Source organism: Gobio gobio (assembly GCF_949357685.1).
Source record: "Gobio gobio genome assembly, chromosome: 24".
Lineage (NCBI taxonomy): Eukaryota > Metazoa > Chordata > Actinopteri > Cypriniformes > Gobionidae > Gobio > Gobio gobio.
The window spans coordinates 42,833,655-42,977,833 of NC_137120.1; the positions used below are offsets into that span (position 1 = coordinate 42,833,655).

General features: G+C 41.1%; 3 protein-coding genes across 7 annotated transcripts; 1 reads left to right on the forward strand and 2 right to left on the reverse strand.

The window, feature by feature from the left end:
• The first annotated feature begins 1,779 nt into the window (after nucleotides 1-1,779).
• Nucleotides 1,780-17,520, forward strand: LOC307120899 (uncharacterized protein). Of its 3 annotated transcripts, XM_079808133.1 has the most exons (4): nucleotides 1,780-1,830; nucleotides 2,634-2,749; nucleotides 12,633-13,540; nucleotides 14,382-15,227. In XM_079808133.1, exons 2-4 carry the CDS (start codon nucleotides 2,695-2,697, stop codon nucleotides 14,448-14,450), a joined length of 1,032 nt encoding a protein of 343 aa, XP_079664259.1. In that variant the 5' UTR covers nucleotides 1,780-1,830; nucleotides 2,634-2,694; the 3' UTR covers nucleotides 14,451-15,227. The 3 variants fall into 3 exon arrangements, with proteins under 3 accessions (XP_079664259.1, XP_079664260.1, XP_079664261.1); XM_079808134.1 differs by having other exon boundaries at nucleotides 1,784-1,830; nucleotides 12,633-17,520; XM_079808135.1 differs by having other exon boundaries at nucleotides 1,823-1,997; nucleotides 12,633-17,520.
• A 1,058-nt stretch (nucleotides 17,521-18,578) lies between these two features.
• Nucleotides 18,579-54,481, reverse strand: LOC307120541 (uncharacterized protein). Of its 2 annotated transcripts, XM_079807640.1 has the most exons (6): nucleotides 54,270-54,481; nucleotides 40,879-41,214; nucleotides 40,269-40,583; nucleotides 33,724-33,834; nucleotides 22,198-22,259; nucleotides 18,583-20,538 (listed from the first exon to the last, which is right to left on the reverse strand). In XM_079807640.1, the coding sequence occupies exons 1-6, from the start codon at nucleotides 54,316-54,318 to the stop codon at nucleotides 20,485-20,487; spliced, it is 927 nt and encodes a 308-aa protein (XP_079663766.1). In that variant the 5' UTR covers nucleotides 54,319-54,481; the 3' UTR covers nucleotides 18,583-20,484. The 2 variants fall into 2 exon arrangements, with proteins under 2 accessions (XP_079663767.1, XP_079663766.1); XM_079807641.1 differs by lacking the exon at nucleotides 22,198-22,259 and having other exon boundaries at nucleotides 18,579-20,538.
• A 42,455-nt stretch (nucleotides 54,482-96,936) lies between these two features.
• On the reverse strand, nucleotides 96,937-111,657 carry LOC307120590 (uncharacterized protein). Of its 2 annotated transcripts, none has more exons than XM_079807694.1 (6): nucleotides 111,478-111,657; nucleotides 109,315-109,650; nucleotides 108,891-109,208; nucleotides 99,047-99,163; nucleotides 98,863-98,930; nucleotides 96,937-98,465 (listed from the first exon to the last, which is right to left on the reverse strand). In XM_079807694.1, exons 1-6 carry the CDS (start codon nucleotides 111,521-111,523, stop codon nucleotides 98,412-98,414), a joined length of 939 nt encoding a protein of 312 aa, XP_079663820.1. In that variant the 5' UTR covers nucleotides 111,524-111,657; the 3' UTR covers nucleotides 96,937-98,411. The 2 variants fall into 2 exon arrangements, with proteins under 2 accessions (XP_079663820.1, XP_079663821.1); XM_079807695.1 differs by having other exon boundaries at nucleotides 111,389-111,632.
• Nucleotides 111,658-144,179: the final 32,522 nt, after the last annotated feature.

Genomic DNA, 144,179 nt, shown 5'->3' on the forward strand with positions numbered 1-144,179 from the left:
CTGCACCAGAGAGTTCACACTGGAGAAAAACCTTACAAGTGTTCACACTGTGGCAAGAGATTCACATGGTCATCATGTCTGAAAATACATGAAAGGATCCACACTGGAGAAAAACCTTACAAGTGTTCACACTGTGACAAGAGATTCACTCAGTCAGGACATCTGAAAATACATGAGAGGATCCACACCGGAGAGAAGCCGTATCACTGCCCTCAATGTGGGAAGAGTTACACTCAATTATCTTCTTTACTCAAACATACAAAAAACAAATGTCTGAAATCATGAAATTGTGTATGAATTCATCTTCAGATCCAGTCCTTTCAAATGTGAAACTGTGTCCTTACCAAACATCACCCAATAAAACCCAATCTAAGTAAATCTGCCATGACAAGCCACAACAAGCGACAGGACAACCAAACATCACCTGAAGTTTTTACAGTGACGTTCATCTTCAACACCAGCGTGAGATTCAGATCAACTCAAAGATGGATCTCCTCCCAAATTAACTACATTCTTGTAGGATTTTACTTCATGATATTATATTATGCTCTATATGATTTTTGTTCCATTTATCTTCACCTTTATTATAAATCACTCCATAATAAGAAATGTAGAGTGTGTGCATGGATTGAGTTGTGTATGACTTTCTTGTTCCTACTAGAGATGATGTTAGACCATTAAGGCACACAAACACACTCTTGTCAGAAGTTAGATGTGCATTTACTAAGAATGATAAATAACAAGAAATATATTGCTCATCTAATTGTGTGAACGTCGTTCTGTGTCTGTCAGGGACATTTACGCTTTACGAGAACATGTTTGTGCAATGTATACACAATAAAGGACTTTAAAAACTTTATGTTGGCTGGTAAAGTGGATAAAACTTTATGAATATTACATGAAATGCTATTTTTGTCTTAATTTCTAAATATTTTATATGTATCAATATATATAGCCATACATGGTCAATGCATTGCAGTATATTGAAAAATATAAGCACTAGTTTCCCATATATGGAAATGTATTATATATCGCATTATATTTTGCAGTATATTGATATGTTTTTGTTCTGTAAGGGTTAGTAATGTTTCCGTATTCTGAGTTAGTTTGTGGCTGGATCGTACTCATTTTCTGCAGAACTCTGTCTTTAGTAAACTCTCTGTCAGCTGATTTACTTCAACTTTGACTTCAAGTCTGCTAAAAACTCTGAGCGAAAGCTGTCCGTCCAAACAGTGCACAAAAACCAGGTTAAATTCACTTCTGTATCTTAAACTGGCGAGGCTTAAAATGAAAACGATCAACTTTTGTGGCAAAGCAACATTTCAGCCGTGATGATAAAATAACCTTTATAGTGGTTGACTTCTATTGGTTTATCTGTGCTGGTAAATCCCATATTCACTGGAATAATTATACATTGTCAGGTTATACAAAATGCATAATTAAACAAGTGTTCACCTCGAATAATGTTATCAGATTTATTGTTTTACACTTTTGTCACAATGCTGACAGCACTATTTTTTAGTAATTAAAGCAAAGCAAGGGCTGAATCGCCCCCTATACCCTTAAATAGGGCATTATTTGAAGGGACATAGTGGTGTCCAAAACCATAGTGGAGGTTATTGAGTGCACTCATTCTATCCCACATTGCACTGCAATAATGTACACAGCGGCTGTCCGAATTCACTCACTCGTTTTCATTCACTCCTTCAAGTATTAGTGGACTAAAGTAGGGAATAGGGAAGGTTTAAGGGGCGATTTCGGATTCTGCCGAGTTCTCGCGATCGTCTCGCAGTGATGACGTCACCACCGGCGCGTTCTCGGTCTTCTGAGGTGAGCTATATCACAGCGCTTTGTTTATTTACACAATCATAACAACAAGTTTTTATAAGCATCATCTTTAGCGGTCATTTCTGTCTCGTTTTAATGGAATTCCTTGCTATTTGAGCGTGTTTTCTGGCTCCTGCCGGCTCACATAAACATTTAGCCTCTCTGGCAATGTGAGGAACTGTGGGATTTGTTTTGTGTTTGTTCGTGTTTATGATTGTTTCGATCATGCTCAGTAATGTTGCTCTTACTCACGCGATCTTAGAGTCAAGTCACTGTGTAAATGTGATAAAAGTTACTAAAAACAAGGCTAAACCGTTTGGATGCATGTTTTTCTCGTCTCAGATTGTGAGAAATAATACTATTATAGTGCAGTTGCACCGTGTTTAAAATAAAAATACTTCCTGAATCATATCATGTAAAATTGTCTGGTTATCAAATGATAATCAGTTTTTTTTCATGTCAAAAGCCCCCGTTTTCACCTCATTTATTAAATCATTGCAAACTGTCACTTAAAGTAATGTCATTGGTGTACAGACTGAGGTAAAGTATGATCAACCCTTTGAGATCTTAAAGATACACCTCTCTTTACTTTAATTTAGTTATAGTCAGTGAAAAAACATGTTTCATATAAAATAGTAAATAGATAAAGAATAGCCATTTAGCATAAATACAGGCAAGTAAAAAGCTAAATGACGTTAAATATTAAATCTTTTCCGTTATTTTACATTTTGATAGATGTATGGTTGAACATATAATGATTAAGATGGGTAACTCAATAACTGATTTATTTTTTTCACTCTCCACAGAAATTCACCAATAAATGCGGCAATATTTGCATCATCTGACAAGTGAAAGAGTTGAGAGAAGATGAGTGATCCAGAACCCTTCAGAATAAAGCAGGAAGATCCTGAAGAACAGAGAGGTTTGTGTTTATTCCTGATCCTTCATTTTAGGGCTGTCACGATATCAGATTTTTCACACCACGGTAATTGTGGCCAAAAACATCACAATATCGATATATCGCGATATCTATAGAACCTTGGGGGAGAAAGTTATCAAATTAATTGGTAACACTTTACAATAAGGTTGTATTAGTTGACATTAGTTAATGCATTAGTTAACGAACTAACCATGAACAACAGCTGTTCAGCATTAGTTAATCTTCTTTGTTAATGTTAGTTAATATAGAGCTGTTCATGGTTTGTTCATGTTAGATCACAGTGCATTTTAGCAAGATTTTAATAATGCATTAGTAAATGTTGAAATTAATAAGTGCAGATCATTATTAGTTCATGTTAACTAATGTAACTAATGTTAATTAAGGAACCTTATTGTAAAGTGCTACCAATTAATTTTTACTTTGTTTATTTAGTTTTAGTTTTTACCCAACAAACATAATTGGATAATGATAAACAGGGTAATACTCTGTTACTGATAAATTGTCTTTGAAGCTCCCTATGAAATAGCAAGAGAGAAAATACTGTCAAGTTCAACAGTATGATGATGAATAAATATTAACATAAATGTTGTTGGCCATGACTAGATTGCAAATACAAATACAAGAATAGACATTATTCATTAATTAAAATAAACCGTGACCGTCGACTGGCTCTGACTGGTGTTTAGAGTCCGTTACTTCAGCGCAGCTGCAAGAGTTATGGCCTTTTTACACCTGCTCACTTCATTAGTTTTCTCTGATCATATATCTATCATATTGTGAAGAGATCAGGAGTAAATATCTTCCGAAATTCTTTCGAGGCGGATTTAAATCCGATCACTCAGATCCACGAGTGCTGAGGGGGCACTACAAGAAGATGCCAGAAAAGACGCAAACGGCCGCCAGTGAAACTGAAAGTAGCCCAAGGCTCAGAATCAGATGCTCAAAAACACAATCATCTCCATTAAAACGAATGAGACTAAATGCTCTTACCAGTGCTTAGGTCGCTCGTTCTCCTATTACGGCCTTTGATCTTGAAATGAGCCGATAAATAAAATAGCCTACAACTCATATCTGTTGCTTTCGTTGTCGTGAACTGAATTTGCATAGCCTATAGAGTGGAAATTGAAGATTGGATTTATATTCATTTTGCGGAGAGGTATAAGGTAAGACAATGCATGTTTTTATTTTTATAGTTTAGATTGTGTAGCCCGTTTCGTTTGCAGGCGCCGTTGCGTGCGAGCCTGCCTCAGCTTGTCAAAAATGCGTTTTTATTGTGGTGGTGATTGTAAACATTTAAACTTACATTGTGATATGCTTGAAGTGTTTTATATATATGGATTTTATTATAGGCAAGACAAGTCAAGTGTTGATGTGAGAGGGTAAATTGATCAAATATGTGGTTAACTCACTGTCGGCCGCTGGCTACTTGGTCATTAGGAAAAAAAAACTAAAACTTTAATTTAACTAACGAAAACTGCCCCAAACATTTTTTCTAAATTAACTTAATAAAGAAACAAAACGAAATATAACAAATTTGACATTACAAACAAAGCTGAACTATTTTTATGCTGCAACAGTGTGTAATAGAGAGGGAGGAAAAAACGCGGCTACAGTCGGACTCGGGACACCGGAGTATTTGACGTCATGTTATCATACCAGTCCTGTTCATTTTAAATATTGTGTCTATCGCCAATACCGGTCTATTGCCACACCCTAAATTAACACAATGTCAATATTTTGTGCTTTGAATATCACGGTTATCGTCAAAACCGGTATATTGCGACACCCCTACTTCATTTATGATGAACATTACGGTCATAACACTTCAAGCAGTTCATCAGATTTAGTGGTTGTAGTTACAACATTCATAAGAAAACAGTATTAAAGGTTATCAAATAAAAATGTGTTTACTACAGAAAACTAGAATTCCCCTTATATTTACCCAAAACATCTTTATATAAGCTTGATATAATTAAAAACACCTTGTATGTTTTCATATATTTTATGGTCAAAATGTTCCATTATACATTCAATGCTCATAAACTCGTTAGTCAGCTAGAAAAATAACGGTAACACTTTACACTAGTTAACATGAACTAATAATGAACTGCACTTATACAGTATTTATTAATCTTTGATCATTTCAACATTTACTAATACTTTATTAAAATCTTGTTAACATTAGTTAATGCTGTGAACTAACATGAACAAACTATGAACAGATGTATTTTTATTAACTAACGTTAACATGGATGAATTAATACAGTAACAAATTAACTGCTCATGGTTAGTTCATGCTAGTTAATACATTAACTAATGTTATTACACGGCTCTGTGGAATACTTGATTCTGATTGGTCAATCGCGCATTCCAGCGGTATGTTATTCCCAGATAACTACCGCCAAAGTGAATAACACACCGCTCATCCGGGTACTACGAGTTATCTTGACCGGTACTACCAGGGGCGCCTCTAGCAATTTTGGGCCCTATGAAAGAATATGAGGTTGGGCCCCCCCTAAGACACCCATTCTGCACCAAACATACAAGCCCAGCTAGCTATCCAAAATCTAATACTGACCTATTACTCAAGCTCGCTCATTCCGCTCAGCGCTGCTCGATAATCCCAGAATGCACATTGTGACATGTTTAAAAATATGTGAAATAAGTAGGGCTGTCCCCGACTAAAGTTTTTTATATACTAGTAGTTGTTCATTTAATACATTCGTTGACTAAGCACTTTTATTGATTTAATTACATAAATATGAGAGAATTCTAAACCCGAGGGTTTACGTAATATATTAATATATGAGTAGGCAACCGATATAATAAGCTATTATTATCCCCACTTAAGTGCACGCATAAAGCTTGCCAAGTATTGATTATGAATGTGTCAAAAATAAAAAAGGAGACATTTTAATTGTTTATAAACTCGTGTCAGTGTCGGCTGAGGTGCTCACTCGCCATCTCCGCAGTAGTGGACGCGCCAAGAGAGAAATGCACATTATTACATAATCAGAGAGTAGCTTATTTCTTTTCGTTTTGAATTGTTTCGTTTAAAAGTAGACATTTCAAACGACATATTTCTCATGTCTGTGAGACGCGCTCCAGTTCACATGCAATGATATTAATGGCGCCGACACCTCCATGTCACGATTATATTGACTGCTATATTTCATAATTGTTAATTAAATCCAGCCAATTGGTTTATGAAACATTGATAAGATACAATTTATACAAAACAAAATTAATAAAAAAAAAAGACTTTATAGGAAACAAAATTCAGTGAAGTACATGCTCAAAATCCATGTCCCCGGACATATGCACATCTGATTATGTGCCTTACTCATGCTTCTCACTTTTCATAATCAACATATGAAATTAAAATAATAATAATATTTAATCATAGACTAACTATGAAATGAAATAGACTGCGTTTTCTTTAACCCATGGCCGCTTCTGATGAATTTTGTCCTTTATGACAGCAGAAACAACTCACAGTACTCCGTCATTTTTAGCCATACAGAGATAAGTGCAAGATATAATTATACAGGGTTTTTCCTGGGTCAAAAATGGTCTTCGGTGGTGGCTGACAGACATGGTCATCCATACACACACACAGTAAAAAAGTCCCTACCCACGTGATCTGCAAGTGCAATACTGACAATACATTTTAAATAAATTCAAAGAACGTGTGTAATTTTTGCTTATCTTATTTTGATACCTTATTTTTATACTATTTATAGATAATTGTTTTGGTATATAATCATATCAATATTAAAAAGTAGTATTAAAAAAATGAACAAATTGCCTAATTTTCTGCCATATATAATTTCATAAAATTATCAGCTAGCTAATAACAACTTTGTTCTGGGTTCACCTCACTCCAGTCTAAACTAAATTATTCATAGGCTATTTATTTTACTACACATTGTGAATATATATATAAGCTGAAAGACTGTGGATAATTAAAACTAACTCTTACCCCCACTCTTGCTAAATTGTGTAAGCACACTTGTGTTCTCATTTCAGATGTGTTCAGAGTAAATGATTAAACTGATTCATGAGTTCAGTGTTGGACAGATCAGTTGTTCTGACCAGTCGATAAAAACATTCGGTTCAAAGGAGTCATTAGGTCGCAAATCGGACATTAGCAGACGCGTTGTGTGCGAATCCCGTCTGTTAGAACATCGCGAAAGATTTGTCAACACACAGAAAACACTTCATAACCGGATAGGATTTGTTCCCCGTTTATTGAAAGTATGCATATTGTTGCCCTTGACTGCTCTAGTTGCTTCTATTGCCCTCATTTGTAAGTCGCTTTGGATAAAAGCGTCTGCTAAATGACTAAATGTAAATGTATGGTTTACGTCAGCTGGTCAGAGAAGAGTCAACATTTTTTGTGCGCAATTCACACCCAGCGGTAATTAAAGGAAAACATCATCTGATAGCGCCACCTGCAACATGGATTCGGTCTTCCGACCTTTTGATTTTGATTAACGTAATATGTGAAATATTAGAAAGCTAAGAATGCTTATTTTGAAGACAGAAGCTCTGATCGTTCTCTCTGTCACTCATCTACTACATCATTCATAAATCACAATAACTGATCAAATAAGGCTTTGGCGGGACAAAAATTTGTTTTGGCGGCCGCCAAAAAAATTTCAATGTAGGAAAAACCCTCTTATACACTATAAACTGTCTACTTTTATTTGTGTACCCTCACAATAACAACAAAGGCTGTGGACTTATTTTGCACTCCTCTCCAAACGCTGTCTTCATTTCAAAAATATATTTTGTTAATTAAATGCAAAGTTTTTAATTTCAAAAGCATTGCTAAATTAAGTTCATATTTCCAACAAACGAAAGCCAAAATAACGAAGTGGTAAAAAAAACCTTTGAGTTACCACCATCAAATTTAAACATTTCACTCTTCTCTATATGTGGCAGCAATGCATCACACCTGGCGTATGTAAAAGTGGATCATTCTTTACAGATGATGGTGTGTTTGCACAGAAGACAAGACAGAGTTCTTTATTAAACTCATAAAATACAATAGAATAGAAAAAGCCACAATTTATCAAGAGCTTGAAGCAGATAAGAGAGAGAAACACCCAGAAACACCTCATATGTGCCGCTCAAGTATACTTTCCTTGCCATCAGTGCTTGGGTAACACACACACACACGTCTCTTTCCATTAATAATAATAGTGTGCTGTGGATGGCCCATCAATATGGATGTTTACTTTTTGGTCAATGGGGATATTTAACTTTTATTGCCAAAATAAGTAAATCAAAGACATCATTCATTGTATTATTATTTGAAGTCTACTCAATGGTGATGGTTTATATAGTGTATAATATAATACCATTTTTAAATTAGTTTTTGACACTAATTTAAATTAGTATTTAAATTTAAAATTTAAATTTAAATTTAATTTAAATTTAAATTTAAATTTAAATTTAAATTTAAATTTAAATTTAAATTTAAATTAATTTAAATTTAAATTTAAATTAATTTAAATTTAAATTAGTTTTTGACCCTTGGAATTGTCATAAATGACCCCCTATACGGCGCCCCTGGGTACTACTTATATGCTGAACGTCAAGTCAACTTTATTTATATAGCGCTTTTAACAATGCAAATTGTTTCAAAGCAGCTTCACAGTGTTAAACAGGAAAATAATGCAACAATTTTATTCAGCCGTATAGCCGTTCCGGAGAAAATGTCATCAGTTAATTTCAATTATCATATAGTAACAATGTGGGCTTTAGATCAGTAATTAGAACAATAATTTAGTTTATATGGTTAATTTAGTTTAATAATTAGATTTATTTGGATATTTAGTTGAAAAATGTAGGCTGTCATTGACTGTCGGGCGCCATCTTGTCTTCAAGATAAGACAAATCTTCTTGGCCTAACTTGAGGGCGTTCTCTAGATGTTTTACCTGTCAGAGCAGATCTAAACGGGTCTTCCTCGCACCGGAGGGAGTACTCAAAAAAAATAATAATTTATCAGGTAACTGTGCATTTACACATTACCCTTACAGACAAATCTTCCTGGACAGGAACACCAGGGCTATCTCTAGTTTGTTCGACCGTCAGAGCGGATCTACACGGTCCTTCCTCTTACCACCAAGGCTATACAGATCTATCCGTCAGAGCAGATCTAAACGGATTGTCCTCGCGCTGGAGGGATTTTGATTTATCGCTCCCCCGTCTCTCAACCTCTTCCACCCAGACAGCCTTAACAAAATAAAACAGGGTTAATTGAAACACATAATTTAAGTGCAAGCAGTTGGGACAAAGCACACAGCTCATTCAGTAAATGCACAGCTAAACAGATGTGTTTTGAGTCTGGATTTGAAAGTGGCTACTGTTGGAGCACATCTGATCTGTTCAGGAAGCTGGTTCCAGCTATGTCTGGCATAATAGCTAAAAGCAGACTCTCCTTGCTTTGAGTGAACCCTTGGTATTTCTAATTGATTTGATCCTGATGATCTGAGTGATCTGTTGGGTTTTTACTTAATCAGCATATCTGCAATGTATTTAGGACCTAGGTCATTGAGTGACTTATATACAAGTAATAGTACTTTAAAATCGATCCTAAATGTAATTGGAAGCCAGTGTAAAGACCTGAGGACTGGTGTAATATGGTCATATGTTCTGGTTCTGCTCGGCGTTCTGTATGAGCTGCAGCTGTCTAATAGTCTTTTTGGGAAGGCCGGTGAGAAGACCATTAAAATAATCCACCCTGCTGGTGATAAAAGCATGAACGAGTTTCTCTAAGTCTTGCCTGGAAACAAAGCATCTAATTCTTGCAATATTTTTATACAGGTTGAATAGGAGTGGAGCAAGAATTGACCCTTGTGGGACTCCACATGTCATGGATGTCCACTCAGACTTATGGTCACCTATACTCACAGAATAACCTCTTCCTTCTAAGTATGACCTGAACCATTTGAGGACCATTCCAGAAAGCCCAACCCAATTATCTAGCCTGTCAAGAAGTATGTTGTGGTCAACAGTGTCGAATGCAGCACTGAGGTCCAGTAGTACCAGAATTGATGTTTTGCCTGTATCTGTATTGAGGCGAATATAATTTATTATCTTTGAGCGCTGTCTCTGTGCTGTGATGCGGTCGGAAACCAGATTGAAAATTGTCAAAGTATCTGTTTGAGCTCAAGAATTTGTTCAGCTGACTGAAAACAACTTTTTTCAATGATCTTGCCTATGAAAGGAAGATTTGAGATTGGTCTGTAGTTGCTCAATATGGAGTTATCCAGGTTTTACTTTTTCAGGAGAGGCTTAACTACTGCGTTTTTAAAGGAGTTTGGAAAAGTCCCAGAGAGAAGTGAGGCGTTTACCACTTCTAGGAGATCTGCTTCTAAACAGTTAAACACACTTTTGAAAAAAGAAGGGAGGAGTGTGTCCAAGGCGCAGGTTGATGTTTTAAGGTGCTGTACCGTTTCTTCTAAAATTTTACCATCAATTGCTTCGAAATCAGTAATAGTAACTTTCTGAGGTTGTGGTCTGATCTGATTCACCCCAGAGCAACTCAACGATGTGCTGATCGCATTTCTGATTTCTCGGAGAAGAAGGAAGCAAACTCACTACATTTGCTGTCTGAGAGCATTTCATTGGGAATGTGACTCGGGGGGTTTGTTAGTCTCTCGACAGTAGCAAAAAGAGTGCATGTGTTGTTTCTGTTTATAATATTTGAAAAGAAGTTCTGTATAGCTTTGCCTAGTTCCACATTGAAAGCACGAAGACTGTCTTTATAGATGTTATAATGGACTACAAGTTTTGTCTTTCGCCACATGCGTTCAGCTTTCCTGCATTGTCTTTTCATTAATTGCACTGCTGTTGAGTTTCTCCAAGGTGCTTTTTGTTTGCCACTCTTTTTTCTGACTTTCACAGGAGCAATATCATCAATTACACTCTTAACTTTTGAGTTAAAAGAGTCAAGAAGAAAATCAACAGAGTCAGCAGATATGCTTGGTGTTAGAGATATAGCCTTCATAAACAGCACACTAGTGTTCTCATTTAAGCATCTCTTTTTGACAGAGACAGATCTAGTTTCAATGGCAGGAGAGATTGATATATCAAAGAAAATATAGAAATGATCAGACAGTGCCACATCCTTAATAACTATCGATTAAATGTTTAGATCCTTACTGATAAGTAAATCTAGAGTGTGTCCACGATCATGTGTGGGTCCGTGAACATGTTTTGTCAAATCAAAAGTGTTAAGAACAGTCATGAGATCTTTTGTTGTACTGGATTCAGCATTGTCAATGTGAATGTTAAAATCCCCAGCAATAGCAAAACAGTCATACTCAGATGAGATTGCTGATAACAGCTCTGTAAAGTCCTCAATAAAGGCCGGAGAATATTTTGGAGGCCTGTAAATAATGATAAGCAGGATGCGTGGAGCACCTTTTAGCACAATGCCCAGATATTCTAGAGACAAATAGTCACCAAATGATACTTGCTTACATTGATAAACATCTTTAAATAGAGCAGCTAAACCTCCACCCCTGCTGTTTCATTGAGGACTGTTGCACTGCAGCTGTCTTCAAGCCACGCTTTTAGAAATTTATGGATCACGTTCTAGCCAAGAAGATACTTTATAAAGACAGTACGTTACGCGTATACAGACAGGAGCCATCTTGGAAAACGGTTGAATAATCCGCCATCTCTTTAATGTGTATCCTTTGGAAGCACTAGTCTCTGTTGCGTTCAGTTTTTTTAAAAATTATTTTTATTTATTTATTTTCTCTGTTGCGTTCAGTGCTTTCTTCCAGAAACAACGAACCATATGAGATTCCAAGTCACAGTTCATCACTTAGCACAGCGTTCGTGGCTCGACTCGTCGAGACTGTTTTCCAAGATGGCTCCTGTCTGTATACACGTAATGTTCTGTCTTTATAAAGTATCTTCTTATTAAACTGTTTGTACACTTACAAAGTTCTCAATGCTTCGGTTTTGATGTAGGGACCCTCATTATGCTACCGTGTTAGTGTGAGGCTATTTTGAGCCTTGTTAGTGGTATTAACTAGCGATTTAATTTTACTTATTCTATGCCCCATATACTAGCGTTATAAGATAATCTGTTTTTAGAGATAAAACTCTTTACATTCAATTTTCATGAAAACGCATCCCAGAAAACGATCTACTCGGTAACCATGTGTTAATTATCCCTAGGTTCATGCTAACGGTCTAATCAGATTCAATGATCTATGCTAAGCTATGCTAAAAGTGCTAGCGCCAGACCCAGCGATTGGCTAAATGGATTAGAAAACGGTAAAACTCAACTGTTTCACTCTAGGGGAGTCGGAAAATGAGCCTAAATGGATTAGAAAACGGTAAAACTCAACTGTTTCACTCTAGGGGAGTCGGAAAATGAGCCTATGTTCTAAAATAGTGGCGTGTTCCTTTAACACTTTTGTGATGATTCCAAAAGTTAAATATTTAAACAATTCTGAGACAAAAACGTAATGTGCACATGCACTTCACAGTAACATGACCCTGAATGGGTCCTTCAACTAATTTAGCTTGTCAGTGGAATTGGCTGATTTAAAGTCCAGATAGGGCGTCACACCAGAGGACATGGTTTTCAGTGACAAACTATGCTTTTAGAAATATATGGATCTTTTTTTTTTGTCATTCACTTAAAATAGACACTTGTATAAATTAATAATCATGTGATCAGATACCGAGGAAAGTATAAGCAGCCAGAAAAATATAAATGCATCAAAATAATGAACTTATAACAGTCTGCTATTACATCAGGGTTAACTTTTTAATGTCTATTGTTTTGTAATTTTCTGAAAGTTTCTGAAAGTCCTTTCTTCTTTCTTTTAGAGCTGATGAGAGAGAACGAGGAGAGTGAAGCGGAGGAGAAACATTGTGATGTCAAAACTGGTGAAAAATCTTTGAGTCTCTTTCATTTACTGAAATTGATATGCAAAAAGTCTTTCCCCTGCCCTCAGTGCGGGAAGAGTTATACAGAAAAAGGAAGCCTGACGAGACACATGAAGATCCACACCGGGGAGAAACCGCACACGTGTGATCAATGCGGGAAGAGTTTCAGGGAAAGAGTAAACCTTCAGGTTCACATGAGGATCCACACCGGAGTGAAGCCGCACACATGTGATCAGTGCGGGAAGAGTTTCGCACACATACAGAGTCTTAAACTTCACAGGAAAACCCACACCGGAGAGCAGCCACACACATGTGATCAGTGCGGGAACAGTTATCTACAGAAAGGAGCCCTTCAGGATCACATGAGGATCCACACTGGAGAGAAACCGTATCAGTGCGATCAGTGTGGGAAGAGGTTTGCAAAAAAAGGAACGCTTCAGGAACACATGAGGATCCACACTGGAGTGAAGCCGCACACATGTGACCAGTGTGGGAAGAGCTACAGAAAGGTGTGCAGTTTAAAATTACACCTGCGTTCTCATTCTGGAGAAAGACCGTATACCTGTGATCAGTGCGGGAAAACGTTTTTTAGGGCAGATGCGCTGAAGGACCATATGAAAGTTCACACACAGGTGAAACCTCACGTGTGTTCTTTGTGTGGAAAGAGTTTTAATCACTTGGGTACTTTAAAATTACACCAGAAAAGACACAATGGTGTCAGGAATCACGTGTGCTTTGATTGTGGAAAGACTTTTGTTAGAGGTGGAGAACTGAAGCTGCACCAGAGAGTTCACACTGGAGAGAAACCTTACAAGTGTTCACACTGTGACAAGAGATTTGTTCAGTCAGCACATCTTAAGAACCATGAGAGCATCCACACTAGAAGAAAACCCTTACAAGTGTTCTCATTGTGACGAGATTTGTTCATTTAGCACGTCTTAAAAACCATGAGAGCATCCACACTAGAGAAAAACCCTTACAAGTGTTCACACTGTGACAAGAGATTCACTCAGTCAGGACATCTTAAAAACCATGAGAGCATCCACACTAGAGGAAAACCCTTACAAGTGTTCACACTGTGACAAGAGATTCACTCAGTCAGGACACCTTAAAAACCATGAGAGCATCCACACTAGAGGAAAACCCTTACAAGTGTTCTCACTGTGACAAGAGTTTCAGTCCGTCAGGACACCTTAAAAACTATGAGAGCATCCACACTAGAGGAAAACCCTTAAAAGTGTTCACACTGTGACAAGAGATTCAGTCAGTCAGGACACCTTAAAAACCATGAGAGCATCCACACTAGACGAAAACCCTTACAAGTGTTCACACTGTGACGAGATTCAGTCAGTCTGAACATCATAAAAACCATGAGAGCATCCACACTAGAGAAAAACCCTTACAAGTGTTCACACTGTGACAAGAGATTCACTCAGTCTGGACATCTTAAAAACCATGAGAGCATCCACACTAGAGGAAAACCCTTACAAGTGTTCACACTGTGACAAGAGATTCACTCAGTCTGGACATCTTAAAAACCATGAGAGCATCCACACTAGAGGAAAACCCTTACAAGTGTTCACACTGTGACGAGATTCAGTCAGTCAGGACATCTTAAAAACCACGAGAGCATCCACACTAGAGGAAAACCCTTACAAGTGTTCACACTGTGACGAGAGATTCAGTCAGGCCGGACATCTTAAAAACCACGAGAGCATCCACACTAGAGGAAAACCCTTACAAGTGTTCACACTGTGACAAGAGATTCAGTCAGTCAGCACATCTTAAAAACCATGAGAGCATCCACACTAGAGGAAAACCCTTACAAGTGTTCACACTGTGACAAGAGATTCAGTCAGTCAGGACATCTTAAAAACCACGAGAGCATCCACACTAGAGGAAAACCCTTACAAGTGTTCACACTGTGACAAGAGATTCAGTCAGTCAGCACATCTTAAAAACCATGAGAGCATCCACACTAGAGGAAAACCCTTACAAGTGTTCACACTGTGACGAGATTCAGTCAGTCAGGACATCTTAAAAACCATGAGAGCATCCACACTAGAGGAAAACCCTTACAAGTGTTCACACTGTGACAAGAGATTTAAGTCAGGACATCTGAAAAACCATGAGAGCATCCACACTAGAGGAAAACCCTTACAAGTGTTCACACTGTGACAAGAGATTCAATTAGTCAGAACATCTTAAAAACCATGAGAGCATCCACACTAGAGAAAAACCCTTACAAGTGTTCACACTGTGACGAGATTCAGTCAGTCAGAACATCTTAAAAACCATGAGAGCATCCACACTAGAGGAAAACCCTTACAAGTGTTCACACTGTTACAAGAGATTCAGTCAGTCAGAACATCTTAAAAACCATGAGAGCATTCACACTAGAGGAAAACCCTTACAAGTGTTCACACTGTGACAAGAGATTAGTCAGTCAGGACATCTTAAAAACCATGAGAGCATCCACACTAAAGGAAAACCCTTACAAGTGTTCACACTTTGACAAGAGATTCAGTCAGTCAGAACATCTTAAAAACCATGAGAGCATCCACACTAGAGGAAAACCCTTACAAGTGTTCACACTGTGACGAGATTCATTAAGTCAGGACATCTTAAAAACCACGAGAACATCCACATTAGAGGAAAACCCTTACTAGTGTTCACACTGTGACAAGAGATTCAGTTAGTCAGGACACCTTAAAAACCACGAGAGCATCCACACTAGAGAAAAACCCTTACAAGTGTTCATACTGTGACAAGAGATTCAGTCAGTCGGGACATCTTAAAAACCACGAGAGCATCCACACTAGAGAAAAACCCTTACAAGTGTTCATACTGTGACAAGAGATTCAGTCAGTCGGGACATCTTAAAAACCACGAGAGCATCCACACTAGAGAAAAACCCTTACAAGTGTTCACACTGTGACAAGAGATTCAGTCAGTCTGGACATCTGAAAAACAATGAGAGCATCCACACTAGAGGAAAACCCTTACAAGTGTTCACACTGTGACAAGAGATTCAGTCAGTTAGGACATCTTAAAAACCATGATAGCATCCACACTAGAGGAAAACCCTTACAAGTGTTCACACTGTGACAAGAGATTCAGTCAGTCAGGACACCTTAAAAACCACGAGAGCATCCACACTAGAGGAAAACCCTTACAAGTGTTCACACTGTGACAAGAGATTCAGTCAGTCAGGAAGGACACCTTAAAAACCACGAGAGCATCCACACTAGAGAAAAACCCTTACAAGTGTTCACACTGTGACAAGAGATTCAGTCAGTCTGGACATCTGAAAAACAATGAGAGCATCCACACTAGAGGAAAACCCTTACAAGTGTTCACACTGTGACAAGAGATTCAGTCAGTTAGGACATCTTAAAAACCATGAGAGCATCCACACTAGAGGAAAACCCTTACAAGTGTTCACACTGTTACAAGAGATTCAGTCAGTCAGAACATCTTAAAAACCATGAGAGCATTCACACTAGAGGAAAACCCTTACAAGTGTTCACACTGTGACAAGAGATTAGTCAGTCAGGACATCTTAAAAACCATGAGAGCATCCACACTAAAGGAAAACCCTTACAAGTGTTCACACTGTGACAAGAGATTCAGTCAGTCAGAACATCTTAAAAACCATGAGAGCATCCACACTAGAGAAAAACCCTTACAAGTGTTCATACTGTGACGAGATTCATTAAGTCAGGACATCTTAAAAACCACGAGAACATCCACATTAGAGGAAAACCCTTACAAGTGTTCACACTGTGACAAGAGATTCAGTTAGTCAGGACACCTTAAAAACCACGAGAGCATCCACACTAGAGAAAAACCCTTACAAGTGTTCATACTGTGACAAGAGATTCAGTCAGTCGGGACATCTTAAAAACCACGAGAGCATCCACACTAGAGGAAAACCCTTACAAGTGTTCACACTGTGACAAGAGATTCAGTCAGTCAGGAAGGACACCTTAAAAACCACGAGAGCATCCACACTAGAGAAAAACCCTTACAAGTGTTCACACTGTGACAAGAGATTCAGTCAGTCTGGACATCTGAAAAACAATGAGAGCATCCACACTAGAGGAAAACCCTTACAAGTGTTCACACTGTGACAAGAGATTCAGTCACTCAGGACACTGGAGAGAAGTCGTACCATATCGTTCGGTGTAGACACAGTGAAGTTAAGATGACACTTAGGCTGCATGTACATTACATGGTTCAAGTGACCCAATTCCAATCCCATGTGGCACAGATTGGATATGACCCACAAGGGGTCATAGGTCAGGGATTACCCTTTAGTGAATCAGATGATTTTTTTCAGCTTTCAGTGTTTTCACTGTTATACGGAGGTGGTGCTATCACACATCTTCTGAAAATGATAGCAGGTGTAAACATATCAGTATTAAACTGCCTAATTTTACCAAATGAGATTTGACCCAGGATGTGCTACAAGCCTGAAGCTCTGGGAGTGTTGATGGACTCGATCTACTCCATCTGTGTTTGATCATCGCTCTGAATCTGATCTGTAGTCTCTTACAAAAAGCTTTTTCTCAAAATGTTGCTTTTTTATGAAACTTACCCACATTCAAGTGTTGATTAAAAAAGATAAAGCTAGAATTAAACATATTTTTGGTTATAAGCAGCTGATATGTTGCATGTTCAGATATTCATACATCAAAATAATTCTGAGGGCCATGAAGGTTTTGTGAAAATATAAAAAATGTTGTTGCTGGTGGGGAAAGAGTTAAGAATAGAAGTTAGATTCATATTTACTAAGAATCTTGGAAAAAATAAAAATATTCCTCAAATGTCTAATTGTTGAGGTGATTTGTTTTTATTTAGCAAATTCCAAAAAGCAACGCCTTCAATGTTTGAATCGGTCTGCAGGTGGCGCTGTATGCCCAGGCATCATTACCCACACGACTGATGACTGATTGGCTCACAGTGGTCCTACAATAAGATGAAATATATATTTTTATATTTTAGTTAAGGTGTGTGGGTATAATGTCCACACCTAGAATAAGGAATTATTGGTGACAGAAACAAATGTCATAAATGACCGCAAAGTAATATCCTAAAGAATACATTTGTATTATTGTTATTATTAGACAACCTTCTATATTTAGTATTTCACATAACAATATTATTGAAGATTTCTGTTTGTCCAGTTTAAACCCCAGGCACTGCCAGACATTTCTTTAGTTCAAACCAAACGCCACTTCAAGATTGAGATTATTGGATTGGATCTTGAAGTTATGCGTCTGTATGTAGTATTTCAGGCCCCCTTAAAGTTAACAGCATTTTGTGGTCAATTTAGTCTTGGAACAAAGTGAAACATCTTTTACTAAAGACTAATGGAAATTTAATTCAGTAATAATGACTTCTGTACATATATTTATATATATGTACATATAACAATTAATAGGTGGATTTACAGTAAAAGTATGCCAAGTGGTTTTAAATGGGAATACTTAAAATAAATTGAGACAGTATTCAAGGTTTTTTTTAGCAAAAATCTGATAGAAAATAAAGAAATAAATGTGCAAAAGCAATCCAGATCATGAGAATGAAAAATGTATTCAGCCACATCCCATTTTAGATGAATTTTTATATTAAAAAGGCAAAAGGGGCAAATGTGAGATCCAGGGCTGAGTGGCTGCATCTTTTTCCTCTCTTAGTTCTCATTCTTTTTTTCAGATGATAAGATCAGTAAGCCCCGCCCCCCTTAGTTACAGTTGATAACTTGGACAAACAACCAGAGTTGCTAACTGTCTTAAAATGACAGCTGTCCGTGTGAATCTTATCCCAAGATGTTTTTGGACACAGAATGTAGCGGACCTGTCTGAATGATGGCCAAACTTTACTGACAGTTTATGAAGTTTATTGCTTCCCTTTTTCACTCTAAAAAAATCACCATAAGAGCTGAACAAACAAGTGTGCATTAATGTCTCATTCACACACTCTCTCTGATGCACTCATTAACATACACAGCAAATTACATGAAAACACTCAAATAACTAACAGAAAACAAACATATACAGACATTATGCCTTCTCTGGGGTACTAATAAACCATAAACTTTGTATCTGAAAACAACTCTGATAAACTGCAAGCTCTCCCTTTCACTAGCGTTACCCACATCGCTCCGTAGACCATAATACCCATCAAAAGAGGAGTCCCTCTTTAGTAAGACAGATAATGCAGACCTTAAACATATTTAGAAATATCAAAAATATATATTAAAAAAACAAATTAGACGATAAAGGACACAGAAGGACTCGAGGAGCATTCAAGTGGGACTTAAATATGCAATGGAGGGATATATAAAAGATTTTAAAATAAATTTGGTGGGATTAATTTGGAAGCAAGGGTTTACAGTGGTTCCCCTATGATTACAAGCCAAATAACTTTTAGTGCCGTATAGCACCATTTGTTTTTGAGTGTAAAATGAGGGCGGAAAACATTCCAGTGTTCCCGCCTTGGGGAAAAGCCAAACCTGTGGAAACATGTCCTATCGTGCAGGAGAACTGCAGTAACTGCTGGAGTAACAGACTGTGGCAAACCGGTTTTAATATGTTTACTAGATGGAAGAACTCTCTTCATTATTAGGGTTTGGTACGTTAAAAGCACTCAGACTGGATTATTTTAGGGTTGCTGAGAAAATAGTTCAAGAAAGTGATTGAATAATAAAAGCTCCATAAAGTGAAATTAAGTTGTTTATTCTGTTGAATTCCATTCAGTTCAATATTCATGAAATAATCAATGCTGGAATACAGTAAATACACAAACACTGAGACTGTTTTTAAGGCATCTGTAGCTCCAGCATCAGTTCAGGTCTGGACAGGTTTTTCTCTGAGATTGTGAAGCTGTTATTGAATCTACTCTTCCACAGATCACTGTAGGACATTAAAGGGACAGTTCACCCAAAAATGAAAATCCTGTCATTAATTCCTCATGTCGTCTCAAACCCGTCAGCCCTTCGTTCATATTCAGACACAAATGAAGATATTTCTGATGACCCCAGAGCTTTCTGACCCCTCCATAGACAGCAATTTAATGAACACTTTCAAGGGCCAGAAAGGCAGTAAAAACATCGTTAAAATAGTCCAGCGGTTCAGCCTTAATGTGACGAAGAGATGAGACTACTTTAGAGCACAAAACAAACACAAATAATGATTTCATTCAACAATCTCTTCTCGGCTGTGTCCGTCTCTCTGTTGATGTTGGTCAGCTCCTGCGTCATCACATCAGGCATGCGTCGTTGTGATCACGTGATCAGCGTCGGCCAATGGTGAGCCGGTGTTCTGGTGTCACTCTGAAGCGCTGCACTGTATTTACTACGCCAACAGCGAGACTGACACAGACGAGAAGAGATTGTTGAAATAGTCGTTATTTTTGTTTGTTTTTGCGCACAAAAAGTATTCTCGTCTCTTCATAAATTGAAAGTTGAATTATACCTTTAACTGAGGATAACTCAATGAAATGGCAGTGCAATAACTAAAAAATACTTTTTTACATTCTGCTTCATACGCAGATTTTACATTAGAAATTGTTAATGATACTAAAGTGAATGTTGTAATACTAGAAATACATCTACAGGTTAAGTTATAGTATCACAACGAGCTGCATATTAATTGTTAACATTAAATTGGCTGAATATGAAACTATGGTTCTAAATTCATCCATTTCCCTCAGAACAATATTCGGGTCGTGAGCCACCCGTTGAGAAACACTGCTCTAAACTGCAGTGAGATTGCAGTCATTTTGCTCCTTAGCTCATCATAACTCTTGAGTACACAATGTCGTCATCTCCTCCATCAGGTTTCTGTGAGGAAACACAAACACACAATCAGGAGCAGTGATGATGAACAGCAACAGATGCAACACTGGAGAAAGATAAATCTTTCAGAGAATAAATTGCAGACAGAAAGTCCGTCACAAAAGCTGGTCTATGATTATTAAAGTTGAAAGTAAGATGTTCTGCTCCCGAACTGTCGTGACAACCTAAAACTTGACTCTAGAAAACCAAATAAGATGTTCATCCATCCCAATCTCACACAGTGCTACTTCTGATCACACGAGTCTGATACACTCTTTTGTGTGACACTATTGCAGAAGTTCAGAACATGACTGTTTCTGTGGCTCAGTTTCAATGAATGATCATTTTATACTGGAGAGGAAGTTCTGAAAGGGACATTATCACATGAATCACACACATCCCTCCAAACTGACACATGACTAAACCATCCAGAAATTCAAAATATAAAGAAACCAAAGGGAGCAGAACATCTCACAATGGAGAGGTCTATGAAGAGTGAAGCGAGTCTTCATGCATCTCCATCTGGAACATGTATGACATGATCTACACACACACACACACACACACACACACGTGTGATCATGCACAGATCATGAAGTACATGCACACTACAAACTTTCACAAATCATTTTACACACGACACAGTAAAGCAGCGAAGACAACAGCAGTAACATATAAAGAGCGAAGCTAAAAACTGTTGAATTATTTACATGAGGCCATGATGTGTGATTGTTTGGCAGATGTTCACAGCAGATGTTTGATCACTACAGTAACTCTACAGGGAGAGCTACATCAATGCAAAAACATGTTGAGGGAAATGACGCTATTATTTTAACAGATTTAGGCCTATTCCTCAGAGTATTTGGCCTTTCTTCATTTTTATGGCTGATTTGTATATCACAGGTAGAACAGGTTTCTTAACTCTTAACTGACAAACGGCTGTTTCAGTCTGTTGCTATTGAATTATTTGTTCTCCTAATCTAGCTCCTGTTAAGCAGGGGTGTGTGTGTGTGTGTGTGTGTGTGCATGCTTGTGATACTGATCAGTCTTTAAATGAATCACTAGCATTAAAGGGATGGTTCACTCGATTGAATTCCAATTGTATTCGTCTGAAAGAAAGTCATGTACACCTGGGATGCCTTAACACTGCATTCACACGGAGCGTTGGCGTTAGCGATTGGCTGAAGCTTCATGCTGATGCGACTGTCATAGTGACAACAGCCAATCACAAGTGCTCTGGGGTTGCATGAATGCAATTGGCTAGCGTCTGCAGTAGGGTATTGGCATAGAGCGATCTGATTGGATGACGCCTGCTTTGGCGCTTGAAAAGTTGAGAAATCTTCAACTTCTGCCGCTTGCAACGCAAGTGAAGCGGAGCGACGGAACCCACAATTCAGTTCGGCAACGCATGACGTCACCCATTCAAAGTAAATGAGAAGCGTTAACGCCGACGCCCAGTGTGAATGCAGCGTAAGGGTGAGTAAATCATGGGATAATCTTTGGGTGAACTATTCCTTTAAATCCCTATAACTCATCTTCACACAGAGCAGAATGTTTGCTTCTGTTATGATAAGAGAAGCACAGACAGGCACGCACATTTCCTTTCTGAATGAATTTCTTTTCTACAGGCAGAGACACAACACACACAGCAACACTGGATCTTACCGTTCGGTGTAACTGATGTGCACAGAATGTTGTTGTAGCATAATGTATTTCTTCACTTTCAACTGTTTAACAATAATAATCACATTTTAACTGTAAAAATTACACATGAAACTGAAATGCTGTAGGGCTGGGCGGTATGACGAGATATATCACTACCACTGTATAAATGTCTGTTAGAGATATTGATATATCATCACGGTATGGAAATATATAGCACTAGTGACTAGTGTTGTCAAAAGTACTGATCGCGATACCAAGTTGGTGCTGAAATGTTAAAAATGTGACGCTTTGAACGCTGTTGAGCGGAATCATAAACACCTCTGATTGGCCATTGTGCTCACACGCTCATCAAACATGTCTGTGATTGGCTACAATGACCAGCGCTTCACAAACATGTAGTAAATATTAGTGGTGGGCATAGATTAATTTTTTTAATCTAGATTAATCTCACTGTAATCTTGGAATTAATCTAGATTATTCTCACTATAATATTGGAATTAATCTCACTGTAATCTTGGAATTAATCTAGATTAAAATGGCTCATTTGAATTCTGCCGAAGGCATTCAGAATATGTGTGCTCGTAAGTGATCATTTGTCTTTTTGTAGTTTGAATAATAAAAAACTTCTGTTCCTTTAAGACCTGACGCACGCATGTATCCCACTGTTCCTGTTAGCTGGTTACGACTGTGTTTACGTTAAAACTCACCAAGATGGGGATTGAGACATTTTTGAGTGTATTTGACCATTAATAAGTTGGACAAAGGAGCTCATTTTTGCATTTGTATGTCAGAGGCGGCTTTATTACAGTATGTGTGTGTGCGCTTCAGATGCGAGCACGAAATCTGCGGGAATTAGTAGAATTAACGTTATGTGCAACCCCGCTTGAAATTCAGACCGGTCACACCATTACTAACACACTGTCATGAGGAAAAATCCAGCAGAACATCCGTTCGCAGTGTTCAGAGGATTATACGGACTGAATGAGAGGAGGCGATGCGTGTCAACTTGCTGTCGGTCGGAGTGGGGACCCAGCTCCCAACCCAACTTTGAGAATAGATTAACGGTTGTAACGAGACTGTAAATCCCGCCCTGTAGGGGAGAATTAAATTGTTACCCTGGAAGGCTTAAAAGTGAAAGGATCCTGGTCCCCACTCCAGCGCTTTGAGTCTCAGTATGCAGGTTATGTGTATATGGTTTACCTTACACTAAATATAACAGGAATGGGTAGTGTGGGCTTCAGGTGAGTATGTCAGCACGGTGGCTCCCTGAAGTGCATGTGATGAAAAGTAAACTGAAATTCACATCCCCACCCACCTAATCCTAATAGTGAAAGTGAGACGCCCCTACCCCAAGGTAAGTAAAAACAAACAAAAAAAACTGTATTGCTTTTAACAATTATTAATTTATTTTTCCTTTCCTTAGGAAACTGTAATTTTCCTTAAAGGATCTCTTTCAATAGAATGAAATAACAAAAAGTAACAAAAATGAAAATAAACAGTTCTCAGAAACTTCTGGTTTTCTGGGTAAACCTTCAAATGTTTAACACTTTCAAAACCCTCTTGTAACACCTCAGATGTTAATTTTCACAAAAGTAATCTCAATATTAAAGTGCAAACTGATTTACAAACACAGGGTGTTTCAAAGCTTGACAACTCTTATAGTTCAAACAAATGATTCATTTGAAGCAACTCAGTTCAAATAACTCAGCTCAAATAACTGTTCAATTCATCCAAACGATTCTTATAGATCAATAGATTCAATTTCCAATTGACTCAGTTCTCACACAAAGTTCAAATTGACAATTGAGACCCACAAGTTCACTCAAACACTCATTTCGGTTCACTATGTATCAGTAAAATGTTCGTGTGTGTGTGTGTATTGAACTGTTGTACCAGTCTGTGGCAACGACAACTTTGATGCGATGACTTGCGATGACTTGTGATGGCTTGCGATGACTTGTGATGGCTTGCGATTACAAGATGAACAGCTGGGACAGGACAAGGAGATGTCGTGAGGATGGCAGGGTAATAAACAGAAACAAGAGAGGTTTCAGCGTGGCCTAGAAAAACTCGGGAACTTTCTGGAACAAAATGGCGCAGCCCAGTTCAGCTCGCACGTGGCACGCCTGGACTGAATGATCGGAATCACACAAAAATGTCTTTCAAAATCAAATCTCTATCGTCAGTCTCTTCAAAAATGCAAAAAACACTCAAAAATAAATGAATCACTCCTCAAAAAAATGACCGTTCAGTTCACAGACGCATGTTCGCGCACTAATAAGTGAACTTAAGGGATTTGCAGGAAAAAAACAATGTCTCTCGCCCCGACGCAGTTCATGGATGACTCAGACAGCAGTTGAACTCTCAAAAAAAATGTACGTACTGTCAGAACAGTGACAAAAACAAGTGTTCTGAATGAAACTCACGGCCCCAGCAACTCTCTCTCGTGCTCGCAGCCAGTCTCCAACACTGTTCGCCGTCCAATGACACAATCGACCGATCTTCTGCCTTAACTGCTTCTCGGGTTTCACGCGGTTATGTTAATGCTCTAAACCCGCAAAACATTAGCTGCCCGTACACTATCGTAAAACTGTTGGCTACCTGTACAGCGATCATGGCGTGTCTGCCTCGCAACTCATCTCACTCCGATCTGCTTGCATCTCCCGCGGACACGGCGGAGGCAGAGAAAACCCGTCAAAATAAAAGTCCCATAGAGAAAAATACCTCCGTTACATTCCCCCCTGCTAAACCCTGCCATACCATCGACATCTCCAGAAAGCCTGCCCCTGGAACATAAACAGAACACAATTTAAAAGTGCAACAATACACAAAATACATTCTTTTCAAATACCTACAAGTACATACATATTTCTCATCACAACCTCAGTTAATTTTTTTTAATCTTATTTCATCAGGTAATCATCTCTATACCTCACAGGTAATTTACCACGATTTTGTCTTCGAGAGCGTCTGAGCTCTGAAACATTTTCACATTCGACATCTGAAATATCAGCATCATCAGAAACTTCTTGTACCCCACACTCTATTTCAGGGATCACATCTTGTACTACGTTCTCCTCTTCTTGAACTACACTCTCACTTTGTTCTACATCATTGGTTTCCATCTGTACCACCCCCCTTTCCTTATTCTGTCTATGTGCAATAGCTGGAAAACACACAAGATCTGGGAATTCTGTTTCAGAATCTGACTGGCTTACGTGTCTGTTTCTGGCTGGACATGGCGTACTAGATAATGACAAAGGAAATGTGCAGTGACGGAGCTGATCTCTGTGTACTACTCTGGACGGACCCCCCTGTTCGGGTTTGACAGTGAATACAGGTGTGTCTGAATGATTCTGTTTGACTACAATGTAGGGTGTGTGTTCCCACTTGTCTTGAATCTTATTTCTGCCCCTATGTTTGTGATTACGTAGCAACACACGGTCACCAGGCCTTACAAGCGCTCCAGAGGATTTGCGGTCATACACTCTCTTTCGTCTCTTAGAGGCTTCTTGCGCGGCTGTGTTTGCAACTTCAACGGCAGTCTTTAGTCGGCTGTGATGGTTTTTCACCCAATCGTCCAGGTTTTCTGCATCACTCTCCTCTAAATCCTTTCCACCCAGGACATCTAATGGGAGGCGCGCATCCCTCCCAAACATTAAGTAAAAAGAGGAATAGCCAGTGGATGAGTGAATGTGATTGTTGTATGCCATCACTAGCTCTGGCAAGTGAGTTTTCCAGTCTTTCTTCTGCTCAGGTGTCAATGTTCTCAGCATATCATGCATTGTGCGGTTAAACCTCTCGCATTGAGAGTTCCCTTGAGGATGATAGGGACTTGTACGGCTCTTCCCGATACCATACACTTTACAGAGTTCCTTGATAACTTGTGCTTCGAAACATCTTCCCTGATCCGAATGCAGACGTGCTGGACAGCCATAGTAGACAAACCAATGTTTGATGAGGGCCTTTGCAGTGGTACTCGCTGTTTGGTTCTTGGTCGGAACAGCAACTGTAAATCGAGTGAACATGTCAGTCAGAACAAGAACATTTTCATATCCTCCTGAGGACATTTCCAGCTGGGTGTAGTCCATTGCCAGAACTTCTAGAGGAGCCGTAACATTGCTGCATGTCATCGGAGCTCTGATCCTTGGAAACACATCCTTTGCAAGGGTACATCTTTTACACTGTTCTATCCATCCTTGGACGTCTTTAGACATGCTAGGCCAATAGTAGTTCCTTCTCATCAGTGCAAGCGTACTCCTCTCTCCAAAATGACCTCCATGCTCATGTTGGCTGTCATAAACTGAACGGCGTACAGTGGCCGGAACAACCAGCTGTCTAATTTTCTCTCCATCCCTTGGGTCAAGAATACATCTAAACATCACTCCACGATGCAACTGAAGACGCTCAAACTCCCTGCAAAGCTTTTTGAACTCTGGCGGCATACTCTGTTGTCCCGTCCGACTTGGTCTTTTGTTTTCAGACACGGCATTGTATATGGGACCCACCCAGGAATCACCTTTTTGCAGCTCTCTAATTTCATCCCAGCTGTAACCATTCAGCACTTTCTTGATGGACGCTTGTACAGCCACTTGAACGTCAGTTTCTCCCCGTTTTGACCCTTGTGCGGGCCACAGGCATGCACGCACTTCTTCAGAGTTCAGTCGGATGAAATCCTTCTCTGTGTCTTCTCGTTCAGGGACTTCACTGAAGGGAATCCTCGACAGAGCATCAGCATTGGTGTTCAGTCGCCCAGGCTTATACAGAACCTCAAAATTAAACTCTGCTAACTGAGCCACCCAGCGTTGCTCGACTGCACCGAGATTTGCGGTCTCCAGAGAACGCAGTGGATTATGGTCGGTGATTACAGTGAACTTGGAGAACATCCGATACTCTTTAAATTTTTCTGTTGCAGCCCACTTAAGAGCCAACAGCTCCAGTTTGAACGCACTGTAGTACTTGTCATTCCGCTCTGACCCTCTTAGGCCTCTGCTAGCAAAGGCGATAACACGCTCTGCTTCCCCTTGCTTTTGGCTCAATACAGCTCCGAGGCCCTGATGACTCCCGTCGGTGGTGAGGATAAATGGAAGGCCAAAGTCAGGGTAAGCAAGGACAGGTGGTGACATCAGGCATTGTTTCAGTTTGTCAAATGCGGTCTGGCATTCACTACTCCACAAAAACAGTTCAGAGGCCCTCCTTTTGTCTTTGCTGCCCATCAGCGCATGCAATGGTTTTGCCATTTGAGCAAACTTTGGTACAAACCGCCGGTAGTAACTCATGAATCCAATCAATTGTCTAACTTCTTTCACACTTTTAGGAACAGGCCAAGCATCCAAGGCACTAACCTTTTCACTGTCGACTTTGATTCCTTCAGAGGAGATCACGTGACCAAGGAATTTCATCTCAGATTTGAAGAGAAAACATTTGCTTGGTTTCAACTTTAAGCCATGCCTCTTCAGTCGGTCAAAGACAAGCTCTAGTCTTTCACAGTGACTTTTGAAGTCTTTGGAAAACACAATAATATCATCCAGATATATCAAGAGGACATCAAAAGCCAAATCCCCAAGCACTACCCCCATAAGGCGCTGGAAGGTGGCTGGCGCGTTGCACAGCCCGAAGGGCATCCGCGTCCATTCAAAAAGTCCAAACGGGGTAGTGACTGCTGTCTTTACACGATCACACTCGCTCATAGCAACCTGAAAATAGCCGGCCGTCAAATCTAGGGTGGAGAACAACCGAGCATTCCCCAGTGCGTCCAGGGATTCCTCCACTCTGGGAAGCGGATATGCGTCTTTGCATGTGACTTAATTTAACTTTCTGTAATCACAACAGAAGCGCACACTGCCATCTTTCTTCACAACTATCACTGCTGGGGATGCCCAGGGACTCGAACTCTCCCTAAGGATGCCTTGTGACACTAGGTCCTGCACGTGTTTTTTGAATTCTTGAAAAACCTGTGGCGGTACTCGACGGTGCCTCTGTTTTATTGGTGGAGCATCACCAGTGTGAATGTCATGCGTCACTGCCTGGGTGTACCCATAGTCACGGTCACTTTTGGAAAATACATCTCTGTACCTTGCCAACAACTGGTCTAGTTCCTCTCTTTGTGTGGGGGTAAGCTGTTCGTAATTCACCTGGACTGGTACTGGGGAATTATCAGAGCTTTCGATTGCTTTAACATGTGCCACTCGTTTAACATGAAGCGCTCCTTCCTCCTCCTCAAACTCCAGTGTATCCTCAGTTAACACCTCCTGTGGTTTAGACACTACTGCCACTCTGCATCTTGGGTTAAGTCTGATGGTCCGCTCACTCGAATTCATTACTCGTACAGGGACTTTACCACCCTCAGTTTTTGTTAACACATTGGCAACTAAAAGACCCTTAGGTAGGCTTGCACCGGTGGTGGGTTCAATTAATACTTGGCACTTCACTTTAGGTGGCACCCTGCAACGACCTTCAAACACCTTTTCACTTAGCGGAGGGATGGTGATGGCCTGCTTTCCACCAACTTTGACAAACCCAATCTTGCCGTCAGAACTCAGGGCTTCAGTTTTCTCAACACTGGCTAGCACCCTTCTTATCTTCCCTTCTGCGGGTTGACCATATTTGTTGGCCGCCTTTACGCTCTCCCCGGGGACAAGCAACGACTTAAACTCACTGATAATATTCATCCCAATGATTCCTGAAAGTCCTCTTATCTCCTCTGCTTCTGTGCTGGTGTCTGTCAGCACAAATATGCACTTCCCCGGGAGAACCTTTCCCATGCACTCCACATCAGCTTGTAGACATCCTAGGACAGGAATGTTGAGCCCATTAGCTGCGGTGAGTCTAACCCAGTGAGCAGAGGACAATTTCAGCTCTTGCTCTCCGAAGTGCTTCTTAAAGTGTGACTCTGTAATAGTGGACACCTCTGAGCCTGTATCCAGTAAGCAGTTGGTTTTGACACCAGCTATTCTAACTTCAATAGTCAGACAATCTCCAAATGCGCCTTTTTTCAACGTTTCTGTTACTGCTCCGTCAGTCCATTCAGCTGTATGACTTCTTATCATAGATGGCCCAGGGACTGCTTGCGTTGTAGTCGTTGGAACGTTTCCTACATTAGTTTCAGCTATCCCTGTAGAACGTCGAGACTGATCAGACACTTTAGTTGCTTCAGTACCTTGTGAACAGCGCCTGCTAGTGTGCCCAGGTTCGCCACATGAATAACAGATGTATCGGCCATCACTGTCCTTCAGAGGTTGTCTGTTAGGACGGCTCTGTTGAAATCGCACTCTGCTGTTACCATGTACTGCCTGGTAAAGTTCTTCTTGACGGGCGGCAATCTTCTGTATAGCTTCATGCAGTTATTCCAGGGTTAACGTAGAGGAGGCTTGATCTGCATCAGCATTAACTACTCTGACACGTGGGCTGGGGGTTGGATTGTTTGCCCTTTGGGTCTCTTCTTCTTCAGCCCACGTTATTGCTGCTTGCATTACCTGAACAAAAGTCAAACTTGTGTCCTCTTTAACTCGTCTTTTCATTTCACGCCTCAGGAAATCATCTCGAAGGCCCAGGACAAGCTGCTCTTTTAACACACTTTCGGCATCTGGAACACGGCTTGGCTCCCTGCACTGAACTCGACTGAGTCTCTCTTGTAGGTCATACGCGTATGAACGTATCGTCTCTGTTTGCATTTGCTTACGCTCATAGAAATCTTTCAGTCTGGTTCCGATTGGCACTTTGTCTCCATATGTGTCTAGTAGAACTTTGAAGATGTCATCAGCAGACCCTTCACTGTCTCCCAACATGAACCTCACTGTCGCTTTGGCTTCACCTTTAAGATGCTGTTTGGTTAACTCTACACGATCTTCTGCAGGCACTCTCATTACCTGGAAGGCAGATTTCATTGATGAAACCCATTCTTCGATGCTTAACTCTCCAGTATTTGTTGAACGGCCACTAAACTCTGGAAGTTTTCTGTCCCTGGGTATATAGATGGCCGCTGGGGTAGATTGTGCGGTGGCTTGATGCTCAATGACGGCTCTTGCTAGTGACAGGGCTTCTCTTTGTTCGGTTCTGGCTTGGTCAAGTGCTCCCGTCTGCTCTGCAAAGCGCCTCTGTATCTCCGCCATCTCCCTCTTCAGTTCCTCGAGCTCCGCCATTCTTCAGCTTGTAGGCCTGGGACTCGTGACACACACACAAAAAAAGTTAAACACACTAATTCTATCCTGTTCGTGACGCCAAATGTAACGAGACTGTAAATCCCGCCCTGTAGGGGAGAATTAAATTGTTACCCTGGAAGGCTTAAAAGTGAAAGGATCCTGGTCCCCACTCCAGCGCTTTGAGTCTCAGTATGCACGTTATGTGTATATGGTTTACCTTACACTAAATATAACAGGAATGGGTAGTGTGGGCTTCAGGTGAGTATGTCAGCACGGTGGCTCCCTGAAGTGCATGTGATGAAAAGTAAACTGAAATTCACATCCCCACCCACCTAATCCTAATAGTGAAAGTGAGACGCCCCTACCCCAAGGTAAGTAAAAACAAACAAAAAAAACTGTATTGCTTTTAACAATTATTAATTTATTTATAACCTTCAAATGTTTAACACTTTCAAAACCCTCTTGTAACACCTCAGATGTTAATTTTCACAAAAGTAATCTCAATATTAAAGTGCAAACTGATTTACAAACACAGGGTGTTTCAAAGCTTGACAACTCTTATAGTTCAAACAAATGATTCATTTGAAGCAACTCAGTTCAAATAACTCAGCTCAAATAACTGTTCAATTCATCCAAACGATTCTTATAGATCAATAGATTCAATTTCCAATTGACTCAGTTCTCACACAAAGTTCAAATTGACAATTGAGACCCACAAGTTCACTCAAACACTCATTTCGGTTCACTATGTATCAGTAAAATGTTCGTGTGTGTGTGTGTGTATTGAACTGTTGTACCAGTCTGTGGCAACGACAACTTTGATGCGATGACTTGCGATGACTTGTGATGGCTTGCGATGACTTGTGATGGCTTGCGATTACAAGATGAACAGCTGGGACAGGACAAGGAGATGTCGTGAGGATGGCAGGGTAATAAACAGAAACAAGAGAGGTTTCAGCGTGGCCTAGAAAAACTCGGGAACTTTCTGGAACAAAATGGCGCAGCCCAGTTCAGCTCGCACGTGGCACGCCTGGACTGAATGATCGGAATCACACAAAAATGTCTTTCAAAATCAAATCTCTATCGTCAGTCTCTTCAAAAATGCAAAAAACACTCAAAAATAAATGAATCACTCCTCAAAAAAATGACCGTTCAGTTCACAGACGCATGTTCGCGCACTAATAAGTGCACTTAAGGGATTTGCAGGAAAAAAACAATGTCTCTCGCCCCGACGCAGTTCATGGATGACTCAGACAGCAGTTGAACTCTCAAAAAAAATGTACGTACTGTCAGAACAGTGACAAAAACAAGTGTTCTGAATGAAACTCACGGCCCCAGCAACTCTCTCTCGTGCTCTCAGCCAGTCTCCAACACTGTTCGCCGTCCAATGACACAATCGACCGATCTTCTGCCTTAACTGCTTCTCGGGTTTCACGCGGTTATGTTAATGCTCTAAACCCGCAAAACATTAGCTGCCCGTACACTATCGTAAAACTGTTGGCTACCTGTACAGCGATCATGGCGTGTCTGCCTCGCAACTCATCTCACTCCGATCTGCTTGCATCTCCCGCGGACACGGCGGAGGCAGAGAAAACCCGTCAAAATAAAAGTCCCATAGAGAAAAATACCTCCGTTACACGGTGTTATTTTTTTAAATCGCCCAATAAGAGTCTCACGTTATCGCAGCACGTTAACGCCGATAACGGCCCACCACTAGTAAATATACATCACTGACGGAGCGCTTACACAGATACACACGGGAGCATTTGAATGCAGGCGTCTATCAGCCTACCGGTCCCACTGGTCGATGCCTGCATGTGAGCAAAATGCATATCGTGTGGAGTCATGTAAACGCAGCCGGTTATGTCTGGAGTGTAAACCGGGTGTGTATCAGTATAACGGATCTGTGTGTTTGCTCTTAAAGGGACAGCAGCCTAATAACCCTGATGTTCTGTGTCATTAATGCTGCTCATTAATTACTGCTCCGCACTGAATAACATTCATTCATACAGTGAAGACTATGCTATATTTATTTTTTACATTCGATTAACACATTTCTGTTGAATAAACCTATTGTACCTGAAAAACTTAATTTGTTTAGTTCATATTTTTTGTTATATTGAATTTGTCCTATTGTTTGTATTTCTTTTTCTTATTTTTAAAGGGGTGATGAATTGAGAAATCAACTTTCCTTTGAGCCTTTGATATATAAAAGTTCATGGTTATATAAGAATATCCTGTAAGTTTCGGAGCTGAAAACGTCCTTGTTAGTCAAAGAAAAGCTTTTATAGACACCAGACCCAGAATGCAGAAGCACCGCCTCAAGCCCCGCCCACCGACTCGTGGAGCTAAACGGGTCGAGCTACCGAGCAATAAACATGACGGTTCCAGCTCACGTGCGTAAGACATTGCGCGTTTGTTCGCTCAGAATCGATTGTAAACAAGACACAAGTGGAGACTGGATTTGCAGACATATTGAGATTAAAACACAATGCTGTGCTTCTGGATCCGACAGGAACGCTGCAACACACTGATGTGAGTAAAACATGTTTTTATATGTGTTAGAGTTGCATTGTTACAGATGGTTTGATATCTGTTGAGTACACACCTTAGCACGCGCTCACAGGCTGGAGAAGCTGTTATTGGTTCATTCGTGATCAGACTCGGACTTGTAACGCCAGCTCTCAAAGCCCAACGTCCCAGGACCATGTGTTTTTCAGACGGGCTACCAAAACGTATCACCGGCCTGCCGACGGGCTATCTTAAATAGTGAAATAACATTCCTTTCTTGCGCGTGTGTGTGTGTACAGTTCGCAGTTATATTCAATGATGATCGGGCCGGCCAAGTAATACAAAAATAACATTCCAATCAATGGCGGGTGGATGAGAGATGAATCATTGTGTTTGTTTGATAAAGATATTTTTCGAGGGTGCTGTGAGCGTTTCCCCAGACGCTTTCAAAACAATCCCCACATGTACTGAGGGGAGCTGAAGCTCATTAAATATGCAAATCTTATCCAATCCTATCCGTGGGCGTTTATTTCCTAGTCTTCAGTGCGGCACGCCCATCAAAACCCAGCGTGCCTTCAGAGAGCATCAAAACTAAGGCAGAAAATAGCGTATTACTGATTCATTATGATGTTTCTGAATGTAAAACCCACACGAACGGCATAAACTGACCTCAGACAACAGTATAAAAAATGTAAAAAGCCAGCTCATGACACGTTTAATAACAGAAATGAGATAAACTAATATAATAACTATATTGTGATATATATCATTATTGTGAAATAAAGTTTCTCATATCATAATATTAATTTAGTCATATCGCCCAACCCTGAAATGCTGAAACAGAAAGACTGGTTTGAACTGTAGGAATACTTGCCGGGTTGTGTACGGGTCTTGATGTACCAGAACACAATCCCTCCTGTAATTATGGGCAGCAACAACACCACACAAACTACCCCTGGAATAATATATGACCGGTGACTCTGTTCTGTAATAAACACACAGAAAACAGAACATACTGTACATTAGTCCTGCCAGTCTGAGATCAACCCGAGACACAAGACAGCAGATCGGATCAACTAATATAAAACACAACTGGAGATATATGGGGCGCCGTTTGTAAAGCGACTCACGCTGAAAATAACAGCAACATTTTGACACATTTAGCTTCAAACAATGTTTAAAAAACTGGTATGAATTTTTGGTGGTCACTTTTTTAGCACATTTACAACAATATTTATCAACTTAGAGATATTTTAAATAGTTAAATCTAAATGTTAAATCTAAATCTAAATGTTAAATCTAAATCTAAATGTTAAATCTAAATGTTAAATCTAAATCTAAATGCTAAATCTAAATGTTAAATCTAAATCTAAATGTTAAATCTAAATCTAAATGTTGAATTAAATCTAAATGCTAAATCTAAATGTTCAATCTAAACGTTAAATCTAAATGTTACATCTAAATCTAAATGTAAAATCTAAATGTTCAATCTAAATGTTAAATCTAAATACAAAATCTAAATCTAAATCTAAATGTAAAATCTAAATGTTAAATCTAAATATAAATGTTGAATCTAAATGTTTCGGGTGAAACTAAATATTTAACTAATATGCAAATTCAGAATGCAGATAACCGGTTTTAACATTTAGATTTAACATTTAGATTTTACATTTAGATTTAGATTTAACATTTAGATTTAGATTTAGATTTAACATTTAGATTTAGATTTAACATTTAGATTTAGATTTAACATTTAGATTTAGATTTAGATTTAACATTTAGATTTAACATTTAGATTTAGATTTAGCATTTAGATTTAGATTTAACATTTAGATTTAACATTTAGATTTAGATTTAGATTTAACATTTAGATTTAGATTTAACATTTAGATATAACATTTAGATTTAGATTTAGATTTAGATTTAGATTTAACATTTAGATTTAGATTTAACATTTAGATTTAACAATTAACATTTAGATTTAACATTTAACATTTAGATTTAACTATTTAAAATATCTCTAAGTTGACAAATATTGTTGTAAATGTGCTAAAAAAGTGACCGCCAAAAATTCATACCAGTTTTTTAAACATTGTTTGAAGCTAAATGTGTCAAAATGTTGCTGTTATTTTCAGCGTGAGCCGCTTTACAAACGGCGCCCCATAGAGATACTCTTAAAATAGTTCAACTGTTTATCTTGATGTGATGCTGACCTGCCTTTGGTCAGAGAGTTTCAACACCAGGGGCCAGTTGTTCAAAGGTCAGCTGATCGGATTTTGGTTATCAGACTGGATCAAATCTTGAAAATGGGTTGTTCAAAAGGGAAAGAAGGAATCTGAAATCAGATCAGATCACAGAATCCAATCTTTTAAACGTTTTAATCTGGATCAAACCTTCAGTTTGTGTTGTTCAAAACTTGTCAGTAGGATTAGGATAACTTTGATCCAAAAAAACAGGATTATCCTTAATATTAGGAATATTAAAAATATTAATGGATTTCAAGGTGGATTCCAGGAAGAAAATGTAGTAAAACTTTAAAACTGGTCAAAAAATACAACAATCGTATCATATAATACACATTATTTTATTTTGCTCTTTATTAGTTAGGCTAATTGTTAAAGTAATGTAGACATTAGGCTACCTATTATGCCTTTCGATAGCCGACAGTCAAAGTAAAAAAAGATTTAGCTGCCATAAAATAATCCCCAAACAGCTGTAAATATCAAACTTAAATTCAAATTGTTTTTTTATCACTTATAAGACTTTTTTACTTCTTATCAATTATAAGAGATGAACCAGTCAAAAGTTCTTTGCGAGCGAACGCAAGGTTTCTCGGGTTAGTGCTAAATATTTTTTCAATCATCGTGTCCCTTTAGGGGCTCCGTAGAACACTAGTAATCCAGATCTGTATCTGGATCAGGGTGATCCAATCCAATTTTTCAAAATTCCAACAAAAGTAAGATGGATTACCTGATCCATAGGATGGCAAAATATGGGATTTCCAAATCCAGATCATTTTGATCCAGATTAAATGTTTTAAACAACTGGCCCCTGGTGTTACAGTAATGGAAGCTCTAGTATTAAGCAAGGAAATACTCATATATACTGGCATTGTGTTGAGGTTATAGCTCACAATAATAAACTGTCTCAGGTTACGTATGTAACCTCTGTTCCCTGAGAACAGGGAACGAGCACAGCGTCTAGCTGACGCTATGGGGGAACGCCTCCAGCGTGACAGGTGTCTGAAGCCACTATCGAATCACGTCAATCCTATTGACCGGCGACAGCCCATGACGTCATCAATATGCGACCCGGAAGTATATAAGGGCGCTGTGCCAACACATACACATCTTCTCGTCTGAAGGGACTGAAGGGACTGTATGGCAGATAGGCCCTGAAGCATGGCAACGAGACGCAGCGCTCGTTCCCTGTTCTCAGGGAACAGAGGTTACATACATAACCTGAGACGTTCCCTTTCGAAAGGGAACTCTCGCTGCGTCTAGCTGACGCTATGGGGAACGATATACCAACGCCGCCATGCTGAGGGGAGTGTCTGCCTATTGGCAGTGACAACTGTCAACACAAGTAATTCACTGAAAAACCTGAGCGACTCCCCCTCAGGTCACTGGGCTGACAGTGACAGCACTCCCTACGGTCATAGCCCAAGCTATGCAACTAAATGGAACCCTAACGCAACTGCGCGGGGTTCCATCTAGACAGCTCAAAGCCCGGGACCACCACTTCCACAGAAGGGGTCCCTTTAAGGGAATGTGGCTAGGGGACCCGAAGGAGCCCCAGCCAGTCACTACTCGGGAAACAAGTTCTCCCGAGTGCCACCAGGGAGGCCTGACCTGGTGCCCTAAGTGTTATGGACACTTCGGTTTAGCCAACCCTGTCTGTTCAGAAACAGAGCCTCTGGATGGTGCCCAGGGGGCATCCAAACTAAGGGACTGAAAAACTGGCAGTCCTATTTAGCCCAGAACTCAGAGACGGGTTATCCAAGAGAGCAATACTCAGCGTAGCCCTTTACAACCCTTGCTAGCGAGGGGAGTCTGCCTGCTCAAATCAAGGATCTACCAGGTGCTTGTGTTTCAAAGCAGTAGGGAGGCCGGAAAGGCCTACGGACTGATCTACCAGGGAAGCCTCACGAGAGGCCTACGACCGTCTGACCAGGCTCAGGCGGCTGAGTGCTCATAGACGACCCTCATTGAGGGGAGCAGCTGAGCCTGCCTGGCGGGTAACCCCCAGCTGTAGGCCCAACTATGACCAGTTCTAACACAGAGAACTGGTAACCAAGAAGTGCCTAACTTGGGAACTTCGCCTTCAAGGAGGCCCCGTGGGTCTACTACCTGATAGCGGGTTTGTCCCCCAGGGAGGCCTATAGAGGCCTACTACCTAACAGCACGCCATGCTGGCAACCCGAGCATCCTGGCTCGGGAATCCACCCTCAGGGAGGCCTAGTGAGGCCTACTACCTGACAGCAATATATGCCAACTTTCAGAGCGTTCAAGCTCACCTTCAGGGAGGCCTAGAGAGGCCTACCACCTGCCAGTGAAGCATGCTAACTGCTGAGGTTACGTCTAGGGAGGTCCCGTGGGCCACCTGATAACAGTTGAAGCTGTCTGTCAAGGTAGCTGGAAAACTGAACTTTTTTTCTCAAGGAGGCCTAATGGAGGCCTACTACCTGATAGCCAGCCTTTAGGGAGGCCTGGAGAGGCCTGCTACCTGTTTGCGCCTTGTGCTAACTGTTTCTCAAGTGACTGGGCCCCAGGAACGCCTTAGGGAGGCCTGATGAGGCCTACTACCTGCCTCTGGGTAAACCCGGTGCGGGCCTACTGTCAGATAGCAATCTATGCTAACTGTTCACGTGACCACAACCTGGGAACTCACCTTCAGGGAGGCCTAGTAAGGCCTTCCACCTGATAACCTGCTAGGCAGCATACCCGGACGCCGTGCGCCGGTTCTCGCCTTTGGAGAGGCCTGGTTAAGGCCTTCCAACTAACAGTAGGCCTTCAGGGAGGCCTGATGAGGCCTACAACCCGACAGCCGGCAGGCTAGCTGTCCCGATGTGCCGAACATCGGTACTTACCACCAGTGAGGCCTGGCAAGGCCTTCCAACTGATAACGTGCCTATCCAGGAGGCCTGGTGAGGCCTTCCACTTGACAGCCGACCCTCAGGGAAGCGCAATGGCCTATAACCTGATAGCCAGCCAGGCTAGCTTTACCTCGAAGCCAAACATCGGTACCTGCCTTCAGGGAGGCCTAATGAGGCCTACCACCTGATAGCCTGCCAAGCTAAAATACACCCGATGCCACACATTGGTACTCACCTCCAGGGAGGCCTGGCTGAGGCCTTCCACCTGACAGCCGACCCTCAGGGAGGCTTACTGTGGCCTATAACCTGATAGCCAGCCGGGTTAGTTGTTCCTAAGTCCTGCATCGATACTTGCCCTCCAGGAGGCCTGGTGAGGCCTACCCCAATAGCAAGTCATGCTAGCTGCCCGAGTATCCTACCCCGGGAGCTCACCTTCAAAAAGAAGCCTGATGAGGCCTTCTATCTGATAGCAAGCCCATTAGGGAGGCCTAGTGAGGCCTACCACCTGCTAGCATTTACTTTACCATGCTAACCGGAGGAGGGGCACGAGAGGAGACGCTCACTCTCTGGTCCATTCTACGGCCCTCAAGCCGCGATGGACCAGGTCCCGCCTGCCTGGGTGTGGACGCAGACCTCAGCGGTATACAGGTCTTGAATGCGGCTGAGCGCGCCTTCGCCTCCCTGAACTTCCCAACCACCGCCTCCACGGAGGTGCCGAAAAGTTCAGTGGGCGAAACTGGTGAATCAAGGAGAAAGCTCTTCTCTTTCTCCCCGATGTCCGCCAAGCTCAGCCACAGGTGCCTCTCCGTGGCCACCATCGCCGCCATCGATCGCCCGATCGCGGCAGTGGTTTGTTTAGTGGCCCGGAGAGCCAGGTCTGTGGTGCGGCGCAACTCAGCAACCGCCTCAGGGGACAACCCCGCCCCCTGGTCGAGGTCTCTCAGCAGATCCGCCTGGTATTAATTCCTATTATAACTGTAATATTTTTATTTCATTTCTGTGTAAAGCACTTTGAATTGCCACTGTGTATGAAATGTGCTATACAAATAAACTTGCCTTGCCTTGCCTTGGTACGCCTGCAACACAGCCATCGTGTGCAGGGTCGCACCAGCCTGACCCGCTGCCGCGCACGCTCTGCCATTCAACCGTGAAGTCGCCTTCAGCGGTCTGAATGGCAGAGTCGGAGCTCTCAGTGTCGATGTACGCCCTGAAACGAGATAGTTCGCGAACGTCTCGTCCATGGGGGGCATCGACACATACCCGTGCTCACCCATCCCCTCAACATCAGCGAAACTAGCTCGCTGATGTCGGTGGATGCGGGCGGAGTACGGGTTCTTCCATGCCGCCCGGACCTCATCATGAAGGTCCGGGAGGAATGGAAGGCTCACCTGAGGTGCTGGCCTGTGACCGGGGAGAAATCGATCGTCAAGCCTGCCGCGCGCGACCTCTCCCCTAGCGCGCCGCCAAGGCAGCCCCAGCCTGCCTGCAGCGCGCTCCACAGCATCCAGCAGCTCAGCGTACGCGGGACAGGGTGGCTGAGAGGGTCCCGGCTAATCCTGGTCACTGTTACCACCCTCCTCAGCCATCTCCTGCCCGTCCAGAAGAGCGCTCGCTGCAGAGCTACGTGGGGAACTCCCATTCTCCACGTCGACCTGCAGCTCACTCTCGTCAGCCGCTAGATCATCTGAGAGAACAATGCCTCTCTCCAGATGATCGGCGAGCTCCATCTGGGAGCCCCATGATGTGCGTCGCTGCTCCGCCTCAGCGCGAGCGGGACTCACATCGGTGGCGCCAGATGAAGCGCCCCCTTCCCTCGAGAAGAGGGCCAAATGAGAGCGGAGAGTTCTCAGTGGGAACCTCTCACAGTTTGCATAAGCAGAACCCTCAAGAACTGCTTGTGCATGCTCTTCTCCCAGGCAGAAAACGCACAGAGTGTGTGTGTCTTCCGGTGTCAGAAACCTCTGACATGGGTCGGCACACTTTCTGAAGCTCTGCCTCTTCTCTGTGCGTTTCATCTCAAGTTTTAAAGTCTTTTACCAGTATCCGCAGAATTACGCTTCGACAGACAGTCCCTGAAGACGAAAAAGATGTGTATGTGTTGGCACGGCGCCCTTATATACTTCCGGGTCGCATATTGATGACGTCATGGGCTGTCGCCGGTCAATAGGATTGACGTGATTCGATAGTGGCTTCAGACACCTGTCACGCTGGAAGCATTCCCCCATAGCGTCAGCTAGACGCAGCGAGAGTTCCCTTTCGAAAGGGAACTACAAAATATTCCCATCAATACAGGTCAGGAGACAGTAATCTCAGCTCTGTTGTACCTGCACATGTGTGACAGAGATGGCTGATGTCCAGATGTGTGGTGTGGTTTGTGATGGGATTGTTGAGCACACAGCTGTAGGTGTTGTTATCCTGATATTCCACCTCCAGAGGTAGAGAGAGACTGATGCTGAGATCAGACACACTGATGCTGGACAATAAACTGTTTCCTTTGTACCAGGAGAGAGTCACATGACTCACATTCACAGCTGAACACACCACTGCACATCTGGACACTGAGGATGAGGAGGATGATCTTGATGAGGATGAAGAACAGTCTGAAGAGTTACTGGAAATGACAGTAATGGGTAGAGGAGCTGGAAAACAGGATGGAACATGTGGGTTTTATCTATTGCGAGGCTAATCAAAAAGAAACCAAAAATGTAAATGCAAAGCTGATAAAGAAGAAATCCCTGCATCCAAACTGACACTGATGGATCATCTGAACATCTATTGAGCATATCAGTTGTTATTTATTATTCCAATAATGTGTAGCCCAATGTGGGCGTTTTAATTATTATTGAATTCTGTAACTATTATTCAGCACACTCAGCCTATAATTAAAATAATAATAATCAGCAAAAGCATGATTTTCATACACAGTTTACTCACCATAGACAGAAACACTGAATCTCTTCACTGAGGTTATTACTCTGATGATGACGGTCAGTTTATAGAGTCCAGTGTGTTCAGATCTGATGTTTGTGATGGTCAGAGATCCAGTCTGATTGTCCATTTGGAGTCTGTCTCTGAATCTCACATCATTACTCACAAATATATAGTTAGTGTTTATTTGGTCCCTTTTAATGATTTCAGCGACACGAGTCTCTCCAAACACCCACAGAATCTGAAGATCTGTCTGTATTCCAGTAACATCAGTGTTTAGTGAGACAGAATCTCCCTCAGTCACACACACTGACTTCACTTCATCACCATCAGCACACACTCCTGAAACAGATTTTAAAAAATCTTTGTCATAAACAAACATATAAGTGATGTTTTATTAACAAATTTCGGGAGGAGCATGTTCAGATAATTAAACACAAGTGGAGCACATTAAGCTAATCAATTTAATCAACGATAAGAGGTGTATAAATGGGTGATTCTTAGATTATGGGCACTTTTATGTTCTCTTGTCGTATTTTTAAAAATACATATCATTTTGGACAAATTCCTCTTTCTTTGTCAAGCTAACAATGAAACCACCTTAATTTTTTTTACTACCTTTCAATTATGATTTTGTTCATACTTTTCAACCTCCTTATAGGTGTCAAAATTACTGTTTTCTCCTCGTCGCACACCAAGACTTTTTAACTTCGACAATGGAAATACAGTTTAAAAATATGACTTATTAATGCACCTGAATTAAGCACTAGTAAAACAATTAAAATACATTAAAATATTTAATGTGAGACCACTATCAATATTACTTTTTATACAAAATATAGCTGTCGCACAGTATTGCTGTCATTTCAACCACAACACTGTAATGTCTCTTTAAAAAGTTTGTGTGAAAGATTGTTTAGGTGGTTTCTATGGAAATGTTCAGTGACATCAGAACACATGCTGCACATGGAGGGAATTTAAATTCCCTTTCGAAAGGGAACTCGCGCTGCGTCGGAATGACGCTAGGGGGAATGCCTCGGCGTGACAGGTGTCTGAAGCTACTATCGAATCACGCCAAAGTCTTTGACCGACGTCAGCCCATGACGTCATCAACATGCGACCCGGAAGTATATAAGGGCGCCTTGCCAACACAAACAAATCTTTTTCGTCTTCAGGGATTGTCTGTTTGAAGAGACAGTGTTTCAGGAAGTGTGCTGACCCGTGTCAGAGGTTTCTGACACCGGAGGACACACACACTCGCGTTTTTTGCCTGGGTGAAAAGCACGCACAGGCAGTTCTTGAGGCAGCCGCCAGTGCAAACTGTGAGCGTTTTCCGCTGAGAACACTCCGCTCTCATCTGGCCCTCTTCTCGAGGGAGGAGGGCACAGCATCTGGGGCTGCTGATGTGAGTCCCGCTTGCGCTGAGGCAGAGCGGCGACGCACATCGTGGGGTTCCCAGATGGAGCTCGCCGATCGTTTTGAGAGAGGCATTGTTCTCTCAGATGATCTGGCGGCTGACGAGGGTGAGCAGCAGGTTGACGTGGAGAATGAGAGTTCTCCGCCGAGCTCTGCAGCGAGCGCTCTTCTGGACGGGCAGGAGATGGCTGAGGAGGGTGGTAACAGCGACCAGGACCCTGGACCCTCTCAGCCACCCTGTCCCGCGTAGGCTGAGCTGTTGGATGCTATGGAGCGCACTGCAGGCAGGCTGCGGCTGCCTTGGCGGCGCGCTGGGGGAGAGATCGCTCACGGCAGACTCAACGATCGATTTCTCCCCGGCCATAGACCAGCACCTCAGACGAGTCTTCCATTCCTCCCGGACCTTCATTCTGAGGTCCGGGCAGCATGGAAGAACCCGTTGTCTGCCAGCATCCACCGACATCAGCGAGCCAGCTTCGCTGATGTTGAGGGGATGGGTGAACATGGGTGTGTGTCGATGCCCCCCATGGAAGAGACGTTTGCAAACTATCTCGTTTCCGGGCGGGCATCGACACTGAGAGCTCCAACTCTGCCATCCAGACCGCTGAAAGCGACCTCGCGGTTGAATGGCAGGGCGTACGCGGCAGCAGGTCAGGCTGGTGCGACCCTGCACACGATGGCGGTGCTGCAGGCGTACCAGGCAGACCTGCTGGGGGATCTCGACCAGGGGGCGGGGCTGTCCCCTGAGGCGGTTGCTGAGCTGAGCCGCACCACAGATCTGGCTCTCCGGGCCACCAAGCAGACTGCGGTGATGGCGGCGTTGGTGGTTACGGAGAGGCATCTGTGGTTGAGCCTGGCTGACATCGGGGAGAAAGAGAAGGGCTTTCTCTTCGATTCACCGGTTTCGCCAACTGAACTTTTCGGCACCTTCGTGGAGGCGGTGGTTGGAAATTTCAGGGAGGCGAAGGCGCGCTCAGCTGCGTTTAGGACCTGCATACCGCTGAGATCCGCGTCCACGCCCGGGCAGGCGGGACCTGGTCCTTCACGGCTTGAGGGCCGTAGGCAGGACCAGAGGGTTAGCGTCTCCTTTCGTGGCCCCCCTCCATGGAGGAGTAGGGCACAGAGGAGACGGGAAACTCGCAGGAAAAAGGATCTGAGGGTGGTGATCCAGGACAAACACGCCCGTCGTTGGTGATGGATCACTTCCCTTGAGGGCGTTTACATCTTAGCCCTCTCCTTTTTCCTTTTTAATGTCTTTTAATGGCTTTTAATTCCCAGGCGCTTCTTACATCAGGCCTAAGGCGGGCCTATGATGAGTGGAACTATGTTCTGACGGCATGCTCTGACTTGGTTAGTGAGAACGCCGCTTTCAGGCATGCAAGGCCGGTAGAACATCGCGGTGAGAGCTGCGTGGTGAGTCTTCGCTCTACGTGCTGCAGGTGAGAGTGGTTTCCCCTGTAGGTGGCTTATTACAGCACCAGGTTCTGGGCTGTGGAGGTGAGTGTGTGTTGGCTTTCCCCTTTGTGGTAAAAATGCTTGCGGGGCAGGCCGCCGCTCATGGTGTCATATGTTTGTAACTTAGGCTTCCTCTCAGGGTGAGAGGTGTGTAGGCCGCCGCTAGGGCTGTAACAATTTGACCAAAAATAAAAACCTTGATTAATTGAACATTTGACCTCGATTACGATTAATGAACGATTATTTAGCTTTTTTTTTTTTTTGCCCTCATAAGGTTTTTGAGTAAGTTCACTGATAAGGTTTGTACTGTAAATATTTTCTACAATTAAAGGTGGAATTTTTTTTCTAATGAAAAAGTGCATTTCTTTGTGATTTTAGAATACTTGAAGGAAACGGTTCACTTTCAGCAGTTATTGTCTATGGGGCAGATTTCTGTTTGTTGTACATCAGATACAGATAAATTAGCACAGTAGGCCTACATTACATTTATTTGAATGCATTAATGAGAGAGTGATTGTGTGTGTCAATTACTCATACCGTCTCTATTCATTATGAAGCTGTGGTTTGTACTGACTGCAAAGTTATTAAAATGTATGCCTATAACGGTTGAGTTTCTAAGCTACTTTAGTGACTTTAGTCACAGGACAGCGTTGACACTGCGTTTCTGCGCTGCTCTCTGTGCGTGATCTTCACGTGATGTGCAAGCTTCTGTCTTGTTCGTTTGTCACAATATATCAGGCATTAGTTCAACATAATACACATCTGATGGTCGAAACTCATTTTAATGTTCAAACTGGCAGGGCTTAAACCACATACAAATGACAAGCTTTGTGAGGACGCAGGTGAAAGAGGTCTGCCTTCAGGGCGCGTGCGTTGTCAGATACGCGACACGGCTCGGCTCTCTGTGTCACAGAAAAAAGCTGAGTACTGAACGGATAAGTTTTCCGTATTGTTGTTTTTGAATAGTGCACAATCGCTTTAAATGTTGAAACTGGCAAGCCTTTAAACGCATGTGTGTGTGTGTGTGTCAGCGCGTAGGCTATAAGAACAGCAATTAACTGACCTGTATAAACTGTGTAAAACATGCAGTTACTATAGTGATTCTGGGCATCTATAAACACAGATAACTGCTCCTGCATCTCTCTGTGTGCCTGCAAACTGCACTTGATGTGACTGACGGGGCGGAGTCACGTGAAAACCAAAATAACTGACATGGGAAAAATACGTCGGTTAGAGGTTCTGAATGTCGGTTTCGGTTATTTTTCGATTAATCGTACAGCCCTAGCCGCCGCTCATTTCCTCTGGAATGTTAGCGGAATTCTAAGCGGTAGAACACCTTCCGGGTGAATGGTGTGTTTGCTACCGCTTGGGGTTTTGTTACTGTGTGTCTTTGGTTCCCTAAGCCACCGCAAGATAGAGTAGTTTGTCTCTTGTGGAGTGTGTTTACTAGAGACTGATGCTGGAGCTTCAGTTGGGTATGTTTGCTTAGTTGGCCTAGGTTGTAGGGTTGATGGAGGTGCGTTACTGAGGCACGATCACCTCTGGCTGTTCACTACGTGAATTTGAGCCCATCCCTGTGTTATCAGCCTCCTCTCATGTGAGAGCCAGCCCATTTTTCTATGTCTGGGTGCGTAGCAGCTGCGACCAGGTAGCTAGCCCCAAGAGGCCTCCTGTGGGCGGCCCCAGTTTGTTTGAATTGGTGTGATATGTTTCCCAGAGACATTGGCTTTGTGAAGACTTGCTACCAGCTAGTAGGCTCTATGGAGCCTCCCTGAGGGCGGGTCCCCATCAGTGCAATGGGTAGTTATTAGTCAGCCAGTGGTCTAACTGTCAAGGTTTTCATAGCAGTCAGTTGTAAACCTCCTACCAGGTGGTAGGCCTCACCAGGCCTCCCGGAGGGCGAGTTCCAGAGTTGGATACTCGGGTAGCTAGCATGGCTTGCTATCAAGTAGTAAGCCTTATCGGGCATCCTTGAAGGAGAGTGCCGATGTTTTCCACATCCGGACAGCTAGCCTGACTGGCTATCAGGTGGTAGGCCTCACCAGGCCTCCGTGAAGATGAGCCCCCAGGGTCTTTTTTTGGTTACTCTGACAATTTGCATAATTGTTTCAATTAGTAGGCCTATCTGGTGGAGTGCTTTGAGTCTCAGTCACTTGACGGTTAGCATGTTTGATGCAAGCAGGTGGTAGGCCTAACCAGGCCTCCCTAGAAGGCTCGCTATCAGATAGAAGGCCTCACCAGTCTTCCCTGAAGGCACGTACCAATGTTTTCCACATCCGGACAGCTAGCCTGCTGGCTATTAGGTTGTAGGCCTCATCAGGCCTCCCTGAAGGCCTGCTGTCAGTTGGAAGGCCTTAGTCAGGCCTCCCTGGAGGCGAGCACCGACGTACGGTGTCCGGGTATGCGGCCTAGCAGGTTATCAGGTGGAAGGCCTTACTAGGCCTGAGGGTGCTTGGGATTAGCATGCATCGCTGGCAGTTAGTAGGCCTCACCAGGCCTCCCTGAAGATGAGCTTGAACGCTCTAGAAGCCGGCATAAATTGCTATCAGGTGGTAGGTCTCTTTAGGCTTCCCTGAGAAACTTGCTATCAGGTAGTAGGCCCCACGGGGCCTCCTTGAGGGCGAAGTTCCCAAGTTTAGGCACTTCTCTGTTACCAGTTCTCTGTGAGTAAGAGAACCTATGGTAGCTTAGCCTACAGCTGGGGGTTACCCGCCAGGCAGGTTCAGGTGCTGAGGGTCATCTATGACTACACAGCCGCCTGAGTCCGGTCAGACGGTCGCAGGCCTCTCGTGAGGCCTCCCTGTTAGACCGATCCGTAGGCCTGTCCGGCCTCCCTATTCCTTTGAAACACAAGTACCTGGTAGATCCTTGATTTGAGCAGGTAGACTCCCCTCGCTAGCAAGGGTTGTAAAGTGCTACGCTGAGTGTTGCTCTTTGGGATAACCCGTCTCTGAGATCCGAGCTAAGAAGGACTGCCAGTTTTTCAGTCCCTTAGTCTGGATGCCTTTCTGAGGCACCGTCCGGAGGCTCTGTTTCTGAACAGACAGGGTTGGCCAAACCGAAGTGTCCAAAACACTTAGGGCACCAGGTCAGGCCTCCCTGGTGGCACTCAGGCGAATATGTTCCCTGGGTAGTGACTTGGCTGGGGTTCCTTCTGGTCCCCTAGCCACATTCCCTTAAAGGGACCCCTTCTGTTGAAGTAGTGGTCCCGGGCCTTTGAGCAGTCTGGATAGGACCTCATGCAGTTGCACTAAGGTCCCGTTTTAGACGTATAGCTTGGCCTATGACTGTAGGGGATGCTGTCACTGACAACCCAGTGTGACCTGAGGGGGAGTGGCTCAGGTTTTTCAGTTGAATTTACTTGCGCTGACAGTTGTCACTGCCAGTGGGCAGACACTAGGGCTGTCAACGAATATTCTAAATTCAAATATATATTCGAATAGTTTTTAAAAAATGAATTTCGAAGGTGAAAATTAATATTCGAATTAAAAAATATATAAAAAACGCCCGCAGTAGTAGAGGCATGGCTGTCTTCACACCGCATACGCAAGCAGTGCGTTGACAGGGCAGGAGCGGTGTGCGTGGAGAACGGGAGGCGCGCATTCACACTGGTTGTCTGGCGCAGCTGAACCGTGGGTCGTGTATTGCAAATACAGACGAATATTGTTCATTATGTCACATTTTCTGGTGTTCTCCTTCAACCCCTGCATGCGCTGTGAATGCTCTAAATTAATCTGTTAACATGGGCGCCGAAAAAAATACGCGCTAATGCAGTGTGAAACCGTCACTGCTGAAAGTTGACGGCGTCTTGCATGGAAGATGGCAGAAAGTGCAGAGCCCAACTCGACCGCAGCAGAGAAAGCGATTTTAACCCCCCAAAATCTAAAAAGCTAAACAATCACGTCTTGACACTTACTTTGCATCGCCCTCCATAAGCTCTTTGTCTGCAACACGACAAGAGGCCATACCGGAGAAAGGAATTTCGTTCATTTGTAAGGACATGAGATCGATCAGTCTCGTAGATGGGGCAGGCTTCAGGGAGTTCTGTCAAGCAATGGAACCGAGGTACCATATCCCTATTTAACGTTAGATAGAAACATTACTAAAGTGTGGGCTACTGTACTGACTGAATAGATATTGCATGAATAAAGGATAAATGCACTGCTTCCACTGGTTTGATTATTTACCGTTTCATGTCAAGGAAACGTTCCATGTTTACCACAGCACAGCTCGCTCGGAGCGTTCAATATGCTGTAAAACTTCAATTAATATTAATAATATTTGTTTCAATCACTGAATGAAGCCTCCTATATTTGGGACGAGTCGCGACCTTAAATTGCCTGCACAAAACTCTTGATCAGCACTCAAAATGTGTTTGTTTATTTAAAACGTTATGCACAGAGAGCGTGAGAGTGAGGGCGAGAGAGAGTGAGGTCTGCGGTCTCGGTTAGATTATTGCTTGGTATTATACTTGGTATTAGTTGATTTACTTGTTTCTGTGTAGGTAATACGTTGTCAAATATGTTTAAACTTAAATAGACTACCTATACAAGTAGTTATGTCTCTTTGTATTAATTTGTCCTGTTATTGACGTAATGCGCGTCATTGACAAAATGCGCAACCAGATGTTCAAATAGTTTTTTTTAGAGGGAATATTCGAACGTCATTTTTGAGGAATTTTGACAGCCCTAGCAGACACTCCCCTCAGCATGGTGGCGTTGGTATGTCGTGTCCCATAGCACCATTCCGATGCAGCGTGAGTTCCCTTTCGAAAGGGAACGTCTTGGTTACGTATGTAACCTCTGTTCGCTGAGAACAGGGAACGAGACGCTGCGTCGCCTGCCATGCCTCGGGGTCTATCTGCCATACAGTCCCTTCAGACGAGAAGATGTGTTTGTGCTGGCAAGGCGCCCTTATATACTTCCGGGTCGCATATTGATGACGTCATGGGCTGACGTTGGTCAAAGACTTTGCCGTGATTCGCTGGTAGCTTCAGACACCTGTCACGCAGAGGCGTTCCCCGTATAGCACCATTCCGATGCAGCGTCTCGTTCCCTGTTCTCAGGGAACAGAGGTTACATACGTAACCAAGACGTTTTCATCATCAACAAATTAAGAAAAATCAAGCTAAATATTGCTTGAACAGTTAATATATTTATTCTACGTCATTTCCAAACATGCTGTACCTTCAAGGGTGTTTTTAAAAAGCTAAACATTTTAATTTAAATCAGAATATTTTGCATACTTTAAATGCTGAGTATTAATTCAAAGCTAATTAGTGAAGCTATCTTCCATTTTTTCACAAAAAAACTACAGAAATGTCATTTCCGCCACATGCTGCCATTTCCACCACAGAGGGTAGCTTGAGAGAGAGTTTGAGAGAGAGTTGAGTAAAAGCACGTTCAAGATAAAGAAACACGGGTGTGGACTCCGTTATTTCATGACATGGTGTCAGAAGCTGGTCAATTGAGTGCAGCGTGAACCCTGCCGACAAAATGGCAAAGTTTAATACTCCGGAGCAGTTTTCTTTCGAAAATCCCTCGGAATGGCCCGAATGGAAACTAGTTCTCTAGTCTATGCAATGGGAAGCGAGGCAGAGAAAATATTGGCTTCCTTTAGTTTTGAAAACGAGGAGGATAAAGAGAAATTCGATGTTGTACTGGCGAAATTTGATGAGTACTTCATTCCGAAACGGAATCTAATACATGAGCGCGCATGTTTTTATCAGAGAAACTAGCTACCGGGGGAGAAAGCGGAGACGTACATTCGCTCGCTGTATGAACTGGCCGTGAATTGTGAGTTCAGTGACAAAAGAGATGAGCACATTCGTGACCGGCTTGTGGTCGGTATAAGGGACAAAAGACTTTCCCAAAAGTTACAACTGATGCCTACATTGACACTATCAGAAGCAATACAAAATATAAGGCAGTCAGAAGATTTTGCAGTGCAAATTGGTTTGCAAACACGTGAAATGCACAGCGGAACGCCCACTAGAGGGAGGGGGAGATACACACACAGACCACGGGGTGCAGCAGCAGCACAGAGCAGCACAGTCTGCTATGGAAAGGCAAGAAATTGCAGTAGATGTGGTAAGAAACCGCACGCAAAAGATGAAATTTGCCCTACAACAAAAAGTACATGTAATAAATGTAATAAGAAAGGACATTGACAGAGGATGTGTAAAACAAAGACAGTGAGAGAAATAACGGAATAAATGGAAAAGGCATTGTTCTTGGGAGCTGTTAATGAGGAAACAAATGAGGAACATTGGACGGTTCAAGTGAAGATTGGTCAGACACCACTTAACTTCAAAATTGACACAGGAGCTGATGCATGTGTGATAAGTGAGGAGATGTTTGACCAACTTGTGCCAAAGAAAGAACTGTACCCAGCAGTAATTTCACTCAGCACCCCAGGGGGCAAACTCAAGTGCCTAGGTCAATTTCATGCAAAAATGACATATAAAGGCAATTGTTACTCATATCCAGTGTATGTACTTCCAGGAAAGGAAGCAAATAACCTGCTGAGCCGAGTGGCAGCTACAGAAATGGGGCTTGTAAAGCGAGTGAATTAAATAAAAGATGTGTTTCAGCAGGGTGGAAAGCTGAAAACAGATCCAGTAAAGATCTTTAAAGAAGTAAAGTCTTTCTGTAAAGTCTTAAAAGAAGGAGCTGAACCCTATGCAGTGAATGTATCACGCCGTGTACCCCTTCCTCTCCTGCCCAAGGTGAAAACTGAACTGAGCCGTATGGAGAAAGAAGGTATCATTGATAAAGTAACTTAACAGACTGAGTGGTGCGCTGCCATGGTCCCGGTCCTCAGGCCCAATCGAGATGTTCGGATCTGCGTCGATTTGAGGAAGCTAAATAGTGCAGTGAAGAGAGAGAAGTTTGTTCTTCCTACAACAGAGGAAGTCATCTCTAAACTCACAGGTGCCAAGATATTTAGCTCACTGGACGCAGCCAGTGGATTTTACCAAATCCCTCTTGAGGAAAAGAGTAGTAAAAGACTACTTTTATCACCCCTTTTGACAGATACGCCTTCAAACGTCTCCCGTTTGGGATCACAAGCGCCCCAGAAATTTTTCAAAGAAAATGACTGAGACATTGCAGGGGCTTGAGGGCGTGGCAAGTTATATGAATTTTTTTTGGTTTTCGGAAAAACAGAAAAAGAACATGATGAGTGCCTGGGAAAAGTACTCAAAGTCATGGAATCTGCTGGACTAAAATTGAACAAACAAAAATGCAGGTTCAGACAGAATCAAATTTGTTTCTTGGGTCATATCATTGACGCACAAGGGGTGAGGCCGGACCCTGGAAAAGTCGACAGCATTGCTAACTTTCCGGTACCCCAAAATATACACGAACTCAAGCGGTTCCTAGGAATGGTGAACTACTTAGGGAAATACATCCCTAATTTAGCCACTGTCGGACAACCTATGTATGATCTCCTGAAAACCAAAGTGGTATGGAACTGGGGTCCAAGTCAGGAGACAGCCTTTCAGAAAGTGAAAAATGCCTTGATGTGCGCACCCGTTCTCACTTTCTTTGATGCCATCAGACCCACAGTGGTTTCTGCAGATGCAAGCAGCTACGGGGTGGGAGGCGTCCTGCTTCAAAAAGATGATGATGAGTGGAGGCCAGTAGCATACTGTTCAAGGCGCCTAAGTGATGCTGAAACGAGGTATGCACAAATAGAGAAGGAATGTTTGGCGGGGGTCTGGGCCTGTGAACGCTTTGAGAAATATCTGTATGGGGTGGAAAGCTTCAGATTAAACACAGACCACAAACCCCTCGTCCCACTCATCAACAGTAAAGACCTTGATAATGTTCCTCTCAGGTGCCAGAGGCTCTTAATGAGATTAATGCGGTGCAGTTGTGTTGCAGAATATGCTCCAGGAAAGACACTGGCCGTAGCTGACGCACTATCAAGAGGCCCAGACCACACAGTGGTGAATACGGACAGCCATAATGAGATAACTGCGTATATTGCTTCTGTTGTCAATAACCTCCCTGCAACTTCGCAGAAAATGGAGCGGATCAGGATGAACACAGAATCTGACAGCCAGTTGCAGTCAGTCCTTTGGTTCATTAGGAATGGCTGGCCAGAGTATACAGCAAGCACACCTGAGGCCATCCAAGAGTATTTTCAGGTGAGAGGGGTGCTCTCTGAGTTTTAGTCGCGGCTTAGTCGTGAGAGGCAAACGTATAGTTATCCCTACCTGTATGAGGAAGGAAATCCTGGATAGAATCCATGATGGTCACCAAGACCTACACAGGTGCCGTGAAAGGGCTTACGAGGCAGTATGGTGGCCTAATATCTCACAGGACATTAAACAGCATGTGCAGGTGTGCTCACACTGTGTTGAGATGAGGGCAGCACAATGAAAGGAACCGTTGATTCCAAGCGAATTATCCGGTAGGCCCTGGGAGAAAATAGCTGTGGACCTGTGTGAACACAACAAATGCCATTACCTGGTAATATCCGATTATTACTCCAGATACATTGAGATCCTGTCACTTCCTGCTCCCTCTACTAGCCAAGTGATTGGAAAACTCAAAGCCACCTTTGCCCGTTTTGGGATCGCACATGAGGTGAGAAGTGACAATGGTTTTCTAGTAAAGAATTCAGAGACTTTAGTTGTGAATACGACTTTGTTCATGTTACTTAAAGTCCACACTTCCCACAAAGCAATGGCCATGCAGAGAGGGCTGTACAGGCGGCCAAGAATATTTTGATACAGAAAGACCCTCTGCTGGCTCTCATGTCTTATAGGGCCACCCCATCAGCGTCCACTGGGTTCAGCCCAGCAGAACTACTCATGGAGAGGAGGATTAGAACCATACTCCCAACACTGGAGGAGAACCTGAAACCTGCCTGGCCAGAAGATGAAAAAGTGAGAAGTGCTGATGCCCCTACAATCGCCGAAATGGAGTAAGGAACTGGCCTGTACTAAGTCAAGGAGATGCTGTCCGGGTCAGAGTGAATGGACAAAAAGACTAGACTAACCAAGGGACCATTCAAGGTTCTTTTTCCACGCCAAAGTCTTATGTAGTGAAAACACCGGAAGTAAAACTGATCAGGAGAAACCGTCGTCACCTTCAGAAGGAGCACACTCCTTCTGTAACTCCAGAATGCACGGTGGGTCCTGAATGCATGGACCTTATGGATTCCAGGGGAATAACTACCCCTACACAGACACATGCTGATCTTACAGATACCACCTCATGAGGGCAGGTACAGCAGTCACAGTCAACCACAGTAACCCGCTCAGGGAGCGTGTGCAAGCCTGTGCACAGACTGAATTTATAAACGGATTGTTGCTCTTCATAGCATAAAGGGGACTGTAAAGATCGTGAAGAAGAAAAAAAAAGTTCAAAGTGAAAGTTCAAGTGTCAGTGTGTACATTATTATGAATGATTTGAAGAGAAATTAATATGTATGCAAGCAATGTTATATTGCATTACCTTAAAGTGTTCTATTGAGAAAGTTGTTTTGAGATAGATGTGTTTTGCAATTATTATTGTTATTTCACTTAGTGGATAAAGTGATTAGAGAAACACAGGACTGTTTCAGTAAAAAAGCTTCTGAAAAAAAAGGGGGAGATGTCATGTATGTTGATCGGTTTTAAAAAGGGTTAGGACATGCGGGGGGGGGGGGGGGGGGGGGGGGCTTGAGAGAGAGTTGAGTAAAAGGACGTTCAAGATAAAGAAACACGGGTGTGGACTCCGTTATTTCATGACACATTAATTAATTGTAATTTCCACAACACCTTAATTTCCATCCCCACACACATTTTTAAAAAATACTTTAAAAGTTCTCATCACACGTTAAAAATGTATCCAGTCAAATGTATGAGATCATGCTCTACTTAATATAAAAATTCAAGTTAGTTATTTTCTAATAAGCTCTTACCCAAACCAATATGAACTTTCAGAGTGTGACAGGTGTACCGTTCAGCATTTGCTCCTTAGGGCATTTCATTTATCACATTGGCAAATGTATAAAATTGTACATTGTGGACAAACTGGTAAAACTATTTACCAATGATCTTAGACAATTTTGTTGAGTTGCAGAAGTTATTCTGTTTTTAAATAACAGCTGTATATTGAGATTTGGTGGAAATTACATTTGTTCATTGCAGTTCGGAAATTTTTTAAAATAATAGAAATTTCTCTTAAAGAACACTTTGAGTTTTGGCCAAAATTCCGAGCCAGGACACGCCAAATACTCATAGTCTTTACACTATATTTGAAAGTGTGAACTCATGAAATATAGGAAGATTAAGTTGGAAAATGTTTAAACTGGTGTTTTTAACAACAACAAAATAAAATATAGAAATGGCTGTTCAATGACAAAGTATTGTACAAACGTGTTCAGGTGTGTATTCTATATATGCTGGGCTGCAGGGGTGTATCCATCATTTCAGAAGTGAGGAGGACAGAATATCAAGTGTTATACCAGTTTTTTGCATATGTATTCTACATTCAGGCTGTTCCAGTCGCGGTGCATGAGATGAAACTCACCGTTTGTGATCAGAATGCATAGACAGATGAAAGCAGTGTCTAAAATCATATTCCTCAAGAGATGACCGAACGCTTTCTGATAAATAATGTCCTCATAGCGCTGTGGAGAACGGGCTTTCAAACGGATAAACAACGAAATCTCTTCTGCTAAACTCCAGTGTTTCAGTAAATGTGTGTGACATGACCACACGAGAGGAGGAGATCACTGATCCGAGTGACATCAGCAGCATGAAGCGTGTATATACACGTTATGTTTAGCTCTAGTTTATGATTTTAAATATTGGTGAAACAGTTCTTTCTTATTTTAGAACTGTTTCATTTTAACATAACGGTATGTGTTGGAAAAGCACCTTTGTGCTCTATAATCTATATTAATAACTATACAGTCTCTATATCGAGTCACCTTCACTGATATAGCGCTTTTTACAACTTTACAGTGATCATCTAGAGAAACATAGTCAAACTCTGACATTAACTGGTCCACTAATGTTGTTTTTAATGCAGAAATAGCGAGTGTTTCTATAGCAACAGAGCTCGTTGTAGTTGTTTTATTGCGATCTCTTTAAAGGCAGCAGATGGAGATCGGCTCTTTCAATGCGGGACTTTCCGCTATTCCGCGTTGTACTTTCATTCATTCCTTCATTCATTCATTCATTCATTCATTCATTCATTCATTCATTCATTCATTCATTCATTCATTCATTCATAGGTATATTGATATATTAATATAGATTTTATTTGCATGAACCCCTGTAAATATTATTTGGGAAAAGAATGAAATAAATGTATTGACCTCATCAATGCAAACCAGTTCACACTTTCTAGAGATCTTTTGACACATTGGGTTCTGGTAGGCCACTATTTCCTGTAGAGCAATGTGCATCTCAATAATGACCAAGTCAAGTCACCTTTATTTATATAGGGTGAATTCAGGGAGATTGGGACACTTTTTGCCATTGAGATGACTTGGAAAAAGTGTCCCAATCAATTCACCCTAGCGCTTTTAACAATGCCGATTGTTTCAAAGCAGCTTCACAGTGTTAAAAGGGACAATTATGCAACAGAATTTTATTCGGCCGTACAGCCGCTCCGGAGAAAACGGTGATGTCATCAGCTCATTTATCATACAGTGACAATGTGGGCAGATCAGTTATTTAGTTGAAAATGTATTTAGTTGAATGGTACACTTCGATCCTGTCCCAAATGGCACACTTCAAAGTGCGGACTCGTAGGTAGACTGCGAGGGTTTAGGGTGCCATTTGGGAAAGGGTGTTCATATGCACTTTTGGTCTTGTGGACTCACAATGGCTGCCGTGTGCGCATGTCTGTTAAGTCCATGAGACTGATATGCACCTCAATGCCACTTTTGCTAAGCCCGCACCGTCAGTCTTCTTCCCGACAGTCAAAGCAGTGTTACGCCAGGAAAGTGTGCACTCGTAGGAAGACTGCAAGTGTTTAGGGTGCCGTTTGGGACAGGGCCATAGAGGACAGTGTGCTATTCTGAACCAGGGTATCTGTACTCATACTGTTTTGGAGATCTTGGCTGAGCATGTAATGAATGTTTAACATCATTCATATATTTTGCATGAGGACATTGATACACCTGACCTGAAAATCTTAAATTACACAGAAATACAGAAGAGAAAGAGATTTAAAAATGTTAAATAAATGAGCACATTTACTAACGTTTATACTCATGTGAAAGTCATGCAAACATGAGCGTGAGAACAGAAGTGGCCCATTGTCCAAATGCAGAAACACCAATCACATACATCCCATAATAGACAAGTTCTTATTCAACTGCTGTGCATTTACCAAAAACAACACAAAACCGCATGAGTTCAGTGCATGTGTAGACCCCTAACCTATATAAACCAGACCACAGCGATCTCGCTCTGAGTGTGTCACAGTGCATGAAGACACTCATGATCATAAAATAACCCATCTGTCTCCACGGCAACGCTAGTGTAAAATCATAATCATAATGTGTTTATCCTCATCTCATGGAAAGAGCTGTTTCTCCAGGTTTCTGTACGGCACATGAAGGCTGTGGGAATGATTTGAAAAGGTGCTGAGACAAATCTATCCTTTTGGGAACATTCAAATTTCATTCAACCCTGGAGAAATAACATTTTTACATCTTCTGTTAAAAACGAATCAGAAATTTGCTTACAAAATGAAATAATTTCAAGTTCATCAAGCTCAAGGACAAAAGTGTGCATGTGTCGTTCTGCTTGTGTTTTAGTTTATATCTAAACTGTTAAGTCAGCGTCAGCTTATCATGTGTGCTTGGCTTTCAGTTTTTTGGTGTGTGTTTCCATTGACGCTTGGTTATTTGAACTCTCTTTATAAGGCCCCACAGTGTTAACTCAGTCATGATGAAAGCAGATCATGTCTTTCTCCTCTCTGGTGTTTCCTGTAATGCATTAGCAGCTTTTATTGCACTCAGATGATTGACTAATGCTCTTCAGCAGACGATCACAGGGCTCCATCACTTCCTGCTCATAGTTCCCCATTTGAGTTCTCTAAAATCCTGAGTTCACTAAAATATTTTCATGACTGTGACATAAAAACCACAGCATACTCTTTGGGAGTTGTTAAATCAAAGAAATGGCTTCATTTGTTAACATAAATAAGAAATCATGCATTGGCCTTTATTGAATTCTAGTCAGTCAAACAGACACACTGAGGCTCTTCAGCTCTGAGAAGTTCATCCTCCCACCCTCAGTTTCTACATCTCTCCATCTCACACTCGCAGACCACATCCTGACCACACCGATGAGAGGAACACACCGCACGTGACTACAACAAATATATATCTTTAAAAAGAGCTCCTGTGAAAAATATTACATACAATATTTTAATGTATTTTTGTAATATTGTCATTATTTACCTATCCCTATATATATATATAAGAATAACTCACACAAAACTCTTAAACTCAGACATGTAAACAGACTCATGTACGCGCTGATGGCATGATGAGAGTCCTGTGCCCTTTACTAGCAGATACTACAGATTACCTAAACATGTCATTTATCACAGTGGAGAAACAGGCCTTTAGTCTGTGAATATGGTGCATTTGCGTTGATGGTTTAGGGTATGGAATTGGCACACACCCAAACATACAGAAGCTTATATATAAATATAGGATATATGAAAAGACATTATGAGCAGTCACAGGTGAACTGAACACTGTTGATCATCTCCTAACAAGGCCACATTAAAGGGTTAGTTCACCCTAACATGTAAATTGTGTCATTAATTCCTCTCCCTCATGGCGTTCCACACCCGTCAGACCTCCGTTCATCTTCAGACACTGATGAAGATATTAGTGTTAAATCCGATGGCTCTGAAAGGCCTCCATTGGCAGTGATGACATTTCCTCTCTCAAGACCCCTAAAAGCTACTAAAGAGTCGTTACAAAGTCCATCTCACTACAGCGCTTCTACAATCATTTCATGAAACGACGAGAATAGTTTTTGTGCGCAAACAAAAAATCTAAATAGCGACTTTATTCAACTTTATTCTGGGCTTCAGACGTGAACTCACGAAGCACCGTCACGACGCATGCGCGAGAATATGACGTCGAGCACAGTTCGGGCATCCAGGAAATGCAGACTTTAGCACCATTTTGAGCTCTACGCCAAGACCTAAAGCACAATCAATGTAGAATTCAACAGCTTAGATACAGCGTTGTAGTGAGATGGACTTTGTAACAACTCTTTAGTAACTTTTAGGGGTCTTGAGAGAGGAAATGTCATCACTGCCAATGGAGGCCTTTCTGAGCCATCGGATTTAGCAAAAATATCTTCATTTGTGTCTGAAGATGAACGGAGGTCTGACGGGTGTCGAACGATATGAGGGAGAGGAATTAATGACAGAATTTACATTTTTGGGTGAACTAACCCTTTAAGGTCTGGTAGAGTCGATGGTAAGTAAACAATAATTTCTTGTCATCAGTGTGTTGGCTGCAGGAGAAATGGGCAGGAATAAAGATCTGAGCGACTTTGACAAGGGCCAGATTGTTATGGTCAGAGTATCTCTGAAACGGTGAGAGGTCAGCAGTGGTCAGAAGATACCGACAGGACCACAAACAGGTGACAGGGTGTTAGACGCCCGAGGCTCATCGATGCACGAGGGAAACAAGGGCTGTCCCGTCTGGTCCGAGTCAACTGAAGGTCCACTGTGGCATAAGTCAAAGTACATTTTAATGATGGTTATGGGAGGAATGTGTCACAACACACAATCAGAGCGCCTGTGATGATCCCTGTCCACCGAAAGCACCTACAATGAGCATGTGAGTGTTGGAACTGCACCTCGGAGCAGTGGAGAAAGACACCCGATCCATTGAGTTCTGTTTTCTTTTACATTACGTGGACGGCTGTGTATGTGTGTGTCATATACCTGGGGAAGTGATGGCACTGTGGGATGATGACAAGCCAATGGAGGGAGGAGTGTGATGCTCTGGGCAATGTTCTGCTGGGAAACCTGGGATTCATGTGGATGTAAATCTGACACCTACACACCTTCATGACAATGGTGTTCCCTGGGGAAATGGCCTTTCTCAGCAGGATAATGCACACACTGGGCCTCATTCATGAAACACCAGCAGAACGAATATGTGTGAAAATCGTTCGTAAAGCCACTCTGATGTAAATTTTCAGATTGACGAAAATGTTCGTATTTTCAAAATGTTAGTTTACACCTGCTCCCTACCACGAGTGAATGGAGCGTAAAACATTTGAACGTTCTGTGTTCTAATTTAGGCAAACTGACGACATTGCATTTGGATGAACTATGTACCATAATAATATTTCAAGTAAATAAGCGCTCGTCACTGTCAATTTTAGGGGCGGGACAAAAACTACACTGACCAATCATCCCACATGTACACCAACTGAACAACAAAAATGGAGAAGTTAATACTGCTTTTACTGCATTTTTATATTCAGTAATATTCTTCAAAATGAGACACTAGTAACACATTACACACATGGATATTCTGCATCATATTCATAGCAACCAGAGTATCTCAGATGGAAAAACGCTGCCCTTGCAAAGCACTCTCAAGCACCACCAGCTGGCTGTTTTCAGAACAGCACCAGGCGTTTATAGCTGGCTAAAATGCTTTGGTGGACACATGATAATTGAATATTTATTGCTAGACATATGGTCAATTAGTCTCTTGGAAAGTCCAGAAGGTTCCACAGCGTTCCTGCACACGTCATTTGCAGTTGTAACTCATGGGCGGGATTATGCTAATTATGAATGAGCGCGCACACACGTCCTATTTACGAATGTTTCATTAATATACACACGCTTAACTACCAAATCCGTGGTATACGAAGCGTTTGTGAATCTGGAGGAGAGTTTTTGTAAAGGTCCATTTTATGCACAAATTACTCCGAATTTGCTCATATATTTACGAACGTTTCATGAATGAGGCCAGGAATGGTTTGAGGAACACATTGTCCTGGCCTCCAATTTCCCCAGATCTCAATCTGACTGAGCATCTGTGTGAAGGGTCTGCTGCTAACATCTTGGTGCCAGAGACCTCAGCACACCTTCAGGGGTCTAGTGGAGTCCATGCCTCGGCACTGTTTTGGCAGCGCGCAGAGGACCAACAGAATATCATAATGTTTTGGCTCATCGGTGTGTATATATTCATCTTTTTCCAAAGCCCCATGATGTTTTGCATGAATTATGGGTGTAGCTTCCATGAAACTGTGAACAATCAGTGAAAGATGAGCTCTTTTTTCATATTGGTTAAGTGGACAAAGGAAAAAATAACATTATCAGCAGGAAAAGATTGCAGTGATGAAAAGAGCTCTTGCCATTGATATTCTTTAAAATGCCAAGCGTTGTTATTCTCTTGAAGTCTAAAAACAGAACATGAAGGACATTTACAGCTCATTTAGTCAAGCTGACTTACTTTCTTTTAGTGTTTTTGAGTGGAACTTCTCCAAACCGAAAGTGCCACCCATAATCTAAAACACCGCAGGCTGGTTAGGACAAATGTGGATATCATTTCAGATTCCCTCCATCTGTGAATGTTTTACAGAAACCCAGTCTCAGTTTACCTGCAGTCTCCTCCCACAGGCATGAGTATCATTTCTGTCAAATTAATACTCTAGGAGAAATGTAAAAGCTCATCCCATTGAGTCTGCCTTGATTCACCCTTGTTGTGCTTCTTCCCACAGGACAAAGTACAGGTCAGAGACGTGATATGTGCACACCTGGAGTTTATTTGTTCAAGCGTGAATCCACCCACATCACACATCACACATTGTTTCCTAACTATCACACACTGAATCTACAATAAAGAACACACACCTCTTCAGGGCAGAGCAGCTGTCACACGACTCAATGGAGCTTTTGATATGAGGTTTAGCTCAGAGAAGAAACACAGGAACGGTGAGAAGCCGCCATCAAACTGCATTCGGCATTATTTCATTAAACTCTAAACCTCTACAGGTGCTAATGATCACAACCACTGCTCAGGTCATCTTACAAGGAGTATTGTTCATCTTGATCTACGTTTACTTCTCTACAGATTAGAGAATACAAACAGCACTAATAATAATGAATGACTTCAAACAGCCATCAACCGTCTGCTCTCCAGCAGGAGAACACATGAGGTTTTCTTCAGGACAATCGGTCTCCTCAGATGTTCCTCATAGATTGAGTTTCACTGGTTGTGTGTTGATATTTCACAGCTGTCGCTGTTCTGTCCATATCCAGTGAGGCTATCTATGAGGAAGAAACATTCACCATCACAAACAGGAAGTGGACCTTCAGACCATCATCTACTCATGAATGTAGGAGCCATCTGTGTGTAATTATACATTTGTCCATTGGGTGGCGCTCTGGGATGTGATATTAAGGGCAACAGAGTAATGAGACACAGGTGTGTGTTGGTAGTGGGGAAGCACACAGTTTTTGAGTAGCGTGCAAGGTGGATTATGATTGTATTCAGTCTTCATGGGTGCTTTTCAATTCTTATTTGTGCATCCTCGTTTCCTTTCCTAGCTTCCTTTCCTCGCGTCTTAGCTCCACCCCTTCAGGATGCGAGGGAGGGACACAAGGAAAAGACGCGAGGATGGAGGAATTTAATCAAGTGAAATGATATATCCTCGCTCCCTTTAGCGTCACTTCAAAGCATAAAATCAAATGACTCTACACCGCTGGATTTAGTTTGCACATCAGGATTCTTGAAGATTTGAGATTTTATTTATATTGTAATAGTTTCAACCCTTACAAAATACCACATTTGTCCATATTTTATTTAATATTACCAGTTATTAATAACAACTCTTTATTCCCAGTTATTAACTGCTTTTTATTTGTTGTTTATAGTATTACAGTTTTTTTCTTTCTTTTTCTTGTGCTTTGATATGATTCTGCAACTGTCAGTTGTTCTTATTTGACATACATTTGTGTCAATAAACTGTGGCAAGATGTGAGGGGGGGGGGGGGGGGATTCATACGTGCATCACGTTTAGTCGATAAAAAACTTCCGCACAGGATACACCTGAGTATCCTTGCTCATGACTCCTCAGGAAGCCTCCTCACTCCTCCATCCTCGCCTCCTCTCGATGCAATTAGAGAACTGAGATGTCCTACAAGATGGCTGAGCTCGGTCGGTTTCCGGGTCATAGGATGGAGGACGGAGGAGCGAGGAAACGAGGAGGGATATTGAGAAGCACCCCATATCTACAAGGTATGGACTTGAGATTTGTATTCTGTGAACTGGAAGCAATTTATTCATCAGAGCACAATAAACAAAGACTCTGTTTGCATTTTACCTCCGTCTGCATGGACGCGTTCTGAACATGCTCACTCTTATTACCTGCTTAATGGGCAGCCGCTACAATGAATGTGAACATTTTAGAGTGAAATCAGAGGAAGTGTTTGCTGACCTGCGGCAGATCTCCCGTCTGAAGACAGTAGATGATGTGTGTGTATTCTGACTCTGGGATTATCAGATCTACAAACACAAACACGTGAGAGGATATTACTGTCAGCGTCATCATCTCTGCGATGCTATTTGGCAAACTTTATGAGTTATTAGTAATACTTGCCTTTTTTCTGCGCTTGACAGAATGTCCTACAGCAACAGTTCATCAGTATAACAGCAGACATGAACACCACACACACACTGACTATTATTATCAGAATAAAATATGAACGATGGCTCTGTTCTGTAACATAGAGAGAAAAACATTCAATCTTTCTGAAACTAATATGAAACTATATCAGTCCTATACGGTGGCCGAGACAGCTCAACGTGCTGCAAATGAAGAAAACACATGCAAATAGAAAAAACATCTTCTTCAGTTTGACAACACGTGCTGCAAAAGTTCACAACACATGCAAATACAAAAACGCGCTGCAAAAAGTTCACAACACATGCAAATAGAGAAACGCTGCAAATACTCACAACACATGCAAATAGAGAAACGCGCTGCACAAAGTCCACAACACATGCAAATACGCGCTGCAACACATTCCAGGCCCGGCGAACTGGCCCTTTCTGCAATGATCTGAATGATGATGATGATGATTAGGCTACTTTTAGAGTTAAATTAATATTTTAATTTGCACTACAATAATTTATAGTGCATCACTGACGCGCTGTAGTAAGATTAGCTAACTCCTCATTAAAAAAAAAATAAAAAATAAATTGTATAACACCTATCTGTTCTCATTTCTTTTAACTACGGGCCACAAGGGAAATATTAATACATTTAGGTTAATGTTATCAGAACATGTTGAAGAAGAGCTTGCATCGCTGTTTCACTTTCTGCAGTGAATAATTAATTGGGATTTGAGTTATAAAATCAAGTAAATTATAAAAATATATATATTATTTATTATTAATAATTTATTAATAATATTTTTTTAACACAAAATAATACCCCAAATCGTTTTTCCTGGCGCCGGGACTGGCATACCAAAACGAAAGAAAGTGTTAAGGGAACACCAACAATTGACGTACATTAGTCTTCGGTGGGGTGCACCTGAAAGGTGTTTGTTTGTTTATTTTAACATTCTGATCGTATGTGCATTATGAGGAGGCCTATTTGCAGCTGCATTTTTGTATTTGCATGTTGTGAACTTTTGCAGCACGTTTCTCTATTTGCATGTGTTGTGAACCAGGGCTGGACTGGGGCTAAAATTCGGCCCTGGCAAACCCAGCCCATCCGGCCCATGAGTTCCTCTTGAATGTTTTAACTGGGGTTAGGGCCTTAAATTGGAGTAAATAAATAAATCTAGGACAGGGACAACTAATGATGGATATTATCGAATTTACTGCAAATGCAGATAACAAATGTGATATTGCACTTTTGTCACACAGAAATGCACATGACAGTAAACCACTGATTTTGAGCAAGGATTAAAGTGAATTTACTGCTTTTAAAATCATAATTTACTCACTCTCATGTCGTTCCAAACCTGTATGACTTTCTCTCTTCCGTGAAACATAAAAGAAGATATTTTGAAGAATGTTGGCAACCAAACCATAGGCTATACCATTGAATAGCCTATTGTATGGACAAAAAAAGACTCAAATGATTTTCTTTTATGTTACACAGACAGAAATTCATTGAGGTTTGGAATGACATTGGGGTGAGTAAACGTTCACATGTTTTGATTGAACTACCCCGTTAAAAACAATAAAAAAAGTTTGAGAGTTAACACCTAATTTATGTAACACACTGATATGATATCTATCTTTCATGAGGTTCTGAAATAACATTTTGTTAAATTTCATTAGATCTATTAAAAAGTTCATAAAACATTTACAGAGAAAAAAGCGTTGTCCTTAAAGGGATAGTTTACCCAAAAATGAAAATTGTATCATCATTTACTCACCCTCAAGTTGTTCCAAACCTGTATGAGTTTCTTTGTTCTGCTGAACACAAAAGAAGATATTTTGAAGAATGTTTGTAACAAAGCAGATAGAGCAACTATTGACTACCATAGTATTTTTTTCCTACTATGGTAGTCAATAGTTGCTCTATCAGCCTGGTTACAAACATTCTTCAAAATATCTTCTTTTGTGTTCAGCAGAACAAAAAAACTCCTACAGGTTTGGAACAACTTGAGGGTGAGTAAATTATGACATCATTTTCATTTTTGGGTGAACTATCCCTTTAATGCATGGGATCCAGGCTTTAAAGCTGTTTTGTTGAATTATAATTGAATTACCCTACACTCTAAAAAAAAAAAAAAGGTTCTATATGGCACCAAAAATGGTTCTTGGCTCGTAATGATAGGGGAACCTTTTTTAGTGCTTTATAGCACCAATTTTGGTGCTTCAGTGGTTCTTCAGAGGTGCTATATAGCACCTTAGTCAAAGAACCGGTGAAGAACCGCTGAAGAACCACTGAAGCACCAAAATTGGTGCTATATAGCACTAAAAAAGGTTCCCCTATGATTACGAGCCAAGAACCATTTTTGGTGCCATAAGCCGCGTTTCCACCGAAATTACCCGGAACTATTTGTACCAGGAACTTTTTCTCCCCCAGACCTGCTACAATCTGCGTTTCCACCGCGGTCTAAAGTACCGGGGAGATTAGGCAAATTAGTCCGGTGACGTGGCAATGCGCGCGACTGCTCCTCCCAGTCACCGACGGACAGGAATCACTTTTGCGCGATACTGTCTGCAACAATAACAAGTGGAGGAGATGCAAGCAGCGCTGCTTTTGCATACACATTACCAACACTGCTTATTTAAACGTGCACTTTCACCTGGTTTGACCATTTTAATGCAAAATGGGATGATGGGCAATCCAAAATCTGAATGTGTTGTAATAGCTCAATTCCAAAACAAAACATTTTCTATAAAGGGATAATGAGGTTTCAGTCATTCATGACAGATGTGTGAAAATTTAATTGAATGAAAACAATAGACTGAATTAAGCGGTTGAAAGATTAGGTTCTAGACTGCAAGTATTTTATTTTTTTATCACAATAACATCTCTTAGCATTCACAAAAAAAAAAAAAGTCACGTGACTATATGCTTCATTAAATGCATAATTTTAGAGACTTCTTCCTCAAATTTGAAATGAAGCAGGACCACACTTATGGCTTCACTTAAGTTGTGGTTATAAGTTATTATACTACATTCACATAGTTATACATTAAAAATATAATATTTGGGTTTTCTAGATATGTTTATGTGCATATTCAGAAAGACTTGCGAGCAGCAGCCCTTTTATTTGCTTCCTACACTATATGAATACAATTAGAAAGTGGTTATATAGTTAGAATGTGGATATTAAAGACAGTGACATTTTACACATTTGACTTTATTTTAGACAGATTAGTTCTTACAAAATTAGGTGTGCAAAGACAAATAAATTACTAGAACAATAAAATGAAAATATAAAATGTGAAAACAACAATATAAAAAAACCCCATATTTTTAGTAAGCTGTCCAAGAGCTGTGCCAACACGTACAATATATAAAGTACAAATGTGGTAGTGCAAATGCTTCATTCAAGCGGCTGGTCGTTGTGGCTACTTCTTGAACAACTGGACAAACTGTCCAAGAACAGACAGAAACCTGGTCTGAAAGTCCCTCTGCTTTCTTCCGCTTCTGACTGGTGGAATGCCAGCTCTTGCCTCCTCATCTCTCCTCGGCCTGGCTCTCCAGTAACAGCTGAATATATTGATCTCGCTGTTCTTGTCCATAAGCTGCAGGACGGCCCGGTTAGCATCCTCCATGTCCCTCAGTGCATCAAGAAAGTCACAGTCCCTTTTGCTTTTCTCTAAGTAGAAAAATTGCACTGAAACACATGGAAATTAATACACAAGGCAACCATGAAACAATAGAAACCATCAATTAATTATTTAAAGTGTTTTCACTACAAATAATGAACAATTGTTTGCCCAGCTTGAACAATGTCCAGTGTGCAATTTTTATCAAGGGCAATTAAATTTACAATTAAAAACAACAAAACTACTCAAAACCATTAAGGATTACACATCAGTTTTTAAATATATACACATTTTTGTCAGCTTTATAACGTACTGGTGACCGCGGGGGAAAACACGCTGGTCTCTGTTGCCTGCAATTCATCAGGGCCACTCGTTACACCTGGAAAAGCACGTTGAAAAAAGTTACTGCAACGTGTTTAAACACTGCAACGAGTTTAATAGATGATACCAAGATGAGATATTTACCTTCAACCCACTGGATTCCTGGATGGTTTCCAACAACGCACTAGCCGAGTCTTTCGTTACCGCTGTACCAGAAAAGGACGGTCTGTCCCAACACTACGCCGGTCGGAAGCGCTCCGGTTGTTATGATCCTTTAATTTCTTGTAATCTTGTCTTAATTTCTTCAACTTCTCTCTGCACTGTTTTCCAGTGTGACTGGAACCGAGTCGATATCTTCAGGTAACGTTATACCATTTCATTGCGGGTCGCCATTTCCAGTTCCCGCTGGATGTCCTCCTCCGCTTATATGCTCAATAAAGCCTGAACCTCGTCGTCGGTCCATCGGTCGAATTTTTTGTTGAACTCCATTGCTGCAAAGAAAATATTTACTGAACGCAGAACCCACAAAACCCACCTCGCAAAAGACTTGTAAATATGGCGGTGAAAAAAAAAATGCTGCGAGAGCTCAACCAATCAGCATGTTCAGCGCCCAAGTCCCACCCCCGAAAGTTCGCAAACTTTTCAAAAGTCCCACCTCGCAAGCAGGGCCGATTGGAGGGGGAAATATTTACCCGGAACTTCGTTTAGACCCTGGTTCCTGCGGTCGAAACACACCGAGTTCCCCCCCAAAGTTCCTGGTTCCGGGGTAAAGTTCCTGCGGTGGAAACGCGGCTATATAGAACCTTTTTTTTTTAGAGTGTAATGACATTTTAACTGAGTTTAACTGTAGGTCAGTTTCATTTAGCCTAACTGTATGGGCATGGTAGTCACAGGTAAAATCATGCTCATTACTAGGTATATGGTTTCGAAAATAAATAAATAATAATAAACTATTGAATTTGGTTGTGCTAGAGTGACAAGTTTGTAGTTGTGTGTATTGCTGTTTTCCAATTTACCTCGTGATGTATTTACATGGTGGTGGCTGTTTTCAGCTGATTCACCACAGAACCTTTAATGTTCCCATATCACACGATTGTATAAAACAACATTCGGAGTCAAAGTGCCGGTTCATGACTTCATATAGCAGCAGAAACGCAGCGCACGTTCGGCAGCGCTGTTGCGCGGATATTCGCCTTTTGCAGTTTCATGCGGCCAAATTTTTAAACAGCGCCGAATATGGACACAGTCTATGAGGAGGGAAGGTCTCTCTCGCTTTGGCCTGTCAATTCAGAAGACAAACCAATGGGCCGCTGTCCCTGCATGATGGGCCAGTCCGTGGCAATTTTTTTTATAAATAAATAACCTTGTATCGGCCCTAAAGTGCGTCGGCCCACCGGGAAAATGCCCGGTATGCCAGATTACCAGTCCAGCCCTGTTGTGAACTTTTGCAGCGCGTTTCTCTATTTGCATGTGTTGTGGACTTTTGCAGCGCATGTGTTGTAAAACTGATGAAGATGTTTTCTTTATTTGCTGGTGTTTTTTCTATTTGCATGTGTTTTCTTCATTTGCAGTGCGTTGAGCTCTCTCGGCCACCGTAGTACGACCCAGAGGAACAGATCAGTAATCTCAGCTCTACTGTACCTGCACATGTGTGACAGAGACGGCTGATGTCCAGATGTGTGGTGTGGTTTGTGATGGGATTGTTGAGCACACAGCTGTAGGTGTTGTTATCCTGATATTCCACCTCCAGAGGTAGAGAGAGACTGATGCTGAGATCAGACACACTGATGCTGGACAATAAACTGTTTCCTTTGTACCAGGAGAGAGTCACATGACTCACATTCACAGCTGAACACACCACTGCACATCTGGACACATCTGAGGATGAGGAGGAGGATGAAGATGATGAAGAACAGTCTGAAGAGTCTACAGTGATGACGGGAATGGGAAGAGGAGCTGGAAAACCAGTGTTGGGTAAGTTACTCTAAAAAAGTAATTAATTACTAGTTACTTTCTAAATCCTATATCAACCTTGACTAGCAAGGCCTAGTAATTCGAGGATAAGACATGAAACGGCTTTTTTAATTAATTCAAATACATAATATAAAACTACATCAATTATTCTTATTAAATGACCAAAGTATTACAAATATGAGAAGGTTATAAAAACATACATTTTAAAATTAGACTTTACATTTTGATGTTAATTGCACTATTATATTATATATAATTGTTCTATAGTCTTTAGTTCAATTACATCAGAAGTAACTGTAATGAAATGACAGAAGAAATAAGAGTAATCTCTTACTTTACTTTTTCAAGGGAAGGTCATTAAATTACAGTAACTAGTTACACCCAACACTGTAGAAAACACGAAAGAACATGTGGGTTTTATCTCAGTATTATCATCAAATGTCTATAACAAAAATAACACAATACAGATGTTTTCTGACGAGGCTTATCAAAAAGAAACGTAATCATAAAGAAGAAATCCCTGCATCTAAACTGACACTGATGGATCATCTGAACATCTACTGAGCATATCAGTTATTATTTATTATTTCAACAATGTGTAGCTCAGTTCAGCTGGCCGTTTGAATAATCATTGAATTCTGTAACTATTATTCAGCACACCGAGTTCAGCCTATAATAATAATAATAGTGAGCAATTATATCATTTGTGACCTGGCACGTGCAGAGGGGGGGGGGCTTTGGGTGCTCGAGCCCCTGCCCTTTTTCAAAATGAATCAAAAGTGCCCCTCTCAGACAAATATCAACGATAATATCGTGGTCAATAAAACTAAATAAATGTGATTATTATAACATGACAATGTATACAATAGTAACGAACGGCTCAAAAGTCGGACAATTTCTGTTGAGGCGTTGCCATAACGCGTTGCTATGGGTCGCGTGCGTTTTGATTGACAGCTGATTTTCCTCTGTTCGGAAGCGGCTCTCGAGCCAAATATGGTCCTTTCAGAGAGTGTGTGGCCTCACGGGAAAAAGTAAACCTATTTTTTTTTCATCCATAATCAAAGCTAATGTGTTGATTTAATTACAAATCTATATATTATATATTTTAAAGTATTACACAATTCACCAATGCCCGTTTGTCATGTATATACACCAACCAATCGTGATCTGGCAAAGCAAGTTCAAATTCCATTGGGCGATGTGAAGTGGAGCGGTAATTTTCTGTTCTTATTCAGAAATCGGTTGAAAATGACATGGACAGACGAACTAACGTTTGTGGAACGATTTCCTGCGGTTTGTCTCATTTTTTAAATTGCATCACTGACAAAATGGATTTTAACAAACAAATCCCTGCACAAAACCATGCAGCAGCAGCAAAAGTCGAATTAATGGTAAGTAGTGTTAAATTCACTTGTATTTATGTATATTGATACACCGTTTACTATTTCATGAAACTATCAAAGTTAACAAAACCCAAGTGCCACCGGCACCTACAGGCCTATTATGTGAAGTGTAGGCCGGCGAAATGGTTACGTGAAAAGACTTTATTATATTACCATTTTTGAATATAATGCAGCATTATGAAAGTCTCTTATGTTCATCAAGCCTGCATTTATTTGATAAAAAACAGCAATATTGTGAAATATTATTAAAATAATGGTTTTCTATTTTAAAATAATTTAAAATATAATTTATTCCTGTGATCACAGCTGTATTTCCAGCATCATTACTCCACTCTTCAGTGTCACATGATCATTCAGAAATCATTCTAATATGAGGATTTAATGTCAATGATGGAAACTGTGATACTATTTTCAAGATTCTTTTATTAATAAAAAGTTAAAAATAACAATGTAATAAAATTTCACAATATTAGGCTACTGTTTTTTTTTTCTGTATTTTTGATTAAATAAATGCAGGCTTGATGAGCATAAGGATATATATATATATATTTACATATTGCCCCTTTTTTACATTTGAGCCCCTGCCCCTGAAGAACTCTCTGCACGGCCCTGTTTGTGACATGATTCATACACAGTTTACTCACCATAGACAGAAACTCTGAATCTCTTCACTGAGGTTATTCCTCTGATGATGACGGTCAGTTTATAGAGTCCAGTGTGTACAGATGTGATGTTTGTGATGGTCAGAGATCCAGTCTGACTGTCCATCTGGAGTCTGTCTCTGAATCTCTCATCATTACTGACAGATATATAGTTAGTGTTTATTTGGTCCCTTTTAATGATTTCAGCGATACGAGTCTCTCCAAACACCCACACAATCTGAAGATCTGTCTGTACTCCAGTAACATCAGAGTTTAGAGAGACAGAATCTCCCTCAGTCACACACACTGACTTCACTTCATCATCACACACTCCTGAAACAGAAAAAAACCCTAAAGAGTGCAGTTTGAATTAGTCAAACACATAATAGAACATAGTTGAACTCCATAAATACTTAAAATTCAATTAAATCCACTTACAATTTGTGACACACACACATAGACAGAAGATAGCAGCGTTTGACATCATATTCAAAATGTCAAACTCCTCATGAATTCAAGAAATAATCCAACTACACAGCCCACTTTCTAAAACTCTCAAACGAAATGGTAAAATCTTTCTAAATCCTGAACAAAGTACAACACATTGGCCGACTGCAAACTTCTAAGACACAAAGATTTGTTGAGAAATTAGTCTATAGCGACTGACCTAAAAACCGACCGCAGGTGTTAGCGTCAGAGAGGATGAGACGTCACGCAATAAACTGACAAGACAACAGATACTTTTCCTGATTTTAGAGGTTTATAATACTTAATGCATTTTAATACAGAAGTGAACTCAAGGATCTTCAGTGTTTCTGCTTCTCTTAAATACAAAGAAAACTTCCTGTGAAATCAAGGTCTTTAAACTGTGAAGTTAACACAGAAACAACACATCACACAACCAAAGATATTGTCTGATGCTGAGACTGACGATGGAACTAAAATGCCCATGAACCAGACGAAGCCTCTGCTTTACCCATCACATACAGATACAATCAGTACAGAGTGAACGTTTACAAGTGTTCATTTCACAGCAAACTACGCCAAAACAAATCAATCGTCAACTTTATTTCCATAACACTTTATACAACACTGATTCAAAGCAGCTTTACAGTGATGAAATGAATGATTCAATGATGTAACAGAATTCAGTCATAAGACAATAAAGCTTGTGTGAAGATTTAAACAACCTGAGCACAACATTAAGTCCCGACAAGTCACTGCTACATACAGATTAGAACAATGCTGTATTACACACACACACACACACTAAAAGCTTTCATATAACACTATACATGAAAATATTTGTAAAAACAAAAAACACTTTATCATGACCGTACATTAGCCAACTATTCATCGCCACTTAATGGCAAAAACACACATTATGGCAATAATCGGCTGGATTTGAGCGTTCAGCAGTGAATGTCTCTTTGCCTGGCGATTACATTACTGTCACGTACAGCCGATGGAGGAAGATGAGGAACACAGTATACGGGGACTCACGTGAGGAACAGGACCTCAATCACTAACTGACTTAAGCCCTATCGGGACAGTAATAGTTTCTCGTGGGGTCGTAAGGTGTTTTCATCATTGACAGGTTCTAGTCTGTGATTTTATTGCCGTCTGAATCCAGAATGACAGTGTTTTTCTCCCACCACCCGCGTAAAAATCCTGGCTGAATTACAGACTGTTTTTAGACAAACACCAAGGTTGTGTGGTGATTTAATTGCCGTCTGAATACACATCTCAGAGTTCCAAAATTCGCTTAAATTCACTGTTTGTATCCTTTTTGACCCCTGCAAAGCACCGTACGGTTGTGCTTCCCTGTAATCTGGATGCATTTTAAAGGGGTCATGAATTGGATAAGCTTTGCATATTTAATGAGCTTCGGCTCCAGTCTCTTGTTTACAAACGAATCCGGTGAATGGAACAGACGTGCAATGTCTTCCCCACGTGAGCTGGATCTTCATTAAAAATAAAGTTCAACCACACATTCCCAATATTAGAATCTGAAGGAAGCTTTTGAGCGACTGTGTTCTTCCACGACCAGGCACAGCGCAATATATTACTATCTTCGGCATGTTTAATGCACGATAGCGCAATCCGTTTAGCTCCACGAGTCGGTGGGCGGGGCTACAGAATCAGGCGTTCTTCTTCTTCTGTTGAGGCGGTGCTTCACTACACTCTCACCTCACAGCCGGGCACATTCTCAGATCTCTCGCTTTCTGGGCCTGGTGTCAATAAAAGCTTTTCTTTGACTAAAAAAGCTCTGAAACTTACAGGATATTCTTATATCACCATTAACTTTTATATATCAAAAACTGAATGAAAAGTAGATTTCTCAATTCATCACCCCTTTAACCCTAAAGCCATCTTTTGGACAAATGAGGGCAAAATCGTTTTGTTGTTTTGTTTTTTAAATACTTTCCTTAATCTGAGCGGTACAAGACATGGCTACTTTTCCTAAATTTGCCACCTGAACACACACAAAATTTTACTAAATTCTACAATTTTAAGTGCTTGAAGAAAAAAAAAACTCCTTAATCCCGCCTTCGTGGACAAAAATGGGCACCCATAGGAATGAATGGAAAAAACTGTAATTCAGAGCATATATTTTTTATTTATCCAATAAAAATCAATAAATCCAACACAATGCAGATCATACAGTACATACACACAACTGAAGGAGTGAGCCTATACAACATTCTCAATGTGGCAAAAACACACACACACACACACACACACACACACACACACATGCATTGAAAGCCTGAGAGTTAGTTTTAGACTAGTGTTTTATTTTTGTCAAATAAAAAACAGTATCTCACACATACACAAACAAAGGAATTAAATTAGCCAATAACTGGGCAATTAAAAAAAAAAAAGTAAAAAAAAATTGTTAAAACATTGTTTTACAGAGTTCATCCCATATGCAGCCATTGAGTTATATTGCCATCTGGCTATTGATATTTTAGCTTTAAAAATAAATTAATACCATCATAGGTCACCAGATGTCACCAAAGTCACCACATATTTAGCGTTTGGCTCTCTGGACTTGGTGATATGTTTTTTTTTTACTGAAGTTAAAGAAATATTAAATATAACATACAAATAAGCATATTTTACTTAAAATATGGTACTTTTAGAGGTAAATAAAAGTAATTAATTAAATCCATTAATACCATTAAATAATACAATTAATATTCATTAATTTATTAAATAATAAATTAATTTGATCACAGATGGTGATACAACATTTATAAAAAAACATTTTTGCAATTACACTTGTGACGTTTGTGCCCAAATGTGTCCACGAGGGCGGGATTAAGGGCTGTTATGTGAGGCTGGCTTGAGGGTTACAGATCTAGACTTTAATTACTGAAATGCTGTATATTAGCAATATATTTCACCACCGCTCAAAAAAAGCACGTAAACATTTGAATTGTGCCGTTATTACGTCAGCAATTATACATGTTAAAATAACCACAGCATTATGAGTACCTCATGAGAGGCTGTACTCCCTCATTCCCTCTCATTTCCATGTGGAATAAAATGAGATCCTTTATTTTGAGATAAAACACAAGACAGAAAACCATTTTAACTATAATGTGCGTCTATATATCTTCCTATACACTTCCTTTAAAGATATTTAAATAAGTAAATAATAATTAGGATATTATTTTCCTATTATTAAATTAAATATACATGTATTCTTATTATACCAGCATATGGAATTTTATGTACAGCACAATCATGTGATTGAGCATGTGAGCAGCGCGTTCACTGAGGTCATGCAAATTTACGGACTTCCATGTGAGAAACAATTACCGTCCGAATGGGGCTAAAGACTGAATAGAACAGGGAGTATTAAATCACAGGGTGAATGAGGGACTAAACAGCCACTGGTGGAGGAAGATGAAGTAATCAGAGACTGACGAGAACCGGTGCAGACATGATCGAACAACTGTGATAATTACAATGTTTAAATTCACACATAGTGTGTATACCATATGACGCAAGTTAATTTTTCAAATAAGTAACACAAGTTCCTTTGTTGTCCATGTATTGTCCGACAGCTGTCCTGTCCTCGTGTTGAGAGAAATCGGGAGTAAGAATAGCAGCGCAGCTGAAAGGTTTGAGTAGCGCCCTCTACTGTACAGGTGTGAATCTGCGTTTCCTTCAGACTGAGGCTTATTCTTTTCACTTCTGATGCGAAAAGACCTTTACATGTGCCAAAAATACAACTTTTCTGATGTTCAGATCAAACAAGCAAGCTCAGCCCAGGTGTAAGGAACGCAATGCATTACTTTCCATTAAAAATATTCAACTAATTTAGTAAATTTTTATGGAAAGTATTTTTTTAGGGAGTAATGCAATATTGTAATGCATTACATTTAAAAGTAACGGTGCACTATGACACAACAATAACCAAGATAATTTCAGAAATATTCCTCAAATCTTCAATCTGGTCATCAATGGAGATGATGTATTTTCCCTCAGGTTGTGCAGTTACAGTAATCTACAGTAGAGACCAGTGAGAGAAATCTCACACACACTCAGTAGAGGGAGCCTTTACACACAGATAATGACGGCATTTGCTCTCATTACACACATTTCCTGAAGAAATCTTGATGGTTGCATCTACTCTTCTGAGTTAATTATTTCTCTTTATCTCTTTTCGTCCTGATTCTTGTAATAGGATAGTATCATGTGGGTGGCTGTATAATAACATAACACTGAAGCACACAAACCATCTCTACCCAAGTCTAGACATGACTGAGTTGTTATGAAGCCTAGGCAGGTGCAGACAAGATTGAGATCAATGTAATGCACTTGGGCTGAAAGCCCCTCAAATAACAGGACACCATATTGTGTTTCTTTGGTCTTTCTTTCTTAATTAAAGATCAAATATTTTAGAAACTACTTATAACACGCAATACTGAAATACAGTCACTTGTAGTAAACAGCGCCAGCAATGCGTTCAATTCTGGCATGTGCTCCAACATGCTCTGTTTGTCCTTTAATAACTGAGCTCTACAATAACAGACTGTGCTCATCATCTCAAAACAACTCTTGAGTACTCTGTGTGGTCTCGTCCATCAGTCTCCAGAGAGAGAGAGAGAGAGAGAGAGAGAGAGAGAGAGAGAGAGAGAGAGAGAGAGAGAGAGAGAGAGAGAGAGAGAGAGAGATCAGAGCTGATGCTACTACACATGCTTAAAGGTGCAGTGTGTAAGTTTAGCGGCACTAGTGGTGAGGTTGTGAATTGCATCCGCCCACCGCTCACCCCTCCCTTACGAACCACATCGAGAAGCTACGGTGGCCCACACAGGACAAGCGCTCTGTAGAGAAGTTTGTCCCTGTAGGGCTACTGGCACAAAATGGCGGCTTCACTGTAAGGGACCCGCGGTGTGTGTAGATAGAAACAGCTCATTCTAAGGTCAAAAACTCATAACAGGTGAACTGAAAACATAGTTATGTATATTATATTGCATTTCTGTCAATAGATCCTCATAAATACTACACACTGCACCTTTAAAGCAGAAGATGAAAGGGCAAATTCACAAAATAATATCAGCTATAAAGAAAATATAGCACAAATGTTCCACAAAGGCTGTTAAAGGATGAGTTCACTTCCATATAAACATTTCTTGATGATTTCCTCTCCCCATCTAATCCCAGATGTTAATGTATTTCTTTCTTCAGTTTTTTGAGGATCATTCCAGGATTTTTCTGCTCATAATGGACTTCAATGGGAACCAACGGCTGAAGGTCCAAATCACTGCAGTTTCAGAGGAAGGGCTTCAGAGACTCTGACCAATCCCAGACGAGGAATAGAGTCTGATCTAGACAAACCATCGCCACATTTACAACACAAACACACATTTATACACTTTAACCTCTAATGCTTGACTGCGGTGTTGTTCTTCTTCACGGCGTATGATGACATCACATCAGAAAGGTCACATGACGCCAGAGGAAGTGCCTACCCAGTGTTAAAACAAACGTGCAAAGACTAAATCAAACGCCCTTTACACAAATAAAAGTCAAACAACGATGACGGACGATTTTAAAGTTGGAGGAGAATATGAGATGGAGTTTTTCGGCCCCGGGGCGGCACTTCCACCTGCGTCATGTGACCTTTCTGAGGTGATGACATCATACGCCTTGAAGAAGAACAACACTGAAGTCGAGCATTAGAGGTTAAAGTGTATAAATGTGTGTGTGTGTTGTAAATGTGGCGATGGTTTGTCTAGATCAGACTCTATTCCTCGTCTGGGATTGGTCAGAGTCTCTGAAGCCCTTCCTCTGAAACTGCAGTGATTTGGACCTTCAGCCGTTGGTTCCCATTGAAGTCCATTATGAGCAGAAAAATCCTGGAATGATCCTCAAAAAACTTCATTTCTTTTCCACTGAAGAAAGGAAGACATGAACATCTTGGATGAGATGAGGGTGAGGAAATCATCAGGAAATGTTCATTTTGAAGTGAACTCATCCTTTAAAATGGGGAATAAAATATATTAGAGAATTCAGTGTATCGCTATCGATACAATCCTAGTCAAATGAGAGCTTCATTATCATGTAAGAACATGCTCAGAATCCACAGAAGAAAAACTGGACGGAAGCCGAGAAACAGCATATCATGAGAACTCAAATCATGTTTAAACATGGTAAACTTATTTTACTTAGGCCACAAGCATCAGCACAATAAGAACAATTATTCATGGTGTCTGAGTGTTAAATTATGCAACGTCATGCATATAAAAGCAGCCACAAGCTGATCCGCAAACAAACAATACCAGCAGACTAACAGATTCAGGTAAATAACAAGCGTATCTTACCGTTTCCGAAGCTCTGTGTGTGTTAAATGTCACATCAGTATAACTGACCTCTTCCTCAGTAGTCTGAGCTGTTTAATAATCAATTTAGAAATTTAGAAATTTGTTGCCGCTACTTCTGCAAAAAAGACACATCGCAATCAGTTGCTAATACTTGCCTTCTTGTTTTACTCGTTTGTAGTTTTTATGGCAACAATACATGAACACAACCCCCACTATGACCAGTACTACCAGCAGAACAGCAACCATCAGCTCTGTGAGGAATGAATGTTGGCTGACTCCTGCAATGCATAAGACAACAACAGACATTAGCCATTAAATACACATACAAATGAGGAGTATAAATACAGAAAGGGATCAAGAAACTTAACCGGACACAGGTGAAAACAGTGGACACAAAACAGCACAGACTAGACACCATGGAAACACATAAACATTACTAAATATACAGGAAACTGACAGATATGACAGAAATAGAAACTATTTTAAATCTCAGAACAGAAATGATTTAACTTGGCAGTGACAATAAGAATATATCCATCACATGTATGTTCTGTAACGGGGAAAATGCCTCTCAAATGTATTGAATAGCACATGTTTACTAATGCTTGAATGTGTGCATGTGAACGTGAGTTCAAGTACAAGATGCAGAGTTTGCTGTGTGTTCACACACCTGCACATGTGTGACAGAGACCCGTGATGTTGAGGTGTGTCGTCCGGTTGGTGAATGAATAAGACACCACACAGCTGTAGGAATCATCCAGACACTGAATCTCCAGAGGTAGAGAGAGACTGATGCTGAGATCAGACACACTGATGCTGGACAATAAACTGTTTCCTTTGTACCAGGAGAGAGTCACATGACTCACATTCACAGCTGAACACCCCAGGGAGCAGTTCTGCTCTGAAGATCTTTCTGACACTGAAGGGTTTTGTAGGGAGTCACTGATGACGGGAACAGTTAATGGAGCTAAAACAGGAAGAATCCGTCATAAAGATATCTGTAAAGAGTCCAAGTGTAAAAATAGCAATGATGCTCTAAAACGTACGGAGAGCGGGAGGGGACACATTCGGTTCACTTAGTTTTGTAGTGGCCATGACCATAGATAACCATAATAAAGGCTAGATGTCTTACGGCGGAGTCTCTAACGTCATCAGCGGCGGCCATCTTGTCACAGGCCAGCTTTCTGGCGGGCTCCTGATGTAAGGCGAGTGATCTGAACACAAATACTCTTATCTCGCTGAAATCTGGACAGATTTACAAATGGTTTGGTTTCTTACAAACGTTATTAACGTGGCTATAATTCTGGACACTTGAACAAATTAAGAATAATTATTCATAAGTATGCAGTGTCATAACTACATCTCTGACGTTTATAACAAACCAAACAGTTTGAAAATCTGAAAATCAGAAAATTGAGCAAGTTTTTAAAAAGTGCAAGCACCCATGAAAACAATGTTAGGAGTGAGCGCGCTGACTGTGACAAGATGGCCGCCAGCTGCTGATGTCGACCTCCATTGGCCAGCAGCGCGGACGAGACATCTAGCCTTTATTATGTATATCTATGACCACGACATGTAAACTCGTGAAAGTATGGTAATATGTCACGGCCATGAGTTAACAGCATCATTATGGGATGTAGAGTAGTGGTCTCGAGATCATATGTTGAGGGAGCGATATCTGTTTCTCGGGTTTAAAAGATGTATACAACCTGGAATTATAATATTTCGACTTTAATCTCGAAATTCTTTGACTTTAATCTCGAAATATTTTGACTTTAATCTGGAAATTCTTTATTTTTTTATTTTATTTTGAGGTTCAGGGCTTCCGTAAATTCCGCTCTTTTTCTTAATTAAAAATAAACATTATTATAGGCCTATCCATTTCTGGTAATTCCAGGTTGCTCTGGTCCCGCAGGTTGTTTACGCATTAACTTGTGGCCATGAGAAATCGATATCGTTCCCTCAACATAAGATCTCAAGCATGGTGTGGATTATTATCACACTCACACGAGTTTATATGTCGTGGCCATGACAGTGAACAATAACAACAACAGAAGTTTTCAGTTTATTTCTTAAGAATAATTCCTGACACTAAGAGCATTCAATCATTCATCATACTAGACCACAATAAAGAATTTATGATTTACTCACCATACACAACAATACTGAAGCTCCTGTGTTTGACCCCCCTATTGATGATCTGTAGTTTATAAAGTCCAGAGTGTGATTTGTTGATGTCTGTGATGGTCAGAAATCCTGTCTGCTCATCTATCTGCAGTCTGTCTCTGAATCTCTCATCATCACTATCATATATAGAGATGATCTGGTTATATATTTGAGCTATAACAGTCTCTGATCTGTGAGGTCTAAATGTCCACAGGATCAGATCTTTACTCTGTACTTCAGTAACATCAGAGTTTAGCGTGACAGAATCTCCCTCCATCACGGATATCGTCTGTGTTTCATCTGAATAAAGTCCAGACACACCTGGAACAAAACAGACACCACAACATTTAGTCACAGATTAGCACCTCAGATATCTTTCAGAGCGTCTGTATGGGCCATCAAAATATTCATCTAAACATAGACCTCTATATACATCGGAAAGGCGTTTACTGTCAATAAAAATGAAGAAAATATTTTAAATAAAGTGCCTAACGAAATGTTTAATAATAATAAAAGCATGTATTGTGTAGGGTTAGGGGTCGTGTAGGGAGGGCTTTTATTGAGGTGGCATCCATTTAATAATTTTAATAAATATAATAATTTACACTGTTATGATTGCATCCTGTCAATGCACTTTTTAAACATGCTCATGTGAATAGCCTTTATATACACTAGTTCTGTTGTGTTTGTTTTATGTGTTCTGACAAACTTTCCTACACAACTTTCAATATTCTACACTTTCAATATTTCTTCACATTCTTCATACTTTCAGTCAATCTGTCCTAACTAAATGTACGACCAGGAGCCGCTACTGATTCAAAGTTTATTTAAACCTAAGAGTTTAAAAGGATATAAAAGCTAAAGATACAACAAACAAACTTAATCCTGGACTACACACTAATGAAATAATGTTAGATCATCTCACCATTAACTGTTGGGCTGGAGATCACAGTGTCAGACTGAAGCTGCTGCTGTGTCGACCGTAAAACTGCTAAAGATTTGAACAGTTTAATGAAACGGTTAAAAAATGACAGTGAACAACAGTGAATTATGACACAAAATCATGCAAGACAACAAGAATCACACACATAAACAAAACTGCATAACTTAATTACCTCCTAAAATCCACAAGCAAACATATAAAGATGTGTAACCCATAACCATCTTCTTTAACAGCTCAAAGAGTTTGTAATAAAACACAACATTATGCAACAATATTCTAGGGGTCTGCGTCTTTTCTGATGGAAAAGAAAAAAGAGGTGGGCTAACTAACATACTTCAGGAGTCTGTGTGGCGCGAGTTAAACCAGTCAGAGCTGGAAACGGTGGTTTATTGCGAGGCGAAGAGCGCTCAGTTAAACAATGACGGATCCGAGGCAGACGTTCTTAGGGTACCTTAAAGTCTGAGTTGCTCCCTCATCCCGTGGAAGCTCTGAAATAATGTGTGTGTGTGTGTGTGTGTCTGTGTGTGTGTGTGTGTGTGTGTGTGTGTGTGTGTGTGTGTGTGTGTGTGTGTGTGTGTGTGTGTGTGTGTGTGTGTGTGTGTGTGTGTGTGTGTGTGTGTGTGTGTGTGTGTGTGTGTGTGTGTGTGCAGTGTGTCCAGATGGGGCGAGTTCCGCTCCGCCCTTTGGGCTTCTTCTGATCTTCTGCACGAAAATGCAATGAGGGTCAAGATCAAGATTCAAGATTCAAGATTCAAGATTCAAGATTCAAGATTCAAGAGTTTTATTTGTCACATACACAGTTATATACACAATATACAACTGGCAGTGAAATGTAAACAGGTCCGCTCCATGGACAGTGCAAATAACAGTTACAAGAAATTAAATAGAAATAGAATAAAGTTAGAATAAAAAGTATTAACATAAGTAGAATTATAAATAAATCAAGTAAAAGATAAAAATAGGAACTAAGATAAAAATAAAAATATAAAAAATATGTGGATGATAAGTGAGATAAACTGTAGACTTAAAAATAAGTGGTTAACATAAAATATATAATATGTATATATAAAGAAGTATAATGTGCAAGGTTTATTACAGGTTGTTACGCAGTAACAATAGGGACGTAAAGTAAAGTGCAGTGCAATTGCAGTATGTGGATGTTAATGTTGAAAGACCGTATGTTTATGCGTGTGCGGGGGTGAAGTGAAGTCACGTGACTGAGTTCAGGAGTCTGATGGCCTGGGGGAAGAAACTCCTCCTGAGTCTTTCAGTCTTTGCCATCAGGCTACGGAAGCGCTTACCAGATGGCAGCAGGGTGAAGTGAGAGTTTGCAGGGTGATTAATGTCTCTGATGATTTTAGTAGCTCTACCTCTGCAGCGTTTGGTGTAGATGTCCTGCAGAGACGGGAGAGCTGAGCCTGAGATGCGCTCGGATAAGCGCACCACTCTTTGCAGGGCTTTGCAGTCGTGACTGGTGCTGTTCCCGTACCACGCTGTGATGCACTGAGTCAGGACACTTTCTATCGCCCCTCGATAGAAAGTTTTCAGGATGGCTGGTGAAACCCTGAATTTCCTCAGCTGGCGCAGGTGGTACAGTCTTTGCCTGGCTTTTTTCACCTGTGTCTGGATGTGTGTAGTCCAGGTCAGATCCTCGGAGATGTTCACACCCAGGTATTTGAAGCTGCTCACTCTCTCTACCGGTGTCCCGCTGATCATGAGAGGGGAGTATGACCGATGCTGTCTCTTCCTGAAGTCCACAATCAGTTCTTTGGTCTTGTTAACATTCAGAGAGAGACAGTTGTCCTGGCACCATGATGTCAGTTGCTCCACTTCGTCCAAGTATGCCGTCTCATTGTTGTTGGAGATGAGACCCAGGACAACAGTATCATCAGCAAACTTGATGATCGAGGTGGAGCTGTGTGTGGACAAACAGTCATGGGTGTAGAGAGAGTAGAGCAGGGGACTCAGCACACAGCCCTGTGGAGCTCCAACACTCAGGGTGATGGAGGTGGAGGTGAACTGGCCTACTCTCACCGCCTGGGGTCTGCCAGTGAGGAAATCTTCAATCCAGAGGCAGAGAGAAGAATTCAGGCCTAGATCCAGGAGTTTGTGTGTTAGCTTAATGGGAACTATGGTGTTAAAGGCTGAGCTATAGTCAATAAATAGCAGCCTGACATAGTTCCCACTTTTGCTGTCGATGTGAGTGAGGCAGGAGTGAAGGACGTGAGAAATGGCATCTTCAGTCGATCTATTGGGACGATAGGCAAACTGAAGAGGGTCCAAAGTGTCAGGAATGGAGGAGCAAATGTTGTTTTTAATGAGTCTCTCAAAGACCTTCATGACTAAAGATGTGAGAGCCACTGGACGATAGTCATTTAGGCAAGAGGGTTTACTGATCTTAGGTACAGGGATGATGGAGGATCGTTTGAAGGAGGTGGGGACAACAGATGTAGCAAGGGACTCGTTGAATATGGATGTAAAGAGCCCTGCGAGCTGATCAGCACAGGACCGCAGAACACGACCTGAAATACCATCCGGCCCAGCAGCTTTCCTGACATCCACACGTTTGAGTGCCCTCCGAACCTCGTCCTCCGAGACAGAGATCACGTGACCGTTGCTGCTCTGAGGGACTCTCTCTGACGCGTCACTCGCCGGAGTCGCGCTGCCGCGATTACCATCAAAGCGAGCGTAGAAAGAGTTTAACTCGTTCACCAGTAACGGATCAGCTCTCACCTCTGCAGAGGATTTAGTTCCAAAAGCACAGATGGTTCTCAGTCCCTGCCACATCCGCCGGGAGTCGTTGAGTTGGAAATGAGATTCCACTCGGTCTTTATAGCGGAGTTTTGCGGCTTTAACGGCGCGCCGGAGAGCGTAACATGAAGCTTTGTACTCCCTCATATCCCCCGTTAGGAGACCGGCATTGTAAGCGGTGGTGCGCGAGTTTACTGCAGTGCGAATTGAACTGTCCACCCACGGTTTCTGATTAGGGAAGGACGTTATAGTTATTGTTTGTGTGGCTTGCTCTGTCAGTGTGTTAATAAAGCAGAGCGCCACTTCTGTGAACTCGCTGACGTCTTCAGAACTCGCGCGGAACATGTCCCAGTCGACGTCATCAAGAGCTGCCTGTAGCGTGATCTCTGAATGGGATGACCAGCGTTTGACTTCCCTCCTCACCGGGGGCTCTTGAACGAGCCTTTGTTTATATTCCGGTGTGAGGAAAATGGCGGCATGGTCCGATTTGCCAAAAGCTGGCTGTGAACGAGCTTTGTAGGCGTTCTTAAACGGAGAGTAGCAATGATCCAGTGTGTTTGCTCCTCGTGTGGGACAGGAGACATGCTGGTGAAAGTTTGGCAATACTTTCTTTAGGTTTGCTTTGTTAAAATCACCCGCGACGATGAAAGCAGCGTCGGGGTGTTTGTTTATGAAGCCGCTGGTCACATCATGGAGGGCAGATAAAGCCAGCCCCGTGTCTGCTTGTGGTGGAATATAAACGGCAGTGGTGATGACCGAGGAAAACTCCCTCGGCAGGTAGAAAGGCCGGCACATGAGAGTTAAATGTTCCAAGTGAGGCGAGCAGGATCGCGAAAGAATGGAGATGTTCCTAGGATCGCACCATTTCTTGTTTATCATGAAACACACTCCACCGCCTTTAGATTTCCCGGCCTCGGCTGTTCTGTCCATCCGAAAAACAGAGAAGTTCTCGGACGGCGTCACGGCTGTATCCGGGACCGCTGGCGTGAGCCATGTTTCGGACAGACAATAGATGTTGCAGTCTCTCATGTCCCGTTGAAAACTTATCCTGGCTCTAAGATCGTCCATCTTATTCTCCAAGGATTGGACATTTGCGAGCAAAATGCTCGGGAGAGGAGGACTGAATGCTCTTTTTCTCAGTCTGTTGCGGATCCCAGCGCGTTTCCCGCGGTGTTTTTTGAATCTTCGCCGTCGACTCGAGTGGCCATTGTTCAACTCGGCGTCCCGGCGAATCTCAGATGGAAGATTGGAGAAAGTGTCCTGAAACAGGTCAGTGTAGCGGTAACCAATTTCCAGAAGTGTTTTGCTGTCGTAACAGATCAAAGCAGATGATCCGTTGGAAAAAATAGAGAGTAAAAGAGAGTAGAATAATAAATAAAAGCAAAGTCTTAGCGGAGCGACCTGAACGGCGACCGAGCACGGCGGGTCGACGGAATAGACCCTTTTTGTTATTTTAAAAAGTTCACCTTAACGGACGGAGCCAGATTGACCGACCCGTAGCCTACATGCTCACTCAACGGATGGACGATCTGACAGCCTCCGGTTGAGCCTTCACACCCAGGGCGGCCGTGGAATAGGCAAATGCTTATTTTTACCTTAAACTTTGTGCAGCTGTTCTGGGTACTCAGTGTGATTTTATAAAAAACTGACAGGATCTTTTATAAACACTTTTTTTTTTTATAGCCTAATGTTTTTTCTAGTTGTGCAGTTTTAAGGGGATATAGGCTATGGCATTTTATTCACTGCCAGAGAAAACGTAAGTAAAATGGCCTGTGTGTGTGAAATGCGCTATTCAAATAAACTTGACGCGCCTTACCAAGTCTAATAACAAGCACAAACTGTGTTAAATAAAATGAAGTAAAAAGGTAGCCTTTTTACTTCATTCGTCCTACAGTGTTTTCTACTTTCCCACAGTAAAGGACGTGAATGGGTATTATAGGCTTAATTATAAACAAACGAGAGGAAGAAACGTTTATAATTCCCTGCGAAAATGGGTGCGACGCGAGCGAAGATTTAAGAAAAGAAACGATATGTCCATGTCCAGTGGGATATAATGGACTAGGATTATTGATACAATTCACGGAAATCGCAAAACAGAATAAAAAAGCTGACAAATCATAAATTGGGCTCAGCCTACCTCTTTCTCATTCGGCATGAATCCATTCATTGCTGCGAATTTAGGGGAGAGCGGGGCACAACCTAACGCTTTTCTCAGTTTGTGTAAATCCACTTGGGGTTCAGAGTATTTATTGTTTCCCACATTAATTGCACACATGTCCAGAACAATTATGTGGTTTTGTTTCATTAATACAGTGTATACTTTTTTCTTGATTTACCCCGAAAAAATGGAAGTGAAATGTGACAACATGCCCCATAGGTGGAGTACAATGTAACATGACCAATTAACAGCTTAAAATGTTCCCTGATATAATCAAAAAAATATACAAGACAAAGTAAAATATTTTGTCAACAAAATACAATTATTACATTTTTAAAATAAAATAATGACATTTTTTAATCATTAAAAATATAAACATTTTTGAGTTTGACTACAAACACATTGCTAAATACAGCTATACAGCATAGTTCAAAACATAATAATAATTCATAATTTCTGAACATTAACTCTCACTCATTATTCACCCTTTTCTCATGGTGTTTCAAAAGAATTTATAAAAGTATAGAATATAATGGCATATTTCTAATAGGGGCTCCGCCAGTGTTTAGATAACACAATGAATTACCAACACGAGGAGCTGGTTAACACATGACTTTACTGGTGAACACCATCAGACTAATAAGCCATCACACATAGACCCAAACCCCACCCCGTGCTGACGTGCCACAACACTGGGGATCAGACGTCACATCCCATATACGACACCGGGGATCAGACGTCACATTCCACTGGCGCCACCCATTTTCCATAGAACCACACTACCGCTCCTGCAGTAACTGCTGACCTGTAAATCACAGTGAGGTACCCAGGATAGCTATGTGGTAACAAGAAACAACTGTTAGAATCACCTATACGGTACAGCCTACCAGGCTATTAAAGAACACCAAACACAAAATGTATAAACCTATAAAATAACTTTCCCCCCACACCCAAAAAAGGATACGAGTCAAGGCTATATGCCTACTGTAGCTCATAGTCCATCAGCTTAGCAGGGAGCCGGCGAAGACGGCCAGACTTCCGGGGTATCGACACCAGGCTGTGACAGGGGGAGCTACTTGTACTGCTGACAGGACCAACAGGTGAAGGTGCTGGCGCAGCTATTGCCACAGGAGCATCAGGAACCGGCGATGGTGCTGGTGATGATGCTGGTTCAGCTATTGCCCTAGGAATGTCAGGCATCTGTGGGGAAGAGCTCATATCCCATTCCTCGCTCTCAGAGTCCGAGTCCTCCTCAACTGACGCCGTTTTCTCAATGATGGACTCAACTTTGTAACAATCACTCAGTCGAACTCTATACGAGCCACGTCGTAGCTGTGAGCCTGTAAACTTTCGAATGTTGCACCATGCTCCATCAGTACTAAGTACCAGATAACGACTCCGGGCCTGAGACTTATTTCGATCACTATACAAGTACACTAGATCTCCTGGGCCAACATCTGGGCAAACTGCAAATCGGTTTGATGGAACTTTAGCCTTACAGCTGTGAGGATGGTTTACCAGACGTTGTGTATGCTGTTGAGTAGGGCTGTAATCAACCAAAGAAAATCTTGGTCGACTGAAGTCCTGAAATTTTCGACTAAAAATCGACTAAAAATGACGTTAGGAAAAAAAAGTTAAATTAATTAGCTGCGCACTGTGTGCAGTACTTGGTTGCCTTGTTGTCTGCATAAATGAATTATAAATAAACATAAAAAATTAGTAGGCTATTTGCAGTATATTAAATAGTTTTTGAGCTGATTATTTTGCACTGAAATGAGTCTGACACACGAGTCTGTCAGCTCTGACAGCGTTGCATCACGTGCACCTGCGCAATATCATAGCCTATGATTTCCCAAAATATTGTACTATTGTCAACTATATATCATCACAAGAACTTTTGAGGAATATGCAACATAATTTAGACAATTGTTTTTGTCATATGTATTATAATAACTGACAGACAGTATAATTTCAGCCGCTCTGTGCAGCTCGAACATAGGATCAGCTGAGCTCAGCTTCGCGGCTGAGACACGAATAGACTATTAACTTAAAGCTTTTACTCTTAAACACAAAAGGCACGTCCACTTTAATAAAAAATGAATATTTATTAAACAAGCCAGATCAAGAGCAGAAAAAACGCTCTCACAATTAAATAAATAATATAAGTTACAGAAAACTAGCCTTCTTCAATCTGTCTCTCTTCTCCAGTGGGTTGGGCTAATCCAAAAGTGAAAACAATGGGGGTGTTTTGAAGACAGACTGTTACCTGTGAAACAGGGGTGCTCTGAAAACACCCCCATTAGCAATTAGTGCTTTCCACCTGATGAAATGAACGCGACGCGGCAAAACTGATGAAATGAACGCGGCAAAACGGACAGTACAGATCCACTTTTGCGGCACGACTGAAGCGTGGTGTTGTGACGCTTCCCCTCATGTGTATGTTGATGGGCGTTCCTCAAGTTTACCGCTATGGTCGTGCATTTGAGCCAGCGGGGAATGAAAAAAAAGGACCGGCGAGAGACTTCTCTTCGCCAGTTGGTTGGGCTAATCCAAAAGAAGTGAAAACAATGGGGGTGTTCTGAAGGCAGACTGATACCTGTGAAACAGGGGTGCTCTGAAAACACCCCCATTAGCAATTAGTGCTTTCCACCTGATCAAATGAACGCGGCGCGGCAAAACTGATTAAATGAACGCGGCAAAAACTAATGAAATGAACGCGGCAAAAAATCGACCAATCAAAATTTTGGTCGAGCCAGAACGTATCGACCAATAATCGACTAATCGACTGGGAGATTACAGCCCTACTGTTGAGCAATTAACTCCTGATCGTGGACCGGTAACTGTTTCAGAGAGAACTGATCACGTTGGAACAGCATCTCACGGGCCGACATGCCCCGTGACCTAATCCGGCTGTTCAACTGAGCGACAGCCATAGACAAAAGAAGAGGTGTGATAAACTGACAATGTGGCTCCAATCGCAAAACCTCATCCTGCAGCTCTTGAATGGCCTTTTCAGCGACAGGGTTTTTGTTAACATTTTTAGCTGCACCCAACTCAATGACCAATCTATGCTGTGCAAGCACCTCGTCATTTGTTAATGCTGCGAATCCTGGTGCCGGATCAGTCCTGACCACTGCCAACGGACCATCGAGTGGACGCAGACCAATGCACAAGGTTACGATCCCATCCCGCAATGTCTCTTTTCGCTCATCAGCAATCAAAAGGGCGGTCGTGAAAGACGTCACAGCCTCACGAACAACTAGAATGAGCTGACGTTCACGTTTTAACACATCTGCTGCAAAAGAGGATCCTACAGCCTCAGGCGGGTCACTGCTGGACTGTTCCACTACAAACGAAGGGGACTTTGCCAATGCTGCACATTGATGACAACCCTTATTGGTGTGTTGAATAGCAGCTTCCAAATCCAATGCATAGAAGTATCGGCTGACTACAAGTCTCAACTGATTTACAGACGGGTGATTCAACCTGATGTGCAATGACATAAGCAAGCCATGCAACACATTCCTTGGAACGACAATGCACTCGGAAGATCTCACTAGCGGTGTATGACGATGTACGACTAAGAGCCCATCCTTTGCCAAAGTGATATTGTTCAGATAGCGTTTCACATCTCTGACATTGGTTACTCGCTTAGAGGGGCGTGTACCTTGGCGAAGATGTGCACATACTCTACGAAGATCTGGACAAGCTGCCTGTATGGACACCCATGACGCTCTATTTGAAAAGGGTACCTTTTGTGCTCCGTGCAAAATGTCACCAACGTCAGACCGGCGCACAACCATATTCATACACTCCTGGACGAATCCACACGCCTGACATGTAGGGCTGTTGCACTCTACAGCATTGCGACTAGCATGATCTGATGGAAGAATAGCAGCCCCAGCGACATGGCGGACAGACACCTGGAATCGACTTGCAGTTGACAAGAACGTAGTGACATGTGGACTTGCTGAAAACTCACCCCTACATAATTTCTCAAAGGCTTGCACACACGGTTTGCTGTCAGTAAGAACACACGCCTTCTTTGTTGACTGGATAACAAATGGGCCAAAGTGCTTTAATGCAGCCGCTATAGCGAGAGCTTCAATTTCACATGGAAGCCAATTGATCTGGTTTTTGCGAAGTTTAGCACTAAAGTAGCCAGCCACCAGTAATTTTCCCTCACGTGTCACGTACAATGTTGCACCATCAAAAATCAAAATCAAATCAAATCACTTTATTGTCACACAGCCATGTACACAAGTGCAACAGCAGGTGAAATTCTTGGTGCAGTTCCGAGCAACATAGCAGTCATGACATGTACAACATTTAAAGCAGCATCAGATTACACATCTGATGCGCCCACAATTACTCACAGCACAGTAAACACTACAATAAATAATTTACACAATGTGAGTGTAGTTCTCACAGCTTTAACCAATATACACATACTTACAATATACATATACTTTAAACAATATACACTAAACATACATTAAACAGTATACATTAAGCTATAATAATAATAATATACAATGTACAGTATCCATTATTATTCACAGTAGAGATCCAATGTACAATAGGTGCTATATGATAAATGATAAATAATAAATTATAATAAATGTGTATATAATGTGTGTGTATCTACAGTGGGTTGTGCTGAGTGATATTCTGTCCAGTGTGTGTTATGATCCTGATGGGTCAAGAGTTAAGGAGTCTGATTGTTTGTGGGAAGAAGCTGTTCTGGAGTCGGCTGGTGCGTGTTCTGATGCTGCGGTACCGTCTGCCTGATGGCAGCAGTGAGAGCAGCCCATGGCTCGGGTGGCTAGAGTCTCTGATGATCCTCTGAGCTCTCTTCACACATCGCCTGGCGTAAATGTCCTGGAGGGAGGGAAGCTCACCTCCGATGATGCAGCTGGCCGTGCGCACTACCCTTTGCAGGGCTTTGCGGCTGCGGGCGGTACTGTTGCCGTACCAGGTGGTGATGCAGCCAGTCAGCAGGCTCTCTATGGTGCTGCTGTAGAACCGTGTGAGGATGTGGCGGCTCATTCCAAACCTCCTCAGCCGTCGCAGAAAGAAAAGGCGCTGATGAGCCTTCTTCACAACGGCCTCGGAGTGGACGGACCATGAGAGTTCCTCTGTGATGTGGACACCGAGGAACTTGAAGCTGCTGACTCTCTCCACCGGTGCTCCATCGATGGTGATGGGGCGGTGTTCTCTCTCATTCCTCCTGAAGTCGACCACCAGCTCCTTGGTCTTGCTGACGTTGAGGGAGAGGTTGTGCTCCTGACACCACCGTGTCAGAGTGTGCACCTCCTCTCTGTAGGCCGTTTCATCATTGTCAGTGATGAGACCTACCACCGTCGTATCGTCAGCAAACTTGATGATGGTGTTGGAGCTGTGGGTTGCCACACAGTCATGTGTGTACAAGGAGTACAGGAGTGGGCTGAGAACACAGCCCTGAGGAGCTCCAGTGTTGAGAGTCAGTGGTGAGGAGATGTTACTGCCCATTCTGACCACCTGGCGTCTGTTTGACAGGAAGTCCAGGATCCAGCTGCATAACAGGCTGTTTAAGCCGAGAGCCCGGAGTTTCATGTCAAGTATGGAGGGCACAATGGTGTTGAATGCTGAGCTGTAGTCTACAAACAGCATTCTCACATATGTGTTCCTCTTTTCCAGGTGGGAGAGAGCAGTGTGAATTGTTGATGAAATGGCATCATCAGTGGAGCGGTTTTTGCCCTGGGTCCCTGAAAGCACCGTCAGTAACGATCCAAAGTTGGTCATCGGGTCGTGGTATTGTCACCGCACAGTTACTGGATAATGTCCTCTGAGCCCTGTGAAAACACTGAAGAAGCTCATCTGACCATACGATCGCAGTTTTTGACTCACACCCAGCAACCATATCGTCAAGGGGGGCAAGAACTGAAGCACATCCCTTAAGTACCCGTGCTAAGACTTTATAAGTACCAATAAAAGATCTCAGACCTCTAACACACGTAGGAGGGGTGCATGAGGCTAACGTGGCAATGCGATGTTGACTAGCGCTGATAGTACCCTGGCTCCATACCCATCCTAGGATGTTGGTCTGTGCAGGCGCAACAACTGTTTTTACAGGGGATAAGCATAGGTTACATGCCTGAAGAGCCACTAATACCCTCCTCCAGACCACAAGCAGTTCTTCAAAACTGTTAGCACCACAGTAAAGATCGTCAGCAACTTTGACCACCTGACCCTGTTGAAGAAGGTCACCAAACACCCGACACGTCAACTCCTCCAGGGCAGTTTCTGATCCAGGCATACCCATTGCACATCTAGCATACACACGAATTCCCTTGAATGGCGTTACTACTCCACAGTACTTCATGGACTCCCTTGAAAGGGGTATCTGATAGAATGCCTTTGTGAGGTCAGTTGCAACAATATATCTCCACTGAGTGATCTGACGTAAAGTGGCATCGATGTTTGGCATGAGAGATGGCTGAGGTTTGCTGTACCGGCCTACGTCTGTGAATGCTGTTACAAGACGGAACCCTCCGTTCGGTTTTTTGATAAGGAATGATGGATTAACATACTCAACAGCAACATCCACATCCTCAGGTTTTTTAAAGACCCCTATCTGTTCTAACATGTCAAATTGAGCTTGCAGCTCCTGTAACTGGCCTCTTGAGTACTGTGGGACTCTACCCTTCCGTTGCGGTGGTTGAACAGGGCCCATATTTACTCTAGCCTGAAAGGGTCCGACAGCGCCATTATAACCCTTAAACTGTGGGTTGAAGACTTCGTCGAATTCTCGGTGGACCTCCAGATATTTGTCTCTAACGTTTGGAGTCATTATACTATCTGGGTCTAATGAGACGAGCTTGGAAAACAGGGTCAGACTGGATTTATGGGTAACTGTCATTGCGGTCTCAGACGGAGCCCGTTCAGGTAGTTCAGGCTCTGGGACATAAGTCCTACGAATACGACACACATGATCATTTCTCTTAATGCCCTGCGGTGTATCGGTCAAATTGGGAATTCTGATTTTACCTGATATTCCTGTATACAAGGCAGGTGCAAGCCACTGTGTAAAGGCCTCATGCGGCTCAACAGCGAGTTTCTCACTAACGTTCACCAACTCGGCAGGCAGTTCGAGCTCAACAAAGTCGCCAGGCCACACAGTATGTGACGATGTAGCACGAAGGACATGTGCTCGCCGGACAACGTGTGTATTCCCCACTGTTCGACTGGAACCGTACTCATATGTATTAGACCCTACACAGACCTGGTGTTTAGCAGGGCGAAGGGAGATGTCATTCCACTCCATAAATGGTATGCCAGCAAGAATATCAGAGTCTAAATTTTCTACAACAAGCCCTTCAAAGTAAAGCTCATGTCCATCTCTATGAAAGTGGGTGTTTGTCTCACCAACTACCTTTAAAGGTGAAGAGCCATCCGCCTGGTGAGCCGACTGGGTACTGCTGGTAATCTTAAGCCCCAGTCTATTAGCACACGCTGTCCTTATCATATTTCCTGTAGCACCACTATCAATGGTCAGCTTAACTGGAGCATAACCATGGAAAGCATCAAGACACGGCGACTGCATGATACGAACACGCTGCACTGCCATAGGGCAACACACAGAGTCATCATGGCCATCATCAGATTCACCCTCTGTGTGGTCTAACGAACCCACCACTTGCCGTGCTTTAGCAATGAATGCTCTGTCTTGGGGAGGCAGATAGGAACACTTACTGAGAAAGTGATTATCAGGTCTGTGAGCCTCTTTACATAATGGACATGACTTCCTAAATCGACCCATAGACGACGACGGTCTCTGCCTTGGAAAGTTCGACACAGCAGTGCGCATAGCTCTGGCATCCTCTGACGACTGAAGTTCATCCAATAATGAGCTAAGAGCTTGTGATATCTCTGGTTTTATAGACGCCAGTGTACGTGATCGTAATTCAGTGCCATACCTCTGCTTTACGAGTTTCGGCAGCTCACTGTGTATAAGTCGAAGCCATGTGAGAACAATAAAATTTTCTATTGTGGGAGAGAGTTCTTCATCCTCCACAATAGCTGCCCCTCCATGAGTAATACAAGAGTCTTTACGAAGTAAATTGTCTTCAACAAAGGCCATTAATCTCTGATATAAATCCTCTGGACCCTCATTAGGCTCTAATTTAATGGCAGTAAAGTCAATGAAATGGGCACCCGTGGATTGAAATCCAAAGTGTAGCCTGATTGTCTGCCATATCTGGTCAATGCAAGTGGAGTTCTTAACAATAGTGTTGCGGGATATAACTGGACAATAATTTGCAATCTGTCCCAGCATAAGCTCAAGCATGCTAACCTTTTGTTGGCGCGTGCGTCGTCGAGCTGCAGGAATCTCCGCATCATCATCGGTGAAACCCCTATATGGTGACGTCCGCGTCTTTTTTTCCCATTGCACACCGTCCGTTAAAAACGGGGCAAATTCAGAGTCCAGTAACAGCGTGTATACAAGATTCTGACGCCAATTCTCAAAGGAGTTCACCGTCTCAACTTTAGTAAGGCACCACTGCTTCGGTGCTCTGTGTGTGTTTGCCATGCTTACAACTCGTGTCTCGTCATCAAAGTTACTCCGCTCTTAGTTTACAAACATTCGTAGCGTAAACTGTTCAACGAAAGCTTAACGAATGCATTAAAGGAGTGGATTCGTCACCGCTGCCACCACGCCAGTGTTTAGATAACACAATGAATTACCAACACGAGGAGCTGGTTAACACATGACTTTACTGGTGAACACCATCAGACTAATAAGCCATCACACATAGACCCAAACCCCACCCCGCGCTGACGTGCCACAACACTGGGGATCAGACGTCACATCCCATATACGACACCGGGGATCAGACGTCACATTCCACTGGCGCTCATTGTTACAACGCACTCCATCTGCACAACTGGGATTTAAACTGCGGCTCGTGTCTTCTGCTGTTAGATTAGCATTAAAGAACATCTCAACTGTTAAATAACAGATATAAGATTAAAATAATATCGGATTTGTCTTATTTGAAATAAACACAAAAAAACAGAGATGAAAACTAAACTTAAGTAAGAAATTTACTTTTGCTATGCGGTTAAATACATGTTCAGTAATATCTTCCAGAGATTTTTTAATTTTGGCGCTATTTTTTCTCTAAATAAAGTTGATATGCCAACTAGTAATAAATACACTAAGTTTCGTCATTCTGGCATGTGTGGAAAGGGTTAAAACATGCGCGTCAGGTTGTGCCCTGCGCTCCCCTATTTCCTTTTTAAACAAAGCTTTGTGCTTCACTCGGTATTATTCACGTACAGCATTAACATACAAAACACTGGGTTAGTAACGAAATTAGTTTTGAAGTAGAAAATAGTATTTCTCTAGTTCACACTTACAAATTAAATGGACTAAGGATTATGCGTATTTGCCGTGCTGTCCGGGGGAGGGAATTTTGCCCGAACCCAGAGTATGAAAAGCATGTTTATTTTGATCACTGCAAATAAACACAAATACATATGTTCAATAAATGTACAACACAAAATGCACAAAACTGAGAAATGATTCATTGCAGTGTATTGAAATTGACAGTGAATTTAATTACATTCATTCCATTTTATTTGCAATTACATTTGTGATGTACAACTGTTTTTGCCAAAGAAAGTAAATGGGATCTAAAACTATTTTGACTCCATTTTAATTGAACAGACAAAAACACAGAAACGTTCATAAAAACACTGCATGAAAGGGAATGGAAAAATGTGTGTTGTGACTGACACTTCCTCCATCTCTCACCCAAACCACATCCTGTCAAACTCATGTCACGAAAAACCAAGAAAAACCATAATCCTATCACTTTCTCAAAAAATGTCTTCACAAAAACATACAGCAATAAATTATACCTTAATATTTTTACTAAAACAATTTAATCTAACATTAAACAAAATAAGTAAATAGGCAATTTTATAGTGTTGAAGAAAGTGAACATCAGGAATAACATAAGATTAAAAAAAGGTATTTTCTTTGGTCGTTTTTATGAAAATATTATTTGTAGCTATATATGCTAGTGAGTTCAGTGTCGAGAGCCTCCTCTGCTGTCTGTCGGTTATTGCGGTTAGTAGACCATTGGACTGACATCAATAAATCCCTCAGCTATTATGCCATAACAACCATCAGTTATGCTTCCCCAGGCTGATAACACAATTAAATTGGCTGATATCCAAAGCGGTTATGCAAAGTTTATGCAAAACAAATATTAAAATGGAAGAAAAAAATTAGCCATTCAGTTATGCCGTCAAATATAAATCTACAATCAAAATATTTTGGAATATCTCAACGAGAACATCTGATGAAAGACTGTTGTCACGGGTGGTTGCAGGCAGATGAAGACAGAACGCGTTTTTTTTTAGAAAAGAGCAGTGCGGTGTGGGGTTTTATATTTCTCGGCAACCCCCGAATCAGCTGTGCTGTCCATAGATAAACATAATGAAGGCTAGATGTCTCGTCCGCTGCTGGCCAATGGAGGTCGACGTCCGCACCTGGCGGCCATCTTGTCACAGTCAGCTCACTCACTCGTAACATTGTGTTTTAATGCTGCATGTACTTTATCAATAACCATAACTTGCTCAATTTTCTACCGATTTTCAAACTGTTTGTTTTGTTATAAACATCATAGATGTAGGTATGACACTGTATACTTAAGAATAATTATTCATAATTTGTTCAAGCGTCCAGAATTATAGCCACATTAATAACATTTGTAAGAAACCAAACCATTTGTAAATCCGTCCAGATTTCAGCGAGATAAGAGTATTTGTGTTCAGATCGCTCGCCTTACATCAGGAGCCCGCCAGAAAGCTAGCCTGTGACAAGATGGCCGCCGCTGATGACGTTAGAGACTCCGCCGTAAGACATGTAGCCGTTATTATGTATATCTATGGTGCTGTTATGCCGCGTTCCAGGCTTCCAGCCTTCTACCCGTGAAAGTGGACTGGAACGGCAGTCAAACCTGTGACTTCCCACCCGTGAACTCGTACTAGATTGATGTACTCCCAGTTATGAGTTTTGACGTCACATAGCCCGCGAAGCAACAGCAGGCCCCTACGGATGCAGTGTTTATGAAACAAATATACAAATAACGTAAAATAAAAGGTATAACAGATTTGCTTGCCGTCTGCGCTGTTTTTATCCTCCGTTTCCCTCAAATAAGCAAGGAGTAAGCACCTTTGGTGACAGAAATGATTGTAAATGAGCATACACCCCGTATGGTCCGCCATGCTTTGTTTACATCAAACTACCACACAATTCCTTGCGCTCAGGCAGTTTGGCGTGACTTTGCCTGGAACACTACAAAGTCGTGAGTCGTGGTTTGAAGTTGTAATTTAAGGGCTCAAAAACCTGCCTGGAACGCAGCATTAGTCTAATCAAAATAACCACAACAGAAGGCCCGCCTCTCCATTCATTCGATTGGACAATGGAGAATAAACACGATGACGTCAGGTGTTTTTCTGCTCAGAGTTGATTTTTTTTTTTTTCATCTTCATGCGCTCAGAGCGCTCCTTCTGGAACGCGAGGTGGATGGGGCACACAAAAAGCGCACATAACGCTCTCTGCCAACAGAAATCTATTCAAAAAAGGCGCCTCTCACTGCAAAAGTGCGTTCTGTCTGATCGGGGCCTAAGAATGAAGTTCAACAACAGGTTTTAATAATAATATTCCACAGACGCAACACACACTAAACATAACGGAGATCGGACACTGGCGAGCCCAAGGGATTCTGGGAAGTGTAGTGTTGAGGGCGACTGAGCCTGTGTGTAAATGAGACAACTTTCTATAGAGGGTATGCATTGACGTCACTTTCCTGAAACATTTAATAAGGTTAGAAGAATTTGAACACTGCAGTATAAAGGCTATCTGAAGTTTTCTAATGTTCTTCCACATTTCTCACTTACAAATACATTTCTTCCACATTTATTTGTATAGCGATTTTCACAAAACATATCAAAGCAGTCAGTTAACAGTTTCTACATTACAGTAGCATGATCTGAGGTCAGAGGTCATGCGGTCAGCGAACATCAGAAACGATGAAGCAATTATTACACGATCCATAATCATTACAATATAAAGAAACATTTGGTCTTTGGCATCAAGTGCTCGACATGCAGTCCACTTCCTGGGAAACGCAGCTTCAGGCACAATGTCAATTAATATTCAATATAAGACTGAAAACAATCCCGTTTCCATCGATCAGTTCACATTCGTTTCATTTCACCGTGTTCAGCCTCGACATCTGGGGTTTACTTTAGCATAAAGAGTCAAACATAATCAGTGCAGAGAGAATGTTTAATCATGTGCCACTACAGCCCAAACATATCAAGAACAAAAGATCAAATGTGAAACTCAGAGGATCATCATTAAACCCCTGAGCTGTCAGATTACTGAGATACTCACATCTCTCTCAAGAGCTCCATCTGCTGTCCATACATGAGCCACATTATACAGACAGAGATAATACTGACAGCATTCATGTTTTACATCACCACACCTTTCTTCAGAAAAATAAAAACTTCATATAAATGCGTCACATTCAGAAATAAAATATCACATGTTGGTGATTAGCAGCTGGACTGAAGAGTTAATGTGTTTAATGTGTAAAGCCCTGCACAGTTCACATCACATATAAAGAGTCTCACATCAACATCTGGAGCTGATGGTTTACAAATAATAGGCAGCAATACATTAAAAATGAGCTGATTTATTGATCTTGTCTTTAGTATAGAGCAAGAGTTTTGAAATAATTTCCTCAAAGGCCGTCTTTTAAAACTTTTGAAAGACACACAGACGGTGTAGTTATGATCATACACCAGCAGAAGCTAATGTAGCCATGCTAACCCAAAGCCAGCAGATGGAGCCACACACACACACACACACACACACACACACACACACACACACACACACACACACACACACACAGAACACATGTAGAGTCCTGTGGCATATCCTTCTATCGGTTGTGTGTTCTTCAACAGTCGTGTGGTCTTTCTTCATAAAGATTCAATTCTTTTAGAAATTGCTTAAAATGAAATGCTAAAATTCAGTCATTTATAGCCAGCAGAGCTAGAATCAGTGCATTTGTGCTTTAACGCTGAGTTTTGAGCTTCATCCTGACATGATCTGTCATAAACTGATCTGATAACTCAGACGAATGATCATCTTCTCAAAGCCACATCTGAATACACCGTCTCACCCAGTCCATCCTCCGCCTGTAATGAAACACACTTTTAGAGATGATGTCATTACTCCATTCACAGAAGAACACAAGCAAGAACCATTAAATACAGATAAAAAAAGAAAATAGTGTGTGTGTGTGTGTGTGTGTGTGTGTGTGTGTGTGTGTGTGTGTGTGTGTGTGTGTGTGTGTGTGTGTGTGTGTGTGTGTGTGTGTGTGTGTGTGTGTGTGTGTGTGTGTGTGTGTGTGTGTGTGTGTGTGTGTGTGTATGAGGTATGAGTGTGTGTGTGTGTGAGTGAGTGAGTGTGTGTGTGTGTGTGTGTGTGTGTGTGTGTTTAATTCTATAATATCATGTATATAAAAGTAAACTGTACTAGCGTAGCTTTAGCTTTATAAGAGATGTAGTGGTGAGAATAATAAAAGTGTCTTACCGTATCCAGAGCTCTGTGTTTAATAACCGTCACATCAGTGTAATCAACCTCTCCTTCATTAGTCTGAGCTGTTTAATAATCATTATAAAATAAAAATAATTAAATTGTGGTTACAGGATTTGTTGGCATTTCTGAACTACCTTTGCAATACATTTTTAATTGTCCTGTTGTATGTAACACTTGCCGTCTTGTTTTGCTCGTGTGTATTTCCTGCGGCGACAGTAGATCAGCACGACTACAGCAGTGACCACAGCAGTGACCAGCAGACACACAGCCAGAGGAAACACAGCCTGACTGGATTCTGCAATGATAAAACACACACCGTCTGAAGCTCACGGTCTGAAGCTCACGGTCTGAAGCTCAGCTAGTTTAACAACGGGAAAACGGCCCGGCTCATGGTTTAGAAGGGTTGTCCCTCGTCTCTTAATAGGCCTTTATCACACTTCCTATTTCCGGTAAGTGAAGCAGGGCACCGCTACTTCCGGTCCCATCGTGACGCAATCAAAACTAGTGTCTGAATCTGTTGCTGCAGCGATCCGGTGCTTTAATACTAAATAATGACATCCTCAGATTTTACCGTTTCCCGACACTAAAGGAGTAGAGGAAACCATGGGTAAGGCTGATATGGCGGGAAGAAGGTCCTTCTTTTAAAATAATATGTGTTGTAACGTTAGGCCGATGCGTTTCCAAACTGAGGATGTTTACGTCTCATATCATCGGCCTGCTGACATGTTCCATTCTGTAATAATTTCACTTTTGGGCCCAAACAAGGGACGCCAATTATGTAGTGATTTTACCTTCGTCCATCCAAGGACGTTCAGTAAGGTAGTGATTGGTACTCACGTCACCGCTGAGTCTGACGTTGTGATTTTTGGATCACCGGTCACTTAATGTGTGGTTATGAGTACATCAGATGACCACCTTCCCCCTCTCTTAGTTTGGACACTAGCAGACATGCCAACCTTGAAGAAACTTTATGAGTACACCCTACCCCCCCCCCCCCACCCCCCCACCGCGGGCCCCCAGCGCACCCGACAGCCCACCGCCAATGTACGCTCTACCGTTGTCCACACACCAGTAAGTAATCTATGAGATACCTAACACTAAAATACATAATATACACAATATACTTTCACCAATTACGATTTATTAGCTACTCTATAACCAAATACAAGTAGACCATAAATGTTATACAGTTACTACACACCCATCATTGTGTTCAGGATATTATATACAAAAAAGGCTGATGATGGTTAAACGTCATACAAAAATAGAACCAAAGACAGATTAAACACAAATAGTAAGATTAATAACAAACTACCGTATTCAATAGCAAAAGTGTTTGTTTTCCAGTAGATGGCAGCAATCTTCCACTAAACTATGGCACATTTCATATTTTCACTATGAATGAAACTGAGTAGTAGATATTTTATTTGAATTTGACATAAAATGTTGCTATTATATAAATAGACTATTATTACTAATTTATGTACATTTAATTTAATATTTAATCAAATTAAATATGAATTTTAATTAATAAATAAAAATGTATATAATTTAACACAACTACACAACTGTAGAGTAAAAACATTAATAAAAAACTGATATTCCATGCGTTTAAAAAAATCTGACAAGATTAAGGTAAAGTCACACTGTCTGGTGCCACTCTGGACAACCCAGCACAATTGTTAGCATAAAGTTTAAGGTAAAAATAATTGCCATTCATTTACTAGTATCTTAATACTATGCAATTAGATAAACTGTTCCTTCATTACATCACTTTACCTGTCTTTATCCACATTTTTCATCTTCCCTGCATCAGAGGGCTTTGGTCTTTTTCATACTGTAGGGTAGGCTATGGCAGACTATAATGCTCATTTATAATGTGTCATGTGAATTCGACCATCTGTCACAATCAGGTAACTTTTTGTCTACTGACGCGAGTTAAGCACCCTCAAACTAAAGCAATGCTTTCTACATTGAATGTGGCAAGACGCGACGCAACACAACACAACAGTTTATAAACATTTTATACCAGCAGGTCAAACAAAATCATACAAGAAACGAATTAAGGAGCTTGATATTACACAAACTCTATTCATTCATTAAAATTCGCTGAAAGTCAACCGAACAACTGTGCAACGTGCATGTTCACATTTTAATTATCCGACCATAACAACCCCAAAACTTGCCCGCTTGCCTTGCACATCTGGTAATAAACGATGGGCAAAGTTTTTCGACTATTTTTTTACCTTATTTTTTGCTCTGGATGTTATTGAGCTTGTAGAAGTTTAGCTCTTGTGTTCTTCTGAACATCTCGCGCTGCCATTGCCCGATGCCATTTTTATATCACTCCATAATCTGTCTGTTTAAATGCCTATTCCCCGAGTGGTAGACTACAATGACTGGCTTTTTTAAAATATCTACGAGAAGTAACTTAGCATAGGCCTCCATACTGACAGCTGGGCGCATAGCTTGCAGGTTTGCTTAGTACACTGTAACAATATTTAAGAATGCATATATTTTTTCCCATTTGATTGGTTCAACCGCCACTCGCCCAAATTTATTTAAAATATAATTTTTCGTCAAGTCATCCGCGGCTGTAACCGCCAACAGCGTATCTCTGTGAGGCGGTTCAGCCATGGCATGCACGCCTGCAGTTATCCGGCCTGCCTAGCTTGCTTGAGGCACTGAAATGAAACGAACGCGCGCGGCGCGGACTCGAAGCATTTGTCTAGGAGGGGTGGGCATGTAAGCGAGGTAATGAAGCGCTCTGATTGGCCGAAAGCTTTTCACTCCACTTTCACGCTGTGGCTCAGCAGCAGAATCAACGTCATAGATTGCACTGAAACCGGCGAAATGCGAGATGCAACAAAATGCGTACATAGAGAGCAGCGAATCGTACAAGCGTACCAAAGGGTCAAAATGCGTGCCGAGTACGAAAAATGCGTACATGTTGGCAGGTCTGCACTAGTCAAGGTCTTTTACCTTGGCTCTATGAGAACACTCCAAACAGGAGCCTGTTCAATCATTTTAGATTGAATGTAAAGTGGGGAGAGTTGGTCAGCTGATTTATCTGAAAGATTGGTGAGATTTCTAACTTGTAGAGCCTTTTCTGTATTATCAGCACAGGTAAGCCACTATTGTAATAAAATTTATTTTATTAACAAAAGATAAACAAGAATAACTAACACCACTACTAAATGAATACAATGAATGATAAAGGAATAAAGTGCATAAGATACATAAAATACATGTGATTAAGTTGAGTGTGGCTATGGAAGAGTTGCGTCATCTTATGGAAAGATAAACTGTTGTTTCTCTGAAACTAAGGTGAAGAACCTTACTATGCATCAAACAACTAACAAAAGATTATTTGTTATTAACTGGCATCAGTTAAATTACCTCTAATGTAAATTAGAAAATCATATACTGATAATATACAACAATGCCAAGGTTTCTGGAAAGAGGTTTGGTTAAGTGATATTTAAGTTCCACTTGGTTGAGTAAGCAGTCCGATGGAGGTGACTTCTTCCACTGGTTGTGTTGGGTGACAATGCAGTGGGAAAGGAACTGGAATCCGTTTCAACAGTCTTGAACACGAAGATCTGTGGGATGCTGATCTCCTGAAGCACCAAAGGGTCCTAAAATCTGGAACACGCAGATGAGGCCCTGAAGTAGGTGCAGAAGGTCCTTAATCTGGAACACGCAGATGAGGCCCTGAAGTAGGTGCAGAAGGTCCTAAAATCTGGAACACGCAGATGAGGCCCTGAAGTAGGTGCAGAAGGTCCTAAAATCTGGAACACGCAGATAAGGCCCTGAAGTAGGTGCAGAAGGTCCTAAAATCTGGAACACGCAGATGAGGCCCTGAAGTAGGTGCAGAAGGTCCTAAAATCTGGAACACGCAGATGAGGCCCTGAAGTAGGTGCAGAAGGTCCTTAATCTGGAACACGCAGATGAAAGAACCTCGAAGTGAAGGTTTGCTCTCCTGAGCTTAACCTTGTTGCAAATGTCTCTGTGTGTCTTCTGACTCTGTGGGTCAGACACTCAGGACTTGGTCAGTCCGCTTTGGTCTCTCTGGCATGGAGACTCGGGACGTGCTGTAGTTTCGCTGGACTAAAACGCTGAACGTAGTTGTTGTTAATGTCTCTTTCCTCACAGGCTGGAGGCTCAGAACGTGGTCGTATCTGTTGCTGCCTCACAAGCTGTAGATTCAGATCCTTGGATCTTTTGTTGTCTCTCTGGGTTAACCAGAGGCTCCGAAATTGGTTGCTCTGTCACAGTCTCATCCTCGCAGGAGAAACTCAGAACTTTGTGAACTGTTTGTCTCTCTCAAGGAAAAACTCAGAACATTACGGTGTATCTGTTATGTCTCTCAGTAAGGGAGACTCAGAACAAGGTGTGTCAGTTGAAAGGGTACCTTTATCCTTTTCCGAATAGGAGGAGATTGCAATTTGGCGCTTCTCCATTCCAGGGTTGCAATTGGCTGCTGGCATCAGAGGGGGTCCACAGTGAGGCTCACCCTCCTTTCTCCTGTGGAACTCATTTGCATACTGTACACCAGTGTTTCCCAACCTTTTTTCTGTCATGGCACCCTTTGAATTTTTTTTACATTTGGTGGCACCCCTATACCCCCCCGAAACACAATTGAAAAGGACTTACTTTTCAGTGTGAAACCTGAGCCTGAGATGATGCTCACAGACTATCAATTCTGGCAGGAATGGATGAGAGACAGACACGAAGCTCCTGATCCACTGTTCTCAGACGTTCTCTGTACTTATTCTTGATGTATGTCAGGCTAGAAAAACTCAGTTCGCACAAATATATTGTGGAAAAGGGCATTAGAACTTCAATGGCACTATTTGTAAAAGCTGGATATTCTTTCTCCACAGTTATCCAAAAGCTGTCCAAAGCCATGTCTTCAAATTTCATTTTTAAGCTGCGATCTTCAATTAGGTCTGCGAGTTGTTCTTGTACTTGCAGTGGCATGCCTTTTGAACTTTCCAGTCCTGATGAACTCCAAGGGTCAAGGACCCAGTCAAACTCAGTGTAAGTCTCAGCTGGAAAATAAAAGTTGAACCTCTCCTCTAGGACTTTCAGATGCTGGGTAATAATCCCAGGGAGTTTGCTGTTTGAGTGTGCATTGCACAAGGGAAACATATCAAGTTGGCCCTTTTCAACAAAAGAACGCCAGAGGGCGAGCTTGGACCTGAAGCCTCGCAATTTGTCGGTAGAAGTGAGAATATTTGTATCTTTGCCTTGCATTTTTGTGTTCAGGTCATTGAGATGCTTAAAAACATCGGCGAGATAGGCAAGTTTTGAACACCATTCCATGTCTGCAATTAACTCGGCATATACTGAATTCTCCTGATTGAGGAACGTTTTTAACTCTTCCCTCAGTTAGTAGAGTCATGCCAAAACTTGCCGCATGATAGCCATCGAACGGCCGTATGTAATAACAAGCTCTGATGTTCCGCTCCCATTTCCTCGCATAAAATCGAAAATACACGGCTCTTCACTGGGCGCGCCGTGATGAAATTAACTATATCTACTGCTCTGTCCAGTACATCAGAGAGTTCCTTCGGAAGCGTCTTTGCTACCAGTGCCTCCCTATGTAAAAAGCAATGAGTGGCTTTCACATGTGGGTTTTGCGCTCTGACTCTGCTAATGAAGCCCTTCGTACTCCCCGTCATGGCAGCGGCCCCATCAGTACATAAACTGTGACAGTCCTTCCAATTCAACCCCCTCTGTTCAAGGTACTCTGTAGTCACACGATATATTTCTTCTCCCGTTGTTTTGTCAGGCATTGATTTACAAAATAAAAAAGTTTCTCTAATGCTGTCGCCATCTACGAATCGAACATTTGCCAGGAGCTGAGCATGCCCACTAATGTCCGTCGACTCATCCAGCTGCAAGGAAAATTTGCCGCTGGATCTGATTTTTTCCAAAACCACACTTTCAATGTCTGCAGACATGTCATCTATTCGCCTGCTAATTGTATTGTTTGACAGGGGAACCTTTGATATTTATTTTGCTGCTTGTGGGCCTAGCATGGTGTTAATGATGGCTTTGCATGCTGGTAAGATTACAGTCTCAGCAATCGTGTGGGTTTTTTTTGACTTGGCTACTATTTCAGCCACAAGATAGCTTGCCTTTAATGCTTTCTCAGACACTTTTGCACTCTTCATCATAATTTCCTCTTGTTTTTCGTGTTGCATTTTCAGTCGAATAAAATATTCTGCATCCTTGCTCACTAGAGATGGATGATTTTTTGTCAGATGCCGTTTCAGTTTGCTAGGAACCATTGATTCATTTGACAATTTTTCCCCACATACCAGACACAGAGGAAGAGGACATGATGGATCTCCGATAAAGATGAAGCCATATGACAAGTAATTGTCGCTATACTGTCTTTTCTTCTTCTTACTGCTGCTCTCAGCGGCCCGTTCTGGACTGCTACATGTGGAAGTTGACGGTTCAGAAGCATCTGGAGCTTTTCTTTTAAGAAATCTGTCCATATTCTTTTGCACTACTCTCGTCAGACGCTAATTGTGAAGGATAAAACATTTGCATAGCCTACGACCCTACGTTACGCATATAGATGTTGACGTGCAGACAGGTCAGTGAGGGGGTGGATAATTTTATTTTATATATATATATATATATATATATATATATATATATATATATATATATATATATATATATAAATTGTTTTATTCACATTAGAGAAAAAAAGAAGGACTTTCTTTTGAAGGACTTTTACACGGCACCCCGTTTGGGAAACACTGCTGTACACAGTTAGAAGTCTTTAAAGTGTCTTTAAGGTTTACCAATGCATTTCTCACTTTCCAAACCACCATCAGAATACCCTTGGCAATATTCTAAACAAATAGAAACCAAACATGATGGGAAAAGATTGAACTGTTCATTCATTTGTTCATTAACAGCTGATTCTGTGTAAGAAGTTGCATTACAAATAGCTGTCACTGAGAATACTTATTTCTCTGAATAAGTATGAAATGGATGTGTGTAGTTTACATCAGTGTGGTGGTCGTGGCCAAGAACAGGCAGGACAGGTAGTGAAAACAAAAACAGAAGTTTATTTCTTCCAACAAAATGAAGGGAAAAATTATATTCAGGGGCAGATTTCAAACAACAAAACAAAACTTGAGGTATATTAACTGAAATAAACAAAAATGAAATAAGCTTAAAAATAAACCGCCCCTGTAAACAAAGTAACAAACTCAAACCACTAAGGTCAGCAGGTCATGATGGTAATGTGGCTGTGCAAGACTGACTAACTCAGGCTCTTACCCACAAGGCTATAAATACCCATTTAGCCTCTACCAAACAAAAATAAAGGTAAATATCAAAATAATACCTTTACTAAATAAACTCAAACAAAATAACATTTACAACCCAATATCCAGTATCATGCCTAACATAATAGAATCATATAACCAAACATATGAAAAGGAAAATACTCAAATCAAACAAAGGAATAACTGAACAAAATAAATCTAAAGATCCCTGGAACAGCATAAGTTTGGAGGCTGAAGCCCCGCCTCTTCCTTTGTCTGCTGCCACATGGAATGCGGCCGTCACTCCATGGACCTCAAGTAATCTAGGACTCAGGTAAAGTTAAACAGCAAAGAGAAATATAAGAAGTGTGCACCCTTCTGTATATTCAAGATCTTAATAAACTTTAACTCAGTTTCTTGTCCGGTGTTGTTATTATGATACAGGGATTTAAATAAAGTAACAAACATTAAATTAAACTTCAAAACTAACTAAAGGTAAAGGTCAAAATGTGAGGTGAGCTACGCACCCGTCACAATCAGTCTTAAGTTTTCCAAACATAGTTATGAATGGATTTGGATGTGGTCTTTCTTTCACCCACTACTGCTGAGGTCCTGTGGAATTTTTATGGCAGTCATAGACCAGGACACTAGGGATTTGGGTGAAGGGCAGAAACTGCATGTGGGCCAATGAGATGTCTTGTCCTTCCTGGGCTTGGTACAAGAGTTCTTCTTATTGCCCTCTAAGAGGTGTCTGGATGTTGTCCTAGCATCTTTATCTGATGGCGTTGGACAGTTTGTTTGTCTCTACCAAGATCCAATCAAAATGTAGCAAACCTTTGTCCACTGTTATGGACAGAGAGTGGCCCGGCCATAAACTGGGCCCTGGAATGTGCAGTCCACTACACTTCCAAATGAGCATTCTGAATAATAAATACATTTCTAATCTGCCGCAGTCCAGTGCTCATCTTCTCATTAACAGTGTTTCTCTTACTAATCATTTTTCATACCTGTTTAATTTACATTTTTAAATAATTTTGACTGATTAACACCCTTACGAAAGTTAACCATGGTTTTATTATAGTAAGAATGTTGTAGTTTTTTGTGGATTGACTACCATTAGTTTTTAGTTGTTTTAGTTTTACTACAATTACCATGTTTTTTTATTTTATTTGTAATAAAACCATGGTTAATTTTCATGACAGCAGTAATAAATAGATGAATGAATGCGCGGTAACTGCCTTAAAGAAATTTAACGGTGTTAAACATTTAATTAATCTTATGCGTTAACAGCATGACTGAATTTTGGCATAAATGTGTAAATTACATATACTGTGAAATGATTGTCAATAAAAATGACAGAATAATGACTAAAATATTTAATACAAATAATTATGTTCATTCAGATCTTATTCGTCAGGTCTCACACACACACACACACACACACACTTCATCGCGGTCACTATTTATACGAGCACTGACACCGTGTGGTGAAATAATCAGATATATTTATGACCCTCGGCTTATGTGGGATTAAAGAGTTTGGAAAATCCTGTATACAGTAATGATCAGTTTATCTCTTCTTCTGTCTCTGAAAATGTCCGTATTTGTCCGGAAAATGTCCGGACATTTGTTCAGCTAGCTGTTAACAGCACATTGAAAACATGCATAACCGGAAGATTCGATGCACTGCTTCGACGGCACTTCCGGTATTCAATTCCTCTGTGATAAAGGCCTATGAGTCATGGGTGTGTTTTGGGAATTCTTTTGTTTTAATATTTAAATGTGTGTGTGTGTGTGTGTGTGTGTGTGTGTGTGTGTGTGTGTGTGTGTGTGTGCGTGCGTGCGTGCGTGCGTGCGTGCGTGCGTGCGTGCGTGCGTGTGTGTGTGTGTGTGTGTGTGTGTGTGTAATCAGAGTGTACGCGTGTTGTATAGGCTCATATTACTAACACGCTCTTCAAATAACACACAAACACTGCACTATTGACTTTAGAGCAGGTGTGTGTTGGTCAATGGTCAGTGGTTTTCAGTTCCTCACAATAGCAACGCTCCAACAATGCTCCTGACCACACCTGGTGTTCAGACCAGCAATTATTTTTCCTCACCATATAACGATGTTTGAATGCTTATTTGTAATATTCCAAGAAAATCATCGTTAAAATTGATCAAGTACAAAATTAATGTTCTGAAAATGTTCAGAATGTTTTCTCTCAACATCATGAGAATGCATAGCAAACGTTAATAATGTTATAAGAACGTGTTATCTTAACATTTACGTAACCTTTACAAAACATTACTAAAAGTTGAGGGAACGTTTCCTGGTAGGTGGGATGCTGTACTACATTATGTGCTTTATAAATCAAAAGAGCAACGTTTGGTCTGTTTGATGCGCACACACTCAACGTCTGCAGTTTAATGAAGACTGTTAGGATGAGCCTTTGTGCAAAACGATTATATTGTACTCAAATGAACTTTTATAGTTTAGAGTATGGCCTTCAAATGAGGTCTAAATATGAGACAACTACTTCACTATAAAACAATTGAGCGATAAACCAGCAGGACATTATTAACAGCATCAGTAATGGACTCACAGCTTATAGTTTTAAACAGCATGAAAAAGTGCACTGTGATACAGATCTATAGGAGATTCATAGCAATGTAAGTGTGGCGCAATTCAGGTCACACAGCTAAAGTCCCCAACATCAAAACCCCCTAACACTGACGTACCTGAAGACATCTGACAGAGACGGCTGATGTCCAGATGTGTGGTGTGGTTTGTGATGGGATTGTTGAGCACACAGCTGTAGGTGTTGTTATCCTGATATTCCACCTCCAGAGGTAGAGAGAGACTGATGCTGAGATCAGACACACTGATGCTGGACAATAAACTGTTTCCTTTGTACCAGGAGAGAGTCACATGACTCACATTCACAGCTGAACACACCACTGCACATCTGGACACTGAGGATGAGGAGGAGGAGGATGAAGATGATGATGATGATGAAGATGAAGAGTTTCTGATAATGACAGGAACAGCTAGAAGACCTAAAAAAAAATGCCGGAAAGAAAAACATATTTCAGGCACAATCAATTATTGGAAAAGATGTGTGTAAAGATTATTAATCTGATATGATTTATTCAGTTCACTCACCATAGACAGTAATATTGAAACTCTTGTGTTTGACCCCTCCATTGAGGAGCAGTAGTTTATAAAGTCCAGAGTGTGATTTGTTGATGTCTGTGATGGTCAGAGATCCTGTCTGCTCATCTATCTGCAGTCTGGCTCTGAATCTCTCATCATCACTATCATATATAGAGATGATCTGTTTATAGATTTCAGCGATTCGAGTCTCTGAAGTGTGAGATCTAAATGTCCACAGGATCTGATCTTTACTCTGTACTTCAGTAACATCAGAGTTTAACGTGACAGAATCTCCCTCAATCACGGATATCATCTGTGTTTCATCTGAATAAAGTCCAGACACACCTGGAACAAAAGAGTCAGCACAGACACAGATTATCACCTCAGATATCATTCAGAGTTCATTTGAACATTTAAACAGAAAATAAAAGTCCATTTGATTTTAGATACATTTTTCAGATCATCAAATTAAATAAAGATTATGTGTATTTGGCGTGCTGTCCGGGGGAGGAATTTTGGCCTGAACCCAGAGTATCCTGCCCGTGATAAAGATAGTCTAGAACTAGACTGTATTGTATTATGGATTATGTTGACATCTAATAAGAGTTTATTAAATCAAAGTGAGGAGATGGGGTGATGGAGGGATGCTAAAATAAAGACGATCAACGAAAGAAGGTAAATCTGCAGTATATATACAGCTCTTATCGTTGATTCAGTTGATTAGCTTAATGTGCTCCACTCGTGTTTAATTAAGTTTAATTATCTGAACGTGCTCCTCCCAAAATGTGTTAATAAAACATCACGTTGTGAAATGTATCCTGTTTTGTGTGAACTGCTTTTGTTGGTTAAAAAAGCAAAAAAATGTAAATGTAAAACCCTTCTTTTGTGTTCCACAGGTCATAAAGGTTTGGAACCACATGAGGGAGAGCAAATGATTAAAATGTACTTTTTGGGTGAAATCAAATGTAAAATTTAATGTGATCAACTACCCTATGTGCATGTGTAGAGGAGCAAGACACCACCTAACACGGGTTAGTTTACACACACCGTTTAACACTTCACACACATGACAGGAGGACCAAACTTACTGTATTTATTCGTAGCCATGTCAACATTATTTAGAAAAATCTTTGGAAGATATCACTGAACATTTATTTAACAACAGTAAAAAAAATTCTTACTTAACTTTATTTTTCATCTCTGTTTTGGTGTTTATTTAAAATAAGACAAATCTGATATTATTGTGATTGTATATCTGTTATTTATCAGTTGAGATGTTGTTTAACGCAGATCTAACCAGCAGAGACATGAGCCGGGGTTAATCCCAGCAGAGCAGGGGCATGTTGTCACACTGAGACCCTATTACAACTATGATATTATATTCTATACTTTATGAATTCTTTTGAGAAACCATGAGATAATGACTGAGAGTCAATGTTCAGAAATGATGAATTATCATTATGTATTGAACTATGCTCTATAGCTGTATAGCTGTTTAATGATAAAAAAAATGCCATTATTTTATTTTAAAAAAAAAGTTAATAATTGTATTTGATTGAAAAAATATTTTAGTTTGTCTTGTATATTTTTCGATTATATCAGACAACATCTTAATCTGTCATATGGTCATGTTACACCTATGGGGCATGTTGTCACACTTCACTTCCATTATTTCAGGGTAAATCAAGAAAAAAGTAAACACTGTATTAATGAAACAAAACCACATATTTCTACTAGACGTGTGTGAAATAAATCCTCTGAACCTGTGTGGATTTACACTGAGACCGTCAGAAGCGCTCGGCTGTGCCCGCTCGTCTCTACACGAGATTCTATTCTGGCAAAAATGTAAATATTTTTATTTCTAATTATTGTAAATAGTATATAGTAGTTGAAAGACTATATGTAAGCTAAGTTACATTTAATTGTGTCTTTAAAGCCGCTTTAGTTCGTTTTTATTGAACAGGTCCTAACATTTCAGCTGTCAAAGTTTAGTTTTCAAACCTTTTGCACAGAAATAGTGAACACTGAAAATGAGGATATTTTGATTCGCACTGATATTATTTTAACAAACAGACAAAATTACCCAAATCATTCGTGTTTCCATTCAAACTGTGAGGACAGGCTGTAGCCTACTAAATATAGGCTAACTGAAGCCATAAAAATATAACTTACCTCCCAAAATCCACAGACACAAACAGAAAAATCCTTGAACCAGCATATTCGTTAATATCCCAAAGAGTCTGTTAGAATAAAACACAACATCTGAAAACAAAAACTAGATCTGGAAACCACATACACTCCATCACAGCACTGATCGTGTGTTTAACACTGACCGCTCGAATCTCCTCCTCTAAAGTCGGAACTTACACACACACACACACACACACACACACACACACACACACACACACACACACACACACACACACACACACACACACACACACACACGCAAACACACACAATGATGAATCATATAAAACTATTCACTGAATTAGGGTACAATTTATTAGTAATTTAACGTTCACGAGCGTTTGATGTCCACCCACAGTTTCGGTCCGGAAAATAATGAAATAGCCTGCGGCTACACACTCCGCTTTTTCTATTTTAGTGATTTAATATATAGGCTACGTTAAGTCTGAGCGAAGCCCAGAGAACACTTGTGTTACAAGGTCCCGCTAGAAATGAACATCAACACAGATTCGTTTGAGATTTATTGAGATTTATACAGACAACCAAGCAAGAGTTGAGCATCAAACCACCCAAAAACACAAAAATCACACAAAAGAAACCCATTAAATTAATTCAAAATAAAGAAAATAATGAATCACAAAGTTCATCAAAAATAAATAAATGCAAAACTCTGCTTAAACACCAAGCATCTTTAAACAATGGGTGGAAGTGGAAACAAACAAAACACCAAAGAAAACTAGTCCACCCCAAAAGGCCAATTACCGGGGCAGACTAGACAAAATACCCCAAACCCAACATTCAAACCCAACTAATTCAACTCAGAATAATAACAAGAGCAACAAGCAAAGCTGAAACACATTAAAATACCTTTATTATTTAGCCTATATCACAACAAACACCACATATTAAAACATTTTAGCGTTTCAAACAAACTCATATGATCCAAAAGACGACATGCGAATCCCTCTCATATGGACAACGGGTTCCGTAGAGCTGAAACACACACATTAATACACCTTTATTATACTTCCTAAAACAAACACCTCATATGAAAACACTTTAGGAGTTCAAATAAACTCACAATATCTCCGCGACCCAAGAGAACCCAAACGCGAACCGCTCGCAAACAGTCAAACAGTGTCGCGTCGATCCATTTCACGCCGCACTTGCTTGTACAGAATCATCATGTTCGCTTTACTCCAGGGCTACTGCAGAAATCCGCCCCTGGAACATCTGGAACATCTGGAAACGAGAACGCAATCAAACTCATTTACTCAAACAAAGACAGACACATAGCCTAGCTATATTCTCTCTTCACACTGAAGGCTTGTTTTCACATGTGAGGAGAGTGTGTTTGTTCAGAGCTCTTTGTCAATATTTCTTCTCTTATAATCATATGTTATAGAATCAGAATCAGAAAGAGCTTTATTACCAAGTGTACTTGCACACACAAGGATTTTTTCTTGGTGCTGAAGCTTCCAGTGCACATATACAATACAAACACAACAAGAACATAGTAATACAAATTCTAAGAATAGAAATATATAAATAGCATTAAAAAAAAATATTAGGTCACAGTTACGTTTAGTCAGAATAAACATTTACAGATTATAAACATATTTACAGTATGTAGTATGAATAAATATAAATATCTCCTGAGTTTAGAAGATACTGATAGAGAAAAATATATCAGTCAATCAATCCATTAAATAAAAAAATAAATAAAGTCAATGGAGAGCAGAAGTCCAGATGACAAATATAGATATAATATCCCTGAGCGTTTGTGTGCTGTAGCTCTTTAAAAACTATATTATATTTAATTTGGTTGATTGAATTCTTTGATTTGCATGACTTTTTTTAGGTTAATTTAATACCATTTTGATCAGGTTTTGAACACGGATCACTTTCAGTTATTCTGCATCGATGCTGATCATGTTGACCTGATTTGGCTCCAGATGTAAGTGCTGTATTTGACCTCAAACATGAGTCTGCTGTAAGACTGTTTACTCTGCTGAAGTTGATGGACAAGCTGCCCTTCAGCTAAACCCACACACACACACACACACACACACAGAGAGAGACCACAGCACATCTCACTTTGACTCACACACCCAGCTGGAAAGTGTGTCGAGGTGCATGAAGACCATCTCTCTTCTTTGCAAAACAAACAAACAAAAACACAACAAAATGAAAGTTACGTGCAGAATTGCACAAATGCAGCAGCAAACACACTGAACTTTACAAACAGCCGATGCTTTGCATAGATGAGAGCACAGGCAGTTAATGATCTGCATTTGCATTTGCATGTAGACCCACATTCTGTTTGCCTTTTGAAAACATGCATGTTCTTATGAACAATGAACTTATATACAATCTAGCAAGAGATTATGATGGAAATCTACAAAAACTAATTCTAGCAGCAAAAATGAATAGTATATTTGATTATTATCTACAAGTTAAATATTAGAAATGATGGTTAATTATAAATGAATATTACTCTCACTGCTCTAATGTTAACACATTATTGCTGTTAATGTCAGAGAAAAGCCAGAACTGGCTCCATGCTGGTATAAACAGCTAACATTTTGTCCACATCACTACAAATATAACTGATTACGTGGAAATGTGCAGTGTCTAATTCTGAACTCCTGAATCATCCATGGCAGTTTCCCTCGGCTTCAGCGTAATGACACTGTGGGTTAAACAAGGCCTAAATCTGCTGACACACTCTGACTAAAGCATCATCATGATCATCTATCACCAGTTCTGATGAGACGAGAACACTCTCATGAGGCGGAATAACACGTTTCCTGCATGTCATGTTGAAGTTTTAAGGTCTGCATGAAACAGAAGCTGTGATAGGATCTTCTCCTCTATTGTGACGTATATCCAAGTCAAAAACAGATAAAGTAGGGCGGGACTTGATTTTGTCCCGGGGGATTTGATGGGATGGTTTTGTTTGGTGGATCTCATGTAACAGGTTGTCATCCAATCATTTTTACACATGGATCGGCATCTCTTGATGGAAATAACATCACAACATTTACTTCCATCAAGATGTGCATCAATGTTTGGTCCAGATCTTGTACTGATAATGCAAGAGTCCAGCACTCTGTAAAGTCTCCTCCAGCACATCCCATAGACTCTCAGTGAGTTTAAGATCTGATCCTTCATGCTCCTCTCAGCCATTCTCTCACAGTCTGAGCTGATGAATCTGGACACTGTCGTCCTGGAATATGGCATGATGGTCACACGTGGTTGTATAAGAAATGAAAGCTACACACTTGTCCCTCGGTTAGGGTTAGAAGAACTGCTGCCAAACATGCTAGAAATAATCACTGCAATAACCATCCAATCATAGACACGTGTGCCTATTTAAATACAAACAGTGACTTTTTTCTTCAGTGTATAAATTAATAAAGACATCTAAATGATCTGATAGTGTCACAATGCCCCTGATTACCACCTGAGGGCACTCCACCCCGGACTGTCACTCCATCACAAACTACATTACCCATAATCCTTTGCCCGGACTCATCATCACTCATTGTTTGCACCTGTGTCTCATTACCTCATTACCCCAGCCTATATAAACCATGATCACTCTCTCATTCACTGCGAAGTCTTGTTTGTTGTAATACTGCATTTCTGAGAGTTTTCCCTGGTTTCCTGTCTCTTGGTTTAGGATTACTTGTCTGTTCCTTGGATTACCCCTTTGCCTATCTCTCCTGTCTTGATTGCCTGTTTGGACTGCTTGCAAGTGTATGACCTTTTGCCAGTTTCTTTACTACGATTGTGGATTATCCTTTAATAAAGCTGCGTTTGGATTCTCAACCATTGTCTCTCGGAGTAGTATGTTACAGATAGCCTCTAGTGAATGTGAATTAGCATTTCTTTACTGTATGAGGATGGAAACCCGTGTCTGTGGGTTGTGTGAATGTCTGCATCGCCCCTTTCACTTGTTTATACACCACATCCTGCGAAAACATTGAACAACTCGGTCATGTCGTGTCACGTCAACCAAAAAAACAAACCAATAAAAATATAACAACATAATCCCATCCCATAACTGGGACATTCTTTAAAAAAAGAATTAGGATTTAAAGACCCCCGTCGTGAAAATCAGGTTTTAAAGGTGCAGTGTGTAATATTTATGAGGATCTATTGCCCTAAACTGTCTTTTTTGTTCAACATTCACAGAGAGGATGAACATTCACATTCAGTTCAAAAACGCATACTCTCTTAAATATAGATTGAATAATTAATTTGTGACCACAAAGTATGTTCTACAGAATGAATGTGTGTAGTGTGAAAGCCATCCCGACACACTACATTCGCCATATTGTCATTATCATGTGACCAGCATCAGTTGTGTCATATGCACAATTCAGAATCTTGCTGAAAGAAGTAGGTCACTCAGGTTCTTTTGACCTACTTTAATGAGTACTATTAATTCGAACATCACTTTTGTCTCATACTGTTTTTCACCTACTATAGGAGCCATTTACTGCAGCCAACTGATCTTCCCAAACGAGTCTCTACTCTTCTAGACAATGTTTGAAATAAATACAGAGACTGGAAGAAAAATAACCCTAGTCAACCCATTTTTAAAAACAGAATGATATTTGAATAAATGAAATGTTTTCATGAGATTTTCAAGGACATAACACCATATTTTGAGAACAACACATCTCTTTTTCCACCTCATATGTTTTTTGTTTTTATAACAAAACAAAAAAAACAATACATTGGCCCACGTGTGTGTGTGTGTGTGTGTGTGTGTGTGTGTGTGTGTACACTACAGACAGATGGTCTGTGCGGCAGGGTATTTCCCAGAACTGTGGAGCATCTAACATTACAGCTCAAATGAACATCAAGCACAAGAGAACACAGTCCTCTTCATGTGAATGTCAGATATAGATGCCCAAGCGTGAGTTTACAGACCTCAGTAAGGGAGAAACCCATATTTGAATTTAAACAAATTAAACAAATGTGTGTGAGAGACAGACGAGACTCTAATGATCTCTTGTTATAAAGCTGATCTCAGTGGACCGAAGGGAAGGCAGAAGGGAGATATCTGTGACTCGTTTGATTCATTTATTCACAATGACAGGGGATGTTGTGTACTCAATGACGGGATGTTGTGTACTCAATCATATTTTATTGTGGGTCATAACAAACTCTTTTCAATACAAAATAGAGAAGTAGGCGTCTCAACTTTCCCTTCCTCTCTCCAATACAAACAGCCGGTAAAGCTCATATAGAAAAGAAACAATCCATCTTTGATCATGTGATAGGAAGTGACTAATAAATCAATGTTATTGCTCCTATAAAGACCCCAGGAGGGACAAGACAAGCTTTAGTTCCATAATTCACACCTTCACATTGACCTTTCAGTGGGTATTATATTCAAATGGACAAAATTTAACTCTAACATTTAAGATTTTGAATTGCTTTTATTCATTATGGAAAAGCATATCCCACTGTTCTTTATTTGATGAGTTTACAAGTAAGTCATCCTTTCAGGGGAAAACATATTTAAAGGGTCAGTTCACACAAAAATTAAGATTATGTCATTAATTCCTCATCATCTCAAACCCGTCAGACCTTCGTTCAGACACAGATGAAGATATTTCTGATGACCCCAGAGCTCTCTGACCCCTCCATAGACAGCAGTGTGATGAACACTCTCAAGGGTCAGAAAGGAAGTAAAGACATTGTTAAAATAGCCCATGTGACTCCAGTGGTTCAGCCTTAGTGTGATGAAGAGATGAGAATACTTTAGTGCGCAAAAACAAACACAAATAATGACTTCATTCATCAATTTGGTTCTAGCGTGTGTCAGTCTCATACACAGTTTCTGTTGTAGATACAGTGCATCTCCTGCGTCATCTTCACACACATGCGTCGTGACGCTCACATGAACAGCATCAGCAGAACACATATGTTTATATATGCTTCAATTTGTCACGATCTGGTCCAGATGAAGATGATAAAAAGGGTTCAAACAAGGATCCACAAACAAAAGGTTCTTTAATAAAACACACTTGGGTAATCCAATAGCTGGAAGGCAGCTCAACAGTGTGTGATACACGAACAATACCAGACACCAGCTGCACGAAAAGAAGAAACTGAAAAACACAAGGTGATTGAACTCAAATGAGCAGGTGATGAATTGTTAATCAGTAGCCATAGTTACAAACAAGGAGCGGGAAACTGGAACAAAGGAAAACAGGTGATATCTGCAACTGATGAAAAACAAAGAGGAAGTTCATGAAAATGAAACAAAAACAGACAGTTGTGACATAAAGCATAACAGTTCGACTGTGGGGGGAAGGAGGGGGCTCTGGAGGTGGATGAGGAGCTGGAAAAGACCTGGAAACAGGCAGAGATGTCAGACAGAGAGACCAGGGTGGAGTAGACGGTGGAAGCGCTCATGGAGGAGCAGATGGCCGACGAGAGCCCAGGAGGCAGCCAGGACGAGGGTGAGGAGAGCTGGGGCAGTGGACCGAGGGGACGCTGGTGGGAGTGAGTAATGGAGGAGCCTGACGGAGCCTTAGGGGTGGAGGACTGGAGCGCAGCAGACAGCCCGGAGTCCGTGGAGATGGTGTGGAGACGACTGACCCAGATGGAGCCGGTGGAGCCAAAGGGACGATGGCCCCGGCGGAGCAGAGGGGGCGAGGAGCCAGGGCAGATCCGATTGGTCAAGGTTCGGACGGACGAGGCAGAGCCAGGTAATCTCCTTGACCTTTGGGAATTATGACATTTTATTTTTTATTTTTTAATGTATGCATTATTTTGAGTTTTGGAGTATGCTCACGATCACCAACACACATCTCTCACTGTCGACCTCTGAACAGCATCGATGTTCTCTACCCTAACCTGTCTTTGGTCGTGTGTGTCCCAGGGGCCAGTAAAGAGAAACCTTGAGTGACCATCCACCTGCTCTCAGCATGATTCCATCTACACACACACACACGCACACACACACACACACACACACACACACACACACACACACACACCTGACACAAGTTACTACAACATACATTTTTCTATACAGCTAAATTTAGGCTAATTTTTTAATGTACATAGAAGTTCATTGAATTTCATTGATATGATATTTATATAAAAAACAAAACTTTTTTTAACTCGTACTCACAGTGGATCATTTGTAAGGGCTTAAAGGAAAGTTGTTTAACTTCGCCACCTAGTGACCACATGGGAGAATATATGGTTATCAATACCTCACAATATGCTCATAAATTCATCAAATCATCTTACTGTAATGCACCCTTGCTGAATGAAAGTATCAGCTTTTGTTATTTTAAAAAAAGAATTGTACTGACCCCAAACATGTGTATGATGGTGTAGGCCTATATAATAAACATAATAATAATTGTGCTGTTCTCTATGAACATTCTGCATTTATTCTACGATTCTTTTAATAAGTTATAGTAAAGTGACCCCTTCTGTTCCAAGTTGGGTATTGCATATAATATTGTTTGAGTCCTTCTTTGACATCATAAATGTGAGCCTAGTTGCAGCAGCAGGGAAGAGCAAGCTCCTGGGGTGCGTTCCGTTCGACCGTAACAGCAGCCAGAAAAATGGAGCGCAGCTGGAAGAAAACAAAATTAGAGGTATTTCGTAATTCGTGGAAAGAGCACATGATCACATACAGAAAGGCCGTAAAAACTGCTAGATCTGCTTATTTCTCAACTCTCTTGGAAGAAAACAAACACAACCCAAGGTATTTATTCGATACAGTGGCTAAATTAACCAAAAATAAAGCTTCAACTTCTGATGATTGTAAACAGCACAGCAGTAATGACTTTATGAACTTCTTCACATGTAAGATTGATAATATTAGGAAATTTTTTTTAACCATGCAGCCGTCTAATACAGCATCACATCAGACAGAGCATTGTAGTGTCACTGAGGAAAAATTACACTCATTCACTGCTATAGGAGAAGAAGAATTGGCTAAACTCGTTAAATCATCTAAATCAACAACATGTATGCTCGACCCTGTACCGACTAGGCTATTAAAAGAGATGCTACCAGAGGTCATAGATCCTCTTCTTAATATCATTAATTCATCTTTGTCATTAGGATATGTACCGAAAACTTTTAAGTTGGCTATTATTAAACCACTTATTAAAAAACCGCAACTTGATCCTACAGAATTAGCCAATTATAGACCAATCTCAAATCTTCCCTTTCTGTCAAAAATACTTGAAAAGGCAGTGTCTTCACAATTATGTTCCTTTTTAGAAAGAAATGGTATCTGTGAGGATTTCCAGTCAGGATTTAGACCGTATCATAGCACTGAGACTGCTCTCATCAGAGTTACAAATGATTTACTCTTATCATCCGATCGTGGCTGTATCTCTCTATTAGTGTTACTCGATCTTAGCGCTGCATTTGATACTATCGACCACAACATTCTTTTGAATAGACTCGAAAATTATGTAGGTATTAGTGGAATTGCATTATCATGGTTTAAATCATACCTATGCGACCGTTATCACTTTGTAGTAGTAAATGAAGATATGTCACACCGATCGCAAGTTCAGTATGGAGTACCACAAGGCTCAGTGCTAGGACCGCTACTCTTCACCCTGTACATGCTACCACTGGGAGATATCATTAGGAAGCATGGCGTTAGTTTTCATTGTTATGCTGACGATACTCAGCTCTATATTTCTTCACGCCCTGAAGAAACTTACCAATTCACAAGATTAACGGAATGCATAGCTGATATAAAACATTGGATGACCGGTAATTTCTTGCAACTCAATTCAGAAAAAACTGTATTTTTAATTATTGGACAAAAAAGCTCCACAAGTAGTAACCTAGAATACTGTCTAACACTTGATGGCTGTTCTGTCCAGTCCTCGTCGTCAGTGAGGAACCTGGGTGTGCTCTTTGATACCAATCTTTTGTTTGAAAGCCACGTTTCTAGCATCTGTAAAACTGCTTTCTACCATCTTAAAAATATATCTAAATTACGGCACATGCTCTCAATGCAAAATGCTGAACAGTTAGTTCATGCGTTCATGACCTCAAGGTTAGATTATTGTAATGCTCTACTGGGTGGTTGCCCTGCTCGCTTAATAAATAAACTCCAGCTGGTCCAAAACGCAGCAGCTCGAGTTCTTACTAGAACCAGGAAGTATGACCATATTAGCCCAGTTCTGTCAACACTGCACTGGCTGCCTATTAAACATCGCATAAATTTTAAAATCTTACTTATTACTTACAAAGCACTAAATGGTTTAGCTCCCCAATACTTGAGCGAGCTCTTAACATATACTCCATCACGTCTACTGCGGTCTCAAAACTCTGGCCAGTTGATCATACCGAGAATATCCAAATCAACTGCAGGCGGTCGATCCTTTTCCTATTTAGCACCTAAACTCTGGAACAGTCTTCCTAACATTGTTCGGGAAGCAGACACACTCTGTCAGTTTAAATCTAGACTAAAAACACATCTCTTTACTGTGGCATACACATAAAACACTTTTTCAATGAAATGATTGTTAGGCTGCATTAACTAGGTCAGCCGGAACCGGGAACACTTCCCATAACACCTGATGTACTCGTTACATCATCAGAAGAATGGCATCTACGCTAATGTTAGTCTCTCTGTTTTATCCCGAGGTTTACTGCAGTCAGCTGGATCCGGGCCGTATCCAGATCAGATGGTGGACCTGCGCCCAGAGAAGACCAACACAGGACCCCGAAGTGTCTGGGAGACCGTGATTAGACTCCCCCTGAAACTGCCTCATCGACACGGCATCTCAATAAACCCGTCTCCAGCGTGTTGCCTCCGATCATTCGAATATTGCACTTTAATAATTATTTAATCAACATCATCCTCAATAAACCCGTCTCCAGCATGTTGCCCCCGGTCCCTCGAATATTCTGATCTATTATGACCTCCGAGCTGTAAAACTGCCAGAATAATAATAATAATACGCTGTTTGTTAATTGGCCAGAGGAGAACTGGCACCCCGACTGAGCCTGGTTTCTCCCAAGGTTTATTTTTCTCCATTAGGTCACCTAATGGGGTTTTGGTTTCCTTGCCACTGTTGCCTCTGGCTTGGCGTGCTCAGTTGGGGACACTAAATTTTTCAACTAAACATCGAAATACATCTAAATAATAAACTAAATTAACCACTTAAACTAAATTACTGATCAAATTATTGATCTAAAGCCCACACTGTCACTGTATGATACTTGAAATTTTTCCAGAATGGCTATACAGCTGAATAAAATTATGCTGCATTATTTTCCTGTTTAACACTGTAAAGCTGCTTTGAAACAATCTACATTGTTAAAAGCGCTATATAAATAAAGTTGACTTGACTTGACACACACACACACACACACACACACAGGCTACAACATTTTTCTATATTTTATTATTCATTTTTCTATACAGCAAAATTTAAGACAATATTTTAATGTTCATTGAATTTCATTGATATTATATTTATATGCAAAAAACAAAACACTTTTTGTTTTTACTCGTACTAACAGTGTATCATATGTAAGGGCTTAAAGGAAAGTTGTTTAACTTCGCCATCTAGTGACCACATGGGAGAATATATGGTTCTAAGTACCTCATAATATTCTCATAAATTCATCAAAGCATCTTAACATTAATTAAAAAATATATTAAAATATTATTAGGTGTCTTTTTATGATGTTCCTAAATAATGCAGTCTGGAAATATCTTTGATGTATCTGGACACGATCTGGGGTGCGTTTCCCAAAAGCATCGTTAGCCAACTATGGTCGCAAGTTCCGTCGTTATCAACATAGTTCAACCAGTCGGTGTTTCCCGAAACCATCGTTCCAACGAACGTTCGCAAACAGCGTCGCAAACTTGTGTGGTTGGAACGACAGCTCTCGACCTGTGGTTAGAAGCATAGTTTCTTGTTTGCAGGACATGCAGACTTAATAAATCCTTACCTTGATCAAAATAAGCAAGCTGACACTCAGTACAACCTATATCTTTTATTTCGAATACATACAAATGTCAATTATGTATTTTAGTTTGTCAAGAGATTTAAAGCACCGTTTTTGAAGAGTGTGCATGTGCGGACGTGCACTAGTATGTAAAATCGAGCTTGTGATTGAGTCTGAAAATAAAGCAAAATAAATGAGAAAAATAAGAATGAATCCTCAGATGCCATGTCTGTAATTTATAGCAAAAAGTCTTGCATTAATTTGATCTCAAACTAATTAAATACAATAAGTTAATACTCCACCACCTGCGTGACATCATTAACCAACGTGGTTGAACGACAGATTTGCAACAATATGGTTTCGGGAAACAATCGTGACTAGCTAGTTGATTTCTTCAACGATCCATCGTGGTAGTTAAGCAGTGAGTTACATCGTTGTACGTGAAACGCACCCCTGGGGTGCGTTTCCCGAAAGCATCGTTGGCCAACTATGGTCGCAAGTTCCGTCGTTATCAGCATAGTTCAACGATTTGGTGTTTCCCAAAACCATCGTTCCAACGAACGTTCGCAAACTGCATCGCAAACTTGTGTGGTTGGAACGACAGCTCTTGACCTGTGGTTAGAAGTATAGTTCCTTGTTAGTTTGTCGTATCGACGTCATTGATTTCGCAGCAGCTGGGATGTGTTCTATTCAGAGCTATCGACCCTATAGCCTATTTCTTTCGAATGTTTTACCATCTACTTTAAGTAATTTGGATGACTTAAAGTCGAGGTGCCTAGGTTTTACGCAATGTGCTTTCTTCATTACAAATTATTTGAAACGATATAATAGCGTGACGATAGCAATTATTCTCCCTTCAAAGTGCCCTCCGAAAGGATCATTTATGCTGGTTGGGACGCAGTCTTGGTTTCGTTTGTGCGAAGAAACGAGTGTGCAAGTGAGTAACTTTGTTAAATTCCCAAAGACAAATTGTCATATAACAATATTTTACAAAAAGGGGTTTACCCTTAAATATTAAATTGTATATGTAGGCTAAAGTAGCATTATGTTGCGTTCACACCGGACGCGATTCGCGCGAGTGATTTACATGTTAAGTCAATGCAGAGACGCGAAATGGCATTCTGCGGCGCGATTCGCGCGATTGAGGCGGCGAGAAGGACGCGACTTGAGCGTTTTGAACGCGCGATTCGCGCGAATCGCGTGAATCGCGCGAAACGCTCAAGTTGAAAAATCTGAACTTTGGCGGATATTTCGCGCCGCGTTAACCAATCAGGAGCTTGCTCTAGTAGTGACAACAATGAAGAGAAAATCTGAATATTGATATCTGGTTCAGACAATATGATTATCACTGTGATAACATTAAATTACATGAAACACAACCCAGTCTCTTTTTGTTAAATGCAAGTTTATGTATGATCAATAATACAAAAGTATCAGTAATGTATAACAAGCTATACATGAAACAAAGCAACAATGCAGTCAAACATTCAAAGTCAGTGCTAGTAGGCTAACGTTACAACTGCAACGTACAGTTATAGCCTAAAAATATAAAGTAATGAAACTTATCTTTGCCCTCAGCCTAAACGATTTGCCAGGGAACAAATTATAGATCCATGAGACCAAAGATCGGCCGTTACAAGACGAATTATAGCTCGAGACACACCACAGAGACATCAGAGCCAGCGGGAGACGGCAGAAGGACTGGCCGAGGAAAGGTTGCCCTCGCCGGCTTTCACGTGCGCTGAGCGCGCTGTCCGCTGGAGCTCACAGCTCCGACAACGGCAGATAAAATGTTCAAATAGGCACTGTTTATGTAAATAAACCACAGATTTGAGCTTTAAACAACTACATTATCGACTGAAAAAGTCTTAAAACTACGTTTTGTCACACATTAACAGTAGATATGAACAAAAAAAAAGACATGTAAACACAGCCCATGTCAGCCATTTCTCAACGAGACGAGCTGCTGGCGGAAGCCCCGCCCATGACGCGAATTCGCATCTGTTGTGCAGTAAATGTCACACGCGATTCGCGCGAGTAAACTCAAAATGTACACGCGTCCACCTTCGCGCGATTAGCGCGAATTATTCGCGCGAATCGCGTCCGGTGTGAACGCCACATTACACATATACGCAACACATGCAGTGCTTAGCGCTAAGGAAACGTAGGCAGATTCAGATTTGTTTTATTCTGACATTTAAACATTTAACAAATGATGACATAAATCAACATAAAGTCTGAAAAGGAATAGGCAGAAGCATTTATTTTTTGGGTGATTTCTTCCCAGGATTTTTTTTTATCAGCATTTGTTACACAATTTTTCAGCTTTGAAAATAGCTGTTTTTTTATTCTCCACCTCCTCCAAAAGAACTGTAACTTAATTTTTTGAAAATTGTGGTTTTCGCGTCATTTTCATATAGGTCATATGAACATAGCTGTATGGCAAGGGGACTTAAATAGGTAGGCTAATGATCTTAAGCAAAATATGCAACAGGTGTACACAATAGTATAACAATCACAGTGATCATTGATCAACAGTAAAACCCATCATTTATTTTCATTTTAATTGTGCTGATCTATCAATATTCAATAAGAAATTAATAAATATGAAATTGTGAAATTAATAGTTATAGATTTTTGGGATCAGAGAAGACAACATTGTGTTTATATATGTTTATATTTTATTGTTCAAAGAATGAATGTTGAGTTGTTAACGTAATTACTCCACATCGTCACTAAGAAAGCGCAGTCGAAAAGAGAAAAGAACCAAATTTACAGCAGGTGGCGATATGTGCTCATAGCACCAGTCCGCCATTAGATCGAAGAAGAAGAAGAAGAACGTCATAACGACAGCTCCAACCAATGTGGTTCAACCCATGGTTTTGCGACACAGGTACCATGGTTTCGGGAAACAGTAGTGACTAGCTAGTTGATTTCTTTAAAGATGCATCGTACTATGGTAGTTAAACCAGCGAGTTGCATCGTTGTACGGGAAACGCACCCCTGGTTAGTCAAGAGTAGACTAGTGAGGAAAGTACAAAAAGTTGTTTGTTGATGTTGGTTATGGAGATGATGGAAATGTCCAGTAAATCTTATGAATATGAGACTTTAAGTCGCAAATCTGTGACAGTGATTTATATATGCGCTGTTTCTCAACCGTAAATGTTAAATTTATGAACTTTATTAACAGAATTAGTGATGATGATAAATGTGTTTAATGAACTGGTAAACTCATGCTTTTTTGATGTGTTTTCTGCTTTTGTCTGATATCTAATGATTATGGTAGAGGTCAAACTCCAATGTGTTGCTTGAGTTGATATAAAATCTGTTCTGCAGGTCTGAGTTTGAAAACAGGTCTGGGCAAGTTTAAATACGGAAGGCTCAAAGCTTTGTTGATCGTATCCTACATTCCTTGTGTAGTAAATAATTGTGGTTGCAGTCGAAGCTTATAAGGAAATATAAACTGTGAAAAGAGAACATTTTCTCCTCTTGATCTCAGCAGAACCAGATTCAATTCAACAAACCAGGTATGGAAGAGTTGTGAGCTAAATCTATTTCCTCTGTAATGGACAGACGTTTAACCCACATGAAAAAATACTATAGTGTATTATAGTATACTATAGTAAAATTACAGTAGTAAATACTATAGTGTTTTTGAACCATACTTTAGTAAAGATACTACAGTCAATTGTATTTACTACAATAGTATTTACTACACTTTGTTAATTTACTGTAGTATATTTACTATAGTACGGTTCAAAAACACTATAGTATTTACTAGAGTAATTTTACTATAATTTACTATAGTATTTTTTCATGTGGGCAGAACGAGGGTGTAATGATGTCTGCAAGTGTGTGTGTGTGTGTGTGTGTGTGTGTGTGTGTGTGTGTGTGTGTGTGTGTGTGTGTGTGTGTGTGTGTGTGTGTGTGTGTGTGTGTGTGTGTGTGTGTGTGTGTGTGTGTGTGTGTGTGTGTGTGTGTGTGTGTGTGTGTGTGTGTGTGTGTGTGTGTTCTTAGCAGTCCTTCTGCCTTTTAATGTGATGACATTTATGCATTTTCTGCAATCAATTTTTAAAAAGTATAAAAGGTGTGTTTCTGTTTTTTGAGAAAGACACAGTATTTTCATTTGTGAGCAGGCATATATTTTAAAGAGTTCACCCATAAATGGATAATTTGTCATCATTTACTCACTCTCATGTTGTTACTAACCCTGAATGAGAGTATTTATTCTGCTGAACACAAAGGAAGAAGAGTGAAGACTGCTGGTAACCAGACAGTTGACTGTAGACATTGACTTCTATAGTAGGAAAAAATACTGTGTGAGTCGATATTTGATTACCAACATTCTTTAAAATATCTGTCCAACAGAACCTTGTACAGGGTGAGAGTGAGTAAATGACCGTGTTTGGGTGAACTAACCCTTTCCGTGGTGGGCTGTTCTTCACAGCTAGGTGGCAGTACATAACAAAAAACTAATCTATGTTTTGACAAGACACATCCCAGCTCAACATGTGACCACAAATACGAGATATGTGTTGTTCTACAGCTACATGCTGTGATTTCTACAAGTGTTTTGATTGAATGCATTGGCTTTGGGGTATAATGAGTTATCTTAACTCTGATGCATGACGCAGAGCACTCAAATAATGCTCCAGTTTAGGAGACATGTATTTGGCACTGGTTATATTTGATTCAAGCACTTTAAATTGATCTTAAAGTTTAAAAGAAACTTAAATAAGAAACAAAATAGAAAGATATGTTAAGGTGATAGAGTTTAAAAGACAATATTTGTATCATTAAAGCAAGCCAAAGAGGACAAGGTTTCTATGAACATAGACTTTACATTATGTTCTTGCTCCATCCATGCAATAAATACACATTCTTAAATGGTTTTCTAGCGTGTATCAACTGCTCATGGTATGACCTATTTTATGACCTTCATCAGTCAACATTATAATAATATATATTCATATTTATGAATATATGTAGACATTAAACTCTTTGTATATCCACACTGATAGCGCACACATATTTCTGCCCGTCTTCGCTTGTGTGATTGTCCGCTACAGACTGGCGCGTCTTGTGAGTGTATATTATAACACATCTCTTCAGCTAATAAAAGAAACATACTGCAATTTGGTTATAGGAAAAATTGTGATATATGATGTTCAAAATGCTGAAAATGTCTCAAATGATTTTTTGAATCAACTTCAATATGATTAGAGTTCAAATGGTGTTATTTATGACTAAGACAGCTTCAACATTTATATTATTTAACATTTGAATGCAGTAAGATCATGATCTTTACTGGGGATACAAAAGGCATCGAATCCCAGGAATTACCCTGAAATCATGGTAGAACAAAAGTCTTCCTAAAGTCACAGGCTTAGTGTGTTGGTTATCTAATGTGCCCTGAGGTCATTTTCCTTCAGTTCCTGAAATTATTAATAAATATGCTGCTTTTAGTCAAGACGCAATGCTTTATTTTGGAGTGCAGTTCACACAATGGCCACAAGAGGGGACTTTGTTACTATATATGGGCTGTTTTCTTCATTAGGTCACTCTTCTGAGTGAGTGCTAAAATTGTAATCTTCTGTTTTCACTCTTTGAGATTAAAAGTTCAGTTTTTGTGGATACTCGTCTTTTGTGTTCCATCGGCAACACACCACATTATCAGACCTGTTTATAAGGCGTGTGGGGATGTGCTGTATTTATGAACTGTATGAAAAGGTTTGTTGAGAATGTGAAGCAAATTGAGTGGCAAAAACACTGAGAGGCATTGGTGTTTAGCGTGAATGCTCATATGCTTTTTCAGTTTCTCGTGGCGTGTTTTAAAAACGCCGTGTCAAGTTCAATTTTTAAAAAGACGTCTTGACGTCCTGCACTCTTTTCCATTTTTAAGAGCACAAGCACTTTCTTTCATGTAGCTCACTGCAGTTTTAAAGCCCTCATGATCTGTTCGGGCCAGTAGGTGGGACTGTTAGCCGACAGGTTTAAATAAACTGTTATTGACTCAAAGAGTTGATAAGGCTGGCCACACACTTACAGATTTAACACTTACACACACCAAGCAATCAGGGATCGTGGCCAATTCAAGGCCAAAATATCCTCAATTGTGTGATGTTTTTTTTTTTACTTCTTTTTTTTTTGACTTCCTGCTTCGCTACTGTTCGGACGCTCTTGCTTACTGCTCCGCGCTTTGCTCTATCGCTTCTATATTTTACAACTTCAGCAAATCAGCACAGTGCTCAAACGACATAGCTTGACTCCAATGATAAAATTAGATACTCTGGTGACTGAATTCCTAAACAAAAAGCGAAATATTTCAACCGACCAGCCTCCCACTGCCTCCAGCTTACATTCCGGAGAAGGGAAAACACAGCTGCCTACATTCAAAAGGATAAGGAAATGCCTCTTCTAGAATCTACTTGCTGCACAAACTGCCACAGACTTTTACAAAGGATTGCAGTTCTTGAAACAAAGTTATTTGCGGAACCATCCAACCAGACGAATCACACAGCAGAGCTTCATCATGATCGCCCTCTGCACACTGCCGGTGAGTCACATAAATGTAGTGCTACTCAACAGGTAGAGTAACAAGCAACTGATCAACACACTAATCAATGGAACAAACAGGGAGCAAGACCAAAAGGCACTCGAGACATCAGATTGTCACGAGCATCACATATTGCCGCAGTAGCATGCTCTACCCCAGACTAAAGGATTGCAAACACTAGTTTTCTACCACCAAATATACATCTTGAAAACAGATTTGAAGTGCTAATGAATGTGGGTGAGGAATCCACAAACGTGATAAATGTGACCGAACACAGATTGAATCAGCCCGCAGCTAACACTAATGCTAACAGGCGCTCAAGGTCAAGCAGACAGCGGCCCTCAGCTCAGAGCGCAGCCGAGCCCAGGACTCTGATAGTGGGGGACTCAACAATCAGAAACATTAGCAGCAGGGATACAACTACATGCTGCCTTCCACAAGCAACAGTTTCTGATGTCAACAGGGAACTTAAGAACATTCTGATGAAACATAAGACTGCAAATCGACTTATCATTCATGTGGGAAAGAACGATATTCAGAGAGAGGAGTCAGAACTCCTAAAGAGGGATTTCAATGAACTTTTTGAAACACTTAGAAAACTGAAAGTTCAGCCGTTCATCAGTGGACCACTTCCAGCAAAAGGAACAAATAGGTTCTCACGGCTACTTGGGCTTAATACATGGCTGCAAAAAACCTGCAACATGAAGGGAGTGAACTTTATTGACAACTTTAATCTCTTCTGGAGTCAGAGACAACTGTTTACATCAAATGGCCTCCACCCAAACAAACTCGGTGCAAGAGTGCTAAAGGACAATATTTATTTTTCCCTTCGAGTCACATTCCCAGTGAAATGCTCTCAGACAGCAAGTGTAGTGAGTTTGCTTTCTTCTTCTCAGAGAAAATCATTAATATCAGAAATGCGATCAGCACATCCTTGAGTTTCTCTGGGGTGAATCAGATCAGACCACAGCCTCAGAAAGTTACTATGACTGATTTCGAAGCAATTGATGGTAAAATTTTAGAAGAAACGGTACAGCACCTTAAAACATAAACCTGCGCCCTTGACACACTCCCCACTTCTTTTTTCAAAAGTGTGTTTAACTGTTTAGAAGCAGATCTCCTAGAAGTGGTAAACGCCTCACTTCTTTCTGGGACTTTTCCAAACTCCCTAAAAACCGCAGTAGTTAAGCCTCTCCTGAAAAAGAGAAATCTGGATAACTCCATATTGAGCAACTACAGACCAATCTCAAATCTCCCCTTCATAGGCAAGATCATTGAAAAAGTTGTTTTCAGTCAGCTGAACAAATTCTTGAACTCAAACGGATTCTTTGACAATTTTCAATCTGGTTTCCGACCGCATCACAGCACAGAGACGGCCCTCATTAAGATAATAAATGATATTCGCCTCAATACAGATACAGGCAAAACATCAATTTTGGTACTACTGGACCTCAGTGCTGCATTCGACACTGTTGACCACAACATACTTCTTGACAGGCTAGAAAATTGGGTTGGGCTTTCTGGAATGGTCCTCAAATGGTTCAGGTCATACTTAGAAGGGAGAGGTTATTATGTGAGTATAGGTGACCATAAGTCTGAGTGGACATCCATGACATGCGGAGTCCCACAAGGGTCAATTCTTGCACCACTCCTATTCAACCTGTATATGCTGCCACTGAGCTAAATAATGAAAAATAACAAAATGGCTTACCACAGCTATGCTGACGACACCCAGATCTACTTAGCCCTATCACCTAATGACTACAGCCCCATTGACTCTCTATGTAAATGCATTGATGAAGTTAACAGTTGGATGTGCCAAAACTTTCTTCAGTTAAACAAAGACAAAACTGAAATTACTACATTTGGAAACAAAGATGAAATTCTCAAGGTGAACGCATATCTTGAGGCTAAAGGCCTGAAATCAAAAAATCAAGTCAGGAATCTTGGTGTGATTTTGGAGTCAGACCTGAGTTTCAATAGTCATGTCAAAGCAATAACTAAATCCGCTTACTATCATCTCAAAAATATATCAAGAATTAGATGCTTTGTTTCCAGGCAAGACTTAGAGAAACTCGTTCATGCTTTTATTACCAGTAGGGTGGACTATTGTAATGGTCTCCTCACCGGCCTTCCCAAAAAGACCATTAGACAGCTGCAGCTCATACAGAACGCTGCTGCCAGGATCCTGAGCAGAACCAGAAAATATGACCATATCACACCAGTCCTCAGATCTTTACACTGGCTTCCAGTTACATTTAGGATCGATTTTAAAGTGCTATTACTTGTATATAAATCACTCAATGACCTAGGACCTAAATACATTGCAGATATGCTGATTAAATACAAACCCAACAGATCACTCAGATCATCAGGATCAAGTCAATTAGAAATACCAAGGGTTCACTCAAAGCAAGGAGAGTCTGCGTTTAGCTATTATGCCAGCCGTAGCTGGAACCAGCTTCCTGAACAGATCAGATGTGCTCCAACAGTAGCCACTTTCAAATCCAGACTCAAAACACATCTGTTCAGCTGTGCATTTACTGAATGAGCTGTGCAACTGTACGTCCGACTAATTGCACCTTATCTTATGCATTTACTCAATGTGCTCTGTGCTTTGTCCGAACTGCTTGCACTTTAATTATGTTTCATTTTAACCCTGTTTTATTTTTAGTTTTTAATTATACTTTTATTTTTAATTATTTTTTATTTTGTTAAGGCTGTCTGGGTGGAAGAGGTTGAGAGACGGGGGATCTTAAACAGTTATTGTGGTTCGAGTCCACATAGTTATCCTCAATTTAGACCCCGACGTGATGTCTCTGATCAGGTAAGACATGAATTTGGTTTTGACTACCTGATTAGTGGCATCACTGAATAAATGTTATTGTGGTTCGAGTCCACATAGGTGCGAGGACGATCCGTTTAGATCTGCTCTGACGGATAGATCTGTATAGCCTTGGTGGTAAGAGGAAGGACCGTGTAGATCCGCTCTGATGGTCGAACAAACTAGAGATAGCCCTGGTGTTCCGGTCCAGGAAGATTTGTCTGTAAGGGTAATGTTTAAATGCACAGTTACCTGACAAATATTTTTGGAGTACTCGCTCTGGTGCGAGGAAGACCCGTTTAGATCTGCTATGGCGGGTAAAACATCTAGAGAACGCCCTCAAGTTAGGCCAAGAAGATTTGTCTGTAAGGGTAATGTTTAAATGCACAGTTACCTGACAAATATTTTTAAAGTAAACCTGACTCTCCATTTTCTTCCACCCCAGATAGGATTTCATCTTTATTTTTATTTCCTTTTAATTTCCTTTTAATTCCTTTTATATTATACTATATATATTTTATTCACTTATAACTATTTTAACTTCATTTCTGTGTAAAGCACTTTGAATTGCCACTGTGTATGAAATGTGCTATACAAATAAACTTGCCTTGCCTTGCCTTGCCTTGATGTCAATACGTCAGAGCCCGCCCAAATCACAAATATGTTTGATATTTCTGACTCTTGATTGACGTGATACCAACTGGTAATACTGTCAAAGTATTAACTTCCACAGAAATTGTTATAAATCGACCAGCATACACTATTATCAGTAGGGAAGGCATATGGGGTGCACTGGATTTCACTGGAGACTGAGAATCTGCATGGAAGAGCCTTATGTTGAGCTGAAGAGAAACACATGAGCTTGGACCTCATCTGTCAGTGCTTTTTATAAAATAGTTTAGTGTTATTATAGTATTTATGTGTGAGAAGGGACAGAGAGATGTACAAATGTGCAGATTTGTTTGTGTAACAGGAGAAGAGGGAATGAGAGCGAGAAGGGTGGGATGAGAAGGAAACATGCAAACCCAAAACTCCTCCCTCATTCCGTCCTTTAGGTAAAGAACCCGCACTGCAGACTTTAGTATATCAAACGGTTTGACTGTCATTTTGTGGACACGGTTATAAAGTCTGGCAGCAGCTCTGGCTCATCCCAGGATTGAGTTACTCTCTGAAGGATATTTCATACGGATTTGCACTCTTGGCCTCTCAGGTGTTTATCTGTGATGATGAATATGAAGAGCAGACTGTTTTATTTGTTTCTCTTACTGACTGTAGAAGGTAAGAAACACATTCATCTGCTCTTTACACATTTCCAGTAGGTTGAGCTCTTTTACTCTGGGGTTATTATTGTTGATGAATGCTTTTACAGGTTTCTCTCATTTGAGTTTTGAGTGATCTGAGATTTGAGTTTGCAATGCAAACTGCCAACTGAGAGTCGTGAAACAGTTGTTAACTGAGTAGAATGCATTGTTTTGTTATTTGTTTTACAATTGATCAATGAAAATAAGAACAACTTTTTTGAGAAATACATTCAACTTAAAATAAAAGTTCATCCAGGATGGAAGATTCTGTCATAATTTCTCAGCTCTTTCTCATGATTTGTAGCATACAAAAGAACATATTTTAAAGAACAGTGGGGTCCGAACATTGAAGCCCATTGTTCCTCATTGTATGGAAGTCTTACAGTGCCAAATGTCAGCGTTGCCTAGATGTTTGGAATGACATGAGGGTGAGTAAATTGTGACAGAATTTCATTTCTGGATTAACTGTCCATTTAACTACAATTCACCAGAGTTACCATCACTTCTTTTTGTGTAGTGCAATCTTTTCTTCTACACCCATACATACACTATATTGCCAAAAGTATTGTGCCGGCCCTCCAAGTTCAGGTGTTCATGGCCACAGGTGTATAACTCAAGCTCTAGGCCTGCAGACGCTTCTACACACATTAGTGAGAGAATGGGCCGCTCTCAGGAGTGTGTGTGTGTGTGTGTGTGTGTGTGTGTGTGTGTGTGTGTTCGCTTCTACACACATTAGTGAGAGAATGGGCCGCTCTCAGGAGCTCAGAGAACTCAAGTGTGGGGCCGTGATCGGTGGACACCTGTGCAATAAGGCCAAATATTATACTAAATATTCCATGCTCAACTGTTAGTGGGATTAGAACAAAGTGGAAGCAATTGGGAACAACAGCAACTCAGCCACAAAGAGCGGGGTCAGCGCATGCTGAGGGTCACAGAAGTGGCCAACTTTCTGCAGAGTCAAGAGCTCCAGACCTCCAAACTTCTGTGGCCTTCAGATGAGCTCAAGAACAGTGTGTAGAGCTTCATGGAATGGGTTTCCATGGCCGAGCAAAGCGTGGGATGCAGTGGGGTAAAGTGCGCCGCCACTGGACTCTAGAGCAGTGGAGACGTGTTCTCTGAGTGACCAATCACGCTTCTCTGTCTGACACAGAGACAAAGACACAGGCACAGAGTCCTGACCTCAACCCGATAGAACACCTTTGGGATGAATTAGAGCGGAGACTGTGAGCCAGGCCTTTAAGTCCAACATCACAAATGCGCTTCTAGAAGAATGGTCAAAAATTCCCATAAACACACTGTGCATGTAAAGGCAGGCGTCACAACACTTTTGGCAATATAGTGTGTCTTGGAAGTGAAAACCGGTTTATGAACATGTGAGAGAGGAAAGGCAATGAGGAGTACACTTACTCACTAAAAGGGAAGAAAGGTTGGCTTGTGACCAGGGTAGTTTGTATTTATTCACTTGGTGAGATGAAAATGACTGCCCCCTTTTTTTCTTTGCTTCTCATTCGGTAATAGATTTGATATAGTTTTAACATTTGGGGTTTTAACTGATCATTTTGTAGAGTGATTCGTAGTATTAAGCCGTATTAATAGAAACCTTTCTTAATCTATTTAATAACAGCTTTGAGCTGCAGTTTCAAGTGATCATAATACAAATTTGCCATCAATTTGCCTAAATGCAAATAGGGACAAATAACCCTGAGACTGTTGTGACCACTAGTGAAGTAAGTTGTGTGTGTGTGTGTGTGTGTGTGTGTGTGTGTGTGTGTGTGTGTGTGTGTGTGTGTGTGTGTGTGTGTGTGTGTGTGTGTGTGTGTGTGTGTGTGTGTGTGTGTGTGTGTGTGTGTGTGTGTGTTTTTGTGAAATATCAGGACACAAATGTGTATAATGACATGGGTATTACAAAAAGAGGGTGAAATATGAGGACGTTCCCCATGTCCTCACTTTTCAAAATGCTTATAAATCACAGAATGAGGTTTTTTTCACAGAAAGTGAACTGCACAGTCTCCTGTGATGGGTAGGGGCTGTGTGTGTGTGTGTGTGTGTGTGTGTGTGTGTGTGTGTGTGTGTGTGTGTGTGTGTGTGTGTGTGTGTGTGTGTGTGTGTGTGTGTGTGTGTGTGTGTGTGTGTGTGTGTGTGTGTGTGTGTGTGTGTGTGTGTGTGTGTGTGTGTGTGTGTGTGTGTGATGGGTAGGTTTAGGGGCAGGGGCAGTGTGTGTGTGTGTAGGGTAGGTTTAGGGGCAGGGGCAGTGTGTGTGTGTTGGGTAGGTTTAGGGGTCCGAACCCCTAAACCTACAGTTGGTCACTTAAAGGGATAGTTCCATCAAAAATGAAACTTCTGTCATCATTTACTGACCCTCATCGTTCCAAACCTGCATGAGTTTCTTTAGTTCTGCTGAACACAAAAGATATTTGGAAGAATGTCTGTGTCGTGTCTTTCCCTTTTTATAAAAACAGAGGACACTAAAGAAGAGTCAGAGACATCAATTCAGGAACGAAAGAACTTACATCTTTTTAATGCTCACATCACACTCGTATCTTCGCTCGAGCACATCCCTTCATCATCATCATGACTCCGTCCCTTACTTATGTATTAAAGTAACTACGCTTTATACATAACAGTCAGTAACCAAACAATTGATTTTGACTTCAATATGTAGCAGGGTGAGCAAGTTTCCTCCCCTGTATTTAGTGTGACAGCCTATCAGCATTCGAGGCCTGTCTATTTAAGACCGTGCATCTGCTACCTGAGGGTGCGTCATTGTAAGCTCCGCCCCATGGTGAGGGCGCACCACCATTCAGTGTGGAATTGTTTGGTCTGCACTGTAGCTCTGCGGTGATGTGCAGGCTGTTGTTATTTGCAGGTAAGATAAATCCGATTGTTTATCAGTGTTAGTATGGTGGTTGTGGTAACTCTCGTTTAACCCATTCTAGTACTTTGTACTGTAAATGCGTCTGAGCAGCGGCGACTCGTATTGTGAGTAATTGTACAGCTATGCGTTTCCGGTGCGATCACTCGGTACGTACAAGTTATCCCTTTTTAAACTAATATTTTAATCAAGTGAGCTAATCAACTGTTGTTTTAGCAGGAGAATCAGTTCCTTCACGGACGCTCCGCTTAAATGAGGATGGGGCGATTGTCTCCTGCATGAAACGCGTTTGGGACAGCGCTGCTGTTTTGTTGCTACCACAAGTTATGCTGTTACCACAGCTTCATTGTCTACTGTCAAGTTTCTATTATTATAGTAACTATCGTTGTGAGTATTGCCTCGCGCCTCCTTTGGAAGTTTGAGTGGCTTTGTTGGCCGATCCGGTTTCACCGACCGCCACCGGTTTGACTCTAGTGGCTATACATTAGCTGTGTGTATTCAAATTGAGATGTTTATTTATAGTGTTTTGTTTGTTTATTGTTTTACTCTGGCGTTGTAACCAGATGCCTGAGTGAATGTGTGTTGAATTTGTCTTTAATTTAATTTGTGACATTTTTTAAAATTGGATTGTTATTTTTTTTGGGTTCTTGTTGATTGTTTTCTTCTGTTGTCTTCTGTTTTGTTACAGGAGCGGGGTGTTCTGGAGAGTGAGGTTCAGCTGCCATAGTGTGGTGTTTACACAGTGCTGTGTTTTCTTGTATCAAATCTTCACGTGTGGCATGGGCGTGTGTATTGTATCATGGAGAACCGTCTAATCGGACAGCTGGCCACCCTCCAGATACCTCCTCTGCTGGTCATTTTGTGTAATTTGTTTGTTTTTGTGTGGTGTGCCGGAGACAGATTGGTGCACGTTACTGCATAGCTAATTTTGCTCAAGTTTATTTATTCAACATTGATACAATAAAGTTGTTACTCCCTTTTTCTACGACCTACGTCTCTTCACCCATTCTTTATAAAAAGATGACGAACCTGTGCGCCCATAGGGCGTGATTTCCCCGTTTTTCCGGGGTGGCGTAGTCGACCTATGTAGGTGCCAATCATTAATATTAGATAAAGAGTGTGTGAGATTGGTCCTCCTTCTCGTTTCTCCTCCCATATCATCTTAGACTTTTCCCTCGGGTTGCCACACATAGTATGTTCAACAGGAGTCCATCAACTGTTTCTTCATAATATCATCTTTTGTGTTCAGCAGAAAAAATAAACATATGAGGGTGAGGAAATGACAGATTGGGTGAATTAACCCTAGAAAGCTGACCCAGTTCTGCAAAAACTCTTGTTTAGATTTAACCTGATTTATGAAAACTTTCACTTAACCCTTAGCCTGGTTAAAACCAGACCATTCTCAGTAGTAACTGAGTTAGGGTCTGGCAAAGCTTCATAGACAAATCATTTCCAAAGGGGCGTCACCAACGGGCGTCGCTCAAATGCCTCTCGGCGCAATTGGATAGACCTAAAACCAATCAGAGCGATGAGGGAGATGACGTATGCAGAGCGACGGAGAAACATCTTAGACTCTGGCCGTTTCTCAATATGCGTTCTTGTCAATATTGACATGTCAAATAGGAAATGTCCCCGGTTTCCATTTCAGAAATCTGGTCACTTTACCTAAACCACATATTAATGTTTAATATATTATTTTTAAAATGTAAACGAAAAGAGGCATGGTGTTTTATACTTCGTTTTATTATAAATATATAAGATAATCAATGTAGGCCTAGCTATGCGTTGCCTGAACCACATTCGTGTGGCTATTATGTTTAATTATTATTATTTTTTATGAAATGAGGCAGTGGTGTTTCTTATGACATATTTCGTACGCGAACTTCTGACTTGCTTCCGTGACTTACCAAGTTTGACTCCGGAGAATGAACTCCCGAGGACGGGAGGAAACTAGTCCGCCTAGTCTGCTAATGGACAAGCAGCGTTCTTGACAGTATCACTCAGTATATATTTGTATATGTAGTGCAGGCAATGCATATTATCTTCAATGCATGTTTATAACAAAACGAAATATAAAAAACCCAGCCTCTTTTCGTTTACATTTAAAAACACACACACACACATAATATAGGCTATGATTATCACTGTAATAAATTAAATATGACACAAAACACAACCCAGTCTCTTTTTGTTAAATGTCAGTTTATGTGTGATCATCCATAGCAATCATAAAAGTATAAGTAAAAGGTATAAGAAGCTATACAATAAATAAAGCAATTCAGTCAAAGTCAGCGCTAGGAGACTACAACGTTAAAGTTTAATATCTTAAAAATATAAAGTTATGAAACTTCACTTTGCCCTCAGACAAAACGAAATGTCTAGAAACAAATTATAGATTAATGAGAACAAAGATCAGCCGTTAGATCTACACAAGACGAGACGGTTTAACCACTACAGAGACATCAGAGCCAGCGGCAGACGGCAGAAGGACTGGCCGAGGAAAGGCGCCTCTCGGCGGGCTGAATGATCAATTGAGCGCCGCTGAACCACTGGCGCTCACAACTCCGAAAACGGCAGATAAAATTTTAAAAAAGGCGCTCTCTTTATAAATAAACCACATATTTGAGCTTTAAACAACTACATTCAAGCCTGAAAAGGACTTAAAACTATATTTTGTAAAACATTAACACTACCAGAGGGCTCTCGCTAAGACCCATTCGTTTAGCCACCAAAGGGCCAAGCTGGTATCAGACTTTTGCCGAATCCAGTCGGTAAGGCAAGGCAAGGCAAGGCAAGGCAAGGCAAGTTTATTTGTATAGCACATTTCATACACAGTGGCAATTCAAAGTGCTTTACACAGAAATGAAATAAAAATATTACAGTTATAATAGGAATTAAAAGAAATAAAAAATAAAGAAAATATTGAAAGATAAAAATAAAGAGTATAATTAAAAATAAAAATAAAAACAGGGTTAAATTTAAGCATATAAATTAAAATGCAAGCAGTTCGGACAAAGCATGTACAGTGGCATAGCTCATTCAGTAAATGCACAGCTGAACAGATGTGTTTTGAGTCTGGATTTGAAAGTGGCTACTGTTGGAGCACATCTGATCTGTTCAGGAAGCTGGTTCCAGCTACGGCTGGCATAATAGCTAAAAGCAGACTCTCCTTGCTTTGAGTGAACCCTTGGTATTTCTAATTGACTTGATCCTGATGATCTGAGTGATCTGTTGGGTTTGTATTTAATCAGCATATCTGCAATGTATTTAGGTCCTAGGTCATTGAGTGATTTATATACAAGTAATAGCACTTTAAAATCGATCCTAAATGTAACTGGAAGCCAGTGTAAAGATCTGAGGACTGGTGTGATATGGTCATATTTTCTGGTTCTGCTCAGGATCCTGGCAGCAGCGTTCTGTATGAGCTGCAGCTGTCTAATGGTCTTTTTGGGAAGGCCGGTGAGGAGACCATTACAATAGTCCACCCTACTGGTAATAAAAGCATGAACGAGTTTCTCTAAGTCTTGCCTGGAAACAAAGCATCTAATTCTTGATATATTTTTGAGATGATAGTAAGCGGATTTAGTTATTGCTTTGACATGACTATTGAAACTCAGGTCTGACTCCAAAATCACACCAAGATTCCTGACTTGATTTTTTGATTTCAGGCCTTTAGCCTCAAGATATGCATTCACCTTGAGAATTTCATCTTTGTTTCCAAATGTAGTAATTTCAGTTTTGTCTTTGTTTAACTGAAGAAAGTTTTGGCACATCCAACTGTTAACTTCATCAATGCATTTACATAGAGAGTCAATGGGGCTGTAGTCATTAGGTGATAGGGCTCAGTAGATCTGGGTGTCGTCAGCATAGCTGTGGTAAGCCATTTTGTTATTTTTCATTATTTGGCTCAGTGGCAGCATATACAGGTTGAATAGGAGTGGTGCAAGAATTGACCCTTGTGGGACTCCGCATGTCATGGATGTCCACTCAGACTTATGGTCACCTATACTCACATAATAACCTCTCCCTTCTAAGTATGACCTGAACCATTTGAGGACCATTCCAGAAAGCCCAACCCAATTTTCTAGCCTGTCAAGAAGTATGTTGTGGTCAACAGTGTCGAATGCAGCACTGAGGTCCAGTAGTACCAGAATTGATGTTTTGCCTGTATCTGTATTGAGGCGAATATCATTTATTATCTTAATGAGGGCCGTCTCTGTGCTGTGATGCGGTCGGAAACCAGATTGAAAATTGTCAAAGTATCCGTTTGAGCTTAAGAATTTGTTCAGCTGACTGAAAACAACTTTTTCAATGATCTTGCCTATGAAGGGGAGATTTGAGATTGGTCTGTAGTTGCTCAATATGGAGTTATCCAGATTTCTCTTTTTCAGGAGAGGCTTAACTACTGCGGTTTTTAGGGAGTTTGGAAAAGTCCCAGAAAGAAGTGAGGCGTTTACCACTTCTAGGAGATCTGCTTCTAAACAGTTAAACACACTTTTGAAAAAAGAAGTGGGGAGTGTGTCAAGGGCGCAGGTTGATGTTTTAAGGTGCTGTACCGTTTCTTCTAAAATTTTACCATCAATTGCTTCGAAATCAGTCATAGTAACTTTCTGAGGCTGTGGTCTGATCTGATTCACCCCAGAGAAACTCAAGGATGTGCTGATCGCATTTCTGATATTATTGATTTTCTCTGAGAAGAAGAAAGCAAACTCACTACATTTGCTGTCTGAGAGCATTTCACTGGGAATGTGACTCGGGGGGTTTGTTAGTCTCTCTACAGTAGCAAAAAGAGTGCGCGTGTTGTTTCTGTTTCTGTTTATAATATTTGAAAAGAAGGTCTGTCTAGCTTTGCCTAGTTCCACATTGAAAGCACGAAGACTGTCTTTATAGATCTTATAATGGACTACAAGTTTTGTCTTTCGCCACATGCGTTCCGATTTCCTGCATTGTCTTTTCATTAATTGCACTTCTGTTGAGTTTCTCCAGGGTGCTTTTTGTTTGCCACTCTTTTTCCTGGCTTTTACAGGAGCAATATCATCAATTACACCCTTAACTTTTGAGTTAAAAGAGTCAAAGAGAAAATCAACAGAGTCTGCAGATATGCTTGGTGTTAGAGATATAGCCTTCATAAACAGCACACTAGTGTTCTCATTTAAGCATCTCTTTTTGATAGAGACAGATTAGTTTCAATGGCAGGAGAGATTGATATATCAAAGAAAATACAGAAATGATCAGACAGTGCTACATCCTTAATAACTATTGATGAAATATTTAGACCCTTACTGATAAGTAAATCTAGAGTGTGTCCACGATCATGTGTGGGTCCGTGAACATGTGAACAATGTGAACAAATCAAAAGTGTTAAGAACAGTCATGAGATCTTTTGTTGTACTGGATTCAGCATTGTCAATGTGAATGTTAAAATCCCCAGCAATAGCAAAACAGTCATACTCAGATGAGATTGCTGATAACAGCTCTGTAAAGTCATCAATAAAGGCCGGAGAATATTTCGGAGGCCTATAAATAATGATAAGCAGGATGCGTGGTGCACCTTTTAGCACAATGCCCAGATATTCTAGAGACAAATAGTCACCAAATGATATTTGCTTACATTGATAAACATCTTTAAATAGAGCTGCCACCCCCCCACCCCTTCTGACTGGTCTGCAGACACTCATAAAAGTAAAGTTAGGAGGGGCTGTTTCATTGAGGACTGTTGCACTGCAGCTGTCTTCTAGCCACGTTTCATTTAGAAGCAAAAAATCTAGGTTGTTTGTGGATATTAAGTCGTTGACTATTGACTAGAAACGATTTGTTTTTAAGTGAACGGATGTTTAAGAGTGCTAACTTAACAGTATTAATTTTAATTTTTTCCCCCATAGTAATCTTAGTTTGACAATTAACAGGCAGCAGACTAGATGGGTTTGCCATACGGCCTGAGAAAGCCTTGGACTTTCTATCACGTAACAGAACAGAAATAGAGAAAGAAGCAGGCACACTGGGCTCACGCTTGTTTTGTAAACATTTGATAAGATTGCTGTTGACGTTGCGAGGACCCAGAACACGTCACTGAGAGCTGGTATCAGTTGTTTTTGGTGCAGATGGAGGAGGGTGTGTGCCATGGCGTTGTGACCGAAGAAATCTCACAGGAGGAGGGGCAGAGCGAGCTGGGCCCACAGTCTTTGGCGATTGTGGGCCTTGACGCTTTTTGGTTGATATCTGGGGGCTCGCAGCGATCGAGTATGATTGTCTGTTTCCAGTATAAACAAAATCCATTTTCTCTGTGAAGCTCAGAGGCGGGGATGCTGTAGAGCGGAATAACATGTCTGGTGAGGGGGGCTGTTTCTCTGGTGTTACCGGAAACTGCAATATGTTATCGTCCGGTTCAAGGCGTGATATAGACATTTCTTCTAGCCTATTGCTTATACCACATATAAGTTGTAAAAGTTCACCAGTCTCACCCCTGATGGTCCCCATTTTTACCAGTGCCTCCACAGACTCCACAGTATGGGCTGAGATGTTACTGTTTAGTGCCTCGATCTGTGTCATTTGGAGCAGTTCTAATTCGTCACAGTCTATCTGTGGTGAGCTCTGAGGGTGGGGCTCAGCTGGGAGTGTGTCCATGAGAAGTGGTTGTTGTGGCTGCGTGGTGTTATCATTGTCCTTGTGGTGTGCATCAACCGCATGTCCATTCAGATGCTGAAATGAAGTCCTGTGATCGTACTGTACTGGTGTGTGTGTGCCATCCCGGTTGAGTGGGTTAGCACACACAGCTGAAGGATGATGAAGGGAAAAATAAATATTGTCCTTTAGCACTCTTGCACCGAGTTTGTTTGGGTGGAGGCCATTTGATGTAAACAGTTGTCTCTGACTCCAGAAGAGATTAAAATTGTCGATAAAGTTCACTCCCTTCATGTTGCAGGTTTTTTGCAGCCATGTATTAAGCCCAAGTAGCCGTGAGAACCTATTTGTTCCTTTTGCTGGAAGTGGTCCACTGATGAACGGCTGAACTTTCAGTTCCCTTTCAGTCGGTCACGTTCGACGTACGTCGGAACTGACCGACGAATTGGGATCTGATCTCAGAGACCAATCTACTTCGAGTGTATTAAAAACGAGCCAATGGAGATTGGCATGCGATCCACGCATTCCACGCACCGCCCCGCAGCGCGGGTATAAATAAGGAAGTGGAATGCTTGATCATTGCTTTCTACTTCGGAGCCGAACAGTGAATGTTTCCTGTTTCCTGTTTCTACGAAGAGTGTTTTGACGAGTCTCGTGAGAGGATCTGCTGCTTCCAGTGCGGGTGTGACGGCGCGTCAGTGAGTGCCGCTTCAGACGGAGATCAGCTGTTGGTTCGCTGGGCGTTTCCTATTCTGAGTGCACACACAGGCTTGCACCTTTGTACTGTGTGGTGCCGCGGTCATCTCCCTGAGTGCTTCAGCACGTAAAAGAGCAGTTTCCTTTCTAAAAGAGCAACACGGTTTGACCCTGCATCTTTTTCAAGATGTCATTCAAACCGTGTGTTTCTGGATGCGGTCGATATCTGTCCCCAGCTGACGGTCACGTTCGTTGTCTCACGTGTTTGGGCGTTCAGCACGCTGAGGCTGCGTTCGTGAATGACTCATGTTCCCATTGCGGGAACATGACCATCGCAGTTTTACGGTCCAGACTCCATTACCTCGAAAGAGGCGGAGCACCATTGCGCATCCCCCGATCTAGTGGTCCTCCCGCTGCAAAGCAGAGGGCTGCTACTTTGGCTGATGGCCTTGGTGGGGACCTGAGGGTTACTGTGAGGGCTTCCCCGACGGGTCAAATGGCTCCTCGGGCCCCTCCCCCCTCCGCTGCGCCGGTGGAGCTTCCAGAAGAGCGCGCTGGCCTCCCCCGGGAGGTCCCAGGCGTTTCTTTTGGGGCTCCGGCTGAGGACATGCTGTCGATTGCAGCATCGGGGGACGAGCTAATGGGCTCTGAGGATGAAGATTCGGCTGCGCTGCCCCCTTCGGGTGTGACTGCGTTGCCCGAGTCCGACCCAGAGCTTACGGCTATGCTTTCCCGGGCCGCCGCGAGTGTCGGGCTCGAGTGGAACCCTCCACTGTGTCCCGAACCCTCGCGGTTGGACGATTGGTTCTCAGCGCCCCGCCCCGGTTCCTTTCT

Excerpts from the sequence above, each read along its gene's own strand:
- LOC307120541 (XM_079807640.1), bottom strand. The coding sequence starts at position 54,318 with ATGATTTTAGACACTGCTTTCATCTGTCTATGCATTCTGATCACAAAC. Across the intron at positions 40,584-40,878 it reads ATTCAGTGTTTCTGTCTATG|CTCCTCTACCCATTACTGTC; the intron begins GTGAGTAAACTG and ends CCTGTTTTCCAG. Across the intron at positions 22,260-33,723 it reads CAAGACCCGTACACAACCCG|TTGAAAGTGAAGAAATACAT; the intron begins GCAAGTATTCCT and ends ATTGTTAAACAG.
- LOC307120590 (XM_079807694.1), bottom strand. The coding sequence starts at position 111,523 with ATGCTGGTTCAAGGATTTTTCTGTTTGTGTCTGTGGATTTTGGGAG. Across the intron at positions 109,651-111,477 it reads GTGTCTGTGGATTTTGGGAG|GTGTGTCTGGACTTTATTCA; the intron begins GTAAGTTATATT and ends CTTTTGTTCCAG. Across the intron at positions 99,164-108,890 it reads TCTCTGTCAGATGTCTTCAG|AATCCAGTCAGGCTGTGTTT; the intron begins GTACGTCAGTGT and ends TTATCATTGCAG.
- LOC307120899 (XM_079808133.1), top strand. The coding sequence starts at position 2,695 with ATGAGTGATCCAGAACCCTTCAGAATAAAGCAGGAAGATCCTGAAGAA. Across the intron at positions 2,750-12,632 it reads AGATCCTGAAGAACAGAGAG|AGCTGATGAGAGAGAACGAG; the intron begins GTTTGTGTTTAT and ends TCTTTCTTTTAG. Across the intron at positions 13,541-14,381 it reads ACAAGAGATTTGTTCAGTCA|GCCGGACATCTTAAAAACCA; the intron begins GCACATCTTAAG and ends AGATTCAGTCAG.